Below are 144,179 nucleotides of genomic sequence, written 5' to 3'. Positions count from 1 at the left end.
GAATAATAAAATATCCTGGAATTATAAACTACAAAATAATTCAAGGGCAGTATTTCGTAAAACCTTTTGAGCTTGTGTTACTAAAACAAATAGTTTTAAATGATGAAGTTAATTGAACATCTGTAAGAAGTAACAGGATTTTGAAGACTTTGAAATATGAAAGTTACGTCACTATTCTGTCAAAACTTAAAATTAATATTTTCTTTAATATCTACAAGTTTATAGTGAAGAACGTAATGGTAGAGTAACCTTTGAACACTTAATTTTGTTTCCCTTCTGACAAAAAGATCTGAGACACCGAATGAAACAATTATAAATTAGAACTTCCTGACACTCTGTGACATCAACCGTGCAGGCAAGATTTCATTCTGGTGAACGTTAATTTGATAAACGTATTTCAGGTTTTATATCATAGAAATCTTGTTTGTTATGCAGTATAATTTAGGTTTAGCATGGCCAGGTGGTTAAGGCAGTTGACTTGAAATTCAAGGGTTGCGGGTTCGAATCCCCTTCCTACCAAACATGCTCACCCTTTCAATCGTGGGGTCGTTATAATGTAAAGTTCAATCCTACTATTCGTTGGTAAAAGAGTAATTCAAGAGTTAGCGGTGGGTGGTGATGACTAACTGCCGTCGCTCTAGTCTTACACTGCTAAATTAGAGATGGCCAGCGCAGATAGCCCTGAAGTAGCTTTGCGCAAAATTAAAAAAAAAACAAAATTAGATAAAGTGTGTTTATTTATTACTGTATGTAATTGGAGCAATTATTAAATGGTTACTTTGATTTTTATTATTTCTTTTTTAGCTAAGAAGTGTTTTGGCAATGATGAATTGAAGAAGTACATGCCCAATGTCTCATGCCATAATTTCATGAAGAAGTACATATCCAATGTCTCATGTCATAATTTCATGAAGAAGTACATGCCCAATGTCTCATGTCATAATTTTATGAAGAAGTACATACCCAATGTCTCATGTCATAATTTCATGAAGAAGTACTTGCTCAATGTCTCATGTCATAATTTCATGAAGTACATACCCAATGTCTCATGTCATAATTTCATGAAGTACATACCCAGTGTCTCATGTTATAATTTCATGAAGAAGTAGATACCCAATGTCTCATGTCATAATTTCTTGAAGAAGTACATACCCAATGTCTCATGTCATAATTTCATGAAGAAGTACATACCCAATGTTTCATGTCATAATTTCATGAAGAAGTACATGCCCAATGTCTCATGTCATAATTTCATAAAAATGGAAATTTTTCTCTAAATTTGTATCAATCAATAAAAAACAAACTGCTTGAAGCCTGGAACAAAAAATAGCATTTGAAAGTTTAAAAACAGTACATTTGTTATAGTAGACTTATTAAAATTAGCTTATAAATGACGAAAATTTAAGCCTAAGATAAATATTAAATCCTGTTACAGATTGAAAGTTTTTAGAGTTGTCTTTCTTTCAAAGTCTCTAAAGTTATCTTTCTCACATAGAAGCTTGTATCGTGAAAGAAGAAGTCGGCTTTTTCTTACGTTATTAACAAAAATCAACAAATATTTGCCTTTTCAGGAGTTGCAGGATTTCCATTATTGATGCCATTAATAGACTCATCGATCAAGTTGAAAGCTTGCTTTGTTGTTGGTATTAACGATGGCTTAATTAAGCATTTGGGCAAAAATTTGACTAATAAAATATTTCACAGAATAATCAAAAAGCTTTATTTCAAGCAGAACATTCTAACGTTGATCATGAAATTCACAACATAAGAGTAAATGTACAATATTATTTTTGAAAACAAAGTTTGACAATTTGCTCGTAAAAAAGCTTGAAATTAACATTTAAAGTTAACAGAAATTTCGAAATGCTATTATTTAATGATAATAGCTGAAATAAGTTGGAAAATAGGACAGTTTTTATTAGTATTTTTGGCCCCAAAGTGTTCATGGTTTTATGACATAAAAATATTCTTGTCTATTTGTGGAACCCAAATTAACAGGCGTTTAAGTGTTATTCTCTTAGTATTAGTTTGGTTTGAATTTCGTGCAAAGATACATGAAGGTTATCTGCGATAGCTGTCCCTAACTTAGCAGTGTAGGACTAGAGGAAGGCAGCTAATCATCACCACCCACCGCAAACTCATGGGCTATTCTTTTACCAACGAATAGTGGGATTGAAAGTCACATTATATCGTCTCCACGGCTGAAACGGCGAGCATGATTAGTGTGACGGGGATTCGAACCTGCGAATTACGAGTCGAGTGCCTTAACCACCTGGCCATGCCAGACCACTAGTATTAGTAACATTGATTGCTATTAAGTAGAACTTATTTAATCTCTTAAAATTAAACTGATGAAGCTAAGTAAAATTGCACCGTAAATTGTTTGGCAATTCAAAACCAAATACTGTATTTACTATTTAAACAACTTATTTAAAAATGAAGTGTCTCTAATAAAAACGAAACAGTTGAAACGTGATCAAAAGCCATGCTCTTTTATATTATGAGTAAAGCAACTTTTGTTTATGTAGAGTTTAAATGTTAAATAAACAACAACAAAGCAGACGTGAAGATATGAATTATTTAATTCTTATAGCAATTGAATTTTGGAGTCTAAATAATCTTTTTTTCTTTTATTTTGTTTGTTTCTGTTCTGTACTTAAAGTTCCAATCATATTTAGTTTACTTTAAAAAATAAGTGTTCACTGTATGTTTCCATTCTTACCCCTTGAGGATTATAAATAATTTATTTCAATTCTAAACAAACATTAACATCTTTTGAAAGAACCACCTAAGCTACTGGATTTTCTAGTGTTCCTTCGTGTGATGAAAATAATAAACAACTGTGTGAGAGAAAAGTTTTAGATCAGTTTTTAATTTTATTTTTTTAATCGTGGATAACGTACAAATATTAAATATTTGTAACGAAAATTAATTTAAAGTTTCCACATACGAAAAGTTGACTTTGCAATTTCTAATAAAACATTCATATTTAAACAGGACAGTTCAAAGATTGTCTTATTCAATGGAAATAAGTCTCCCCTTGAAATAGGACAGTTTAAAAATTATCTTATTCGTTGGAACAAGTCTTCCCCTTACGCTATCGAAGGATTGCCTTAGTTGAAAATGAGCATAGTGTCATTGCTTTGTTCAGCCTCTTTTCTATTGTTGAAGCAATTTTAAAAACACAAATTTTGCGCTGTAAAATGTGAGCTGCAAACCGTCAATAACACTGCACAACAATTGTTTTTAAAGTTTTGCTTCCTGAAAAGTTTTTGCTGATTGTGACAGGTACCTGGTGGTTATGCACAAATATAGTTTTGGTTTTGCTTCATCACGTAGGAACTCTGAGAAATAGACAGTTAACTGTTTACTGTCAATAACGTATTTAATTGCGTTTATGTTTCTAATACGCTATTAAGTTCAACATCATTAAAAGTGGTTTTCTCTAGATTTTCGTTTGTATTCAATGTCCGGTGCATCACGTTGCAGAGTCCAACGGTAGTCAGCAAGCATTGACGGATTCCAGTTGCCCTGATATCGTTTTTCCATTGTAGCAATGTCCTGGTGAAACAAAGATTTCGATGAAACGGTACGTGATGGGCAAGTCTGGATGTGATTTTCGTGATCAGCAGCAAAAATCTATAAGTAACACCCAACAGTGTTCAAGAAGCAAAAACTTTGTTGTGCAGTGTTACCTAGTTATTATAAACGATATGGTTCTGGAACATTTTGGAACTAATACTTGTGGTATAAATTACTCCAGACTAAAAATACTCTTATCAGGTTTCTTCTGATCTGCCCAATATAGAGTTCAAATTAAAAATTCGTGCATTACATTTATTTTGTCTGTCACAAGCTAAAGCCTAAGAGGTTCTTCGGTCAATACTATAACTCGCCAGATGAGTTTGCCAGCACTGAAACATTAAAAACGTTTTCCATGTTTCAATATGTGGAAAAATAGTAATAATAGAAATTTCCAGAAGCAAGAAATATCATACAGCAGGTTCGTATTTAATTAGAAATGGCACAAGCTTTCTAAATTGAACTTTTCTTCACTGTTTATCACATTTTATTTGTTTTCACATAAAATCAAAATAAATTGATGATACAATTCCATAGTGAGATAAAATTTTAATGCCTTGAAAATGAAAGAAACAATCTTTGTATCATGTAAACTTTAACACAATAAAACACAAAAGAAGTGCAAACAAGATTTATTCCACATCTAAATAAAAACACACTCAATACTCTATACAGTGTTTATGTTTCTACAGCATATTTTATCTGTCATTTTCAACAATAAATCTTTGAGTTAAATAAACTAATCTTGGGCTACACAGTAAGCTTCACATGAGGTCCGGCATTCCAGAAAAGTTTTAATAAAATAAAGTTGTAATAAAATAATAAAATATCTATAGAATTTGATCTCGTGTGTCCTTTGCTGTTGTTTTTATGGATATGGTTGTCGTATTAGTTTTTTTATCTTTCGAAAGACAACTCTTGGTCATCCCCTTCGCGATTGAACATGCCATATTTGAAGAAATGTGTTCCTCTTAGACAGCTTGGTATATTATTAGCACCAACGGAAATTATTCTCTGATTTCCTTTAAGCTTCATTTACCTTTACCTGCAACCGTTATGTTCACATCCACATCTTCTGCGCTGGTAGTCCTTGAGCCACTTAGATGCTTTGCACTTGCAAGTAGGCTTATCATGTAACAATACTGTCATCTGTCGTCTGAGTTATGTACAATTTTGACATAAAATTTACTGGTTATGTTTTCAGTTCCCGCTGATTATTCGCGAAAATCTCCCTCTATGTGTATTGTAGTACAATAATGTCATGATTTCAGGCAACCATGAGTAAAACTTTATCCATCTACAAAATAAAAAAACAAAGTATCTCCTTCAATGTTTCGATTTTAGGGTTGACGAGAGCAGCTTAGTTCGTTTTACGATAATGCATATACTGAAAACTTGCAAAAGAGTTAAGGAAATACCAGAATAGCGCCTCCAGGAAATGTAATACTTTAAGAGTTCTGATTGGCTAAAAGATTCGTTCTTAATGTCATTTAATTTATAATAAAAAAAAACACTAACATTTTTACGATCTCTATCAATGAACCAAATACTTTGCTTGGAGCTTAAATTAAGTTTTTTTTTCATTTTTTAGTTATATGCCAGTCCTTAAAAAAACGAAAAAAGAAATGATCATTCCCTTTTACAACAAATATAAAATTATATCAAAACGTAAACACTCGATTACGGAGCCTAGCTTGTGCAGAACACGTTGCAAAGTTACATAATGTTCTAGCTGTGCTGTACCCATTACAAGTATCGAAACCAGATTATTAGGGTTATAAGTCCGCAGAGTCACTGCGGGCTATATATATATAAAGAGAATATGTTTGAAGTTAAACGTAAAGCTATGTTATGTATTTACTGTGCTGTGTTTGCTATGGATATCGGAACTAGATTATATGGGTTATAAGTCTGCAGACGTAACTCTGAGCCACTGGAGGACTATACATAAAAAGAGAATTTGTTTGTTTGTAGATAAGCAGAGAGATACACAATTCCTGTCTTGCGTGATGACGAAAAACGTACTTGAAGTAAAAATGTATTCTCAAAACGGCTGGTATGGGTGTTAACACTTTTATTAAAATAACGTACAGTAAAAAAGTAGCCCAAGAGTTGGTGGTGGGTGGTGATTACTAGCTGCCTTCCCTCTAGTCTTAAACTGCTAAATTACGGACGGCTAGCACAGATAGCCCTCGTTCAGCTTTGCGCGAAATTCAAAAATAAGCAAATAAATAAGAAGGAATTTCTACTAGACGCAGTTGATCAGTTGATCAGTTGATTTTCGTATTTTAATATTACTTCTCTTTCAACTTACTTCTCACCGAAGCCTAAAGGAAACGCTCCCCAAACATCCCTGTCAAGGTTTTGTTGTTTAAATCGATATTTTAACAATCAATGAAGTAAAATAGAAATTATTGTAAAAAAATAGTTAAAATGGAACAACTTTTACGCAGACGTGACTCACGTTTTCGATAAAGGCTTCAATTGTGATGCCATTGTGTCTTCTAACTTTAAGATTTTCAGAGATAAATGGCAAAATTTCATTTCACACTTGGATCGGTTTCTGGAACACGTGACAGTTGAGTTTGAAATCCTACATGTGTATCACTGGGGGTTACGCACGTTGCGTGCATTCTAAAAAATCTACATTCATTTGAAAACTCTTGAGTTTTAACTTCTACTGATCTTAAACCAGACCACACCTAATAGTTTGAAGAAACTTTCTATTCTTTGTATTTACAATTGGTGGGAAAGAATTTTGTCATTGATTCAGATTGGTAAAATAATATCTGGAAAGTAAACTTCCTTGACTTGCACACAAAAGAAGCTCTCAGTACGGTTGGCGAATAGTGTTTTGTGTTATTTGCCTCGAGTGTTTGATTGAGGAACAACACTTTAATTATGGAACATTTGATTGAGGAAAAAATTAAATTATTAAAAGTTTGACTGAGGGAAGGCATTTGAATTATAGAAAAGTTGGTTAAGAAACAACGGTGGGTCGTAATGACTAGCTGCATCACATTGCGAGTCGAAAGCCCAAACCATCTGGCCATCACACAAATCTTAGAGCTACTACTAAGTTTTACACACATGGCGCTACTATGACATACTGCACTTTCTAATCTGTTCTGCTTGTTATTAGAAATCCAGATAGCAATAATTATTGGGCTCTCTTTTACTAGTAATGAAAATCACTGTGAGCGCAGATTTTAAGTCTCGACTGGTAGCTCACAACAGAAAAATGGATAATATTAATTATATTGATGTATACCTATATTTTATTAATGATGTTAGGCAGCACATGAACCAATGGTAGCCGTGTATTGATTTGATGCGCCTGAACAACTGGGAAAATTGAGACATTCGCCTATTTTGAAATTACCTCAAGAATGCTATAACACAACCAATTGAACGTGAGTTTGTGAGAAGTCCTGAACATCTTGTTTCATTCAATATATTCTTGAAATAAGTTTCTTATTTATAAGAATCGTACTTAGAACAGGCATTTCTTCTTTCCAATTTAACTTTGATAAGTGATTAAAAAATATGTATACGTACAACATTAACACTGTTGGGTCACAGTCGAGCCAGTTTATTAGAAGCAATTCTTTTGAATAAGTACGTTTATTTATTCTTGTCGTGGTTGGCCGACTTGTGACTGAGATATTGACATACCATTTATCAAACAACTCTCTTTACATGTTCGAAATCTTCTGAGAATCAGAAGTTATTCAGCTAATCGAAATCTCAATGACCGAGGTTTCAAAGATCACTCATTACTTTGCTAAAATGAAACGATATATAAAAGCACGAGCTTTAAGCATAGCAACAACGGATGGCTCGATGGAAAAACTCGTTGAGGTGTTAGACTACGTGCGTACTCTAGCGGATCAATCCTCGATTGATTTTATATATTACGGATACGTGGATGGTACCAGAATGGAAACGTTTCCGCATTTTTATACGGATATATTTTTATCCGGTCTCTCTTTTAATTTGTGTAATATAAAAAAAAATTATCGACGTGTTGATGACACACTTTGCGCGAAATTCAAAGAAAGAAAAAATTTAATTTTGCTAACAATAAAATTTAGAACATCGTGCATATCAAGTTATTTTGAGTTTTGTTGTTGTTTAATAGTTTCAAATTGTACGAAATTACAAAACTTGTTATAAGACTTATTCCAAAGGGGACTTTACATCACATTCATAAGGACAGTTATTTTAATATCTGTTACATTAAGAGTTATAATTTTCTCTAAATGTATTCTAGTCCTGTTCATTTGTTAAATGGTTCACCAGACATTAAGTGTATTGTCAAGCGAGAACTAGTTCAACTGATCTTATGCGTAAAAAATAATAATTAAACTGTATAAAACATTTAAAATTTCTAAGTTCTGTCTGTGGTTTATTACAATAAAAAACCTGAGGCCACATTTTATGATTTCAGAGCAACTGTAGCGTTGAGTTTCAAGAAATACTGGGATGGATGGTTTGTTTAGAAAAAAAAGCTACTAAAAAGAAATGCAGATACAAACTTAATAGAAACAGAAAAAGAAATAAGCAGATTGATTATATGAAGGGTAGAGCTAAGTTCAGAAACACGAAGAGTTAGATTTGGATTTCTTGCAAAGCTACATGAGGGCTATCTGCGCTAGCCGTCCCTAATTTAGCAGTGTAACACTAGAGGGAAGGCAGCTGGTCATCACCATACACCGCCAGCTCTTGAGCTACTCTTTTACCAACGAATAATGGGATTGACCGTCACATTATAACGCCCCAATGTCTGAAAAGGCGAGCATGTTTAGCGTGACGGGGATTCAAACCTGCGACTCTCGGATTACAAGTCGAGTGTCGTAATCACCTGGCCATGCCAGGCTTGTTTTCTTTCGTAACATTTTCCTGTAACACCAAACTTAGGCTTAGTTCACGTGAAATTGGATCATGAACAGAGAAACAACAATAAATCTAACTAATATCATCAAATAGAATTATCATATGTTAATTGTTTTATTCTCGTACTACGTAAACAACACAGAATTTATGTGGAAGTTTTCACGAATAACGAAGTATAAGACATTGAAATGATCGTTTAAACAAATTCAGCCTATCTCAGCTTGGTTTCTTGTTGTGGTTGGTTTGCTTGGAATTCGTAATTGGTAGTTAAATAAACTTTATTATTATTATTGTTTTTGGTTTGGTTTTTAGTGAAAAGCTACACAATACGCTATCTGAGAGGTGGGTCCAACAAAGTGTTAGGACCTAGAATTTAAATGTTATAAGCTCTGGAGATTTGGCTGAAAAACGGGGGGATATAATATTTATTTGTGCAAATTACTATGTGCTATGTGTGTTCTATCTATTGCAGGTATCGAAGTTCGATATTTAGGATTAAAAGATGCCGTTCAGGTTAAAAATTTTAAGTTTCAGTTAAATATCACAAGACGTACTCTGGCGAGCTACCTGTAAGTTTACGGAGCAGCTACGTCAAATTCCGAGACACCTCGATGAATGAACACAGGACTTTGTTAAAATAAAGATACTGCGATGCTCCCTTAGTGGCACAGCGGCATATCTGCGGATTCAGACCGCTAGAAACCGGTTTTCGATACCCCTGATGGGCAGAGCACGTATAGCCCTTTGTGTAGCTTTGTTTTTAATGAAACAATCAAGATATTGCGATAATACAAAAAACAAAACAAAAGCAATCTTATCAGATAAAGGCCTGAAGGTGTTAAAGTATATCCCAATTCATGTCAGTATTGAAACAAACATAATTCACACCCCCTGGTCTTCGGATCTAGAACGTTCAAATCAGGAGTTCGATTCCCCTTGATGGACCCAGAAGACAGTGCAATGTGGCTTTGCTATAAGCAGAGTACACACAAACATGCGTAAACATTTGATATAGATAATATTTTTGTTCTTTGCCATTTAATAAGTAATTGCATTACTCACAGTAGCCTAAACCATTGTTGCTGTGTATCAAACAAACAATATTTGATTTCAATGCTGCTGCACATGTTAGTTAGTTTGTTTTCGAGTGAAGCCACGTTAGGCTATCTATTATGGAAAATTGAATCCCGGATTTTAGCGTTGTAGACCCATAGAATTGCAGCTGTTCTCATCATATATGTTTTCTTTAGCATTGAGTTCCAACAAGAGATCCAGTGAAGCTATTGAGGTACCACATTCCGAAAGTTAAACCCAGTTTACCCATTTATAGGAAAACGTACTGAAGTTATATATTAAGTTAAACCTGACACTTTTGGAATGTAGACTCAGTATATAAAAACAAGCTGTGACGAACAAACAAATGTGTAATCTAGCTTTTCCCTTCCTTCTTTTTCAGGTGTTTTAACAGCCAAATCGCAGCTGCAGAAATCAAGTAAGAACAGTAATAGAAGTGTAGTAAAGCACGAAATCCAATAACCTGAGCACTTCCGGAATGTAGACTCAGTATACAAAAGTCTGACTTCCAAGGTCTTCGTACTTCCGAACGTAGTATAATGTTCACTTTTTGTCTGTTTGACGTGAAAAATATATTTTCCAGGACTTTAGTGACCTTTGTAATAGTCCTCCTTCATTGGCAGGGCTGGATGTCTGCGGACTTACAACGATAGAATCTAGGTTTTGATATCCGTGGTAGACAGAGCGCAGGTGGCTCATTGTGTTGCTTTGTGCTTAATTTCGAACAAACAAACAAAGCTTTCAGTATAGTTTATAAATAGTAAAGTACAATGAAACCATGTCATTAAAAATAATAAAATTAATTTTGCAATTTTGAAAAGAATTTTTTTGGAAACTCAGGTGGAGTATTAAAATGGTCACCCCTTGAAATAATGAAATACTTCAAAAAAGTATAAGATTTGCAGCTTTTGGCTGTTACACTTCTGGTGCGTCGGGGTTAGTAGAATATTTGTTTTATTTATGCAAAACGATATTTGTAAAGACGGACAAAAAAAAACAACCTTATTGTGCGTGTCTCATCTGTTTACCTGCGACACAATCAGACAAGTGCTTATATTATGTTCCCCGTTGGTACAGCGGTAAGCCTACGGATTTATAATGGTAAAATCAGGGGTTCGACTACCCTTGGTGGACGCAGCAGATAGCCCGATTTGGCTTTGTTATAAGAAAAACACACGCCTAGATTGACATTTCATAGATATATTAATTTTGCTCGAGTTTAAGCCTAAAACTTTAAAAGTTATAACGTTATTTCTGTTTCCTACACTAAAAACATTTGAGCACGTGCAAGTGTTTATTGTTTGTTTAGACTATCTGTGCTAGGCCAACCGCAGATATCGAACTCGGGTTTTTAGCTTTGTAAGTTCTCAAACTTACCACTGATCCACAGGGAACTGGGTTTTTGGGACACATGATCATGTTTACATGTTTTTATATACACATATATATATAAATTGTTAATTTGAAATTACTTCGATCTAACTGCGCGGGATGAAATGCTCGAACTCATTAGAACAGAGTTAACACCTACTGTTCACGTTCATGTTGGCAAAGTTTGTTTAAAGTCAACTGTTAATAAATTCTACTGACAGCTGAGTGATAGTTTTAATAAAACTATACTATCTTCACGAGTTTTGTTCTTGTATCTTAATCAAAATTATAAAAATTTTCCAATGTTAGTTAAGTACGATTAAGACGATTGAAATATAAATATAAATCTCTGACGTCTCGAGCACAAGATCAAACCTTAGAAGTGTTTAGGAAAATTGATGTATGTAAATACTATTTAGGTTTTTTTATATGTAAATATAATACTAATATTCTATTATACCTTTCATGGTGAAAATATAATACGATAAAAATTTATTTTTAAGACAAAAATACTTTTAAAACACTTGTGTTTTTTTTTTACAACATTCTGATAAAACAAAGGGCGAGGGTTGGCCCTCTGGTACAGCTATGACTTTCAGAGTTGGTGACTTAGCTTCGAATCTGTGTCAAAGGAACCGAAAGTAAATAACCTCGAGCCAAATTATTATTATTACTCGCGGAAAGTAGCAGTGAGTGTATTGGGAATGATACAATAGAAAACGCGGACCAAATAGTACTCCCATTGGAATGTAGTCAGATAGTATTAAAGTTAGGGCATGAGGCAATGTTGGTTAGACATTTAGATAAAGGAAAATAGAAGATAAGTAACCATTTAGTTACGTCAGAGCTGATATTATCGAGCTAATTCCAGTTACAGAATAATATAATAAACGTATTTAGACAGTGGCTGATTCTTTCACTAGATACTCAGAAGTAGAAGTGCTAAGTATCACTAAAGTAGATAAAGTAATGTGAAAGTTGGTAGTAATACTCTAACGGTTCAGGTTTCCTGAAGAAACCTTATCACATTCTAGATAAAAATTGCAATCGAAAATAATGCAAGAATTTTGGAAGACTGCAGGAGTAAAAGTGAAACACAGTATCGTTACACATCTCACTACTGACACTATAATTACCGTTCTTTACTTGCACTTTGCTCTCCCATTCGACTTTATTCAAGTTGTATTTATTTATATCACAATTTGATTGATAACAAATTTAAACTTAATTATTCTTTATTATTACGTACATGACACATACATGTGAGCTAAGTTTTGTTATATTTAAGCTAAGTTTTGTCATAGTTAAGCTAATTTTTGTTATATTTAAGCTAATTTTTGTTATATTTAAGCTAAGGTTTGTCATAGTTTAGCTACGTTTTGTCATAGTGAAGCTAAGTTTTCTTATATTTAAGCTAAGTTTTGTTTCCCTCTGGAAACATACCTTTCTTCCTCCCATCTCTCAGTTTGTTCGTTCGTTCTTACAACTGCCGGTTCGTTTTATTCTTATGTAAAACGCTTATTTTTGAATTTTATTCTCAAGACCGCGCGACGGGCCCTTTTTTGTCCGACCTGGCACAAATTTTACCATAATTGGAATTATAACGCTTATAATCGTTTGTTTTTGAATTTCGCGCAAAGCTACACGAGAGTTATCTGCGCTAGCCGTCCATAATTTAGAAGTGTAATATAAGAGGGAAAGCGTCTAGTCATCACCACCCACCGCCAACTTTTGGGCTACTCTGTTATCAACGAATAGCGGGATTGACCGTCACGTTATAACGCTCCTACAGCTGAAAAGAAGAACGTGTTTTGTTCAACGGGTATTCGAACCCGCGATCCTCGGATTACGACTCGAGTGCCATAACCACCTGGCCGTGCCGGGCCTTACCGATAGGTGGGGTAGATATAAAAATGATATTGTTTGGCTGGTTTTATGAGACGTTCCTGTGTAGTCATTTATACTTAAGTTGAACGACGTTCAGGTTTGCTGCTTTAGTTAGAAATACATCTTACACATACACGTATATATAGACAGACAATCCATGGACAAAATGAAGTTGGATTACGATATTTTATTTTTTTACAAATTATATCTAATAAAATTGATATAAAGTTATTAATTTTAGTGGTCTTGTCTATTATGTCAGTTAAATAAGAAAAATACTTGGAATTCACTAATTGATCAAATACATATAAAATATAGGATTGCACTCTGAATATACTCGAATGAGTTCGCTCCTCCATCTCATTTCACCCATTAAAATTTATTATGTTGATAACGATGCTTCTTCCTTTTGGGCACATCTATAATCTTTGGTGGCTAAAGTGCTCTACCCACAATATGAGGATCGCGGGTTCGAATCCCTTTTCCACTAAACATGCTTATCTTTTCAGCCATGGTGGCGTTATAATTTGACGGTTAGTCTCACCATTGGATGGTAAAAGAGTAGCCCAATAGTTTCCGGTTGAAGGTGATGATTAGTTTTGTTCCCTCTAGTCTTGTACTGTTAATTTATGTTCGGTTAGTGCAGATAACACTTATAAATCTTTGTACGAAATCCAAAACAATCCTTTGGAACTATTGTAAGAGATAATCAAAAATTAGGACTCAAAATAGTGCCTTTACTGACGATGTTTTTTAGTTCATCAGCATTTTGATTATGAGTTTCCTTTTTTTCACAACAGCAAAGATCTTAAAGATAGAGATATTCCAGTGGTTTCTAGAGGTGCTAAATGTTCCATCGGAAAATAATTTTTGTACTTAAAACTGTTATTCGCAGTAACAACCTCAAATAAGATTTGAGCTTTAAAATAATCTTTGTTCATGTTCACGGAGTCATTTTCATTTTTCAGTCATGGTAATAGGTAGCCAAAATCATATCTAATCATACACGATTTTAGAACAATATGATGATTACATTTGATGTAACATTAAGACTTCGTTTCTCATAACTCAAAATAATTTCTTGTTGAAATCACAAAGCGATAACACCTTAGTATAGAACAGCATAGCGATTACATGGCCTGGCATGGCCTAGCGCGTAAGGCGTGCGACTCGTAACCCTCCCAACCGTGGTGGCGTTATAATGTGACGGTCAATCCAACTTTTCGTTGGTAAAAGAGTACCCCAAGAGTTGGCGGTGGGTGATGATGACTAACTGCCTTCCCACTAGTCTTACACTGCTAAATTAGGGACGGCTAGCACAGATAGCCCTCGAATAGCTTTGTGCGAAATTCCAAAAAAAAAAAGCGATTGCATACTCTATAACACTTAGAAATGCATCACTCTAGGTTTTGTACCACAGGTACCGTTACCTGATTTTGCAAAAAAAAAAAATCTCCCCCTATACTCTATGTTTCTGTTTTATCTAGTTAGTTTTGGCAGTGAGGTTCAGAGTAAAATGTTTTCCGTGTGTTAAAATTTATTCAGTTAAAACTTTTTTGTATCAAGAAATCCAAAATAAGGTACTCCATCCGTTAAAATTACGTAGGTTTGAAAATATAGTCCGAAATAACGTGCAATATTAGTTGTCTCAAATATAAACCAAGAATGTTGGGTTTTTATACTAAATAATATTATTTACATAATAAAAGTAACTGCACAAATTTTGAAGAATAATTCCGTCAAACTAATTTTTCTGGATCAATGTTAAGTTGGAGTAGATTGAATGGCACCTTTCGGGATCCTGACAGAGAACCTGTAGTAGATAGTCTACGTGTAGCTTTGTGCTGAAACAATAAATCAATCTTGTATTATTAAAGTGTAATGAGGAAGTTTTTGGAATACAAAAAAAATGAAATACAAAAAGTCGTCTCTCTGAACAAATTATACCCTGCTGGCTCAGCGGTAAGTTTACAGACTTACGATGACAAAATCCGAGGCTACTTTCATGACTTATCCGTTTAGCCATCACGTTCTGCAAGCGACTGGGTAATGAAACGGGTATTCACTCTTGTTCATACAAAGACATAACTTTCAAGTTGCCATACATACCATGTAATCTATGGATATATGTACAATTCAGCTGTTGAAATAAGCGTTGAGAAACTGTTGTCCTCATACACTAGATGGATTATGGAAAGAAACAGAGACAAGTGTTGTGCTTTGGGCGTGACAACCTTACGACAAAGCATCTCGCAATGAAACCTACACTGCAAAGCTGTTGTAATACCTAACTACTAAGTGGTTTTTAGAAACTGACTTTTGAAAGCCTAAAATATCTGTATTGTTAATATTTTTTGCAGAATTAAATCTGTATTTATTTAGGATTTAAAAACCCTAGTCCAATCGGGTCGGTATTACAATAACATCTTCATTCTCATGAGGCTACTTATTCCTAATGATGGCTTGAAATGCTTCTTCAAGCTTAAACATGGAGAGTAAACTTCCATTTTGTGAAGCTAGGATATCTAGCTTTAAGTATTCGTATTACGTATGCAACGGTGTATCGGATGTATATTACTCCTGAGTGGTTCAGTGATAAAATACTTCAACAACTAACATGAACGTTGTTGCTTCGGACCATAATTCTACAAAGCTTATCTCTTTAAGTAATATTTTACCCTGATATATCATACTAATTTGTTAAAGGCCAGATGATTCGTAGATTTTGCTATAAGCATTTTAAAATGGTATTTGATTTAGTATAACTTGTTCATTGTTTTTATATTTTATCCCCATTTTAAATGAACAGCTTGAGAGAAATGTGGACAAAAACAAAAAGATGACTTGAGATTATTTAGTATCCGACGATGTTTCATACATACAATTTGAACAAGTAATATGAACTCTACGGACATCAAAGGTCAAAGTAAGAATCTTATGGCGGATTCGAATCCCTGTCACACCAAACATGCTCGCCCTTTCTGCCGTAGGGGTGTTATAATGTGACGGTCAATCCCACTATTCGTTGGTAAAAGAGTAGCCCAAGAGTGATGACAAGCTGCCGTCCCTCTAGTCTTATCCTGCTAAATTAGGGACGGCTAGCGCAGTTAGCTCTTGTGTAGCTTTGCGCGAAATTAAAAAAACAAACAAACAAACTAGCTGCCTTACCTCTAGTCTTACCCTGCTAAATTAAAAACGGGTAGTGTAAATAGCCCTCGTGCAACTATGCGCAAAATTCGAAACAAACCAAATCAAGAAACCTGTGAGTTTTACTTGATGTGTTTTTCGACAAAGAGCTACTTTTAATATCCTGTATAATAACGCCTGACCTTCAGCACTGCACCAAAGTAAATTGACTTTTTTCTCTTATGATGCTACCATCTCTGATAGTAGTGAATGTCGTATGTTTATGCACGTGTTCCTATGCAACGCAATTACTCCATTAATATCCATTTTCTAACTGTGAATTTGACAAATATTTAAATAATCCTATTTCAGTACCTATCTGACGACGTGGGAGTTCTTGAATTTTCTTTATACTGTTTTAGATCAATTAACGCAAGTTTTATTAATGTAATTTCTGAGGAAGATAAGTGGAGAGTTATTTTGAAGTTGTTCGTAACAATATTTAAGTTGTGCTTAATTGAAAGGTTCTACGAAATCTTATCCGTCAAACTACCAGTTTGTACAATATGTGAAACGTATTATTAAATGGCAAAAATGTTTCTTAAAAATGTATTCATAATATTTTGTTTGTTAATATATCAGAATATATTTCGGTTGTTTTAATTAAATAAATATACAGAGAACACGCTAAAGCATATATCTTAGTTAATACCATACAATTGTTATTTCTATATACACTGCTGTCCAAAATCTTAAGGCCAATGAACATAACGAAAAAATATGCATTTGTGTTGTTAGACTCAACCAATAATTTGAGTGGAGATTTGAAAGATGATAATAAGAAAAGAGAAAATAAAAATAAAAAACCTTTTTAGCATTTAATAAGGAAAATGTGAACACAATGAAATTAACCTAAATACCTGCTGGTCAAAAGTTTTAGACCATACTGAAACGAAGCGTTAAACGGTAAACACGTAACGAAATTTAGTCATTTGTGTTCAAGCATTAGCGTTGCCAATATCTCCCAAACTGACATCTCCTGTGTTACATTGGTAAACACATAGCAAAGGCTAAAACGTTGACAGAGTTTGAACGTGGCAGAATTGTCGAGCTGTAAATGCAAGGTCTCTCTCAACATGCCATCGCTGGTGAGATTGAGCGCAGTAAAACTGCTATTGCAAATTTCTTAAAAGACCCTGAGGGATACAGAACAAGAATTTCAAGTGGTCGGCCCAAGAAAATGTCGCCGGCATTGAGCAGGAGGATTCGACGGGTTGTCCGGCAAGACACCAGCCGATCGTCGAATCAGATTAAGGCCCTTACAGACGCAGAATGCAGCTCAAGAACAATAAGACGGCATCTACGAGAGAAAGGCTTTAAAAACCGTAAACATCTTCAAAGGCCACGCCTCCTTCCACACCATGAAAAAGCTCGGTTAAACTCTGCTGAGAAGAACCAAACATGGAACGTAAAGATGAGGAAGAAGATTTTGTTCTCTGATGAGAAACAATTTAACCTGGATGGTCCAGATTGCTTCCAATGTTACTGGCACGATAAGGATATCTCACCGAAGACATTTTCTACACGACCCAGTGTAAGAACTTCCATCATGATCTTTAGGTGCTTTCTCCTTCCATTTAACAATGGAGCTTCAAGTTATACAGGGGTGTCAAACAGCGGCTGGCTAAATTGGCATCTTGGAGAGAGCATCCTTATTGACCGAAGGCCCTCGCTTGTGTGGAAATGACTGGATCTTTCAGCAGAACAACGCCGCAATCCACAATGCCCGCAGGACAAAGGACTTTTTATTTAGCGAATAACGTGATTCTTTTGGACCATCCAGCGTGTTCGCCTGAACTGAACTCCATTGAAAATGTTTGGGGGGGTGGATGGCAAGAGAAGTTTATAGAAATGGACGTCAATTTCAAACAGTGCATGATCTTCGTGAAGCCACCTTCGTCACTTGGAATAACATTCCAGCCAGTTTTCTGCAAATACTTATATCGACCATGCCAAAGCGAATGTTTGCAGTTATTTGCAATGACGCCCGTGCAACTCACTACTGAGACCTGTTGTTGGGCATTTCCTACACTGTTTAGGACTTCTTTTTGGTATGGTCTTAAACATTTGACCGGCTAGTATTTAGGCTAATTTCATAGTGTTCATATTTTCCCTATTAAATGCTAAAAGAGTTTTTTTTTTATTTTCCCTTTCTTATTTTCATCTTTCGAAGCTCTACTTAAATAAGTGGTTAAGTCTAACAACGCAAAATGCATATTTTTTCTTTCTGTTCATTGGCCTTAAGATATTTGTCAGCAGTGTGTGTGTACATATATATATATATATATTTGTTTTCTGTATGTTTTGTTAGGTGTTAAGCACAAAGTATCCCAAGTATGGCCAGATGGTTAAGGCATTCGATTCGTATTCCCCGTCACACCATAAATGCTTGCTCTTTCAGCCATGGAGGCGTTATAATGTTACAGTCAATCTCACAATTCGTTGGCTGTGGGTGATGATGACAAGTTGCCTTCCCTCTAGTCTTACACTGCTAAATTAGAGACGGCAAGCGCAGATAACCCTCGTGTAGCTATGCGCGAAATTCGAAACCAAAAAACAGGCACAAAGCTTCACAGCAGACCCTTCGTGCTCTTCACACCATTGGTATCGAAAGCCTTTTTGTCTTTTTTTATTTAATTGTTTTCATTTGTTGCAAATCATATTCACTTAATAATAATGATTAAGGGTATAATTTCTGAATTAAAATATGATTTTTAAAAAATTCTATTAGCATCTATTTGTAAATAGATCTAAAATTATTTCAGCTGAACAAATGGTTCAAGTAAATTACACGTGTTATAAAACATTAATAAGTTCGATTTATACATAACAGTATTATAGTACCAGTTAAACCTAATTAATATGAAAAGAATAATTCAGGTAGGTGAAGAGCTATTTGGTAATGTGTTTTATTCAACTGTGAAAGCTTACGATTGTTGTGTTATGATGTACGTTACTGCATTGAGTATTCTTCGATCGATTTGTGATTTGTCTGCACATGTAAGTGTCTAAGATATCGAATTTTAAACAAGCACATTCGGAAGACCACACGATGTTTTGAAGCGGAAGTTCACTGAGTTGTTCCAGTTGGATAATGCATTTTCTAAAAAAGCACTTACGATCCATGCATTGTTTAAAATAATCAGTTTAAATGACTTGGAATAACTCCACCAATGTTCCATATCATAACTATTTGAGCGATATTTTAGGATCAACTGGTTTTGTTTGTTTTGTATTTCGCACAAAACTACTCGAGGGCTATTTGTCTCTAATTTAGCCGTGTAAGACTAGAGGGAAGGCAGACCGTCATCATCACCCACCGCCGACTCTTGGGCTACTCTTTTACCAACGAATAGTGGGATTGACCGTCACTTTATAATGCCCCCACGATTGAACGACCGAGCATGTTTGGTGTGACGGGGATTTAAACCCGCGACCTTCGGATTACGAATCTAGTGCCTTAACTACATGACCATACTGGACAAGGATCAACTGAAAAAGTGAATTTGAAGGATTAGTGATTCAATTCATTAAGTGATTGACATTAAAAACAACACAAACTGAAGGAGGCAGAGACCTGGTTGAAAGTATGTTTAGCAGATTGATACCATTTCCAAATACATGTCCAGAAATGGTTTGGCAGGGCAGTGTATTTTTCACTTCATTCTCACGTGAGCCTCATTGTTCTTTTAAGGTTTGTTTGTTTGTTTTGGAATTTCGCACAAAGCTACTCGAGGGCTATCTCTGCTAGCCGTCCCTAATTTAGCAGTGTAAGACTAGAGGGAAGGCAGCTAGTCATCACCACCCACCGCCAGCTCTTGGGCTACTCTTTTACCAACGAATAGTGGGATTGACCGTCACATTATAACGCCCCCACGGCTGAAAGGGCGAACATGTTTGGCGCGACCGGGATGCGAACCCGCGACCCTCAGATTACGAGTCGCACGCCTTAACACGCTTGGCCATGCCGGGCCTCTTTTAAGATAATTTGTGTATTATAAAGCTATGTATTCCAGATCGAAATCAGTGAAAACAGTTAAAACGGGACTTAAAACAACATAGAAATGTTGACTAGGGTTCAGTAACATATTATGTATTTAGTAACATGTTATGTATCTCGTAACATGTCATGTATTTAAAAATACGTATTTATTGTTTATCCCACATTAGATCTTTATGTTCTTTTAATGCATATTAGAAATTAGAAATAACAGACTGGTGACTTATTGATTCTTCTCAAAATGTTTTTGAAAATTAACATACGTTTAATAAAAATAAAGAAAAACGTTATTTGGTATATTTCTGTTTAAATAATGACAATATTAGTGCAAACACTGGCTCACTGGTTAGACTGAGGAATAACAATCAGTTCATATACAGTCATGTGAAAAAATTGGGACACTATGAAAGCCTGTGCATATTTGTAACATTTTGGATATCTAAAAATTTAATCTCAATTTTAACAATACTGAGAGATTATAGGAAAATAACTAAACAATTAAAACTGAAGTAAAAGACTTTTCAAGATCTTCTGTAAATGTCATGCAACAAAAATGCATATTACAACTGAGAAAAAAGTTAGGACACCCCCACATTTATATCCACATAAAATGGCTCAACTCACATACAGGTGTATCACACCAGGTGCACATGATTAGAAGATCGTTACTCAGCATTGTGAATGAGGCTTGCCCTATTTAAACCTCAGACATTGAGTTTGGTGTGATCCAGACTGTTAAAGTGTGAGTGAGTACCACTGCCGGGGCTCGAGTGTGGTGTATTCTGTACTTCGCATTGGGTTTGTTCCAGTTGTTATTCGGCGTGTTGCTTGTACCGTGTCCTGTACCGTGTGCCGTACCGCTTTCAGTTTCGTTCGTGTCCTTTGATCGTGTGTAGCCTCCGTGCGGTATCGGTGTGTTTCTGTGTAGGTCTTTGTGTGTATGTGTACGTGTTCGTACTGTGTAGGTCGGAATGGCTACGGCCATCCGACCGTACTCTGCTTGCCCGCGGCCAATCCGCCTCGTGGTGTCTGCAGCCTCGCTGCCCTCCATGTCGACTGCTTACAACATTTTGGCATTGGGCGTTATGTGGCTATGCTGGGGTTGGCTGCTCACGCTCGTCTCCTGCTCGACCAAGGGGACTTTCCCTTGGGGGACCAGCGCGTCCCCGTGGAGCCAGCCGGACAGAACCTGGCAACAGAATGCCATCGTCAAGGACGTGTTGACGGCGTATGGAACAGTGCGCAAAATAGAGCATGAAGTGCAGTACGGGATATGTCTGATTTACGGACATGTGCACAGTGCCTGCGCCATCTAGTGTACAGTGTGTAGTGGTGGCCACATGCCCTCGTGTTGCCCGAGGCGTATGGCTATGTATGTCTCGGTGGCTGCGGGGCTGCCAACGGTTTCGGGGCCCAAGAGAAAGAGAGGGCGAAGCATACAGGGAGCGGCGGCTCGTCCTCCTGCGTCGTGCGCCATAGCTATGGGTGGGGTTCCCGAGGAGGCACCTGTACAGGTGGCTGCAGTGTCCAGGGAGGGGGGTGTTACGGTTTCCTGAGGGGGCACGTCTCGCCCACTAATAATATTAATCTACATCCTCTGGGGAGGTGGGTGATGCTTTGGGTGCTGTGCGGGTGGGGCCTCGGAGGAGGCTTTGGCCAATCCTTCGGGCTCTGGTGCGTTCGGGGCCCCTGTGGGGGTTCTGGCCAGCCCAGGTAGCTCTGAGGCATCCTCTGCCTCTGTAGAAGTTCAGGCCTTCCTGTCAGGTGGTGTGGGTATTTGGGGTAGTGTGGGCACTCAAGATCCTGCCACCCCTAACATTGTTGGGGAGGGTCCCTCTCAGGAGAGTCCTGTCCTCCCTGTTCGGGTTGGGTCAGTGGGGATTGTTTGGGGACTCTGAGAAGCCCCTGGCTTCCCCTGCTAGTGCTGCTGAGGCTGGGGGTATTGTGTTGAAACATAGATTTGGACTGTTCCGTACTGCGAGCGTCTCTGGTCTGATCGAGTCGCTCGATCCCAGAACTGCTATCAGGGTTTCACTTTGCAAGGCACGTGAGATGGCTAAGACCAGACACATGTTCAGTCTGGTGTTGCAGAATGGTCAATCGTCATCTGACATCTCCAACATTCTGGACGCGTGCCTTGGCTATTACCGCCGTTTATTTTCGGCTTAACACGTGAACGAGGGGTTGTGGGATAACATTACTCGATTTTAACCTCCTCGACCCTTCCTTTCACAAACAGCTGGTGAAGCCCATTAGCTTAGGTGAATGTTGGTCAGCCGTTTGGTCCATGCCACTTGCTAAGTGTTTTGGGCTGGATGGGCTGCCGGTGGAATCTTACAGCCACGTTTGGCACGTCATTGGATCCTCTTTTGTCAGACTTTTTAACGCCTGTCTGTGGTTTGCCTGTCTTTGCCACTGGGAACGCTGGATGGACTAATTACACTTATCTGTAAGGATCCCAGCCAGTCAGAAGATCTTTCCTTGTTGCATCCCATTTCTCTTCTGAACGTGGATGCAAAGATTGTTTCTAAGGTCCTGTTGCCCGTTTGGGTGCAGTTATGCCTTCTTTGGTTCACTGCACTCAGACGTGTGGCATGCGGGGCAGGAGTATTCAACAAAATCTGGTGCTTCTCAGGGACCTGTTCCTCTACATCACGGATTGGGATATCCCTGCTGTCTTTGTGTCCCTCGATCAGAGCAATGCTATTGATCGAGCCCACCATGGATTTCTGTGGTTCGTTCTGGGAGGTGTGGTCTTCCTCCAGTTTTTGTACACTTCGTGCAAGCCTTGTACACGACTGCTTCGAGCAGGCTCTTGGTTAACGGGTATCTGACGTCCTACTTTTCCATCTTACAGGGGGTTCGCCAGGGCTGCCCGTTGTCCACAACACTTTATGTGTTGGGTATCGAGTGCCTGCTCTCTCATTTGTACCACATAGTCTCAGTGCGTGGCCTCCAGATGTCGGGGAGTTCGTGCGTGACGTATGTCGCGCATGCAGACGATGTGAGCCTGTTTCTTGAGAACTTCACATCGTTAGGTTCAGCACTGGCCATCGTCCATTGCTACTCTCAGTCCAGTGCCGCCCAGCTGAATATTCCCAAGTCTTGTGCATTGGGATTTGGCAAATAGGCCTTGTATGCCGACTTCCCGTTTAGTCTGGATTGGACCCCCTCTCTGATCACTTGCTTTGGGGTGGGCTTTTTCGCGGGCCCTGGGGCTGCTTGAGAGGGGGGTGGTTGAGCGTGTTGGTTCGGCAGTGCACGATTACCGCTACTGCCCTGTCAACCTGTTTGACAGGGTGGAGGTGGTGAGGAGGATCCTCCCTTTGGTCTGGTACCTGATTGGCCGTTCTTCCTCTGAATGACTGCACTGTGTGAGCCATCGAACACCATGTTGTTACCTTCCTGTGGGGTGGCAAGCCTGAGGCGGTGTCTCGGCACTCCTTGACGCTGTCGCCTCGCAGGGGTGGTGTGGGCATCCCATGTGTCCGGACCCAGTGATCTTTCCCTTTTTCTTTCCGTTACCTTTTGCTGTCTGTCTTTGGAGGGTCATCCCTGTTGCCACCTCGCGAGATTCTTGGTTGGCACCAGGCGCAGGCTTTTTGGTGTGCCTCTGAGCCTGCGAACACCTATGTGTTTTGACCCTCCTTCTTGGTACGTTGACGCTGCTGCGGCAATCCGGCGATGTCGTACCGCGTCTGCCGAAGTACCGACGGACTCCTGTTCCCTCTACCGCCTGCTGGTCCCCGAATGTACCCACAGGATTGAGTGCCACCACCCTGCTCTGCCATAGAACGTTGGTTGGGGCCGCGTTTCACTGCACCATGTTGATAGTTACCTCCAGGCTTTCAAGTGGCGTATGAGGCATAACATCCTGCCAGTGAGAGAACGTGTATACTTATGGAACTCTTTTGCGACTGAGTTGTGTCCAGTGTGACACTCAGATGGAGTCTGTCTTGCACAGGTTGGTCCTCTGTCCAGCGTCGTCGGAAATCTGGGAAAGGGTTGAGGGCCTTTTCCGGGTCCCGTCACTCTCGGTGAAGACCATCCTGTACCTGTCCATGTTCCTAGCCACCTAGCCTTTCAGTACACAATTACCATCTTTTAGTACGTCCTCTGGAAACAACTTGGTCTTCGAGCAGCCTCAGATGTCGTACTTTTCGATACTGGGTAGCCTAGGGATACTGGCCACATATCGGCTGTTACTCCACCTAGATCAGCCTCAGATGTCGTACTTTTCGATACTGGCCACATATCGGCTGTTACTCCACCTAGATCAGCCTCAGATGTCGTACTTTTCGATACTGGCCACATATCGGCTGTTACTCCACCTAGAGGCGGACTATCAGCGCCTGGGTTTCGGACGTTTTACCATCTCTGGCGGCTGGACGTCTCGCCCCTTTGTACGTTGGTGGGGGGTTGGGTGGAGATCGGTTTCTGAGCTGCCCTGCCTCCACTCTCGCTTCCTGTGTTTTTGTATGTTGTACATATTTACTGTTTTTTAATTTTGTAAATATTCATGTTTGTATCTATTTAATGTTTTTTCTTGCTTGTATTTCATTTTTTCTTCATTTGTAAATATGAATGTTTGTATATATTGCTTTTTTTCCATTTGTACATATTCATATTTTTCGCTTGTTTATATTTCATGTCTTGCCTTTTTGTCCCTTTTTTGTTGTAAATAAATTCAAAAAGAGAGCAAAAGAGCTGTCTGAGGCCTTCAGAAAGAAAATTGTAGAAGCTTATGAGTCTGGTAAGGGATTTAAAAAAAATCTCAAAAGAGTTTAAAATCAGCCATTCCACTGGCTGGAAAATAATCAACAAGTGGGGAGCTTTCAAAAGAACTGCCCACATGCTCAGGTCTGGTCGTCCAAGCAAGTTCACCCCGAGAGTAGACCGCAAAATGCTAAAAGAGGTCTCCAAAATCCCTAACATGTCATCATGGGACCTACAGCAGGCTCTGGCTACTGTTGATGTGAAAGTGCATGCCTCTACAATCAGAAAGAGACTGCACAAGTTTAACTTGCATGGGAGGTGTACAAGGAGGAAACCTTTGCTCTCTTAGAGAAACATTAAGTTCAGACTGAAGTTTGCCAGAGAGAGTGTAGATAAAGACCAGGACTTCTGAAATAATGTTCTTTGAACAGATGACATGTTCTGGCATAAACTAAATACAGCATTCCAGGAAAAGAACCTCATACCAACTATGAAGCATGGAGGTTGAAGTGTCATGGTTTGGGGCTGCTTTACTGCAGCAGGACCTGGACAGCTCACAATCATAGAATCTACCATGAATTCTACTGTGTATCAGAGGGTGTTTGAGGATCATGTTAGACTATCTCTACGAAAATTAAAGCTGAAGCAGAACTGGACCCTGCAACACGACAATAACCCAAAACATACCAGTAAATTCCCTAAGGACTGGCTGAAAACTGAGAAATGGAGAGTCCTGGAATGGCCGAGTCAAAGCCCAGATCTTAATCCCATTGAGATGCTGTGGGGTGACTTGAAATGGGCTGTACATAAAAGAAACCCCTCAAACATCTCACAGCTGACAGAATTCTGGATTGAGGAGTGAGGCAAACTTTCTTCAGACTGATGTCAGAGACTGGTAGATGGCTACAAGAAGCGTCTTACTGCTGTTATTTCAGCTAAAGGAGGTAACACTAGCTATTAGGGGGTAGGGTGCCCTAACTTCTTCCTCATTTAGAATATGTATTTTTGTAGCATGACATTTACAGAAGATCTTAAAGTCTTTTCTTCAGTTTAATTGTTTAGTTATATTCCCATAATCTCCCAGTATTGTTAAAATTGAGATTAAATATCTATATATCCAATAATGTTACAAATATATACAGGCTTTCATAGGGTGTCCTGACTTTTTCACATGACTGTACAACGATTCATAAGAATAGTAAAATGATTTATTTTAAGGGGAAATGGTATATGTTCCTTTAAAACGTGTAGTATGTATCCCAAAAATTCAACCATTTTATAATGCTTATAAATCAACTTACTTTCATAATCATAATCTGAGTATTACTATACTTAAAAGCTGAGGTTCGATATTCTTAACCCATTGTGTAGTTTTGTGCTTAAAAACCGAAATGAAACAATAAGAGCAGAAATAAGTTTGTTGGTTGAACTCACGTTTTTCGGTTGTTTAAATGAAAGATGGAGATAATTATTTACAAGTTTGAATAAACAGGTGCTTAAAGTAATCAGACTTATTCTGAAGGAACCTTTATTAAATATTCTCGCTGAATTTATTTGGAGTAATTATTTAATTTGTAAAGAATTATCGTGTTTTACACTTGGACACGTGCGCTACAGCGTAATAAGGTTTTAACATCTGCTGTTGAACGTCATCAAAGTTTTCGTGGTATCACATAGGATTCGAAACATTAAACTGCTAATTACGTTTTATAAAATGTGGTTTAAATATGTATATATAACCTTAGTAGTGGTTCTAACTTAGGTTTGCTTGACATTGAAAAGAACTAATTAACCATAAATGTTCTTTACTGTTCTTTATGGTGACTCTCTTCAATGGTTGGAGTTTTGAGATAAAGAGATTAAATATCACACAAGGAAACAAAAACAAAGAAAATGGTGGTTCTATACAATCATAAAACAACACAAAATTTACACAAGCTTTCGTCTAGTTCGTTAGCCATTCTCAAGCGTGTGATTTTATTTTATCCACCTAAGAATGGCCAGTGAACATATAGAAAGCTAATGTGAATTGTGTATCATTTAAAACAAAAATAAATTAGCTTTCTTTTAAAGCCTTATGAACATTTCCTTGTACTACGATTGGTTAATGTTTCAGCTTAAAGTTAGAAACTGAACTATCCTGATATTTTTTATGGGAAATGATATTAATTTTAACGTTGTAATTTTAATTTTTGTACTTTCCGTAAATAAGTCTTTTAAGTGGAATATCTTTTGCTAAATATAGAAACATTGCCTGCGAGTACAAAGTTTTGGAAGTTAAGTTACACGTATTATTTCCATATTTAAGATTCAGATTTAGGCCATAATTATATCTTAATGTTTTCTGAAAATTAAAGTTGACGGATCTATTTCATAAAGTCATTAATCTGAGAGAAGGTAGACATTATAGATTTAGTTTCTCAGTAAGTCCAGAAAAAATATACTCATGGTATCATTTAAACACTTCCTTTGGATCTTATCAATTTTCATTCCATTGTAAAAAAGAAAATCCATTTCTGAAAGAGTTATTGTCATGGTCTACAAAGCTGTAAGTCGTTCCACGTTAATTTAAAATATTCTTGGTCTTCCATTAGAAATTTCAGTCACTATTCAGATTGATAACCTATACTTACCACATGCTTATTAAGTACTTCAAGTAAAGAAATTCTGCTGTTGAACGTTCGACGTACATATACGCACAAGTATGTATGTACAACAAAGGTTGTTTGTAAAACAACTTGCTAGAAACACATGCAACAACTAATAGAATATACACTGTTGATGACAATGTTTTACAATAGGAGAGGGGAAGTACTGATTAAAAATGTGTCACGAGCAAATTAAGACAATTGTAAGTGTGTGTTTGGGTTTTCTTATAGCAAAGCCACATCGGGCTATCTGCTGAGCCCACCGAGGAGAATCGAACCGCTAATTGTAGCGTTGTGAATCCGTACTAGCGGGGGGTCGTGAGATAATTGTAAGAAATAAACTAAACACATCTGCTTATAGCGTGTTTATTTTTTTTTATTGTCAATATAAGGTTCATTACTTTATCCATTTTTAAAACTATAATTTGATTCCTCTTCAACCAAAATGGCTGTTAGGTCAAATTGAATGACAACAGGCATTTCGTATAATCTATAGAAATTTCAAAATTATACATCTCTAATATGAAATCACCTGAGAGACAAGAATTTGCACACGTATTTCAATAATAGTAATATTAACAATTCTGGTCCAGAACTTTAATTTCTTTAAACATTGAATTTTCACTTACATTTCTATTGTGTCACTGTTATAAATATTAGATGGTAAACGCAAACAAAATATATAGATTTAAACATAGTGCTAAAAATATATATGTAAAAACGACTCGTTTGGGTTGAGAAAATTTTTTACATAGAGGAGTGAACAACGTTTCGACCTCCTTCGGTCATCGTCAGATTCACAAAGAAAGAGAGATGTAACTGACCGGAAGCTGACCACATGTTTGAAAGGGGTTGTGTAACTGAGTGTACGATGTAGAGGGCGTGCTTAGATGTTTGAATATATAATTTTATATTTATTTTATTATTATTATTTATTATATTATTTTTAATATAGGTATAAAGGTGTTTCTTTGTATTGGTTTATTTTGGGCTTAAGTTGTTATATAAGTAAGACTTCTTTAATTTTGCGTTTGTTTATGTTTGTTTCTTTATTTAGTATTTAAGTGTTTTCTATGGTTATGTTGTGTTTATTTGACTCTCAGTGTTCGAAAACGTGTGAAGGTGACATTCTGTGTTCTGTGAATCTGGTTTCCATTTTTCTACTTGCTTCTCCAATATAGAAGTTGTGGCCCTAGGATTACAAGTCGAATGTCTTAACCACCTCGCCAACACAGGCCGACTAACAATACCTGATCAAAACAAGTTAAATGTACGAAACAGACAAGTGAGATTAAACGGTTCAGCCACAGAAAGATATGGTGTGAGAAAAGCAATCAAGTTATATAGAAGGTAATTTAAACATGAACAGAATTAGAAAACACTTGTTTCTTTGTTTTACAACAGAGTAAAGCAGTAACATTAAACATTAAAAAATCCCTAAATTCATCCCATTATCAGGTTAATTAAAATAGCATGTTAGTGATGCTTTAAGTGTTTTTCAATATTATAAGGTAATTTCATATATTACTTTGAGTACTAGTAATTTTATTGTATAATTTCAAAGGTTTATGCCACATTACAACAAAATATTTTTATTTTTGTCACATTTCAGTTGTTTGCTTACTGTCTTGAAATAAAATACCTCTTACGTTACTCATGATACTGGGGTTTATGTAACTTGGACCCTGCTAAATTACCCGTGTTTTTTGATGTGTGTTTTTTTTTAATTTCGCGCAAAGCTACACGAAGGCTATCTTTGCTAGCCGTCCCTAATTTGCAAGTGTAAGACTAGAGGGAAGGCAGTTAGTCATCACCACCTATCGCTAACTTTTATCCTACTCTTTTTGCCAACGCGTAGTGGAAATGACCATAACATTATATCGTCCCCAGGGCAAGTGTGTTTGGTGCGAAGAAGATTCGAACCCGCGATCGTTGGATTACGAGTCGAGTGCCTTAAACACCTGGCCTTGGCGGGCCCATTACCCGTCCTACCGTGCCTGAGATAACTTGTACCCTTCTACATTACATTATTTTAGTTACATGTGAGTTATTTACGAAGTGTCTTAAGATAAAAAAAAAATACAATACCAGTGAACAGCTTGATGATAATAGAATATGGAAATACGTTTTAACAAATACTTCTCAATAATTTACATATACATAAATATACTCTTTACGTAAGTACTTTTTGAAAGTATATGTATACATATATATTTTTGTAAGTTTTGTTGTTGCTCATTTTGGCGATTCTTTATGCTTTATATAATACATGTAAATTACTCTGTGTGAGAGTGTTTAATGTTTATTAAACAAGTACCTCTTACACTTACTTTACATGTTACAGTCACATAGTTGATAGTAAACAGGCCCGGAATGGCCAAGTGGATTAATACGGTCGACTCCTAATCTGAGGGTCGCGGGTTCGAATTCCCGTCGCACCAAACATACTCCCTCTTTCAGCCGTCAGGGCGTTATAATATGGCGGTCAATCCGACTACTCGTTGGTAAAAGAGTAGCCCAAGAGTTGGCGGGGGTGGTCATGACTAGCTGGCTTCCCTCTAATCTTACGCTGCTAAATTAGGGACTGCTAGTGCAGATATCTTTCGAGTAGTTTTGCACGAAATTCAAAACAAACAAAAATCAAATATCTTTCGCTGCGACGAAAGACAGAGCTTGGTATGGTATAACATTATTCGGGTGTTAATAGATGTCTTATTATATTATGTTGAGCAGTGAACTTAAATTAAAAGGTGTTCATAGAGAAGTAATGCGACGCTTGTAATGTTCAATCTCTTCTCAAAGATGCTCAATTCAGATTCGAAGGTTTTACCAGACAAGAGAGGTGCAAGAACCCCAAACTTATCATGAGATGTTGCCCCCACACCATTACTTCACATGCATTATTTCACACTGTTGCACAACACAAGCAAAGTCTGGTACAACATGTGGTACCACACAGGTTTGCCCTACGTCATCAGTAAAACAAAGACTGAATTGCGAAACAATATTATTCATGTACTATCCACTCACTGCTCGTATTTCTTTACAAGGCGAACACCATTTGAGCGGCACTGTGTCGTTTGCGTTTAATAGTGGTGACTTTTGAACTTTTAACTACCGTACATCAACTTCTGCAATATTATTTTCGTGTTTTACAGTTGGAGAAGAAATCGGTAAAAAGGGAAAACAATGTGATGTGATAAAATACAGTGTGTGGCAGTTAATGAAAATTCACAGTAAATGGAGCACACTGTCAGAAGTCAGTAACCACCCACCGACAACTCTTGGGCTACTCTTATATCGAAGAATAGTGGGATTGACTGTCACATTATAACGTCCCCACGGCTGAAAGAGCGAGCATGTTTGATGTAACGGAGATAAAACCCTAGGTGAAACTTGCCATACAGAACCTGAAAGAGGGTTGTTTTTCACAGAGAAAATTCAGTATTTTAGTTGACTAGATACATATGTTTTGAATTTTCATCTCCTGGTGAACGTACCTAGTGGTACTGTGTTATAGATTGGTGAACGTACCTAGTGGTATTGTGTTATAGATTGGTGAACGTACCTAGTGGTACTGTGTTATAGATTGGTGAACGTACCTAGTGGTACTGTGTTATAGATTGGTGAACGTACCTAGTGGTACTGTGTTAAAGATTGGCGAACGTACCTGTTAACGCAGCACAGAATCATACTAACTACAGATGTTTTCAGCTAAAATACTCCGAAGTATTTGAATACTAATTAGAAATTACATTAGAAATATAACAGTTTTTTCTTAGTATTAAGCCGATAATTCATATTTAAATCTTTAAAAAACCTTAACGTACAATGAAATTGTGATTTCGAAACTTTACCTTGAAAAGGAAGCAAATGAAACTTATTTGAAGCATATCCGGAGATCCGCAGATCATGAGGTTAACATTAATGTTCGAAAAATTTAGTACTAATATTACTTTATCCTGAACGGATATTGCAATGGTCAGTGCTTTCGGTCAAGCGTATATAGGGTAGTACTTAATAAAATTGCTTTCTGAAGAAAAAACGTTTCTTAAAGCAAAACCACAGTAAGTTATTTGTCGTGTTCCGCGGGGAATCGAATCTCGGATTTCAGCTTTGAAAGCCCCATAGCCTTACTACGGTTGATAGTCAGTTCCAAATAGAGTTGTGAAGTGATCCTCTCTTCTCAAACAACTTTATTACAAAACTAATGGAGATGACCCAACAAATAAATTAATTCACTTTATAACCACTGTGTATTGTTTTGTTTTGTTTTAATTAAGGACAAAGCTACACAACGGGCTATATGTGCTCTGCTCACCACAGGTATCGAAACCCGGTTTTCAGCGTTGTAAGTCCTCAGACATACCGCTGAACCACTGGGGGGGCACGACTGTGTAATATTGTACTAAATAAATAAAAACAACGTGAGGCTTAAACCACATTTATACAACTTTTGCCCTTAAAACAGTTATACATCGAAATATATCGTTTCCCACATATTTTATGAGCTATATTTCCAAAATTGCAACAAAACATAACAGAATATTATTTCGTTACCTAAATAGTGAGGAAAAGTCGTCAAAAATAAAAACATTGTGATTGAGAGCTTGAAATTAGCTCCAGATTAAAAGTTAAAACAAAAAAAAATTGAAGTTCTTTAATTTTTCTGTTATTTTGTGAAGTAAGAAGTAGAAATTTTATTGTATTTTATAATATGTGTATATATATATATATATATATCACTTTTAAAAAAATATTCTTTGTTTATATACTTATTTTATAAAATAAGTGACAATATTTTAAATCAGTAATATTCAGAGTACAACAACAAACGCATTACCAAAGTTACCAAGAATTCACGAAAATCATTTCAGCCTCCAACAAAACAACTTTAATTATTTCCATATATGGGAAAGATATTTGATGCAGCTATACAAAAAAAATTACGTTTTCACACAGTACAGTACATGACTTACACTTCACACTGAGAGCCGGTTTCCCAGTCTGGCTTTAAAATATATTTCGACTAAACATGTAATATATATACATATATAAATATAGCAAGTAATTACCTAAAGCTTAAATACACACGGGGAAGTTACAGCTACACAATATGTATGTAAAGCTTGATATTTTAGTGTGAAACAGGTTACAAAGGGGACCAATCAAAGATGCGAATGTTTAATTAATAACAGTCGCATGCATTACGTTGCTTAGTTTTCGAGTATGAACAACTGTGTGAAAGTTCACAGGTGGCCATGGCATTAATCGATGCTCATGTGCTTATGTGAAAAGAAAAAAGGAAAACCATTGTTGGATCCATTATATACTGATATCAACTAAGTCAGTCCTTAACGTAATTTCAGGGTATCGCCAGGTATTTAAGTGGCTATTCGATAGTATCGTGAGTGGAAATTAATCTGATGAGATTATATAGAAATTCATAAATTATTACGATAGGGCCTACGTACAATGATATCTATTTCGTACTGTAAAACAACACAGCTGTATCCTCGATGTTTCTCGATTTCAGTGGATCAATATACAGCAAGTTATGTTTGCTTGTTTGTTTAGAATTAAGCACAAACAACACTATTGGCCATTTGTGCTCTGCCCACCACGGATATCGAAACGCTGTTTTTAGCGATGTGAGACTGCAGACATACCGTTGAGCCACTGGTGGGCAGCAAGCTATGTTTTTAAGAAGATTATAGTTAAAGCTCGCCCTAATGGGATTTTTATTGAAATTATAGATTTCCTAGCTTACATAATTACTAGATGCAATGGTTATCAACTTGGCGTCAAGAGGAATGTTTAGGTGGCTAAAAGTTGAAATACCGTAAAGAATAGAAGAACAATACTGAATATACATGATTAGAATAAACTATTAAGTGGTATATACTAAAAGTTAATGTTAATTTTCTGTAACAGTACATTTTTAAGAGGTGTTTTATGAGAATTTCTTGCTAAAATACATTGTTTGTTTGCGTTTTGGATATTCACACGCAAAGCTGTTCATGAGCTGTCAGTACTAACAATCACTAGAGGAAAAACAGATGGCCGAAAGTATTCATCATCTATCTACTTCTGGAGTAGGATTATATGGACAATCTTACAAGACATCCATGACCACAAAGTGCGGAATGCGTTTTTTTTTTAATCTGTAACGTAACGCAAAAAACTGACACGAAATCTTATTAAATTTTTTTTGGTCTAAGGGTTCTTAATGGCGTAAAAAACGTTCGTGATTTTGTTAACAGATATAACAGCTCAAACATGCTGCGTTTCTACTAACGAGTATAATTGCGTTTTATAGGTATAAACGATTTAATAGTGTTTTATGTATTTGTTAAAATTCGCTTATGGCGTTTTTGAATACCCACTTTTACTATATTTTGTTATTATTGTTGTTGCCAGAGTTTCAAATATATCCTCTTTCATCAAATAGGAATACGGATGTTGCTGATTTAACGTAAAGTTCTGTCCACTACGGGTAATCGGACTCCAGATTTTAGCAGTTTAAGTCCGTAAACTTACCGACAGATAGAAATCAACTTTTTTCTTTCTACTTGCTACACTGATTAGACAATTTTGTACGCGATCCTAGAACATCGCTAAAACTGTGGTTTCATATACTAGTATGGAAATCAAATAACACAAATTTACCGTCAAAAAAATATATTTTTAAAGCCTTCTTCGTTGAGTTTTAAAACAGCTAAACTTGTTCTTCTAATTTAATGTTCGCAGAACTCTTCAGACGTTCATCCTGAAAGGTGTTGCCTTCTCCGCTTGGACGTTTCCTTGACGACAAGCTGCGGAAATTCGATAAGTTGTGGTTTTCTCCGTCTCCCTGTTCATTGTCAACCGCGGTCTTCAACCTACCTACATTCTCCCTTGTATTCTCTCTGTTTGTAAACCATTTCCTTCGAGCTAAAGTACAGGAGAATGTTGAGGTGGAAGTTGGTCTGGATGTTTTGGAAATTCCTAAGGGAAATTACAAAATGTCAATGCAGATCCTCCTATACCAAATACGTAAAACAAGTATAATGCTACTAGTTACCCATATAAACCATCATGAAACTTTAAAAAATGTCTACAAAATACATATTTATAAAATAACCTTAAAATAATCTAACTTTAAATATATGAAAGTAGGATTATTGATTATTATATCTGAGCCAAAAGTTATTTCAAAACGAACGAAATGGTACACGTATCAGTAGCTGCTTATATTGGGCATATGCATATATATATCTATTAATTTCAACGTGAAAAACATCAAAATAAGCTAAAAGCAACTAATGCAATAAAAAATCGACTTGTTTGCTTGTTCAAAGTTAAGCACAAGGGTACATAATGGTTTATTTGTCCTTTCGGTTTCAAAACCCACTTTCTAGGGTTGTAATTGAGTCTGATAATAAACAGATGTGCTACTGAGGGGCTAAAATCTATGAATTGGAAAACATGTTTTATTTAATCCGGAATTACAGGATTTAGAGTATAACAGACACGATAGAAATAAGATTATTTGCTTTGAATTTTGCGCAAAGCTACACGAGGGCTATCTGCGCTAGCCGTCCCTAATTTAGCAGTATAAGACTAGAGGGAAGGTAGCTAGTCATCACCACCCACCGACAACTTTTGGGATATTCTTTTACTAAAGATAGTGGGATTGACTATAACATTATAACGCCCCCACGGCTGAAAGGGCGAGCGTGTTTGGTGTGACGAGGATTCGAATGCGCAACTCTCGGATTACGAGTCGAGTGCCTTAACCACCTGGCCATGCTGAGCCTAGACATGAGAAATGTACATATTGTGAGTTATAAGGTTAGGTTTTACATTAACTGTGTGCTATAATGAGGCATTCAGTCGGTATCAGGACTAGAAACAAGAAGTCCAAAATCCTGAACGAATCAATTTTCATGACAAAATTAGAAGTTTCTGGGTTAATTTGTTTAGTTTTGTCGAATAAAATGAATTCACAAGTAAATATGTTGCTCTAAATAGGAAGAAAATACACGCTTGAATAAGTATGTCGTTAGAGGATATGTTGTCAGAGATTTACATCTTATCAGTCAGTTATAGTATATGTGGAATGCTGATTAATTTGTGCTTAATACGAAGCACGTGAAAATCTTTACAATATCATATTAAGACTAAATGCGTCCTGGCCCGGCATGGCCAAGCGTGTTAAGGCGTGCGACTAGTAATTTGAGGGGCGCGGGTTCGCATCCGCGTCGCGCCAAACATGATCGCCCTCCCAGCCATGGGGGGCGTTATAATGTTACGGTCAATCCCACTATTTGTTGGTAAAAGAGTAGCCCAAGAGTTGGCGGTGGGTGGTGACGACTAGCTGCCTTCCCTCTAGTCTTACACCGTTAAATTAGGGACGGCTAGCACAGATAGCCCTGGAGTAGCTTTGTGCGAAATTCCAAAACAAACAAACAAAAAAACAAACTAAATACGTCACTCTCGTATGATAAGACACACATAAGTTTTAACAGCGTCATGTTTAAAATAAATACATAATTTGTGCATGATATAATAAAGTCATAAAAAGTCTTAACAACATAATGTTTAGACTAAATACAGAGTTTGTGTATTATCAGGAGAACAAAAATTAAACATAAAGAGAGTGTTTGCGTGATTAAAAGCTCAAAGATCGATATGCATCTCAGGGTTCGTAACTTGTGAATGATCAGATGGCCGAAACCAGATAAAATATGATCTATTTATTAGTAAAAAGATGTTTATAATTTTGCATTATCCGATAAGTCAAAGGTTATTTGTAAGAGGTATGTTTTGTTTTTCTTAATATTGAGGGTTGATGTTTTTTGTTGTTTTTTTCGCACTGAAATTCGCATTTTGATGAGTAAATATATGTACGTTTGATGTGTCATTCCAGAGAAGTTTTATTAGAAAATTTATTTAATTTTTCAATAAGAATTAGCGCTTATTAACGAAATATAATTCGATTATTGAATCTCAGATTTTTCAGTGCACAATGGAGCCTAAAATCCATCATATAAACCAGGACCACAAAATTTAGAAGGAAGACTACTAAAACTCGGAGATATATTTCTGAAGTTTGCACTCGATATTTTATAAAGGTTTGATTATTTATAAAGGTTTACGTGTTAGTTTCGATATTCCTTCTCATTTTTGTCCCTGATAGTAATAACAGCATGTTTGGTGCGACGGATATTAGAACCCGCGACCCTCGATTTACGAGTCGAACGCCTTAACCCTACTGGCCATGCCGGGGCCTTTTCTAGTAAGAATCGGTGTAATATAAAAACATGTAATATCGATCGTTTATTATTTTGAATCTCCAAAGTGTAATATTGTTTTTGTGAGAACCGATGCAATAAAATCGTGGCTGCTACAGCCAGGTAGTTAAGGTGAGCAACTCGTCACACCAAACATGTTCGCGTTACAGCTGTAGGGTCGTCATAATGTTACTGTCAATCCCACTATTCTTTGGTTTGAATGATTAAGCTTACACTCGACCACAGGAAAGTTATCTGAGTCGGTTTTCTTATACATATATTTTAATCTTTACCATAGATATTACAGCACGATATGTCTTTCTAGTGATATTCGTTAATCTCAAAAGCAATGTCACTGTAGGAGAATATCAGTGCTAATGTTCAAAGTATATATACATTTTTAAATGTTAGCATTAATAGCTTATCATAAAATAATATTTATAGAAGAAAGCAAATTTACGATACGACCTCGTGATCAATTGGACTAGAGTATCTTATTGGAAACCTTATATTAACTTTCCTGTAGCTGACACAAGGCCTTAAAGCCTGCTCGGGGAGAGAAACGCGATTCTCCAGCATTAACTACTGTCAGTTAGAACAATAAATATTGTCTTTGCTGATTAAAAATAACGGGAAAATAAACCCAAATTAAAGGCTTAGAAATCTAATAAATAAAATTACTATGCTGACGTCGAAATTGCTTTGTTTATTCTCTAACTCGAGAAACTAACCTAATGGTTCAGTGTTGTGAATAATGTGCTCTTTGAATTGCAGGATTAACGTCAGACCCGAGTAAAAAAAAAAACAGTTAGAAGACGTAAAATAGCCAATGTTATTTGTTGTGGAAAGACAATCTTATTTTAACATTGTGGTGTGAAGTGATTAATCAAGTGTTTCCCGCTAGTATAATGGTAAGTCTACGGATTTACAAAGCTAAAATCAGGGATTCGATTCCCCTCGGTGCGAAGGGCAGATAGCCCAATGTGGCTGTGCTATAAGAAAACCCACATGTTAATTAAATTAGACTAATTCTTTCCTGTCCCTTTGAGGATACAAACTTCTCCTACATAATGATATAAAATACAATATTAATATATTTAGCGTTTGTTTTGTCTATAATTTAGAACAAATTCACAGCAGTAACCTGAAGCCAAATAACGACGCCTCTGGACTTGCGAGTTTGTGCATCCACACTTCATAACGACATAAAGGCTTTTCCGAAAGTTACTGTTAAAACCTCCATAGATGATTGGATTCAGTGCACTGTTAAAGTAAGCGAAGAAATTGGCAAAGTAAGAAACATCCGAAAACCACTCCGGCAACTGAAAAAAAAAATGAATGGTTTAAATAATTTGTCTGAAACACAACGACAAAAATTTATTGATTTAAGTTACACTTTAAGATTCAACAACTTTAATTTTATCGATTAGTAATACATTTTATTATAAATAATCTAAGAGCAAACCTACAAAGTAAGGAGATTTGTATTTCATTAAACTAGGAAGAATTTGGTTAAACATTGGCACTGTGAATAAATGCATATACAGTTTACGTGATTCTTTAATGAAATCTAGGACTATTGAAACTAAATAAAATTGTTTGTATGAATCTGCGACTGATATTTTATTTTCAACCCACCATCAAGTAAATAACAAACAGCGTTAACTTCCTGAATGAAATATGTGTTAAATATACAGGCATTACTCAAATATCAGCGTATGATGCGCAGTTAATTTTTAGGCCTAACGTACAATAGAAAACTCTCTATAGTGCGCAGTTAATTTTTAGGCTTGATATACAATAGAAAACTCAGTATAGTGCGCAGTTAATTTTTAGGCCTGACATACAATGGAAAACTCTGTGTAGTGCGCAGAGCATTTCTAACAAATGATCGTCCTTTGTGTACCTGGTGGTATATTGTTGTATCTATTACTAATACCATTGTTAACGATGTAGCCGTATTACTTAATTAATAAATTAAGGGTGATTTTATGACCCGTTTCTGTATACACGTTTTTAAATAATGCGTCGTATATAAAGCATAGGACAATGATAGATTGTTAGTGCGAATGTATTGAACCGCCGAATTGTTAAAATCGTGACAGAATTGACGACCTACAATATTTAGACACAAGAATCCAGGACGAATAAAACGAGTGGAAGTGATGATAATGACATGGGATTTCTTAGGTTTTAAACTTACGATCCAAGTTTAATATTGCGTCCAATTCTCTTCGTTGTGTGTGTTCTTTTTACTTCCGGTGATACGACAGCGACAAACGATTATTACGACGAGTTTAGGCAACATTTGGACTGAAAATTTCACCTGAAAAATACTGATAGAATACCTCATTCTCTTCTCAAACTTCATGTTTGAGCCCAACATTTTTGAAAATGAATTGCGCGCTATATCCGAGCACTTATGGTATATAACAGAATAATAATACTCCTTTGATGCACACAATTAATTAATTTCATGTTAAGTGATAGAAAGAAAACTCTCCTCGTTTGTCAGTATGACCTGACAAGATAACTCTGAATATATTACAGTTGGCTTTAGAGCGCTTTGCTCTGAGAATGGTTGATGACAAAGGATCAATTTCGTAGTGCACGGTTTCTGCAGAGTTACACTGCAAAACAGTATTTTTGAAAAGATTTTGCTGATTGTGACAGGTACCTGGTGGGTATGCAGAAATATAATTTTGGTTTTGCTTCATTACGTTGGAACTTTGAGAAATTTATCGGCAATAACATATTTAACTGCGTTTATGTTTCTAGTACGCTATTAAGTTCAACATAATTAAAAGTGTTTAGCTACTGATTTTCGTTTGTACTCAATGTCCAACAGCAGTCAGCAAGCATTGATGGATTCCAGTTGCCCTGATATCGTTTTTCCATTGTAGCAATGTCCTGGTGAATCTGAAGATGAAACGGTACGTGATGGGCAAATTTGGATGTGATTTCCGTGATCAGCAGCCAAAAATCTGTAATGAACACCCAACAGTGTTCAAAAAGCAAAAACTTTGTTGTGCAGTGTTATTGAACGTGTGGTTTTTGAGAAGAAATGAAATTCACAGAGAAAACATTTCAAATTTTAAATAACTATTTCATTTAAAATAAAGGTAAATTTTGGACGGCAAACTTTTTGTAGCATTTATTGTTCATGTTACAAAAAAAATTTACTCTTTTAGTCCTATTGGATTATATTTTTAGTATTGGAGTGGCAGGATCCATGAATTCCATAAATATATTTATAAAAGATGACAGCAGAAGGTACCATTTCAATGTATTTTCATCTCGTTTCAACGTGCTGTGTCGAAAGGTTTTTTAAAATAAAATTTTGATTTTAATACGTTCTTGAATTACTTACACCTCAGAATGTGTGTGTGTGTGTGTGTAACATATTTCTTTTTGTTACGAAATAACGGCCCGGCATGACCAGGTGGTTAAGGCGCTCAACTCGTAATTTGAGGGTCGCGGGTTCGAATCCCCATTACACCAAACATACTTCCCCTTTCAGCTTTTGGGGCATTATAATGTGACGATCAATCCCAGTATTCGTTGGTAAAAGAGAAGCTCAAGAGTTGGCGGTGGGTGGTGATGACTAATTGCCTTTCTTCTAGTCTTACACTGCTAAATTAGGGCCGTCTAACACAGATAGCCCTCGTGTAGTTTTGCTTGAAATTCAAAAACAAACAATTACGAAATAAGAGAGTACAAAATATATTAATATTTTTTTAACGAAGAACTAAGATCTTTGACTGGTTTAAGTTTGTTTATCAAAATTGTATTTTCTCAGTCAGAGCGGTGTCTTTTGATTGGATGAAATACCAGTGAGATCTAAATTTAAGAAACTGCTTCTCAACCAATCTGCTTCTCTGTTTGAGTATAGGGAAAAATCTTCAACTGCATCGAGCTAACCTTAGTTAGAGCTTTTGTATTATAAAAATACTGACTCACAATTCATCATGTTCAAAGCTTACATGAACTGATGTATGTACGTCATAATATTCAGAGTATACGTTGGTTCTTAATGTAAACAGATAAGCACGTGACGCATAAAGATCCTCATTTTATAGAATTTCAGTAAACGTTGCTCGCAAATATACATTAAAGAACTCAATCAAAAGTATGATATTTGATTATATTCTGCCAAGTGACTAAATAGAAGCAAAAGAAAGCGGACTTCAACTACAAGACACTTTTTTAATCCAAATAAAAGCCAGTGTGTCTGTATGTATGAGTGTCACGTCAAGCCTAACTTCTTCACTTGATTTTTCGAAATAAGAGAAATCATAAAAGCCAAAATGCATTTATCCAGATGAAAAAGTTCGATTACTGTTTGCCCATTGCAACTTTAGTGACGGGGGAGCAAACGACTATAGTGAATGCTGATATAAGAAGCCTACAGTAAATATGTAATGTGGTATCACCTAGTCCAGAGTCATGTATACATATTTTATTATGAAACTAAAAATATGGATTAAATTTTAAACTATAATCGCCTCTGAATTAATTCCTGATGACGAGAAACCTATTTGAAGTAAAAATATAACTCGGAACGCCCTGTATGGGTATTAATAATTTTACAAATAAAACAGAGAACAACGTTTCGACCTTCTCAGGTCATCTTCAGATTAACATAGGTTATCTTCTTTGTTAACCTGATGATGACCGGGGAAGGTCGAAACGTTGTTCTGTACTTTATTAGTAACAGTGTTAATACCCATAGCACTTCTGATATACACGTTTCTGAGTTATTTTCTGTCATATCAGTGCTAATAAAAACAAATCTCTTTAATCAACGGAGATTCTAAGTTTAGAAACCAACAAACGTTTTACTAGTTTTGTTGTCTGTACATGTCATTTTTATACCACAATTAACGTAGACTAACAATAATATTAGATTACACTTTTATTGCTAAGCAACATTTCACAAAAGTCACTGCTGGAACATAGTATCACAGAAACACACTGGTTCTTATGTACATTAGAAGTTGTTAATGTAACTGATTTTTACCAATAATTATTTTATGAATACGCCACGAGTCCCGGCAGGGCCAGGTGATTAAGGCGCTGGACTCATAATCTGAAGGTGGCGAGTTCGAATCCCAATCACATCAATCATGCTCACCCTTTCAGCTGTGGGGGCATTATAAGGTAACAGTCAACCCCAAGTCATGTTTGTTGCTAAAAGAGTATCCTATGAGTTGGCGGTGGGTGGTTATGACTAGCTGCCTTTGCTCTAGTCTTACATTGCTAAATTAGGGACAAACAGCGCAGATAGCCCTCATTTAGCTTTGCGCAAAAATTAAAAGAAAACAAATGAATACGTCACGAGTTCATTTCATAAATCATCTTAATTTTGTTTGGCTTAGAAAGGAATTTACCTGACGTTTAACTGTCTCAACTGCACTTTTCTGTCTCTTTTTATTTTTTGGTCAAGTAAACTTTTTGGAAAAGTAATTTTCAGTGAGCTATGAAGTGTGAGTTTGAGGTAGTACTACTTTCTCCGTAATTTTTGACGGGCTATACGCTAGTTTTAATATAATTTTTATAACAAGATAGTTGACTTCATTTTTCTGCGTAATAATGTTAGACTCGTGATTGTTAATGATAAAGACTGCATGTTTATACCACAAACATGTTTGGTGTTCATAATGACTGCATGTTTAAGATAGATACATGGTTGGTGTTCATAATGACTACATTGGTTGGTGTTTAGTCTACAATGCTACATAGTTTTAATAAATAATTGTTGTCTCATTAAATACTTGCGTATTTAAACTAAAACTTTTTACTGATTAGATATTTAAAACAATGAAATACAAACAAAATTATCTGCTGTGTGTTGTCTACTAGTCGCAAGAAATTAAGTTTAAATAACTAATTTTACTAGATGCACAACCAAAAAGAATGGTTCATTACAATGTAACGTTTTGCCATTAGATGAATTTATAAACTCTTATTCAAACCTTTCTTTCGAATCTCCATTCTACCAAACATACCCGCCTTTTCTCCCGTTGAAGTGTTATAATGTAACGGTAATCTCATTAATCGTTGGTAAAGAGAATAACCCAAGAGTTGGTGGTGGATGAGATGACTATTTGCCTTCCTCCTAATCTTTCACTGTGCAACGGATTTACTAGTGTATATCTATTTTAATACTGATGTTTGTTTGAGCTAAATATATATTTGAACATGCATGTAACTTATACAGTTAGATGTGTATTGCAAAATTCCCGCCTCTTCACTAAATTTGTAGGAGATTCTCGAATGTAAAAGCCAACAATATATGTTTTACAAAAGCACTAGCATATCAATAGTATAGTTGGGCATTAGCTGAAATTCTTCTCTTAAACTTATAAAAAATAACCAACTCAAAGCGAAGAGACAGTATATATTGTTGGTTTGCTACAGTCGATATACTACAAACCTCCAAATCTATAATTGCGATTAGCGCTTATTAATCGAGAAAAAACACATATATGTGACCAGGAATATATATAGACTTCGAACATCACAATTCATTTTACTTCAATGGATTAACAACGGACGTTAGTATTTTTATGAAGGCATTATACAACTTTAGCTTTGAAGAGTCACGCGCAATCAGTGAATAGACAGCTACCTCATTAAGTGAATTGTACCGATATAAACTCGAAATTAATTTGCACATCGTAAACTGTTGATGAAGTTGGATGGAAGACTCAATGTTGTTTGTAAGTTTGTAAAACTCATATATATAAATCATTATTTGTAATAACCGTTATTATGAGTTGTATTAATATTTGTATATTAACATATATTTGTTTTACGAAAGAAAACTGTGTCTACCGCCTTGTTCGGTTGAATCAGTTCAGAGGCTTCTGAACGTTCTTAAAATAGACAACATAAAATGAAAGGTCATTCAGAACGGTATATTTATCATAAAATTGCAGAAAGTAAACTCAATTTTAGGGTTATTTTATAAGTTTTCAATTTGGAAGCATTTTTTCACATTACACGTATAGTACCCAAAGTATCTTTTTACGCTATATGTATTCCTGGATTATCTTTTCACATTACACGTATAGTACCCAAAGTATCTTTTTACGCTATACGTATACTACCTGGATTATCTTTTCACATTACAGGTATACTACCCAAAGTATCTTTTTACGCTACGTGTATACGACCTGAGTAATCTTTTTACATCTTTTTAAATAAATGAATAGGAACGAGAGAACCTAGACGTTTGATTTAATTAGAGAAACTTTGGTAAAACTTTTCTTTTGCATCGTTACAAGCTCACACCTACCTCTCCAATTTCTGCGCTAGAATGTATAAACTGGGAATACAGGATGATAACTTGTAAAGGTAGCCAGCAGACGACGAAAGCTATAAGTACGACACACACCATCTTGATAACCTAAAAGGGAACAGAAAAGTCGTGATTCGTCCACGACGAAACTGTAAACATTTATGCAAATATGGCCTGGCATGGCCAAGCGTGTAAGGCGTGCGACTCGTAATCCGAGGGTCGCGGGTTCGCGCTCTAGTCGCGCTAAACATGCTCGCCCTCCCAGCCGTGGGGGCGTATAATGTTACGGTCAATCCCACTATTCGTTGGTAAAAGAGTAGCTCAAGAGTTGGCGGTGGGTGGTGATGACTAGCTGCCTTCTCTCTAGTCTTACACTGATAAATTAGGGACCGCTAGCACAGATAGCCCTCGAGTAGCTTTGTGCAAAATTCCAAAACAAACAAACAAATTTATGCAAATATTGAAGGCGAAAACTCTGACAATTAGAGACAAAAATGCGAAACTGTTGTAACAATAATTATTACAAAATCCTGACAAAAGTACAGAAGATTGTATACTGATCGCACTTTATCTGTTACATCCAGTGGTGACAAGGTCCTTTGGCTGAGACACTCTATTACGAAACTACTTAACATCGGTTGTTATATACCGATAAAGTGTAACTTTTTAATGAATTTTATTTAACAAAACATTAACAATTGTGTAGAGACTGTTTAAAACCACGTTATTTATGTTAACATAAATCATTAATATTCATTATATTTTTAAACTAACTCGCCAAACGAATTGGCGAATGGATTATTTGTTTTGTTTTGTTTTATTTCGCGCAACGCTACACGAGGTATATCTGCTCTAGCCGTCCCTAATTTAGCAGCGTAAAACTAGAAGGAAGACAGCTGGTCATCACCACCCACCACCAACTCTTGGGCTACTCTTTTACCAACGAATAGTGAGATAGGCCTTGACATTATAACGCCCCCACGGCTGAAAGGGCGAGCATGTTTTGTGTGACGGGGATTTGAATCCACGACGCTCAGATTACGAGTCGAACGCCTTAACTTACCTGGCCATGCCTGGCTGACGAATGGAAACGAATTGTTTAGAGAACGTTAAGCAAAGTAAAATAATAGATTGTTTAAATCTAGAAGCTATAACAGTGTATTTATAGTAATAAAAGTGTCTTTTCTTAAATAAATGCAATTGTTTTAATTAATGTTTCTAAAGTGCTTTTAATAAAACTTCGGAATATTTTTATATGTTCACAATATCGTACAACCAGACAGATATTACGACGCTCTAAAGATATGTGAAATGAATCCTTTTGTTAATGTTATTAGTTTATACATCTAACATCTGTTGCCATGATGTATATATGTATATAGATATATATTTTCATGACACTTATATATATTTTTAATATAGATCCTACCTTTTTCTTAGATCGATTTTGAACACTAATATTAGCTTGGTTTCTTTCGCCGGGAACCTCAGATACCCAGAGTTTCCAAATTATCAAAAAGTAAGCAGTCGCCATAATTACTACAGGAAGGAAGAACAGTGTCACTGCTACAAAGGTGTAGTAGAGTTGCTTGGATGGGTGTGTTGTCACACACTTCTGCAGTCTTTCGTCATATACGATAACTGGTGGCCAAGTTTCCCAGCAATGTGCCTCAACAAAATCTTTCCACTGTAAAATAGAAGAAAAGTAAGCAAAATATTTCCACTGTAAAATAGAAGGAAAGTAACCAAAATATTTCCACTGTAAAATAGAAGGAAAGTAACAAAAATATTTCCACTGTAAAATAGAAGGAAAGTAACCAAAATATTTCCACTGTAAAGTAAAAGGAAAATAACCAAAATATTTCCACTGTAAAATAGAAGGAAAGTAACCAATGTATTTTTACTGCAAAATAAAATGAATATAACCAAAGTGCATCCACTGTAAAATAGAATGAAAGTAACCAAAAATGTAAATTTCTAAGTTTTTCATTTGAGATAAAGTTTTACCATTGTGACTTTATCAAGACTAGTGGTACAATAATTGTTTATTGCACAACTAGCCGTGATGAAGCAGAAATGGCGAAATGTTGTCTGAAAAAACAACAACACGTTATTATCTAGATAGTGAAGGTCAATTTTTTTCTAACTTTACTATCAAAATGTCTAAACCTTTACAGTATGTGTTTGTTTGTTTTTATAGCAAAGCTACATCCGGCTATCTGGTATGTCCGCCGAGTGGAATCGAATCACTGATTTTAGCATTGTAAATCCGAAAACTTAGTGGTGTTCCAGCGGGGAACCTTCCAGTATGCACTAAACAATCTAAAAACAAGAAAATAGATCACTCACTATAATTATGATAATATTAACATGATACACGATATTTTCCAAAACAATGTTTATGTCAACAACAAATCCAACATGCAGAAGTTAGGTAATGTGTGTCTTTCAGTATTTATTTTAACTCAAAGACAACTATTATTATACGCCCTCCTTTCGAATGTAGTGATATTCAACTCGGTTGAACCTACTAAAAGCGCCTTTTTCGAAACCTTCTGCAGTAATATTTTCTCAAGCAATATTAACGCTTTGGTCTGTTTACGACGCGTAACGCCTAAACTAGCAAAACATAAGTAATATAACATTGTATTACGAAAGGATTTTAATAGCATTACGACGCATCAATAAATGCAACAATAGTACGTAATATCATTTCAATAACTTGTGTTTTTGTAAACGGATGTCCACGTTCTTTCGTTCAATACAAAGGCTTATTATTATAACAAAGTACACGAAACGTATTGAAAGTTTTTCTATCGCTATATTCTCCGTGCTTCATCATTAGAGAAACCTCTAGTGATTGAAGTAACACATGAGGTGATTTTCTAATCTGAAAACATCTCTTACGAAATGCAGCTTGGAAAAGTGTCGAAACTTGGAAAATGGGATCCCCATGAGTTGACAGAAGCCAGCCTTAGAGCAAAAGTGGACATTTACATTTCTATACACTCTCGTGAACGTAGCTCACCTTTTATGGGCAGGTTAATGACTGGAGATGAAAAATGGATATTTTGTAAAAATTTTAAGCGCTCGCAGATCAGAGCTCAGTGCAGGTATACTGGCTAAAGCACAGCCCAAAATGGATTTCTATCCTAAGAAAGTTTTGTTAAGCGTTTGGTGGGATATTGTTGATGTGATTCACTTTGAGTCGTTGCCACTCAATGCAACGATTACATCAGACGTAAAAACGATTAGACGATCGGCCTAAAACTCAAATGTGAGCATTTCAAAGTGCCTTAAAGATCTCATAATGTATATGCTCTAAAAATACCCCCTTCCACTGGACGAAAACAAACAAACTGGTAGCTCACATCCACAAATTGCCTTGATACTAATGATCATGAAAAAAATTCATTCCGCACCTGAACTAGAAAAAAAAATGGATGAAACATTAGAGGCAACCACAGTCTCAAAGGTGAAGATTACAATTTTGAGGCAACGAAATGTGAACAGTGGACCCTCGGAACTGCAGTAAGATACTTATTACGTATTATAATCTATTTCGGACGACTCATCGATTTATTGTGCTACTTATTACGATTTCAATAAGCCGAACATTTTAATTTGATGCTAAAGTTAATTGAATACCGATATGTATCAATTTTATAATATTTGTCAACAAATCTGATACACACATTTTTTTAGCACAAATATATTTTAATATACAAGCAAAAATACAATTTCTAATAACGGTTATTATAAATAATACTTCAAGAACGAAGGTTTTATACTTACAAGCAATATTAAAATTTCTATCTGGTCTGGAACTAAATATTGTATTAACGGTTCACGATGAGTGAATTAATTCTGTGTTAGTGTTGTTACACTTCGCTTAATGGCTAGATTCACGTCGTTTAACACCTGACATTTCTCCCACGATGATATTTAATGTCATCGTAGAAATACTATTGCATAAAGTTAATTGACTGAAGTTAAACGGTTTGTAACATTCTAAATCTATAAACGTTCCTGATCAAATATTTATAGTTTTCCGATTAATAAGCGTTTATCACAGTTATAATATGTGTGTGTGTTTTTCTAATAGCAAAGCTACATCGGTTTATATGCTGAGCCCACCGAGGGAAATCCAATTTCTGATTTAAGAGTTGTAAATCCGTAGACTTACCTCTGTACCAGCGGAGTATCAGTTATAGCTTTACAGTATACTAACCGTAGCAAGCCAACAATATAAAACTATCCCTTCGCTAGACAATTTATAAACTTTAAAACGAGGTTCTCGAAAGTTCAGTTGGCAATAATACTGACAATCACTAATATTTTACATAAATATTGTTGAATTTTACTCTCGGAAATCTTCTACAAATTTAGAGAATAGATCTAACACATCTAACATTATAAGTTACATGCATTTCTAAATGTATACTTGACTGAAATAAGGCCTGACATGGCCAAGTGGTCAAGGTACTCGACTCGTAATCCAATGATCACAGATTCGAATCCCCGTCGCACTAAAGATGCTCGCTCTTTCAGCCGTGGAGGCGTTATAACGTGACGGTCAATCCCACTATTCGTTGGTAAAAGAATAGTCCAAGAGTTAGCGGTAGGTGGTTAATGGTGATGACTAACTGCCGTCCCTTTAGTCTTACACAGCTAAATTAAGGACAGTTAGCTCAAATAGCCCTCGTGTAGCTTTACCCGAAACTTAAAACAAACAAATCGGTGTACACGGGAGTCTAAAAACCATTATATAAATCAGGATCACAAAATTCAAAAGAAAGACTATTAAAACTCAGAGCTCCGTTAGATAACAATTTGTTCTGAATTTTGCGCTCGAGATTTTGTAACAGTTTGATCATTTAGTAAAGTTTACGCGTTATTTTCGATATTTGGTAAAGACAAAGTACAAATAATCATATTATGTTTTTAACTATATCACTTACTGTAACTAAAACGAAGAAATCGCTTTGGAAAAATAAAGTAAAAGAAATTCGATTTTAGTAATAAATTTTTCTTAAATGTTCTGATTTTTTTTATGCTGTTTCATAGTAGTTCCTTCCAGATTATTACCTGAGTCTGGTATATTCTTACCTGAATCTGGTAGTATTCTCTGTAAATTATGAAAGGAATGGCTACGATTAATGAGACCGACCAGATCACTGTTATGACGACTCCTGTACGTTGCTTAGTGATTCGGGCTCGAAACGGGAAGAGTATGGCAATGAAACGATCGCAGGCTATTGCAGTAAGTGTAAGCACACTACTTGTTAAGCACGTCACTGTAAGTAAAAGAAGAACGAAAAGAAAGTATTGAAAAACTGCCTTAAAACGAGTAAACCAAAACTATTAGCCATTTTTAATCACTAGAGAAAACAAAACAAAACATAGTCCGATGGCGTTTTCGGCATGAATAAAGGTAATTAACAAACCGTGACAGATTTAACTTTCTTACTGGGTGCAAAATGAGCAAGAAAGCCAGTGAGTGACAAATATAAAGAAATTTTCAGAGATTAAACTACGTTTAATGAAAATAATAAAGGAGACGTAAACTTGAAATTACCGCACGTAATTAAAGGCAAGTAGTTTATTTTATAAAAGATAAGTAATAAAAATAATAGAATCTTTTAACAATTAAAACACAGAAGAGGAGACTTGTCACTTAACATGTACTGAGGAAGAAAGACAGAGAGAAATGACAAATAAAACGGTTAAAAAAGAGGAAACAAAGAGAGAGAGAATGTACCACATGACATATATAACAGATAGAGGGAGAAGAGAGAGAGAGAATGTACCACATGACATATATAATAGATAGAGGAGAAGAGAGAGAGAATGTACCACATGACATATATAACAGATAGAGGGAGAAGAGAGAGAGAGAATGTACCACATGACATATATAACAGATAGAGGGAGAAGAGAGAGAGAGAATGTACCACATGACATATATAATGGATAGAGGAAAAAGAGAGAGAGAATGTACCACATGACATATATAATGGATAGAGGAAAAAGAGAGAGAGAGAATGTACCACATGACATATATAATAGATAGAGGAAGAAGAGAGACAAAGAACATACCATATATCAAATAAAATATTTAGAGAAAGACTTAGAAATAGAATCTGCAAAACAAATAACAACAATTCTGAATCACTACATATATAGAAAATAATAATCTTGCAGGAATAATTATTAAAATGTGGTGAAATTATATGTATATATATATATATTATATTATAAATTATATGTATATATATATATTATATTATATTATAAATTATATATATATATTATATTATAAATTATATATATATATTATATTATAAATTATATGTATATATATATATTATATTATAAATTATATATATATATTATATTATAAATTATATGTATATATATATATTATATTATATTATAAATTATATATATATATTATATTATAAATTATATGTATATATATATATATTTGTGTGAACTGAATTTGTGTCTGATATTTTAGAAATTTCTGTCACAATTGTCATATTATGTATTCAAATGATAAGACTTAATATTTTACTCGCATCGTTTTACACTATTGAAGTGAAAATATAAATATTAAAAACCGCTTTCGACAAAATTGTGATGGCGACTTATTGACTTTCTTTACTGTTTTCGTAGAATACAAATTTTAGGCTTTGATTGCTTAAAAGCCTCTTGTATATAGTAATAAAATATTCCGATGACAAAACCAAAACACCACCAAAAACAAAAGCAATGGTTACTGATGTTTCTCTCGGCGTCGTACGTGACTACTTAACCTACGCTCACTTTACTTCGCCTGACATGGCCACGTGGTTAAGGTGCTTGACTCGTAATCTGAAGGTTGCGTGTTCGAATTCCCGTCATACTAAACATGTTCTCTCTTTCAGCCGTGGCGCCATTATAAGTGACGGTCAATCCCACTATTCGTTGGTAAAAGAGTAACCCAAGAGTTGGCGGTGGTTGGTGATGAGTAGCTGCCTCCACCTTAATTTTACGCTGCTAAATTAGGGACGACTAGGCGTAGGTAGCTCTCGTGTTGCTTTGCGCGAAATTCAAAACAAACCACACCGCTTTAAAACATATATAAAAATATTTTGTCACATTGTGTTTCACTGTTAACCCAGAAAACAACATCATTAAGGGCACCAAAACTAATTTTACGAAACTTAATTCAAATATTTATCAGAAATGTAATACTTGAGATAGCTGTTGTATCAATAATTGAACTTGAACTTTCTCGTTCATGCTACGGACGTATATTGGTTTGGTTTGAATTTCACGCAAGGGCTATTTACGTTAGCTCTCCCTAATTTAGGAGTGTAAGACTATAGGGAAGGCAGCTAGTCATCGCCACTCACCGCTAACTTTTGGACTACTCTTTTACCAACGAGTAGTGGGATTGACCGTCACTTATAACGCCCCCACGGTTAAACGGGACGAACGTAGAAATGGAAGAAAAAGATGGCTTCGATACAGACCTGTATGAAATGAAAAAAATAGTTTGTTTTTGAATATCATATCGATGTTTGTTTCGTTTTTCTAATTTCAGTGATATTAAATTAGTGATATTAATGTTTCTTCGAAATATTATTAACACAATTATACTCAATTAATTGCATAGATGTAGTCTGAAAATTTCGAACTGCCTGCTACTTTACGTGAACATAGCCTCAATGCAATTTATATGGTTTTTTTGGGGTCATATCTCTGATAAATAAATGTGCTACTTAATAAAATTTATCACTTTAAAAGTAAATCGTAAATGTAATTGAAGTGGATAACTTTTTTAAATTTGAGTTTATTTACGACTAGGTTTGTTGTTTTTTTTGTATACGTTCTGCTCGCGTGAAAAGTTAAACCTTATCCTTGAGACAGTAAAATGGAGACGTGATACGAACACCTTTACGTTGCTTGACGAGGAATAGTTTAATTAAATAAAATAATAATAAGAATTCTTCAGAGAAATATCACGTAAAGTATAATAATTTTCTTAATACCACGTTACACTAATGGATTATTGAATTAATTATATCACAAGGACAATTTAAGAGTTATAGATTCGCGTCTTAGTCATTGTCAAACAATAGAGCAATATTAAGTTAAGTCAGACGTTATGTTTATTTTTTAGGCCTGATTTCTGGAAGCCGTCGGGCAAAGTTATGTTAGTGCTATTCGTACAATCTCGAAAACTGATCTAGTTTCGAAACTTGAAACTTGTTTTAATACACATATTTAGGAATCATTCCCGAATCAAAGAAAGTGTTTGATAAAACTGTGAGAAAGCTCCAATAATAACATCACTTTATGTCAAAATACGTACATTTCAAAGGTCTTGTCCCAATCATATAAATATTTTTTGTCTGTCGCTTTTGTTTATCCAATCTATATTCTGAAATGGTTCTGGCATATGTGTAAAACAAGAAACAATGTTATTTTTTTATTCCATTAAGTTTGTTTTGAATTTCGCGCAAAGATACACAAGGGCATCTGCGCTAGCCGTCCTTAATTTAGCAATGTAAGACTAGAGGGAAGTCAGCTAGTCATCACCACTCACCGCCAACTCTTGGGCTACTCTTTTATCAACGAATAGTGGGATTGACCGTCACATTATAACGTCCCCAAGGCTAGAATAACGAGGATGTTTCCTGTGACGGGGATTAGAACTCACGACCCTTGGATTACGAGTCGAGTGCCGTAACCGCTCGGCCCTTTTAATGGCCGTTCCATTAAAATACTCTGAGATTGTTTTGTTCATAATTTTGTTCGAAAATATCACAACCAAGACCTCCGCTTCTAGAATTTCTCCCCCAACATGATTTGCATTAAAAAAAACTTCTTTGAAATTAGCTTAACGGTTTTGAAAATATACAAAACCTTAAGTGAATAGAACTGATTTTTTAAAAGGTTCGTCTTCTTCCGTCTCCGAAAAGAAAAATGAACAAATTATTAAACTACAAAGAAGTTTTTCAGTGGATTTTGATGTTTGTAATTATAATGGATCGAATAAATGGCTTTGTAAATCATAGAAAGTTTTCTCTAGTACAGTTCTTAGAGGCGCTAACAATTTTGACAATGTACAAGAAATTGTTTAATGTATATAGTTTCATCAGTTTGTTTGTTTGTTTTTGAAATTTCTCACAAAGCTACTCGAGGGCTATCTGTGCTAGCCGTCCCTAATTTAGCGGTGTAAGACTAGAGGGAAGGCAGCTAGTCATCACCACCCACCGCCAACTCTTGGGCTACTCTTTTACCAACGAATAGTGGGATTGACCATCACATTATAACGCCCCCACGGCTGGGAGGGCGAGCATGTTTGGCGCGACGCGGATGCGAACCCGCGACTCTCAGATTACGAGTCGCACGCCTTAACGCGCTTGGCCATGCCGTGCCATACTTTCATCAGTCTCGTTGCTACATTGCTGGCAAACAAATAAATGGTGTAGACTTAGATAAGGTTTGCTGTTTAGCATTAACAATTAGACTATATACGTACTGTTTACTACAGGGAGTCGATCCCACAATCCACATATGGTATGATCAGGTAGTGAGGTAGCTCGACGTGTAATCTAAGGATCGCGAGTTCGAGGCTCCGTCACATCAAACATGTTCGCTCTTTCAGCCGTTGGGGCATTATAATGTTACGCACAATTGCACTATTCGTTGATAAACAAGTAGTCCAAGAGTTGGCGGTTGATTGTGGTGACTAGAAGTATTCCCTCTAGTCTTACACTGCCATATTAGGCACGGCTAGTGCATGTAGCTTTCATGTAGCTTTTAGCGAAATTCTAAAGCAAATAAACACCTCGTTTTAGCGTTCTAAGTTTGTACGTATACTGCTGACCCACTAGAAGTCACGCGTATAATGTTTCTAAACTTGTTTGATAAAGGTGTGGAATTAAATAAGGAAAATAAAATTTATTATATTTATGAGAAGAATGAGAGTGAGGGTAATAGTTTGTGTTTTAAAACAATTAACATTTGTATTCCATATACATTACATGTTAAAACATTAAACTAAGTTAGTGCCTGTATTAAAAGATTATGAACAGTATTCTAGGAACAACACCTTTTAGTTGAATCATGCAACTAAGTTAGTTGCTATTTTAGAAGATTATGAACTGTATTCTAGGTAGAACACCTATTTGTTAAATCATGAAACTAAGTTAGTTCTCATTTTAGAAGATTATGAACTGTATTCTAGGTCGAACATCTATTAGTTAAATCTTCAAACTAAGCTAGTTCCTGTTTTAGAATATTACTTCCAAGTAGAACAACTGTTAGTTAAATCATGAAACTTGGCCATTCCTATCTAGAAGTGCAGGGACTATATTTGACGTGTTAGTGGTCTGCCTGTTCATTGTCAACTTGTTTGAATCGCCCAGGCTTTAGAATATTCAATAATAAATTAATTAAATAGTTTGAAAATTACGTTTCCTTTCTCCACATTGAGAAGATTAACCGAAAATTGGTAACGAAGCTGTTAAACTGACTTCTTCATTGCATTGTGCAACTTGTGTGCATCAGCTACGAAGATTAGTCTTTGATTCACAGCAGTGTTAGGGTTTCTAATGGACTTCTCATGTTATTCAAAGGACACTTTTACTCTCTGAAGAATAATTGTGATGTCCGTGTACAATAACCTGCCAGTTAGTCGAACATCTCTATAAAACGTGGTGTGTTCTAAACATAATAGATAAACTAGTAATGCAAGGTGTGTAAACTTCTGTCAAAACGGAACGAGCTGTGTGAATTTAAGGGAGGTTTATGTTACAACCCTCTGGCAATGTAAGCCAAAACCAGAAGCGAAATTAATTACTTTTACTCTAGTAGTACATGCACCACCTACAGTGCATGAAACTTTTCAGAAGCATTAGGCTTAGAACTGTACAAAATATGCTGAAAATATATTTATACTACAAATTCTCAAGTAGCCATACAGTGTAGCCATTACTTGAATGGTTTCGAGATTAAAAGGCCTGGCATGGCCAGGTGTGCTAAGGCGTTCGAATCGTAATCCGAGGGTCGCGGGCTCAAATCTCGGTCACACCAAACACGCTTGCCCTTTCAGCCGTGGGGGCGTTATAATGTGACGGTCAATCCCACTATTCGCTGGTAAAAGAGTAGCCCAAGAGTTAGAAGTGGGTGGTGACGACTAGCTGCCTTCCCTCTAGTCTTACACTATTAAATTATGGACGGCTTGGCGCAGATAGCCCTCGTGCAGCTTTGCGCGATATTCAAAAAACAAATAATCAAGATGAAAATGCAGAGTTGATTTTTTTAATACTTTTGTGCTTCGTTGGTTGAATGTGATGTGAGTGAACTGGTTGTAGAAGGCTTATTTCATCTTTCTTTCTCTCATGTATGATTCATATTCTAATGTGTTAACGTTATTCCAAGTCTTCACATGGTTTTTATGCGACACGACGGCAAACATTGCAAACGGATCAGTGGTACTGAATGTTAGTCATCCATTGTGTTCCCAAATTCTACTTTTTGTTGGTTGTCTTTGTTTCTCCAATGTATTGGCCTTAAAATACTGATTTTTTAAAACTTTTGTTTGTTTTTGCGGGTAACATGAAGTACGACCTGCAGATCCACATCGCGGGACGCTGTTCATTGGGCCACTGTTGCAACGGAGCCCAATCTGATACACATTTCCCAAAGAAGTTACTCGATGCAGTTTACATTCGTAAACGTCTTGTAAATAAACCTGTTTTTTAAACAGTTCTACTACGTTTTTTATTGCCCTGTTCTCTGATAAAAAATGTAATTTGTAACAATGGTATATGTTTAAGGTAAAATCTACTATGTTTGATAATATACATCATTTTGTACTTCGCACATTATAAACTGAGAGATCTGTTCTAATATATTTATGTTTTTTCTTAGTTTAAAACTACTATTTATATTTAAACACAAAAAAAATCATAATTGTAATCAAGTTTTGTCCTAGTTTAAGACAAAATTTTATATTTAAACACAAAATAACCATTGCAACAGCAAGGCTTGTGTTTTGGTATTTTACGGCCAACAGGATGTTAGACGCTAAGTGCTTGATCGATGCTATGTTTCATGCCTTGGTTTATCTTTGAAATAGTCAGTCACTAATCGAAACTTTTCACTAGGGGCAGCATAGTGATAAATTTAGTAAACTGTTAGCTAGAGATTGTGTCAGTTTATTCTAAGAAATATAAATAGGCTAACATGTGAAATTTTTATAATGTGATATAAAACTGTCACACATTTCTTTAACAAATACAGTTAACATAGAATACAACTATCATTTTGACAGCAAGGTTTTTACACATATTGATATAATTTACTATCTTCTCCCTATTTAACATAATTATTTTCTGAATGCATAGAATCCAAATATGTTGCTTTAGATTGTATAGTGTCGAGATTATGTGGTACAACAGTTTAAACCATGAATCATTTAAATTTCCCCTAAACTGAGAAATTTTGTAAGCGACACTATCGCGGATTCGAATCCCCGTCACACCAAACATGTTCGCCCTTTCAGCCGTGGGAGCGTTATAACGTGACGGTCAATCCAACTAATCATTGGTAAAAGAATAGCCCAAGAGTTGGCGGTGGGTGACGATGACTAGCTGCCTTCCCTCTAGTCTTACACTGCTAAATCAAGGACAGCTAGTGCAGATGGCCCTCATGTAACTTTGCGCGAAATTCAAACCAAACCAAAACCTTTGCTACGTTAGCTCTAATGATGTTTTCAACGACTTGAAATCAACTACAATATTCATATCTTTTGCAAGTATTACTTGTTTCATGCGTGTTACGTGTTTCCTTAAATAAATGATTTAATCATACGCCAAATTTAATAAAATTCGCGAAGTTCGAAACAAACATGCATTTATTTGCATAACTATATCTTAAACACCATTAATATGCCCACAGCCTAATTAATAAAGCTCGAGACATGTCACAATAGTTATTATACCTTGTTTACAGTTGATTTGTCTATAAAACCTTAAAACGTTCTCTGCAAATAAGAAGCACGAGAAATGTCTTTAAACATGAACTTTATGAGGTTTGCTGAGATAACCAGTCAAACAAATAATGAAGGAGATTTCTGTGGCTTTATTTGTGTTCTCAGTTTTGGTGTCAATATTTCCTTTTAAAGCGCGATATCTCAAAGTAAACTGTAGCTACGTCACTTCCACCCTCATTTCGTTTTTTAAAATAACCTATACCAGCCGCATTAACTTTGGAAAGAACATTTTTCAGTTATCAATTTTTGTGTTTTAGATCAGTGATTTAACGGGTTAATCACTTTGTCCATAAATCATACGTAATAAACAAGCACAACTAAGGACGATACAGGAAAAAATCATCAACTGATTCACACTAACTGTACAGTACTTTTTGTCTTTTTTTGGGTGCCAGATTGGTTGATAAATGGCCAAAGAGTTATCCTTAAAACTGAAGTAATTTATCATGGATGATGCCGTGAAATTAATAGCTTAAACGAAACTTGTCCACATGCACTATAATATTGAAGTCTCTCTCATTAAGTGTGTTTATTCATTATCCTATGGTTTGCTAGACTATCTGTTTGTCTCTGGTGTATTTAAGCCAGCTGTCTTTAAACTTTAGTTTGAAAGTGTTTTTTGTTGGATTTCTTTTGCATGTACTCTATATAAAATACACGTGTTACATTAAATGTGTTTATTCATTATCGTAGGACTTCTAAAATCATCTGTTTGTCTGTAGTGTATTTAAGTCAGTTGTCTTTAAAACTAAGTTTGGAATTTTTTTGCGCTTACTGTACATAAAATACACGTGCTACATTAAGTGTGTTTGTTCGTTATCGTTTGGTCTGTTTTGAATTTCGCGCAAAGCTACACGAGGGCTATCTGACCTAGCCGTCCCTAGTTTAGGAGTGTAAGATTAAAAGGAAGGTAGCTAGTCATCACCACCCACCACCAACTCTTTGGCTACTCTTTTAACAAGAAAAATTGGGATTGAGCGACATATTGTAATGTCCCAACGACTGACAGGACAAACATCTTTGGTGTAACGGGTTTGAACCCGGGACCTACACATTACGCGTCGAGCACTTTAACCAGCGGGCCATGCTGAACCCTTCGTTACAGGAGAGCTTGTTAAACTATCTGTTTGTCTGTTATGTATTTAAGTCAGTTGTTTCCAAAACGTAGTTTGAATTTTTTGCGTGTACTGTACATAAAATACATTTAATAAAACGAAAGAGCTATGTAAGATAAATTAGAAGTCCTGAATCTACACACTTTGTTAAATACATAAACGCCCTCTAGCATCTTGGAATAATTATATTTGAAAATAAGATTACAAGGAAAATTATAAACAAGCGTGCATACGAGCTTCTTTTTTGGTTTTGGTTTCAGGCTCTTGTCTCAAAAATTGTAATGAAACTAGGTAATATTTCATATTTTCATGTTAACTTCTTTCTGTTAAGCCTAAAAACAATGACATTTACTTCTCAGCTGGGATCCAGTAGTTTTAAAGTATTGCTGAATTCTAAAAACAGTGAAGTTCCCAATTATTTATAAGCCTCCTATAATCAAGCTACTTTACAGCTTGTACGCACCCAATAAGTAAAAGCTCTGTTGTTGGATTTTATACAAATTATTGGGTACAATGCTTAAATGTCAAGGATAGTAATCGAGTTATTTAACGTAACACGTTAATTCAAGGATCCTAGAAGTTTCACTTATATTGTTAAATGTTGGAATCTTGAAAAAAAATACAGAAATTACTTGCGTGATAAACACGAGTTTAATATTTTATCATTGTCTGTTGTACTAGTGCCCCCCTCTTCCAGTGGCATGAATACAGACTTGCATTGTTAGAAACCGTGTTTCGGTCCCCTTGATGGGCAGAGCAAAGCTAGCCCATTGTGTAGATTTTTGTTAAACGACAAAGCGTCTTTGTTCTTTCAACATGATGTAACGTTGGGTCATCGTCTCAACAGAACACACAAAACTCTTTCAACGTCTCGAGAGAACACAAAGAGCTATTTCAATGTCTCGTCATCACACAAAGAGCTATTAAACGTCTCAACAGAACACAAAAAGTTATTTCACCGTCTCTACAGAACACAAATAGTTATTTCAACGTCGTAACGTAACAGAACGAGACGTTTCACAGTGTGTTTGTTTGTGGGTTTTTTTGTTGTGTTTTTTATAATGCACTTTTGCTTACCAAGCCATGTAAAGTTACAGCGCTGAGATTCCAGATCTAATTGGAAAATATTTTATTGGAAAAGCTGTAAAATCTAAAGTGACACTCTCAGGATAAGAAGTGACAGGACTGAAATAGTTCGGAATGTTACAGTCACGTATATTTCCTTTCCTGTTCTTTCTTCTGATGTTTGTACATTGCTTCAGATCTATAGCTTTGTTATTGCTTACTTATTTAACTTTGTAAAAGGAATATGAATTAGAACTCCAAATGTTGTACAGTATGTAATCACCACAATCAGTTTTTAATGAAATATTTCACTGCGAATCTACAGATCGTATATCATACCAAACATGCTCGCCCTTTTAGCCGTGGAGGCGTTATAATGTGACGATCGAACTCACTATTCGTTGGTAAAAGAGTAGCCCAAGAGTTGGCGGTGGATGTGATGATGACCAGCTGTCTTCCCTCTAGTCTTACACTACTAAATTAGGGGCGGCTAGTACAAATATCCGTCGTGTAGCTCTGCGCGAGATTCAAAAACAAATGAACAGATCGTATAACAAAGTTGATCACTTGTCTTACTTAACAGAATCATCTGCTAAAAGTGACAATTAGATGGAATATTTAGCACGTGATTCTGACTCTTCTGCATTTAACTTCTGTGCTTTTATTGCTGATTTTCTATGTGATGATATGGCAGTTAACTTATGTCAGTTCTGTTCTTCTATTGACTATTGACTCTTACTTCACAAATTAAACACGTAGCGCATCAAAACTCGAGACAGAAAGTTTAAAATTTTTTTTATTACCGCTACATATTTTCTTTGTTTAAAAAAAAACTGGAGAAGAATTACTTCACAAATTAAACACGTAGCGCATCAAAACTCGAGACAGAAACAGTTTAAATTTTTTTTTATTACCGCTACATATTTTCTTTGTTTAAAAAAAACTGGAGAAGACTTTCGAGGACGTAAATTAAATTTTAATATCAGCTTTTACAGCACTTATGATCGTTATTAAAAATAATGAGGAAAAATAAGCGATTTACGCGTTTTTTGTGTTTTTTGAAGGAATAATTTCCTACTTCAAAGCTGAATCAAAAGCGAACTTGGAGCTTTATAAAGCGCATGAAATGTCAAGCGTTTTTAGTTGTTTTTTTTTTACGTTATGATATATCTACATTATTGTTTAGCGTCTAGCCCGTAGATCACTTGTCTTCAATATACTACTACGATTAGGCAAAACTGGAAGTTGTTATTCAACTACGACTGTTCAGATTCTTTCCAAACGATTCCATGCCCAAGGATCGTTATTACTGCACAACTGTGTTTTCTTATACTTGTGGCGCCGTAAAGCGTTGTCCGTCTTTATATATGCTATTATGTAATAACGGACTCACCATGATTTGTCAAAGTGGTAAAAATTTGGACTTGCAGTGAGAAAACGGATAAAAAAATGAATTGAAGAAGCCAGTTTTAGTTATACAGTTTAGTCAGCCATGTCGAATCACCTCACGGATCCTGCTTATACGATTTGTTTTATCTAGAGTAAGGCAGTTCTATATTTGTAAACGTTTCAGTGCTTATTAAACTGATCGATCAACCAAATCTCTGATTAATTCCAGTGAAGAAACAGTTCAGATAACTTAAATTACATTTCCTGCTGCACTTTATTTTGTTAAACCTGTCTGCTGTGCTTAATTAACTCTTTGTTTATTTCAGATGAGACTGAAAAGAATTCTAAATGGGTCCGAAAGTCAATTTTGTGCCCATTTAGCGTGCAAGAGACAATTCATCTATCAACTAGAAGACAGCAGCAGAAAATACGGTTAAGGTACGTAAAGTTTGTGAGGTATGAATTTGTACAGAAAATACGGTTAAGGTACGTAAAGTTTATGAGGTATGAATTTGTACAGAAAATACGGTTAAGGTACGTAAAGTTTGTGAGGTATGAATTTGTATTAGCGTATTTTTTAAATAATTAAATGTCTTGCTTGTTTCAACTTATGCACAAAACTACACAATGGGCTATCTGTGCTCTGCCCACCATGGGTATCAAAACTCGATTTCTAGCGGTGTGAGTCCGTAGACAAACCACTGTGCCTCACTGAGGGGCTAAAATAATTAAAAAAAAAGTGTGTGTTTTTTTTCTTATAGCATAGCCACTTCAAGCTATTTCCTGATTCCACCGAATAGAATCGAACCCCTGATTTTAGCGTTGTAAATTTATAGACTTACCCCTGTACCAGCAGGAGACAATAGAAAAAAAAAAAAGAAATGTTAACAATGACTGGAAAAGTAAAACCCAGATAAACTAATTCTGCCTTCGCTTGCGTCCCGACATGGCCAGGTGGTTAAGGCACTCGACTAATAATCCAAGGGTCACACGGTCGAATCCCCATCACACCAAACATGCTCGCTCTTTCAGCCGTATGGGCGATATAATGTGACGGTCAATCCCACTATTCGTTGGTAAAAGAGTAGCCCAAAAGTTGGCCGTGGGCGCTGATGACTAGCAGCTGCCTTCCCTCTAGCCTTACACTGCTAAAATAGAGACGGCTAGCGCAGATAGCCCTCGTGTAGCTTTGCTCGAAATTCAAAACAAACCAAAAAAGCCTTCGCTTGTTCGTATGTCTCCGCCATTAATTCAATTATAAATCTGCAGATTTACGACGCTATAACTCGGGTTTCGATACTTTTAATGAGTAAATCTCATAGGTGTCGCTGCGTAGCTTTTAGCTTAACAGCGACCAAAGTAAACCAAGACCTGTTCAACTGTTTCTTTCTCTACTTATAACGTAAAAAACAAATTGTTCTCATAGTTAATGAATATATTCCTCATTTATCAGACATACTCGGAAGAAAGAAGCTTCGCGACCCATCTTTGTGATACTTTTGTTACGTTAAACGCTCGAATCACGTATATTAGGCTGATCATTGCTTTATAGTAAAATCTTTCTCATTAGAACATTCCAGCAAAATAGCAATTAGAATTCCACTGTCGTTAAATTAGCTCTCATTATTTTTCTGCTAATTGAAATTCGTTCCTTTTTAACCAGCAAGTAAATAACTGCTCAAGCTTTCGGCTGTCTCTTTAATTAAAGACTGGTTATAACAAGTAAAGACGAGAGTTCCATTACCAAGCAAAACCAATTGGAAAACTAGATCTCTTAGGACCTTTGTTACACTCATTATATTCTAATTCCCGACAAAGACTACTTTGGGTCTAGATTTTACAGAATTCTCAACTCACTTATCGATTATATACTTCTTTCGCATTCTGCTTATAGATATTTCGAATGTGTTTTGTTTGAAATATGTTTTACCTTTTCTTTGTGAAAGAACCAACTTCGTTGTTAATTAAAAATGTGTTCGAATGTGATCGTTTGTTTTAAGCTAAGCACAAAGAGCTATAAAAAATTTGCGCCGTTTTATAATAAATATGAAATTATTTTAAAACATTCGATATGGAAAAGTATTTTTCTTGTCACTAGAGGTACTCACTACATTTAAGTAGCTAGAATGAAATTTATTCAGTGTAAAGGCCCTGTAAGTTCAAGTACCTTTGTTTTGTCTCGGCTTTCCCATGTTATACTTAAATAAATTTTCAAGAGTTTAATTGTTTTTTTTTTTTTTATTTCATGCGAAGCTAAACTAGAGCTATCTGCGCTAGCCTTCCCTAATTTAGCAGTGTAAGACTTGGAGAAGGCAGCTAGTCATCACCGCCCACCGCCAACTCTTGGGCTACTCTTTTACTAACGAATAGTGGGATTGACCGTCACATTATAACGCCCCTACGGCTGAAAGGGTGAGCATGTTTGGTGCGACTGGGATTCGTACTCGCGACCCTCGGATTACGAATCGAACGCCTTAACTCACCTGGTCATGCCGAGCCTTTTTTGAAGAGAAAGGGAAGAGGTTAGAGAATGAAAAACATAAATATATTAAGGTAGGGCTTGTAGTTGTGTTTTAGATCATTTCATATATATATGGTCTTTTATTACGTCATTTCTTTTGTGAAAGCGGAGGCTGGGAGTAATATATAACCTGTAATAGAAATATTAGGGTGGTTTCATTTTATTCATACTTTAGGAATTATTAGAATTTATAATGGCTACTGCTTTCACACAATTGGTCGCAGACAGTAAAAAGCAGTGGGAGTTGAGACATTGTGGGTGTAGTCACTCAGCTCCATATCTTTAATTCAATTTCCATGCTTGCTGGCTAGTTTAACATCAGAGTTTGGGCTTTGTCTGGTAGATGGGATATACCCAACCCATTACCAGTTATTACCACAGGTATTATTTTTTATAAGTTTAAAGTGACAACTAGGACTGACAATAGATTTTTCAAAGACCTTCTTAATGTTTATTGTATACACATCATGGTATAATGGAACTCTTGCTTATATGATACAGGAAAACCTTTTTTATTACGCGATATGCAACTCCCAGCTTTGCAAAATGTTTATCTTGTGTGCATGTAGATTTGCAATAGGGGTCACGGTTTCTCATTTCTGTCTTCATTTCTCGTCGTGGAGAACTTTATTTTTCTCCATTCTCAGGATGCAGATATGACGTCATAAATACGTCACATGCAGACTTAATGCAGTGCAGCCACGGTTAAGCGGCTAAAATATATAATAGAGTAACTTTATAGTAAGAGAATAAGTGTCGATTCATTTAAGTATATGCAGAAGCTACTTAGTGCTTGAAATCCCATTTAATAGAAAACAGAGGCGAAGTAAAATAATCTAAACCTCTGCTGAAAAGTCCTTTATAAAACTTATAGAATCCTGTAGAATTATAGCAAAACTGTACACAGATCTATTGCTTCTATAGAGTTATTTAGAAAAAAAAAGTCTGCAGAATGTGAGAGAAGCATATAGAACTCAAAATAATTCTCACAATTTTATTGAAGTATTTCTACAACAATTATGTTTTTTTAAACAATCTAACCATTTACATTACTTAACAATTCCATGATGTAAATTAAACTCGCAATATTTTTCATGATCTTATTCTTAATTGGAAGACTTGGTTTTCGTTTGCTTTTAGATTTCGCGTAAAGCTACTTGAGGGCTATCGCGCTAGCCGTCCCTCATTTAGCAGTATAGGACTAGAAGGAAGGCAGCTAGTCATCACCACCCACCGCCGACTCTTGGGTTACTATTTGACCAACGAATAGTAGGATTGATCTTCACTTACAACGCCCCTACAGCTGAAAGGGCGAGCATGTTTGGTGGAACGGGGGATTCGAACCTATAACCCTCGGATTAAGAGTCGAGTGCCTTAACCATCTGACCATGCCGGGCTTGTTCGTCGGAGAAATACATTTAATTATGATTCAGAGAGGTACATTTAATTATGATTCACTCTTAATCATGTACACTAATGACGAAGTGTGCTAATAAAATTATCCATTCTTCTTTAATTATCATCCACTTTACTCATTTCATGATGTAGAGAATAAAGTTACGAAACGCTATTGAATTAGTTTCAAGTTAATAGTCTGCGAAGGATTGTCTCACATGAAATTTGGTGTTGGTTAATAGTTTTATTTTATTAATCGCAAAATTACATGCAGTGGGCTCTCTGTTCGGACTCCACCGTGGAAAATTGAGCCCCCAGTTTGAGTATGGTAAGTTTGTTTGTTTGTAGTTAAGCAAAAAGTTATTCAATGCTCTATCTATCATGGATATCGAGAACCGGTTTTTAGCGTTGTAAGTCCGCAGACATACAGCTGTGCCATTAGAGGCGTTGTAAGTCCTAAAGCTTTCCGCGGAGCTTTTCAAACCTGCAATGTAATATTAATAAGGATGTGTTTTAAGCAAAATATTGCATTTAACTTGGTTGGGTATTTAGAAAATACTTATTTATTCTTGTAAATAGTGTGTATGTTTTCTTATTGCAAAGCTACATCGGGCTATGTGTCGAGCCCATGGAGAGGAATCTAACCCCTGATTTTAGCGTTGTAAGTCCGTAGACGTACCAATGTACTAGCGGTGAACATCTTGTAACTACGAAACGAGGTTTAAGTGTGTGCATTTTAATGGATAGTTAGCGATATAAATGTTCACGCTTTTCGTATATACATGTATCTGATCCAGGCACATTTTGGAAAATGCGATATCTGAAGAAGCTTATAACCTTAACTAAATGTTAAAGTTGCTTCATTTTTCAGGATTTATAAACCATAAAAACGTGTTACAATTTAAACTCTGTGAAATGCATTTAAACGAGGTGGCTGATATCAAATATGAACCTTGTGTGAAGTTAATATACATAAAAGATCAAATAGAATCACAACCCAAGGATATTGGATCTCAAACGCTGTTAAATTAAAGTTGAATTTAACTTTTAAAATGTTATGATGGTAATAGACAGATACACAAATTATCTTACTTGCTACTATATATTGAATTTTTGTTTTTAAATAAACCTTTAATTTCTATTCGTTGGTAGCCATTAGATAGTAATATTCAACCCAACAAGGTCGATATTTTGAAAATACCAAAGGGTTATTACTCATAAGATAAAGGAAAGATAATCTAACTATCAAGGAGAAACATTTTTGTTATGAGTTACAATATCTTTCACTTCCCTTGTTGAAGGCTCATGAAAAATGGGATAGCCCGGACTTCTATTCTAGTAACAAATGTAAACAACATAAGCGCAAACAGTCGACATTTGTTTTAAAAGGAAAACGAGATAAATGTAAAACGTCTCCAGGTTTTATGGTAAATAAACTAAAGTACATCGGTGAATATATGATGTGTAGTTACAACGTGTAGGCTTTGGTACTGGAAAGCTATAGACAGTACTTGAAATACTGTGTATAATAAACTTGTAAAACTGTCTCGAAGTTCAAAATCCGTGTATACATATAACAACGTTTAAATGTATTTCATTCACAAACCCATACAATTGCACGTGGACTCGCTTGCACATAAAAACAGTAAATAATTATCTATATCACGTCTGAACATTGCAATTTAAATGTTTACAGAGACGGGTGTGTTGTATCCATTACTCTACTGTTTCTGTGGTGTTAATAAGGTCCAGACGTTATGTAATAGAATTTAATCTAGATTTTTAGCTTAAACACTCACTAGATGGCACACAGCTATGGGTAATAATGACAATCGCTTCAGTAATCTTTTGTTCTAACCGACGTACCTCTTGTTCTGTAGCTTCCGCGTTTCTCGATTTGGAGTTTCAGGACATGTGGATATTGAGATAAAGATTCTACTGGGAAACCAGACACATCGGTGTTATAATTTTTTTGATATTTTATCTCTCAGTGTTTATTTTGACTCTCAAAAAGGCAAGCGACAGTACTGAGCTTAAAAGCAATGCAAGAAATGAGGGTATGGGTCGTCCTTTCACTTTTTGAGCCATAGTGCACAATTTTGTTGTTCAGTTTAAAGGTGTCAACTTATACATCTCTTTGATGCACGCATTTTCTAAGATGTTGGAGTGTTTAGAAACGACATTGATGTCCAATCCAGTAAACAGTGGCGAAGAATGGACGACTGATTATGTACAGCTTTCCGCGCTTATTGCAGACAGATATTATAAATAGTTGAGTGGAAATTATACGACATGTTTATCATAATAAACTTTGCTTCGCATAGTAAACTCTAGTAATGTAACGCTACCAACTTCATGGTTGTTTTCAGGACAAAACTACACAATAGACTATTTGCATTCCGTCTACCGCGGAGAACGGATCTCTGGATTTTAGCATTGTAAGTCCTTAAATTTAGTAACTAAAAATAATAAATTAACCATGTAATTTTGTAATTGTGGGGTGGAGGAATATTACATATTGTTTGAAACGACTGTTTACAAATTCGTGTGAACTTCTGAGAGTGTCTTCCTTGTAAATCTTAAGAGGTTCCAGAGCACCCTTGATTCTCATACGGCAAGAAATAGAAAACCATCCAAAAGCGTTAAGCTAGGTTTGAATGTTTGATACCTGCACTAACTTTCGCATGTATCCGCAAAGCCCAATCTGAGAATCTCCAAATCCGTTTCATCGTCATATGGAGGTTTCGTTTCCAGAAATTCCAAATTTCAAATTAGATCATTGTTTTGAAAAGCTTCTTACATATTCGTACCAATGTTAAGAAAAAAAGTTTGAGTCGAATCAGAGAGAGTCCAGAGCCTTCTCGTACTTTCATTACCAACACTATTTTTTGACTCTTTCAGGAAAACGAACAAACTTTGTTTATATTTTATGAGGATCATTCCTTATGGTCCCTTGGTGGATCAGCTGTAACTTTACAGACTTAAATACTGGGTTCGATTACCCTAGGTGGACAGAGAGCAGACAGACCATTGAGCATCTCAAATAAATAACAACAACAAAATATCGTACAAAAGTGGCATTTTTTTCCACAAATAGGCCCGGCATGACCAAGTGTGTTAAGGCGTTCGACTCGTAATCCGAGGATCGCGGGTCGAATCCCGATCGCACCAAACATACTCGCCCTTTCAGCCGTGGAGGCGTTATAATGTGACGGTCAATCCCACTATTCGTTGGTAAAAGAGTAGCCCAAGAGTTGGTGGTGGGTGGTGATGACTATCTACCTTCCCTCTAGTCTTACACTGCTAAATTAGGGACGGTTAGCGCAGATAGCCCTCAAGTAGATTTTTACACTGCTAAATTACGGACGGTTAGCGCAGATAGCCCTCAAGTAGACTTGCGCAAAAATCTACAACAAGGAAACAAACTCCACAGATAAACTTTAAGCGGGAAGTAACAACCGAGGCGCGTTTAATATCTGGCGATTTTCTAAAGTTTTCCTTCAAATCATTATATAAAATTATGGACAAAATTTTTATGTCTGTCGCAAATCACAAAGTTACACAAAGGAGCTATCTGTATCGCTAGTCTCAAAATGCAATTTTTAGCATCGTTAGCTCACTGTCTTACCTCTGAGCCAGCAGGGGGAGTGTGATGGGGTAACGAAAACAAAAGAAATTCAGATGTGCTTAACTTGTGTCTCAAGAAGATTTTGTCTTATTTGTTTTTAAGCTATAAAGAAAACCTCATTCGTAATAACAGAGAAGAGTTGTTGTTTTTTTTCCTAACGCGCAACGTTTTCGGACACGTTAGCACAATATGGATTTCACCGCTGAATGACAAATACCTAGCTATTAAACGAACATTTTACGACTTCTAACGAAAACGTTATCTTGTGTGGGATTCTATTGCATTATCGTATGAGATTGATACGTGTATAGGAGATGCTTCCTCTGTTAGTCCTAAGAGCCCATTACGTGAAAAAGGTATACAGATTTGTTTTGAATTTTGCGCAAAGCTACTCAATGGCTATCTGCGCTAGTCGTCCTAAATTTAGTAGTGTAAGATTATAGGGAGGGTAGCTAGTCATCACCACACACCGCCAACTCTTAGGCTACTCCTTTAGCAACGCATAGTGGAATTGCCCGTTCACTGTAACGCCCCCACGGCTGAAAGGGCGAGCATGTTTGGTGCTATGGGGATTCGAACACGCGATCCTCAGATTACGAGTCAAATGCCTTGACCCACCTGGCCATGCCGGGCCTAAGGTAGACAGTAAACTTACCATGCAAGATTTTTTTTTTACTTGTGACCTGTGTCTTTATAACGACACAGAGATCGAGATCGTTACATGTTCAGGAAAATTTTTCCTTTCGTGATCACCTTCTAGTGGCTCTCAGAAAAATATTAAGGCATATAAGGATAAAAATGTAGCTTTGATACCCGCAACGGACGGAACACAGATACCCCATTATATAGCTCTGTACATAACAATACATAATAATGACATTTTTATGACATGTTATAACATGTGTAGATATCTCCAGAAATGACCATAGCATATCAATCACTATAATCTGGGTCCGGCACGACTAGGTGGTTAAGGAGCTTGAATCCTAATCCGAGTGTCGCGGGTTCGAATCCCCGTCACCTCAAACATGCTCGCCCTTTCAGCCTTGGGGGAGTTATAATGTGACGGTCAATCCCACTATTCGTTGGTAAAAGAATAGCCCAAGAGTTGGCAGTGGGTGGTGATGACTCGCTGCCTTACCTCTAGTCTTACACTGCTAAAGTACGGACGGCTAGCGCAGATAGCTCTCGTGTAGCGTTGCACGAAATTGAAAACAAAACAAACCAAACTAACAGGATGTTTGGCCTTTGCAATGGATTGCCTTTGGATTTTGTGAATGTTTTACATTTTAGTGAGTTTAACAGAAAATTTGACAACTATATGAATGATAAGGACCAGTTTAAAAGTTTTCTTTTAAATAGTTTATTAGTAGTTTTAGTTTAGTTTAGAGAATGGAACAACCGAGATAAGCCAATAAATCTCTTGGTATCCCCATACATTATGTGATGCTGTGTTATTATTTATAAAATTAATATTTTAAAATCTATTAAAGCTAATAGGATTTTGTAATACAGATAATGTTAAATATCACTCCATTCATTCCATCGAAGACGTTTTATTATGATGTGATGTAAATATAAATGTATTTCCTGTCATTAGGTTTACAACAACACCCTAAAGTCTAACCACTGTTCATTTTAACTGTCTCCCTTGCGTATAATATCTTTCCTAAATAATCCTGTTGGTTTTATTTGTTGACCTAAACAAAAACAAACAAACAAAACAAAGATAAACAGAGCATGTTCCGTGAAATAGATATCGTTGCTTAACATGATTTATTTGATAACAGTGCTGCTTATGAAGCTAACCAAAAAAGATATATATACATATATATTTGTAGCCACTAAGAGAAGAAAGTTTCGCTCAAAACTACACGAGGCCTATCTGTGATAACGGTCCCTAATTTAGAAGTAATAGGAAGGCAACTATCTAACACCATCCAGCACCAGCTCTCGAGCTATTTTTTTTACCAAATAATAATAGGATTGATCACAACATTATAGCGCCCCTATGGCTGAAACGGCGAACATGTTTGGTGTGACGAGGATTCGAACCTGCCACGGTAGATTGTGAGTCGACTGCAACCACCAACCGAGGTCAGGCTTAAGAGAAAATCCATTAAACACACACACACACACACACACACACACACAAAGAAAAACAAACAAAGAAGACTTACGCTAAGCATTATTCCTATTTTACTGGTTAAACGAAGCATAGGTCTTAGCTCCCCGCTAATACAGCGGTAAGTCAACGGACTTACAACGCTCAAATCAGGGGTTCGATTCCCTTCGGTGGGCTCAGCAGATAGCCCGGTGTGGCTTTGCTATAAGAAAAACACACACACACATACGTCATAATAACAAACAAAGAAGGCCTGCGCTAAGCATCATTACTGGTTAACCAAAGCATAGTCATAATAACCACTTCTATAGTCCAGAAATAATCCTTCAGAGCTTGCACAATGGTCAATAGCAAAGACTAATCCCGTCGAGAAAAACAAGGTGTATCAGCTGATATGGACAGAGAATATAAATCAGGAGTAACTATTATGATCATGTAATCAACCAAGGTTGTTTAATTTATTTGCAATTTATCTCTTGGACGAAAGAAATCGAGGACGAACAACCGAGATTAAATGATAGGTTGGAAATACGTTTCTCTTGATAAAGAGATTACGACAGCCTCAAGGTTCACACGTCTGATATTTCTTTCTCTTTGTCATTGAGTTTACTTTATGAGTTACTTGTTCTAACCCAATAAAGAGGACATGGGGTCGATTTATTTTATTACTAATGATCAGAAGTTTTTGTTGCTGACTAAACAAGAAAGGAGCTCGATTTACCAACATTTGAACGCGTCAGGTAATCTAGCAAAATATTCGATTTGATGGTTTAAAACGGGTTTACTAAGATGAACTTATGTGAATTTCCCGTAAAGCTACACGAGGGTTATCTCTGATAGCCTTCCCTAACCTAGCAGTGAGAAACTAGAGGGAAGACAGCTAGTCACCACCACCCACCGCCAATTCTTGGGCTACTCTTTTACCAACGAATAGTGGGATTAACCGTCAGTTAATAACGAGCATATGTGCTAGGATGGAGATTCGAACTTGCCACCCTTAAATTGCAAGTCCTAACCACCTGGTAACGTTTCACCGTCAGAGCTGTGTATAACCAATTCCGCTTAGATTACAAAAAAAAAAAAAGAGAGTTAAACATTTATAACTGGTTTTAGTGTTTTAAGATACTGAGATGTTGTAATAAGTACAGAGGCAAAATTCCATTAAGATAAAAGTTAAATTGTACGCAGTAGCTTGGCATGACCTGATTCATGCAACTTAAATTTGAGTAGAAAAAAAATGCCTTTTAAACATCGATTGACAAAGACTACTTGTTGCATTCAACCAATGTTCATTACGCATTGGTTGGTTGGAAAAGTACTAATATATATATAATCACATATCAAAGAATTACTTTAATATTTTGAATAATAATAATTTTTAATATCTTTCACGTTCGTTTCATTTTTGCTTTTTAACACATAGCTACAATAGAATACGCTATTGGTGCTCCGTTGTCCATGGTAGCAAAACTGATCATATAGCGATTCAAGTCCTTAGACTTTCCGCTGCGCCACCTTCGGGCTAACGATATAGAAAATTATATATATGTATATATATATTTTTTAATGGAACAATAAATATCAGTCATTACTTTTATGTTTAATACATATGTTCTTCGAATTTTTGCCCAGCCACCAGCGTTTGTTTGTTTGTCTAATTTCGCGCAAAGTTACACGAGAGCTATCTGCGCTAGCCGTCCCTAATTTATCAGCATAAAACTACAGGGAAGGCAGCTAGTCATCACCGCTTACCACCAATTCTTTGGCTACTCTTTTACCAAAGAATAATGGAATTGACAGTCACATTATAACGTCCCCACAAATGAAAAGGCGAGCATGTTAGGTGTAACAGGGATTCAAACCTGTGACCTTTAGATTACGACTAGAATGTCTTAACTACCTGGCCATGCCGGGCCCCCACCGGGGTTTGAGACCACAACGATAGGAAAAAGCAGGATTAATTTTCTGCTAATAAGCAGGAAATAGAGGTTAATCATTACAAACATTAAATGTGTAATGTAATTATTCAACTAAGTAAGAACTTTTTTCATAACTTTTATGTACTGTTTTGATTAAACATTTTAAACCTATTTTCGTGATCGTTTCTCCGAGCAACTAAACTTTCTCCTCTGAGATCTAAATAAATGGTTTTCTGCTCGTAAAAACTTCAAAAAAAATCACAAAAATTTTTATCGTAATGCTTGAAACCTCAACTACCCCTTCCCCCCATGAACCTCGTAAATATCAGAGACACGATTACAGACGCACGTTTCAGAATTTTAGATTTGACGCATTTATAAAATTTTTTCTTTTATAAAAAGAAAGATATTTTTAGGTGAAGGTTGATGCTTCCGTTTATGAAGAAGGAGCAAAAGTTGTCTGAGTTCGCGAACAGAAAATATCCATCGTTTATGAAGAAAGAGCAAAAGTTGTCTGAGTTCGCGAACAGAAAATATCCATCGTTTATGAAGAAAGAGCAAAAGTTGTCTGAGTTCGCGAACAGAAAATATCCATCGTTTATGAAGAAAGAGCAAAAGTTGTCTGAGTTCGCGAACAGAAAATATCCATCGTTTATGAAGAAAGAGCAAAAGTTGTCTGAGTTCGCGAACAGAAAATATCCATCGTTTATGAAGAAAGAGCCAAACTTGTCTGAGTTCGCGAACAGAAAATATCCATCGTTTATGAAGAAAGAGCAAAAGTTGTCTGAGTTCGCGAACAGAAAATATCCATCGTTTATGAAGAAAGAGCAAAAGTTGTCTGAGTTCGCGAACAGAAAATATCCATCGTTTATGAAGAAAGAGCAAAAGTTGTCTGAGTTCGCGAACAGAAAATATCCATCGTTTATGAAGAAAGAGCAAAAGTTGTCTGAGTTCGCGAACAGAAAATATCCACCTTAACAGAATTATTTATTTTACCATGCAGCTTCTATAATAATAGAATAAAACTGAGAGTAGGTTTTGATATATTCTATTAGTTGATTAAGTTGTTAAAGAAACGCGGGCTTACATAAGTTAACATATAACATAGCTTTCCATTTATATATATATATATATATTTCATCAATATTCTAACTGCTATTCTTTATATACAAAACTTAATATATGAAGTAAGTAATAGATTTTGTCTCTATGTAAAACGTGGAAAATAGTTGAAATAATCAAAAAACAACAATAATAATGAGTTTTTCTTCTAAATTTTATTACAATTAGATATTATGCTCTGAGTAATTATTACAACTTTTACGTCATTTATGATACTTTAAATGACTGATAAATCCCACATTTTAAAGATTTTCCACCTAAAGATATTTTCAGCGTTTTAAATACTTTAAATAGTATGCTTTAAATGAGCTATAACACCATAATATTGGAAGATAAAGTAAGTTAACATACTACGAGGGAGGTAAGAATACGTCTCATGTAAAACAGATATTCAAGACTTTATATTAAAACAATTTAGATCCTTTCCATGTTGTTATAGTCCATGTCATCGCGTCCAGTCATATTGTAGCTTTGTGGTGTTATTTGCATTGCAAAAGTATCCCTCGTAAGACTGTCATGTCCAGAACACACTGTTCATCCTTTCAGAATTTCCATAGGCCATCTAGTATTCAAAGACCACGGATTTTCAGTGTCCGTTTCAAAACTCCGAACGCACAAAAGAATAAATTAACGATGCATCTGATGACTTTACCAATATGCTTAAATATGAAATAAAATGTATGTGAGTTTCTCTTTCCAGCTACCTGAGGTATTTGCCAGTTGAACGGATAAGTTGGAATAACAACTTTTGTACATGTGACTTTCATTGCATTGTAAGAGGATAGTCCTTTTAGATTATGTTGCGCATTGTTGCCTTGAAAACACGCTTTTTTCACTTGACTTTTTTACAAGATGCCGCACTTTGTTTAACACGACTAGAGTACGACTTGTTACAGGTGTCTTTCTGTACAGTTCTCGTTCCCTAAGTTGATTTATATGTCATTGTTTTTATATATCTGAGTTGGAAATTATATGTTCCCGATCTGAAGAAGAAATTTATATGATCTGAATGTAGGAATATTTTTACTCGAAAAACAACAACAACCGTCACATGCTCTTTTCAAAAGTGATACATTTTCAGCCGTATTGCTCCATCTACGTAGTAGCATGCAACGTCAAAATGTAGTTCTGATGGATGCCTTGCAACCGCGATTATTTTTGTATAACTTTTGTTTATTTGAATACTGACTAAATTCTCTGTATATTTTTTAGATAGTAAAAAAAGAATAAATAGTCAATTAACGATTTCTTATCTCTTAGTTAAAACTATTTTTTTTTGGCCCGGCATGGCCAGGTGGGTTAAGGCATTCGACTCGTAATCTAAGGGTCGCGGGTTCGAATCTCGGTCGCACCAAAACATGCTCGCCCTTTCAGCCGTGGAGGCGTTAAATATGACAGTCAATCCTATTATTCGTTGGTAAAAGAGTAACCCTAGAGTTGGCGGTGGGCGGTGATGACTAGCTGTCTTCCCTCTAGTCTTACACTACTAAATTGGGGACGGCTAGCGCAGATAGCCCTCGAGTAGCTTTGTGCGAACTTCAAAAAACAAACAAACAAACAAACTAATTTTTAATTAACAAATTATCATGTATCATTTGAGCGTTTTATTAAATTGATGGTGTATTGTGTAATACGAATGTATATGCTTCTCATTTGGAATATCGATCAAGCATGAGAGTTATTCTAAAACCACTTGCTCATACTGAAGATGCTTAGATAGTAGAAGTACAATTGCTTCGATTGATTTTCAATCATGGTTCGTAATTTGTATAATACTCTAAGCCTAATTATTAGTTATTCATTAAGTGTTAATTACCAGGTACTAATTACTTTATATCTTACATCTATGCTCCTAATCTTTCATTTCAAATAATTCATTAACCAAATGAATTAACAGCATTCCCAGATATAATTCGCAACGGAAGAAATAGAAGACAACAAACTTTTATTATCAGACCTGATGGTTATCAGGACACAATTGAAACGCCACAGGAGATTAGTGGTAAACCACACATACAAGAAAAATACCACAATTATAAACTAAACCACCCCAACAGTGCAAGGACGGCAGTCATAACTTGACTGGTTTCAATAACTGAAAATATTTTGTTTGTTTTTTGTTTTATTTTTGTTTTAATTATTTTGTAATGCTTGAAGTTCGCGAAAAAGCGTGGAAGAAGATGAGGCAAAACTACACGCTATCTACGCTAGCCGTCCCTAATTTAGCAGTGTAAGACTAGAGAGAAGGCAGTTAGTTATCACCACCCACCACCAACTCTTGGACTACTCTTTTACCAACGAATAGTGAGATTGACCGTCACAATATAACGCCCCCACGGCTGGAACTACAAGCATGTTTGGTGCCACGGGGATTCGAACCCGCGACCCTCAGATTACGAGTCAAACATCTTAACACACCTGGCCATGCCGGGCCCAGAAAATATTTAAAATGAAATACAGGAGATGCTAAGCCTACTTATTAATTGTATACTAATTATTTATTATACCGGTAAAAAAAAAGCTACAATTCAATACCATAATAGATTCACAAGAATGTATAATACTTATGTAGTAACTTATCATGCCTGAAAATACTGTAATATAAATTTAAACAACACTGAAGTGATAGGATTTAAAACACGTACGAGGAAAAAACAAAGGGGGGGAGATAAAATAAGTTTCCATATGCATTATTCAGGTAAGTTCGTCGAATTAAAGTTCTAACGGGTAAACCACAAACGAATGGTTTGTATGTTTTTTGAATTTCATGCAAAGCTACACGAGAAATATCTGCGTTTGCTGTCCCCAATTTAGCAGTGTAAGACAAGAGGGAAGGGAACTAGTCATCACCACCCATTGCCAACTCTTGGGCTACTCTTTTATCAACGAATAGTGGGATTGGCCGTACATTATAACGCCCTCACGGCTGAAAGGACGATCATGTTTGTTGTTATGGGGATTCGAACCCACGACCCTCAGATTACGAATAGATCGCCTTAACCATCCGGTCGTGCTGAGCTCAGACGAATGGATAATACACACTTTCTCTATCAAAAAGACCCGAGCTCGAATCCTAGCTACAAACACAACAGAAATAGTCTTCAGGGTTTCCACGAAAACAGCAGCAAATTTGAGGTGGTTAGTAACTATTTGTTTGTTTGTTTGGAAATTTCGCACAAAGCTACTCGAGGGCTATCTGTGCTAGCCGTCCCTAATTTAGCAGTGTAAGACTAGAGGGAAGGCAGCTAGTCATCACCACCCACCGCCAACTCTTGGGCTACTCTTTTACCAACGAATAGTGGGATTGACCGTCACATTATACACCCCCACGGCTGGGAGGGCGAGCATGTTTAGCGCGACGCGGGCGCGAACCCGCGACCCTCGGATTACGAGTCGCACGCCTTACGCGCTAGGCCATGCCGGGCCTTGTTAGTAACTAGTAACTTGCAATTACGAAATATGTCTCCCTTTCAGTGGCACAGACTTATACTGTTACAAATCTGGTTTCCATACTCGTGGTGGGCAGAGCATAGATAGTTCCTTGTGTAGCTTTGCGTATAATTGTTCTCGAACAATTAAGAATATGTGATTAATGTCAGATGACCGAAATACTAGCTTGAAACCCCAACTAAGTTTCGTTTCTCGCACTTATACTAAAAATAGTTAATTTTCTTTATGTGAAACAAATGTTGCTCATTAAATCCCGCTGGTGTTACATTCGTGTGTCGTTATCATTAGTTTCCAAATCTTTTTCTTTAACAGAGTATTAAGTTTGAGTTTGAGATTTGAGTACCTCACTGTTAATAACATTTTCCGTCGAAATCCCAATAATATCTCACGAGATTCAATCAGCTTAGGAGATTTATGCTAGGCCTAAATACATATGTTAAACTAGCGATGCAAAACATTATTGCAACAGAAGTATAATATAAATATTAGGTTGAGGAATAATTCGTGAGCGTTTTTAAATAATTTCATTCAAGCATTACATGCAAGACTATACAATACTTCAATGCATGAACACATTACACCCAAAACATTTATTATGATACTTTATTTCATGTAATACCTAGGTATATAGTATGCATTGTTTTAAACGAAATTGCAAGAAATTAAATGCGAAAAGCAGATGGTGTCGAAAATGCTCGACTTTGTCCACTTGACATTCCATTTTATGAGCTGAAAATGAAAGCAAAAATTAAAGACATATGAAAATCAAACACACCATCTATTAGAGCAAAAAATTATCTACCAAATGACATGAAATATTTTGTGAAAGCGTTTCATTTATGAATATATTTGTTTAATTTGAAAAAACGCTCACGAATTATTCCTCAACCCAATATTTTACCGTATTTTTAACTATCACGAGAACTGGTGATTAGTTAATCTTTTAAGCCATAGATTAGTAATACGGTGTTAGAAAAATAGAAGACCCCTCTTTTTGGGACCATAACTCTTTGTTTTATATAAGAAACAAAACGAAATGTGAAACATTAGCAATATAAGAGTAGAAAGCAAACAACGGTACAAAATATGTGAAAATAACAACAGTGAGTTTTAAAAAATAACACTTACAGTGTTTTCAATACGACAAACCATAATCAACTTGGTTTAAATGCTGAGTTTTAGTAAAGAATTCACTGATCAAAAAAGGAAATTTGTAAGATAAATGAAGTTTCGAAATGTGTTTTCAATCTGTTGTTCCTGGGTTCGTGACTCAACCCTAAGCCTGAAGTCTCACAACGTTTAAAACCAAGTTTTGATATCTTTTAGGACACAATACAGCTTTGTGTCTGACAACAAGCAAACAGTTACATTTGTTATTTTACATCTCTCGGCCCGGCATGGCCAGGTGGGTTAAGGCGTGCGACTCGTAAACATGTTCGTCTTTTCAGCCGTAGGGGCGTTATAATGTGGCGGTAAATCCCACTATTCGTTGGTAAAAGAGTAGCCCATGAGTTGGCGATGGGTGATGATAACAAGCTACCTTCCCTCTAGTTTTATACTGCTAAATTAGGGACGGCTAGCGCAGATAGCCATCGAGTAGCTTTGCGCGAAATTAAAAAAAAAATTACATCTCAAAAACAAAATGATTAATCGGTTTTTGTGAATCGTAGGAGACAATTAGAATAACGGACTTGAAAGGAAAAATAATTTGTTTAAATAAATTTGTCGCGGAACTAACTGATTATATTAACAGAAAATTGGAATGTCCATAAATATCAAAACGTTCACTTACTTTAAGATGCTAATAGAACTATGAATCTATAACCATGTAAAACTGAAATACCTTTCTCTTGAGAAATGACTTTAGAAATAAATATTGAAATTCGGAGTGTTAAGTACTTAAGTGTATCTACCAAAATAAATAAAATTGTATACCTTTATTATGCTAGAAATAAAAATATCATAAAAAATTCAAAAAGTGAATTAAATAAATCTGTTTTTGCAATGTATATTATCAGAGAAATAGGCCTTTTTTTTTTCGAATTTCTAGCAAAGAAAAGGAAAAAATTTGGAACTTCCCCTTATAAATACTATCAGTATTGTTATTATTAGTTATGTGAACTTTCGCTATATTTAGCAGTTCCACCTATTTCTTCCCTCTAAGCCAATAAGCGCACTTAGATTCTGTTGAGGCTAGGTTCATCCTAAATATTACTTAGAGCAGCCAACAAGAATTATTAAGGCCTAAAAAAAACACTCAAAGAAACAAAAAATCCATTCCTATTTTTTAATGGACGACTAACCAACTCTCCATGGTTTTTGCTCGGTTTTGATTTTAAGAGACAAACTTTCATCAAGATAAACTTTTATCTACTTATTTATTTATATATAAGATAATTCCAAATTTTCGTTCGTTTATAATTAAGCACAAAGCTACACACTGAGCAATCTGTCCTCTGCACACCAAGGGTATTAAAATTCGATTTCTAGTACAGCGATATGTCTACCGATTTACAACTCTAAAATAAGGGCTCAATTCCCATTGGAAAACACAGCAGACAGCCCGATGTGACTTTGCTAAAAGAAAAACACATGTAAGAAAACACTAGCGTTGTAATTTCTCAGATGTACCACTAGAGGACTTCAAGTTTTTGTTGTCGCATTTCCTAGATAAAGAATTTGTTTTCAGTAATTGTGAAATATTTGTTTTAGGTTTTATCGAATATAGGGTCACATGTAAAGTTCAAACGAAATAAAATACAATACCCTTTATATTCTAAAACCTGTTTTTAAGAAACATTAGCCCGGCATGGGCAGGTGGTTAAGGAGCTTGACTCGTAATCTGAGAGTCGCGGGTTTGAATTCCAATCACACAAACATGTTCGCCCCTTTTATCTGTAGAGGCATTATAATGTTACGGTCAATCCCACTATGGATAGCTGACTTTCCTCTAGCCTTACACTTCTAAATTTGGGATAGTTAGCGCAGATAGTCCTCCTGTAGCTTTGCGTAAAATTTAAGAAAACAAATCAAACACACTAAGAGAATGATGATTTGTTTTATTTTCAAAAGACGGGTTTGAGTTATTTTACATTTTTTTTTTTTTAATTTGTCTCTGCCAATAATGAGTAAGCATATACTTTCGTTGTTATAAATTATTTATTTAAAAACGTTATCCTGTAAAAATATATATGCTTATAGCCTGTGGTTCTTTTTTCTGTGGCCAGTGTACATCCTGTAGTTTTATGTGTGAATTCATCGTTGAATTGCACGCCCCTGTCTACGACATCATCACTCATCCTAATAAATTACGCACACAGTTCTTCCTTTGTTATTCTGAAATCAGTGGCTTATAAGTGTGACGTGCAATCGATAACAGTGTAAACTAGATACGCAACAAATATTTTTATAACAAATCGCTTTCATTGGAATCTAACTTCCTGATTAATGTAACTTTTACTAACCCTTTTCTTTTCCACCTTGCTTTTCTCTGAATTGATAAATGGCCCTGCATAGCCAGATGGGCTAAGGCGTTCGACTCGTAATCCGAGTATCGCGGGTTCGAATCCCGGTCGCACCAAACATGCTCGCCCTTTCAGTCGTGGGGGCATTATAATATGACGGTCAATCCCGCTATTCGTTGGTAAAAGAGTAGCCAAAGAGTTGGCGATGGGTGGTGATGGCTAGCTGCCTTCCCTCTAGTCTTACGCTGCTAAATTAGGGACGGCTAGCACAGATAGCCCTCGAGTAGCTTTGTACGAAATTCAAAACAAACAACCCATGGAGGGTCAGGTTCTCTTTGACCTCTTTCTCTTTCTTGTACTTGTGCAGTCATCTAGTGTTTGATGATGATAATTACTTATTTTGGGGTCAGAGTGATCTGAATTACTTCGATTCTTCTCAGGGCAATGTCCATGTATTGGTATGCATATATAGATATTGTTTTGCCCTATCTGTAAGAAGTCTACTTTGTTGGTGGCATTTTTTTAAATTTTATTTTTATATGTGTATATATTTGTTTCATATATTTTATGATTATTATTATTTTATTTATTTATTTTTATGTTTAAAATATATATTGACTGGGGAAAGGTGTTTAGAACTAACTTCATTATGTATGAGGTACCTATCTAGTTCGCATAGTAATTCGTTTTTCATCCAATTCTATGGAAGTACATCATTGTACTATGTAGGAGTCTATCTGGTATGGTTGATATGTTCGAATATTTGTGTATGAATTGAGATGATGTAGTTCTTGGAACTCTGTATGCTGTTGTGAGGCGTGTGTTTTGGATTGTTTGTAGTCTAGTGTTAATTATTTTATCACTTACAGTAATCCATGTTTGAGCTGCATAATCTATTACTGGTCTAATATATGTTTTGTAAATTTTTAATGTGTTGTCTGTAGATGTTTCACTGTTTTTGCCAGTTAGACTCCTAGCATAGTTGGTTCTTCGCCAGACTTTGTTTTTGATTTCGTTAATTTTGAATCATAGGTTAGACTTAAAAATTTTGCCGATTGTGCAGTCTGAAGTAGTGTACCATTCATATATACTTCAGACTGTAGTGTTTTTTTGTATTTTGTATTTTGTCTATTTTGTAAAGACCACGAGTTGTATTTTAGCTGTGCTTATTTTTATTCTATATTTTTAACAGTACTCGCTTATTCTACGTAGTTGCGGTTGTATGTTTGTGGCTGCTATTGTTGGTGTTCTGACACTTTTAAAGACTGCCACACGAACTGTGAAGAGAACCCATGATTAGGATCCTTCAGTGGCAACTTGAAGTACATGGATAACCACCCCTCCCTGAGGGACACCAGCTTCTGGAAAGGTACCCTCTACATTTTCTATTTTCCAAAAAGTTAGATAACCAGCTAATAATTCCATACGGTGGTCCCATTTCATTCATAGGGAACCTTAGGCCATCGTACCATACAGTGTCGAATACTTTCTCGATATCGAGGAAGCAAAGGACAGTGCATTCTTTTTTATTGAAGCTATTTATTATCATTTCAGTTTTAAAAAAATATTGCTTGTTCATTTTGAATTTCGCGCAAAGCTACAGGAGGGCTATAGCCGTTTCTAATTTTGCAGTGTAAGACTAGAGGGAAGGCAGCTACTAATCCACCCACCGCCAACTCTTGAGCTACTCTTTTACCAACGAATAGTGGGATTGACCTAACATTATAACGCCCTCACGGCTGAAAGAAGGAGCATGCCTGGTATAACGGGGATTCGAGCCCGTGACTAAGTACTACTTCCAAAATTAACGATTTAGGGTAAAGATACAAATATCCACAAACATACTGCAGCTCAATATCATTTTGTCAAGGCGTGTCCTCGTAGTCTTAGAGAGCCAGACCATGAATACGAATTCCCATGGTAAAGTTCCTTTGTGCCAAAAGAACAGTAAAATGGGCTCGTCAGTGTGGGTTAAAGTAGTCACGGTCAAAACACACTACAAAAATAGGATAGCCCAACAGTTGGCGGTAAGTGTCGTTGAGTAATTGCCTTTCCTCTATTCCATCAGTACAAAACCACAGACGCAGGTAACCTATGAATAAAAGAATAGTTGTTTCTGAGATTCTGTATCCTGTGATTTTTCTAAAGGTATTTAGTTATAGGAGCACAACTGTGTTTGCCATAGTGTATATTAGCATACAGTCCAATGTTTTTACATAGTTATTTACGACCCATGTCTATTTTTGATGGAAGGGGTCTTGGAATAAGATCAAAGTTGTTTGGGGATAATACTTCCTTTCAAACAAACCACATGACTTTAAGAGGACTGAATAATAATTGACTTTCTTTCGAACTGGGCCCGGCAGGGCCAAGCGTGTCAAGGCGTGCGACTCGTAATTTGAGGGTCGCGGGTTGAAATCCCCATCACATCAAACAAGCTTGGCTTTTAAGCCGTGGGGGCATTATAACGTGACGGTCAATCCCACTATTCTTTGGTAAAAGAGTAATCTAAGAGTTGGCGGTGGATGGTGATGACTAGCTACCTTCCCTCTAGTCTTACATTGCAAAATTAGGGACGACTAGCAAAGATAGCCCTCGAGTAGCTTTGTGCGAAATACCAAAAATAAACAAACTTTTCGAACTGCAAATGAAGTCTTTTTTTTTTCCGCATGGAGATTGGAATTTTACGGTTATTTTACTGAAAAATATATTAGTCTCAAACTCTATGAAGTGTAATCATGCCTTCAATATAAATGGAAAATTTAGCAGAGAAATTCTAAATATTGCTATGAAATCAATATCTCACACACTAATATCCGCCCAGGGCTGAATGTATAAGTTTGGAAGATTCCGTTAAAGAAACAGAGACAATGTATAAATAATACAAACCTAATTAAGGGTTTTACAAATATTATACACACCACCCCTTCTCTATACATGGAAATTAAAGGAAAAAAGTCTTGACTTGCCAAGACAATACAATTAATATCAAAATAAATTTCAGGACACTCTTATATCAACTTTGCAGTGTTATTAAGCGACTCAAAGTGCACCAATAAATGGACAGATATATGGATAAGTGTAATAAATTTTAATTTTATGTATAATAAACAGCTCAAATATTAATGATATACTGACAAATTTCCCGATCATTGTAAGGTGGAAAAATTACCAAACAATGAGAACAAAACTACAACACATTGGGAATAAAACTATGAAATACTGGAAATAAAAGTACCAAAAACTGGGAATAAAACTATGAAACACTGGGAATAAAACAACCAAACATTGGGAATAAAAGTAATATACACTAGGACTAAAACTATCAAAGACTGAGAATAAAACTATCCAAGACTGGGAATAAAACTATCCAAAACTGGGAATAAAACTATCAAAGACTAGGAATAAAACTACCAAACATTGGGAATAAAACTACTAAACACTATGATTAAAACTACCAAACACTGAGAATAAAACTATCCAAGACTGGGAATAAAACTATCAAAGACTAGGAATAAAACTACCAAACATTGGGAATAAAACTACTAAACACTAGGATTAAAACTACCAAACACTGAGAATAAAACTATCAAAGACTGGGAATAAAACTATCAAACACTGAGAAAAAAGTATCAAACACTGAGAATAAAACTATCAAAGACTGGGAATAAAACTATCAAACACTGAGAATAAAACTATCAAACACTGAGAATAAAACTATCAAAGACTGGGAATAAAACTATCAAACACTGAGAATAAAACTATCAAACATTGCATTCACGTTAACGACTCCCTGGTTGTTTTCCTCTGTAAACTTTAATTCCTTTATAAAATTATATATATAAACAATGACTGTGGTTAAAAAGATACTATGATTCATTATAATGGGAGGTGAGAGGCTTTGTTTGTTATTAAACTCAGAGATAGACAGTGGACTATTTTTATAATGCCAACTGACCGTATTATACCTCGACTTTTAATGCTATAATTATCGCCCCTTAAACTTACCGTTGCGATAGCCGTGGGCGAGTTGACGGGCAGATATTTTTCAGATATAAATGACCATTTAAAAAGCATTTCCGGTATCCTCTTGTGACATATTTAACTCATTACTATATTTTTCTCTCTAATGAAGATAACTTGTTCCGTAATCAGCATATTATTATAAAAATACGTGGTTTCACAGTTCTTGTATCCTTAATAATATAGAGCAATAAATTTTTTTTTTTTGGAAGCCAAATGTTTTTGAAGAAAACCAATTATTTCGTTAAATTTGCCCTTGTAGCAAAGACAGCTTACGAAACTTTGGAAATGTCACGCATATTCACAAGTAAAGCTAACGTATTAGGAATTTTCAACTCAATTAAAACACATATAAAGTTTCAGAGAAATGATTCGTTCTTAAATGAAAAAAAAATATACACAGTAATGTCGATTACTCTCTGGTCACTACTGAGAAAAATATGTTTTTTGAAAATTAGACAAATGGATTAAAGATATATAAAATAATTTACAATCCGTTTCATTTCTAATTAAGTAACACATTTTGGTTTGGTGCTTTCTACTCTCAGATATCTACAAGTACAATATCCTTGAACGTGTAGTTAAACACTCGTTTTTTTATCAATATTTTAACAGCTTGGTTTTCTGGTGTTTGAGAAAATATAAACTGGACTGTCATACATGTTATCTTGTGTGTATTCTCAGTTTAGGCCTGTTTCACAGTATTTACAACTGGAGATCCGCTAGTAATGAATAATATATTTCTTTGCTCCATAAAAATATTAAACTAAACAAAAAGGTGAAAAAAATTTAGCCTTCCCATCTTACGGCAAACACTCACGTAAATTCTTTCTAGAATCCTCTTAAGTGGATATAGCACTTGAGTAGTTTTGTGCGAACATTATAAATACAATAAACAGCGGATACTCCAAACTAGTTGTTTCATATCTTTGGTCAGAAACTGTAAATTAGGGGCAGCTACTGGTTGGTACCTTGAAGTGTGACTTACTTCAGGTACAAGATAACGAACAGTAGACAGTCTCGTTCTTGAAATGTGACCTAACTTAGGTTGAAAATAACAAACAGTTTGACTGTCGTCCTTAGAGTGTGAACTACCTGGTTCAGGTTCAAGATAACGAATAGCAGACAGTCTCGTTCTTTAGAATGTGACCTAACTCAGGTTGAAATTAACAAATACCAGACTGTTGTTCTTTAGGTATGACCTGATTCAGGTTCAAGATAACATATAGTACATAATCTTGTTCTTGGAATGTGACCTAACTCGGGTTGAAACTAACAAACAGTAGACTGTCGTCCTTCGATTATGACTTGGTTCAAGTTCAAGATAACAAATAGTAGACAATGTTGTTATTTAAACGATATTTACTAAATGCTGGTAGTTTGTACTTGTGAATGTTTGTAATTACCTGAAAAAAGTTCTTTAGAAACTTACATGATCATATCATAAATTCATCCCTCTGAGAGTAAATAAAGTAAACGGTCGCGTTCTATAAATTTATTAGTAAAATTCTGCCACAATGAATTTTCGGTACTGATAATGTGAAATGAGATAAACATTTTGTTGCCCTCTAGCGGCACAGCGGCACAGAGATCTGCGGACTGACAACCGAGCTTCGATATTCGTGGTGTGCAGAGCAAAGAATATCTTTTATTAATTTCAACAATGAACATTGAGCTATAGGCTGCGTCCCCTGCGGGTACATTGTGAAAAATAATTGGTCACACATTAATAATGAATTAATACTTTCTCATTGGTTACATAAACTTAAGAATTGACATAGAATGAATTAATAGCATACGTAATTGTAATAATCATAAACTTAACAATGAATTTTATTCAAAATTATAAAGTTCAAACAGACAGTGTCTTTACATTATAAGGAAGATATTTTCTAAGCAAACCTGTTTAATGACATGTTAATAGAAAGAATACTCGTAAGCAAACACTACGTAGACGTCGCTATTGCAGGAGTGGAGAAGGAAAGTCCAAGACTCGAGACGTATATTGGCTGAACACTTTTAGCTGTGAAAGACAATGCCGTAACTTGGTTTAAAATAATAGAAGGTGTGTTACTGACTGATCACTTTCTCTCTTGTGGTCAGTAATAAAAAATTACTGATTGCTATTCTTGAATTTTGAGGTTAATTATCTGACCATTTAACCTTAGTGACCTATAAGGTCTGTTTATGGTGTCAATACCGTACATTAAGTCACAGGCATAAAGTTAAGAGTTTGTGTTTCATTGAGGACACCATGTGATTAGTTTCAGCGAGTAGGTATCAATATATAAAAATCCAATAAATCATTGAGAACAAATACATTAATTTTTGTGCTAAACCACCCATCAACATTTAGGGATGCTGTTTAGGTTGATATTTCTGTTGTTCTAAGGTTATATAAGCGTGATGTTATTTTGTCCAAACGATTTCACATGGCTCATTTTTATTAAAATAAAAGTGTGCGTAAGAAATTAATTATGTCTTTCTTACAGACATAAAAAACGTAATAATATTTTAATACGGACGTAAATGTATCTCAGTTTTATAAATTTATCTTTAATCTTAGTTTGTTTACTGTTTTTGTTTTATTTTACTCATTTGTCAGTGCATCTGTTTTGTTTTAACGTTCCGACTATGTTTGCAAGAACGTTTCCAGGAGACACACGATATTCCTTTAAGATTCGTCAGCAGAAAGCAGGAGATTTTGTTTTTGTTTTTTTGTTTTTTTTGAATTTCGCACAAAGCTACTCGAAGGCTATCTGTGCTAGCCGTCCCTAATTTAGCAGTGTAAGACTAGAGGGAAGGCAGCTAGTCATCACCACCCACCGCCAACTCTTGGGCTACTCTTTTACCAACGAATAGTGGGATTGACCGTCACATTATACACCCCCACGGCTGGGAGGGCGAGCATGTTTAGCGCGACGCGGGCGCGAACCCGCAACCCTCGGATTACGAGTCGCACGCCTTACGCGCTTGGCCATGCAAAGCAGAAGATAAATGACAAAACTAATAGTTTCGTCTCATAATTCAATTATTTCGTGGGCTAGTGCTACTCTATCAGAAATGTCGTTGTAGAAATGCAACTAAGTTCTTTTTGTGGCATCAAAAAAGGAAGAAGAAATGATAAAGATTTATTTATAAGTCTCTCGACCAAACAACCAAATATAAATTATTCAATAACTTTTGCCCGGCATGGCCAGGTGATTAAGGCGCTTGACTCGTGATCTGAGGGTCGCTGTTATAATGTTCGATCAATCCCACTATTCGTTAATAAAAGAGTAGTTCAAGAGTTTGTGATGGGCGGTGATGGCTAGTTGCTTTCCCTCTAATCTTACACTGTTAAATTAGGGACGGCTAGCACAGATAGCTCTGGTGTAGCTTTGCGCGAAATTAAAAAACAAACAATAACATCTATGGTGGTATTACTTTACCAAGTCAGTGATAAAGTCTACTCTTGTTAAGGTTACTTTCTCTGATGTGTTTTCGTTAATTTTCTCTTAAACCATTCATTAACATTCATGGTAATATTGTTTTACCAAGTCTTTGTTCAATATTACCCTTGTCGATCGAGGTTGCTCACTCTGATGATCAAACAAGTAAAGCTAAAAATATACTGCTTGAGAACTGTCCGACCATTCATGTTACACTGTTCCAAATAATGCACTTTTTTCATCTAGTTGAAATAGAGCGGTTACCTAATTGTAATATACGAGACGTTTTAGCTTTTGTTAAACATGTTTAGTGTCAGCAGATAACAGTAGTTAAATTTGTTATGGGCACAATGGTTGCGTTTCATCTTAGTTACAACAGAAAATTGAAGCAAAATAAAAATTGTTGGAGAAAAAAGGAAAACCGTGTGTAACGATCATCAAATAATTACCAGTGGTTACACGGAAACCCATTTCAAGTGGTGACCAAACATGCTCGATCCTTCAGTAATGGGCTCGTTATAATGTGACGGTAAGAGAGTAGCCCAAGAGTTGGCGATGGGTGGTATTGACTAGCTGCTTTCCTTCTAGTCTTACACTGTTAAATTAAGGACGGTTGACGCAGATAGCTCTCGTGTAGCTTTGCGCGAAATTCAAAACAAAAGAAACAACTGTTGAAGTCAGATGGAACAAAAACATGTGGAATTTATGTACCACCATGAACGTTATAATACGTATTTATACCACACTAACTAGACATTTTATTAAGACTAACTTATACACTGTTGAAATATATAATCTGTGGGTATCAACGAATGTTATCTAATAACTAAACACCTCATTCTGTACACTTATACTAACTACCGTTTCATTACGAATTTTAAATAATATAGTACCACGGTAGGACAGCGTAAGTTTGTTACTAGACTTAGAACTTTAATATGAGCTTCGATTTGACGTGATGGACATAGCAGGCACCTCATTATGTATTAGCTTTAAACAAACAGTTTTCGCTACGATATAAGTTTCTTGAACTTGCCATGGTGTAGACTATACTAAGACGCCTTCAGTTTGAGTATGCAGAATTCGCAAACAGTTTGAGGATATCAGTTGCTGATGTCACGTTCACATATTACTTTCTCTAATAGAAACTAACTCGCAAGAAATCCGGAGATCGATACTGCCGAGTAAGACGAATAAAGCCACACTACGAAATGGCTTCCAACCGTACGAGTGCGAACAAATATCTTAACGTCACAGGTGAGCTCTGGTTCAGCAGGGTGTGTATTTGTAGCTCATAATAAGCTATATCGCCGACAACATTCAAATGTACACTGTTTATTAAATGAAGTCGGTGACAACGTTTAAATATACCACGCGTATTATTAAATGAACAAAGTCGACGACAACGTTTAAATATACCATGGTCATTGCTAAATGAACAATGTCAGCGACAACGTTTAAATATACCATGCGTATTATTAAATGAACAAAGTCAGCGACAACGTTTAAATATACCATGGATATTGCTAACTGAACAATGTCAGCGATAACGTTTAAATATACCATGGGTATTATTAAATGAACAAAGTCAGCGACAACGTTTAAAATACCATGGGTATTATTAAATGAACAAAGTCGGCGACAACGTTTAAATATACCATGGGTATTATTAAATGAACAAAGTCGGCGACAACGTTTAAATATACCATGGGTATTATTAAATGAACAAAGTCAGCGACAACGTTTAGATATACCATGGGTATTGGTAAATGAACAATGTCAGCGACAACGTTTAAATATACCATGCGTATTATTAAATGAACAAAGTCAGCGACAACGTTTAGATATACCATGGGTATTGGTAAATGAACAATGCCAGCGACAACGTTTAAATATACCATGGGTATTATTAAATGAACAAAGTCAGCGACAACGTTTAAATATACCATGCGTATTATTAAATGAACAAAGTCAGCGACAACGTTTAAATATACCATGCGTATTATTAAATGAACAAAGTCAGCGACAACGTTTAAATATACCATGGGTATTGCTAAATGAACAATGTCAGCGACAACGTTTAAATATACCATGGGTATTATTAAATGAACAAAGTCGGCGACAACGTTTAAATATACCATGGGTATTATTAAATGAACAAAGTCGGCGACAACGTTTAAATATACCATGGGTATTATTAAATGAACAAAGTCGGCGACAACGTTTAAATATACCATGGGTATTATTAAATGAACAAAGTCAGCGACAACGTTTAAATATACCATGGGTATTGCTAAATGAACAATGTCAGCGACAACGTTTAAATATACCATGGATATTGCTAACTGAACAATGTCAGCGACAACGTTTAAATATACCATGGATATTGCTAAATGAACAATGTCAGCGACAACGTTTAAATATACCATGGGTATTGCTAAATGAACAATGTCAGCGACAACGTTTAAACATACCATGCGTATTATTAAATGAACAATGTCAGCGACAACGTTTAAATATACCATGGGTATTGCTAAATGAACAATGTCAGCGACAACGTTTAAACATACCATGCGTATTATTAAATGAACAAAGTCAGCGACAACGTTTAAATATACCATGCGTATTATTAAATGAACAAAGTCAGCGACAACGTTTAAATATACCATGGGTATTATTAAATGAACAAAGTCGGCGACAACGTTTAAATATACCATGGGTATCATTAAATGAACAAAGTCAGCGACAACGTTTAAATATACCATGGGTATTATTAAATGAACAATGTCAGCGACAACGTTTAAATATACCATGGGTATTATTAAATGAACAAAGTCAGCGACAACGTTTAAATATACCATGGGTATTATTAAATGAACAATGTCAGCGACAACGTTTAAATATACCATGGATATTGCTAACTGAACAATGTCAGCGACAACGTTTAAATATACCATGGGTATTGCTAAATGAACAATGTCAGCGACAACGTTTAAATATACCATGCGTATTATTAAATGAACAATGTCAGCGACAACGTTTAAATATACCATGCGTATTATTAAATGAACAAAGTCAGCGACAACGTTTAAATATACCATGCGTATTATTAAATGAACAAAGTCAGCGACAACGTTTAAATATACCATGCGTATTATTAAATGAACAAAGTCAGCGACAACGTTTAAATATACCATGGGTATTATTAAATGAACAAAGTCAGCGACAACGTTTAAATATACCATGGGTATTATTAAATGAACAAAGTCGGCGACAACGTTTAAATATACCATGGGTATTATTAAATGAACAAAGTCGGCGACAACGTTTAAATATACCATGGGTATTATTAAATGAACAAAGTCAGCGACAACGTTTAGATATACCATGGGTATTGCTAAATGAACAATGTCAGCGACAACGTTTAAATATACCATGCGTATTATTAAATGAACAAAGTCAGCGACAACGTTTAAATATACCATGAGTATTGCTAAATGAACAATGTCAGCGACAACGTTTAAATATACCATGGATATTGCTAACTGAACAATGTCAGCGACAACGTTTAAATATACCATGCGTATTATCAAATGAACAATGTCAGCGACAACGTTTAAATATACCATGCGTATTATTAAATGAACAAAGTCAGCGACAACGTTTAAATATACCATGGGTATTGCTAAATGAACAATGTCAGCGACAACGTTTAAATATACCATGCGTATTATTAAATGAACAAAGTCAGCGACAACGTTTAAATATACCATGCGTATTATTAAATGAACAAAGTCGACGACAACGTTTAAATATACCATGCGTATTATTAAATGAACAAAGTCGACGACAACGTTTAAATATACCATGAGTATTATTAAATGAACAAAGTCAGCGACAACGTTTAAATATACCGTGGGTATTATTAAATGAACAATGTCAGCGACAACGTTTAAATATACCATGCGTATTATCAAATGAACAATGTCAGCGACAACGTTTAAATATACCATGGGTATTATTAAATGAACAAAGTCAGCGACAACGTTTAAATATACCATGGGTATTGCTAAATGAACAATGTCAGCGACAACGTTTAAATATACCATGCGTATTATTAAATGAACAAAGTCAGCGACAACGTTTAAATATACCATGCGTATTATTAAATGAACAAAGTCAGCGACAACGTTTAAATATACCATGCGTATTATTAAATGAACAAAGTCAGCGACAACGTTTAAATATACCATGGGTATTGCTAAATGAACAATGTCAGCGACAACGTTTAAATATACCATGGGTATTATTAAATGAACAATGTCAGCGACAACGTTTAAATATACCATGTGTATTATTAAATGAACAAAGTCAGCGACAACGTTTAAATATATGTGATGCGTATTATTAAATGAACAAAGTCAGCGACAACGTTTAAATATACCATGCGTATTATTAAATGAACAAAGTCGGCGACAACGTTTAAATATACCATGGGTATTGCTAAATGAACAATGTCAGCGACAACGTTTAAATATACCATGCGTATTATTAAATGAACAAAGTCAGCGACAACGTTTAAATATACCATGCCTATTATTAAATGAACAAAGTCAGCGACAACGTTTAAATATACCATGCCTATTATTAAATGAACAAAGTCGGCGACAACGTTTAAATATACCCTTGATATCATTCACCCTTTTAAAGAGGTTAATGTCGCTCAGCATCAGCAATAGGAATATTTCCCACACTCTTACACTGTCTATAGTAGTCTAAAATGGTAAAATAACAGAAGTAAAGTCGAATCTCTTGTGTGGTTTTCTTGGTGTTTTACGCTGTTGTCATCTATGTGGTTTTATCAGTATTGCAACCTGCTGTCAGTAGAGTTAAAGTGAAACGCGATTCGTGATATTGTTTGTTTCAGAGCAAAGCTGCCCAGGGATTTACACACAAAGGGTTCTCTGTGCTGTGGCCACTATGGTATGAAACCATTTCCTCAGCCTTACCGCTGAGCCACTAGATTAAGAGAACAATACGGTATTTTAGCAACAACGGATCTTTTACTATATTTGATAGTCAAGAGCGCTTATGTAGAAGATATAGAAGAGAGTACATTAATTCAGAAATTAAAAAAGAAATATTTTGTGTGCTCTGCCCACCACGGGTATCGAAACCCGATTTTTAATGTGTAAGTCCGCCGACATACAGCTGTGCTACTGGGGGGACAAATCTTTTGGAAACAAAGCATATAAACCACAGTTATATAATTAAAATAAACTCTACCGATTTGTAAGAAACTTGAATTATTATCGCTATTTATAGATCTACTAGTAGGCGTCAATAATTGGAGTTATTTTTTTCATATCAATGTTACACCAGATAAAATCGTACAAACATGTTATTTTTGTACATTGCCAGAAAAGATATTCAAGGGATTTAGTCTATGTTGAGTAAAAGAGCTGATAGCTGTTGTTAGTTTGACGCACTGTCTGGTTCTTTTTGAGGAAGTAACAGCCTGCTATACAAGAGACCAGCTTCATTGATACGGTCCAGTAATTTCGTTTCGAGAATCGGGAGAAAAAAAAACTCCACACAATCCAGAATGTTGCATCTAAAGTTAGGCACTGGACAGAGTTAAAGTGACTAACCCAGTCTTTCCAAAATATTTGTGAATTTGATGTTATTGGAATAATGTTGTCATATACTTAGACACTATCTATAACATTTTTTTCCTTAGAGTTTCAAATTATCGCCAGTGAACTCTGTTTAGCACAAGGCTCGGCAAGGCCAGGTGGGTTAAGGCGTTTGACCCGTAATCTGAGGGTCGCGATTTCGAATCCCCGTCGCACCAAACATGCTCGCTCTTTCAGCCGTAGGGGCGTTTTAATGTTATTGTCAATCCCATTTACGAGTCAATCCAGACTCGTAAGTAAAAAAGTAGCCTCAGTGCTAAATTAGGGACGACAAGCGCAGATAGCCCTCGAGTAGCTTTGCGCGAAATTCAAAAACAAACAAACAAAGTTCTTTATTTTGTTATTTAAAGCTTAAATGTTATTTAGTTTTAAAGTAAAACTTGTCATAAACTTGTTTCTTTATGAGCTTAATGTTTGCCTTTGTAATGTATATCAGAATTTTTGTTTAAAAGAGCATGAATAAGACACGAATAATGTGCATACATCATTATGTTAAAATATATAATAATATGATTATAACAGATGTCATCATGTAATTATCTATTTTATATTTTTTTGTCACGTGGAATTTCCTGTTTTATTTTAAAAGCTTTAAAGTATTGAAGCATAGAAACAATAATTCTACATAAAAGCCATAGAAGCATCTTTTATTAATTAACGTGAAATATCTGATACTATAATGTTTTAACTATTGTTAAACACAATGACATACAATATACTGTCTTTGCAATTTCCAACATGGGTATCGAAACCTGAATTTTAACGTCATGATGGTTGAATAAGCTGTACTATAGTTCATGTAAGTTACTCTCCAAGACAATGCTTATAGTTTTGATGCCATGAACATGAACCAAAAACACTTCAAGTAAATTATTTTATTTTTTGAAGTTTCATTCTTGATGACGAGGAACCCATTTCAGAATAAAATGTATCTCAGAACGTCTGGTATGGATATTAACACTTTCATTCATAAGCAGACATGCCTGGCATGGCCAAGCGTGTTAAGGCGTGCGACTCGTAACCCGAGGGTCGTGGGTTCGCATCCGCGTCGCGCCAAACATGCTCGCCCTCCCAGCCGTGGGGGCGTTATAATGTTGCGGTCAATCCCACTATTCGTTGGTAAAAGAGTAGCCCAAGAGTTGGCGGTGGGTGGTGATGACTAGCTGCCTTCCTTCTAGTCTTACACTGCTAAATTAGGGACGGCTAGCACAGATAGCCATCGAGTAGCTTTGTGCGAAATTCAAATACAAACAAACAAACAAACATAAGCAGAGAACAACGTTTCGACCTTCCTAGGTCATCTTCAGGTTAAGAAAGAAGTTCTGAGAAGTTTCATTCACTTCAGGCCTTAAGTACAAGCAAGACAAGCGACTATTCAGGGCGTCACATATATGTGTTAAATATAACATGAAAATGTAGTTCTTTATATTTAAGGCCCGGCATAGCCAGATGGTTAGTGCACCCGACTCGTAAACCGAGGGTCGCAGGTTCGAATCCTCGTCTCACTAAACATGTTCGCCCTTTCATCTGTGGGGGCGTTATAATGTTACGATCAATCCGACTATATTTGGTAAAAGAGTAGTCCAAGAATTGGCGGTGGATGGTGAAAAGTAGCTGCCTTCCCTCTTGTACTACACTGCTAAATTAAGGACGGGTAGCGCAGATAGTCATCATGTAACTTTGCGCGAAAGAAAAACAAACCAATCGTTATACTTATATCACGCATAAGTCCAAAAGAGAAAGAGTTTTGATTTCATAAAGTAATACTTAATAATTAACTACTTAACAATTAATACTGCATGATTTAATTACCCTAAGCGCTTGCAAAAACCAGAACTGTACGTAATAGTTACCATTTCAAAATATTGAAATTTACAAGTCTTTTCAACAAACTCTGAGAAATATGGCTCTCAAGCCTGAAGTAGTTTCTTCTGCTTAATTCCTATAGACGTCTTGCAAGGCTTAGGTAAAACATGAGTTGATAACATGAGAAATTTAAATGTAATTATTTTCACTGTCCCAGTTATAGCTTTAAAATTAAAAAAAAAGTTTTCCAGAGTTGACACCAGGGGACTCGGATGTATGTAGATACAAACGTTGTTTGTTGTTAGAATTAGTTTACTGTCACATTACAGATATCATTGTGTTTTAATGTGAAATAACCGGTCGTCAAATGTGCTCTGTTCTTGGTGAGAATATATAATTATAAAAATGTGATCTTGGTTGATTAAGCATACTTTATATACTAAAACGAATAGAAAGATGAATAACCTTTTACAAGCCAATATGTATGCAAATTTCTATTGATTACGGTTTACACAGCTTTGTATAACTTCAGAAAACATTGTGTTCCTCAGCTCTAACTCCCTCATGTTTTTGTGTGCATAGATCGTAGCAGTTAACTTGCAAAAGGCGAAATAAAAATGTTCTAATGGAAGAACAAATTAAAACGCACCATTCATTTACGTATCGATTACACAAGGAATGACTAGAAAACGAAAATGTTGAGCGTTTCGATTGCAAGTTACTCGACGTTTTGACGAAACGCTTTTTAATGATAGAACCATATCCAGGTTCCACTTTCATTCAACGATATATAACAAGACTGCAATTTGTGTGCCAGCGTGTACATGAGATATTTTATTCATGAGACACTGATTAATCAAATATTGGTTTAAAGAAGCGAATAACTCAGCTCGTTTTCAGGTCCGAACCTAATGGTATACATGATGTCACAAGAAACCGAAATATAGATTCGATAACGTTGGTATCTCAGTTGTACATTTGATATTATTAAAAATCGATATTTAGCCTTGTTACCATTAATTTTGTTTTCGAATTTCTCGGAAAGTTACACGAGGAATATTTGCGCTCGCTGTCGTTAATTTAGCAGTGAAAAACTAGAGGGAAGGCATCTAGTCGTCAACACTCGCTTCCAACTCTTGAGCTACTCTTTTACCAACGAATAGTAAGATTAACCATCACATTATAACGTCCCCCAGACGTAAAGAGCGAGCATGTTTGGGAGAAGGAGAACAGGGTTTCGAACACGTAACATTCAGACTACCAGTCAATTGTTCAAACAGTAATCCGAGGGTCGCGGGTTCCAATCCCCGTCACACCAAACATGCTTGCCCTTTCAGCCATAGGAGCGTTATGACGTGACGATAAATCGCACTATTCGTTGGTAAAAGAGTAGTCCAAGAGTTGGCGGTGGGTGGTGAAGACTATCTGCGCTAGCCGTTTCTAATTTAGCAGTATAAGACTTGAGGGAAGGCAGCTACTTATCACAACTCACCGCCAACTCTTGGGCTACTTTTTTACCAACGAATAGTGGGATTGACCGTGACATGATAACGCCCCCACGGCTGAAATGGCGAGCATAATTGGTGCGACGGGGATTCGAACCTGCGATCCCCAGATTGCAAGTCGAGTGCCGTAACCACCTGGTTATGCCGGATCCACAGACGAAGGAAGACAATAGACCTGAAAATGAGCTCTTTCATGTAGCCCCTCCCAGTGGCACAGCGGGACTCGCCCACTAAACACCGGGTTTCGATACCCGTGGTGAGCAGAGCATAGATAGCCCATTGTATAACTTTATGCTTAATTACAAACGAACAAACTTTCATGCATGACTGAACGAAAAAAAAACGAGAAATAAATCGGACAAACTGGAATAAGTCTGTAACAACCAGAACTAGCCAAATGGTTAACTTTACGTTCCAAGGGAATTGACAAAATTATGTGATAAATAAATGTCTTAGTAACCTAAGACAGTTTAAATATATCCACAAAGAACATGACGTAGATAGACTAAAACATTTAAATGACGAAAGGAAATTTTATGACAAAAGTTTTAGAAACTCTCAACATAATAATCAATATTTTCAAGAAAAAACAAAAATATATTTTATCACCAAAAGGAAGTCTGAAAGTGCTGAACATAAGTAGCAGATCGTTATAAGAAAATGAAAAACGTTGGGAACAAAGTGCTTATTTTCTACACTAAATAGTACATTTACAGATGTGTAAACCATACGATTTCTTTATGGATTGTGTAGAAGTTTAAGACAAACAATATTTTTCTACAGATGAGTCTCGTGCTAAACAAAAGTCTCATTTCGATTTCCTCTAAATGCAAAAATAAAGAGGTAACTTATGACAGAACAGTAAATTACTTCACATTTGTAAAGTGTTCTAAATAGGATATTAGTAAGCAAGAAAATTCAGCTTAAACAAACTTAAGACAAGATACTAATATTAATATACAGAAAAATGAATAAAGTGTATATTTGTATAGCTATGGATAACTAATATCATTAGAAATAGCTTTTAAGCACTTAGATCAAAAAGGAGGTCAATGAACACAGAACAACATACTTGATGAAACACAACTAAAAAGTTTGAAGTTAATCTAATAAAGAAATTAAATACATCTCAGGTTAAAATTACATTGGACATTTTGATGCTCACCAAAACCACATAAACTGAACACCTTACATGAATCTTATCTTTGTATGAATACCCTACCACCGAAAATACGAGCCCAATTAACCGTTAGAGCAGGAAGAACAATAATATTCCTGAAACTCTTGAAACATTCCAGATACGTTACTTAACCTTCTCATCTTTATAATTCCCTTCAATATTAGATACGGTAGAAACCATCTTGATAAATTGTCTAAAAGAACCTTAGAAGGCCATATATCGGTATTGTTTGACGTTATCTATCCGTGAATCAGTATTAAACTTCTCTTTGGATTAAAAACAGTAACTAACACACTTTCCAGAGAAATACATAAACCTTGTGCATCTGAACTTAATACACTTTGATTCTAAGTGGTTTGGAGCTTCTTTTGAATAATTATTTATTGGACGATAAAATTTACCATCAACTTGCAGGAGCAACAGTAGACGCGAAAATATCGTATACGTCGGCAACAGTAGTAATGGGTCGTTTTAGAGAAAGAATGTTTAATTAAATAAGTATATTAAATTAAACTTGTAACTATTTAAAATATCATAGAAAAGGGACCTAAATAAGTGCTTTGTAGCCCCTGGAATCTTTCATGCAATCTGTAAAGTTATTTCACATAATAAAGTGGTTAACTTTTAAGAATAATAATTGTCTTTATACAATTTATCTATGAAATAACAACAACAAAATACAAAGATGTAAACATTACCCTCATTTGTTTATGTTTAATCTGCTTATGTCTGAAATAATTTTCATGTCCAACTGAGACATTAAACCTGCTATCATGTTGGTTTATAAAGTACAGTTTATGTTTATCCTCCACATATAGTTGTATGGTAACTAACAATATGCCACATTAACAAATTATACTTGGAGGTATACTCCATTATAGCCGTATATTCTCAGAACAAAATTCAATTAAAAATACCAGTAAACACATTTCCAGGAGAAAGCTGATAATTTGTCGTATTTTTTTCGTCAGTAATTCCACTTATGTATTGGGAATTTCGTTGTCGTTACAACGAAAATAACTCTCACCTAATTCAAAAATACATAAAAAATACAGAAAGGCTTGTTTTTCTTGTTGGATTTCCTATTGGATATTAAGTAGCAGAGGGATATTTTTATACAGGAAACAATGAATGGTGGGTTATTGAGACACATATATATTAATGATTGTTTTCTTTGTTTGTTTTTGAATTTCTCACAAAGCTACTCGAGGGCTATCTGTGCTAGCCGTCCCTAATTTAGCAGTGTAAGACTAGAGGGAAGGCAGCTAGTCATCACCACCCACCGCCAACTCTGAGGCTACTCTTTTACCAACGAATAGTGGGATTGACCGTCACATTATAACGCCCCCACGGCTGGGAGGGCGAGCATGTTTGGCGCGACGCGGGCGCGAACCCGCAACCCTCGGATTACGAGTCGCACACCTTAACACGCTTGGTCATGCTAGGCCTATATTAATGATATAAGTTATATTTCACGCTTGGTCATGCTAGGCCTATATTAATGATATAAGTTATATTTCACGCATGGTCATGCTAGGCCTATATTAATGATATAAGTTATATTTCACGCATGGTCATGCTAGGCCTATATTAATGATATAAGTTATATTTCACGCATGGTCATGCTAGGCCTATATTAATGATATAAGTTATATTTCACGCATGGTCATGCTAGGCCTATATTAATGATATAAGTTATATTTCACGCATGGTCATGCTAGGCCTATATTAATGATATAAGTTATATTTCACGCATGGTCATGCTAGGCCTATATTAATGATATAAGTTATATTTCACGCACTTCAGGCTCGCTTTTAATGCCGCTTTTTTGGTTATGTTTTTTAACCTTTTTGCGAATAGCTTTGAAGAGCATGTAAAAAGTTTCGTTAATATTATATATAAACAGCCTATTTGTGCGTTCTTGTTCTGTTTTCACCTTGTCTTGATTAACGAAATAAAATAATAATAATATACCCATACATAAAACGTTTTATTCTCAGTATGGCAGGCGTTGAACAGTTGTGTTAGTTGTAATTATTTAAGCTATTTTTATTTCGAGATATTTTAACGCTGGCTATTTAAAAAAGAAGACTGTCCATTGTTAAATTACGAAGCCTGTCTTTAACACCTTAGTTTCCAAGCCTATTTTGCCGAAGCTTTCCAGGGTCCCACAAGTCAATTTACAATTTCGTTTCTTTGGAACGAGTGTATATGCAGCCATACGAGTGGTGTTCCAACCAGTACGTGGCACTTTTAAAAGAAAATACAACACGACTCATCGGTGGGTCTTACTGGAAGACTATTACGACCCCTTCAGTGGGAGCCAAAATATTAAAATATTGTTTTTTGTTTGTATCTCAGAACAGTTGTTATGGGTATTTACGCTTTTATTGATAAGCGTTAACCTAAAGGTGGCCTAGAAAGGTCGAAACGTTGTTCTCTCCTTATTAATAAAAATGTTAATACCCATAACAGTCGTTTTGAGATACATTTTTATTTCTAGTGAGTTTCTCGTCATCAAGAATTGTTTTGTTTGCTTTTTTATATTTCGCACAAAGCTACACGAGAGCTATCTGCTCTAACCTTCCCTAATATATTAGTGTAAGACTAGAGGGAAGGCAGCTAGTCATCACCACCCACCGCCAACTCTTGGGCTCTTTTGCCAACGAATAGTGGGATTGACCGACACTTATAACACCCCACGACTGAAAGGGCGAGCATGTTTCGTACGACGGGGATTCGAAACCTCGACACTCAGATTACGAGTCGAATGCTTTAACTAGCCACCTGGCCATGCCGGGCACAGTAGCAAAGGCCTAATCTTGAGAAGGATATTTTAACCTTTGTTATAAAACAAACTACTAAAATTTACAAAGCATTTTCGCAACAAATTACTCAAAGTAATCTAACTCTATTTTAGGTTTTTGAAGTTTTATAATCTTCATACCTTGACATAACCTTCATGAAAGACTTAAATACAGTCTTATCAAGTGATCGTGTTTCTCAATGTAAATCATTCTCGTGAGAAGTTAAGGATAAAAAAAAGAAAAACGCTTAACACCTTTTTCTTTGTATGTCATGGAAAACATTTGTTAAGAGAAAATTTGGTAAATATCTTTATAAAATGATTGTTTAAAAAGTACAAAAATATGGCATAAATTATTAAAACGACAGTTATAAAACAGTTATACAGTTAAAACAACTTAACTGTGGAAGCACGGTTACGAGTTTCCTGTTTAGTAAAAGAAATAAGAGAAGTATTCATTATAGGTTAAATTTATTATGACTTCTTTAAAATATGTCAGTTATTTACTCAAAATAATTATGTTGCTATGGTATTTAATTCTAAAGTACAACCTTACATTACGGAAAAAATACACGTTAACTGTTGTTGTTTTGAATTAAACACAAAACTACACAATAGGCTATTTATGCGCTGCCCACCACGGGTATCGAAACCCGGTTTTTAGCATTGTAAGTCCACAGACCTACCGCTGAGCCACTGGAGGGCTACACGTTAACACTGACACTAAACACCATGTGACCAGATATATTTTTTCAGGATACTTTTTATGCACCTTATAACACTGAAAATACATTTTTAATCAGTACTGGCAAACGTAAATTAAAACCAAAGAATGTAACACAAATAAACCCGTTTTTGGAAGTAAAATAAATTAACATTTTGAAAGTTTTTGTTCGCTTTCTGAATTTCGTTCTAAGCTACACGAGGGCTATCTGCGCTCGCCGTCCCTAAATTAGCAGTGTAAAATTACTGAATTAGGGACGGCCTGCAGAGACAGCCCTCGTGTATCTGTGCGCAAGATTCAGGAAACGAACCAGTTCGTTGTTTATCGTTGAACGTTCCATTTAGTCTTTGACATTCTCCTTTCCTCCGATGGTTCTTCACTAGAACCATCTTTTCCACCTTGTCGTCTTTTTGGATACTGATATATACGTGCTATCTAGTTGGTTTCTCTTGGATTAGAAAGTAACCAACTGCTGAGTTGTTACGTCTGTATTTCCAGTAGTAAAATTTTGCAGTAACGTTCATTTCACGATATTACCACTTATACAATTCTTCTTCAGTAGCTTGGTGTCCATATTCTGTAACGAGTGAAGTCTGGACATTTAGAAGCATTAACGGTACATTATTGATCTTACCTCTTTTCCAGAAGGTAGATATTACAAAATTCATTTCCAGACATAAAAAGGTTTCCATTTAAAATTCTAACGAGGGCCCACAGTAACAAAAGGTATTATCTTTCCTAACCCTAACAATGATCTTCTTGCTCGATTTTGCTCGAACCTCCGTACTCCAAAAGTATAATTTTCTTATGTGTATAAAATGTTGTAATTTAATTTGCTTTTGTAACTCAGAAAGGAAAGTGTGTTCACTAGGGATCAATACGTACCAAATTTTCCTTATTTAGGTTCGTGAATATAAAAACCAAGCCTGGTCACAAGAATATATTAATAAACGTATAGTCAGAGATCACGTTTTCACACTTTCTAAGAACTTGTTGAATATGGTTAACCTAACACTAACTGTTAATTGGTTTAGTTAGGTTTGATTTTCGCGCAAAGCTACACGAAGGCTATCTGCGCCAGCCTTCCCTAATTTAGCATGTAAGGCGAGAGAGAAGGCAGCTAATCATCACCGCCAACGTTTGGGCTACTCTTTTACCAACAAACTGTTGAATTGACTGTCACATATATCGTTCACACAGCTGAAAGGGCGAGCGTGTTTGGTGTGACAGAAATTCGAACCTGCAACCTTCAGATGAGAAGTAAATTTGTTTGTTCGTGTTTGTTTTTTGAATTTCGCGCAAAGCTACACCAGGCCTATCTGCTCTAACCGTCTCTAGTTTAGCAGTATAAGACTAGAGGGAAGGCAGCTTATCATCACCACTCACCGCCAACTCTTGGGCTACTCTTTTACCAACAAATAGTGGGACTGACCGTCAATTTATAACTCCCCCACAGCTGAAAGGGCGAGCATGTTTCGTGTGACGGGATTCGAACCCCCGACACTCGGATTACGAGTTGAATGTCTTAACCACCTGGCCATGCCAGGCCTCTCAATGTTAATAAAAATATGCACTCTTCTTTCCTTCAAAAACGTTCCCAAAAACTTTAATAAGTTCCTAAGATGTATTGAGATAAAGACTGCCCCACATTTTAACCAAACGCAAAACACATCTATTTTAACTACTATAAAAAATTAACATTCACCATTTTAAATATTTTATTTAATCTTGTTTGCTCACTGAGCTATACGCTAAAGACATCTTTATTATCTTATTGAAATCTCCACGTTTAACTTAAGCTAATTTTAAAAGATACAGTGATGAAAAAAAAAAGTGTGTGTTTGTGTGTTTTTCGTATAGCAAAGCCACAAAGGGCTATCTGCTCAGCCCACCGAGGGGAATCGAACCCCTGATTTTTGCGTTGTAAATCCGGAGACATACCGCTGTGAAAAAAAAAAAAAGAAGAAGTGGCTTCCTTGGAAAATGTTCTTAATTTGTTATATCCTTTATTAGATAACAGAAAGATGTGTCAAACTAAATATTTTTAAAACGCACTTGACGAATTCTGCTCAAACGTGATCTCAAATCATAAATTTAACACTGGTTTTCATAAATATCTGAACTTTTCACGATTTTAGTTACATTTTCTCGTAAAACGTCTTGTGCACGTGGTGTTGTGTTTTTAGTTCTTATTACAATTAGCCTACAAAATGATCAAATACGTTTGTTTGCACAATTATGCAACGAACGTTTAGTATGAACATGTGGAACTGTTATAGGAAACGAAATGTCAGTGTATTGACTAAAATAACAGTGTTACAGACAGGTTATGTATGTTAATATTGTTTCATCAGCTGTACTAAATGTACCTCCACAGGGTTCTGTTTCAAAAGTAAATAAAACCAAAATTAATAGTAACAAATCTTCTTGTTTCTTACTTTTGAATTTTATACATCGTGCTGTGATGTAGCCTACAGAATGCACAATTCTTCTCATGATTCATAATATGCGCACGTTTTACTGACGTTACGACAGTACAGATTACAAGTTAAGTATCTCTTCGTTAACATCATTTTACTGTCTATTGACTGACTGACAGATAGCACACTGTTGTACAGTGGTTCGAGTGATTACAACTCGAAAACCAGATAATAAAAAATTGTAAGTTTTACAGCCTTCTTACAGCGAACTATATGTGTCTTTGCCAATAACGCTAAAAGTTGAAATAAAACTTAAAAATCACAATAAATTATATAGGAAAACATACTATGGGTGAAGAAAATTTAAATAGTTTTGTAATTTGAAAATTTCAGCTTTGTATTTATGTTTAATAACCCTTAAAATGAAAATCATTTATGGCTCTTTTGAAAGACCAAGAACAGAACTTCTTTCTACTAACGAATATCTCTTTAATAATGCTATGTCACTCTGTATTGTATAATCAAACTAAACCAAATCTAAAGCCCGGGATGAGAAAAATTTGCAAACGAAGAAAGCGGGAAGATTTTTTTTTATTTTATTTGATGCAGATATTAGAGAAATAAGATAAATTAAGCATGATTTGAATTATGGGAAATTTACGAAGCTTGATACACGTAGTTTTAAACTAAAAACACGAACAAAATAAATTATTTTGCAATATCCAATTCCTTGGGTTGAGTACTCTAGTTTTCCGTAGTTTTCTATTTCTAGCTCCGTTCATTGATTTTCTTAAGAAAAGCTACTCATATCTGTTCTATTTTGCAATAAATGAAGTTAAATACGCCTCTTGGGCCCAGCATGGCCAGGTGGTTAAGACGCTTGACTCGCAATCGTAGGGGTAGTGGTTCGAATCCCCGTCGCACCAAACATGCTTGCCCTTTCAACCGTGGGGGCGTTATAACGTTATGGTCAATCCCACTATTCATTTGTAAAAAATTAGTCCATGAGTTGGCGGTGGGTGGTGATGACTAGCTGCCTTCCCTCTAATTTTACACTGCTAAATTAGGGACGGATACCTCAAATAACCCTCATGTAGCAAAGTTTAAAAAAAAATGCGCCTCTTATTGCCTCTCGAACTTCCTAACACAAACAACTCACATCCGATCTGTCATATGACGTTTTGCAATCATGAAGCTAAGTTGTCTCTTATTGCCTCTCAATCTGCTCGTTTGGATTTTTACCCTTTAGGATCTCTGCCAAATTTCCCACACATGCAATTTCATATTCAAAGCAGCAGTTGTTTTGTGTTATTTTTCCCATATTTGTACGTTGCAATATTTCATTTTTCTTTCAACAAACAGGCTCAATGTTCCCATCACGTAGAATAATAATGTAGTTTTATTTCAGCAGACAGGATTATGGTTTCCATCTTGTGAAGTAAAAACTGCCGTTTGGTTTTAACAGACAGTTGAATGTAAACAGTGGGTTGGATGAAAGTAGAATATTTCTTATATAGTTTGTGACCCGAAGTACAGAGAAAAGGAAGATAACTGGGTGTTTTTAGAAGACTCTTAACGAGTTTGTTTTCGATCTATAAACTAATACCGAAAAAGACATGATGTTAATTTTAAATTGTTTTAAGATGAATCTGCTGTCAAATCGGAAGTCGAATCCATAATAGAAGGCACAGCGGTATGTTTGCAGACTAACAAAGCTAGAAACCGGGTTTCGATACCCGTGGTGAGCAGAGCACAGATTAACCCATTGAGTTTAATTACAAACAAACACATCATAGCAGGAAAAAAGATTGCTTAACTGTATAATGAGTATACCGTATACATAAACAATTAGACCAAGCTATTTTGATCCCTTAGTCATATATTATCTTCTATTATTCGCTATGTTCTAATTAAGTTTAAGCAAAAATGCCTAATGCTTAGATGTGATAGAAGTCCTCAGATGCTCTCAGACGTTTCCTATTCTAACAGTCACACACAATTAAAATTCATTTTTATGTGACATCTGCGAATACAACCTCGAAGCGCCAACTAGTGGGTGATATCAGAAACAACTCTCAAGGAATCAAATATTGGATCATTAAAGTTCCCCTTTTGGTAATTCAAGTTTTAAAACTTTAGGAAAAATCCAGTAATTCAGGTTTAATTTAGTGTTCTTCTCTACAGCTAACTGTTGAAATTTCCTTGCGGACTTAGAGACTTAATTGTAATGAAACCAGTTATGGACTAATTAAAGGAAGTGCTCAAGAATCCACTCAAGAGTAATTTTTTATCACGGAGAGTAGGCTTGATGCTGTCAGTTTTTATGTTTGTTTTTGTAGTTCAACACTCAAACAAGTAATTTTAATTCAAACACTAGAATATGAATTAATAGAAATAATAATAATAATAAAGTGATGTCTCAATATGTATGCAGTTCATTTATTTACACGAGGAAAGAAAATAATTAGTTCATAATATATCATTTTCTGCGGCTACAAAAATAAAGGTAAATTATATTAATGAATTGTTTCAACAACAACGTATATCCATAGTCCTGCATGACCAGGTGCTTATAACGCTCGACTCGTAACCTGATAGTCTCGGGTTCGAACCCCCCGTCACACCAAACATGCTTGCCTTTTCAGCAGTGTTGGCGTTTTAATGTCCCAGTCAGTTCCACTATTCTTTGGTAAAAGAGCAACCTAAGAGTTGGCGGTGGGTAGCGACGACTAGCTGCCTTCTCTCTAGTCTTACAATGCTAGATTAGTGACGGCTAGCGCAGATAGCTCTTGTGTAGTTTTAAGCGACATTAAAGAAACAACAACATATTTCGAAGTGCCTAATTATGGAAATGCTTTATCAGTAAGATGTCTCATCCTTTTTACTGTAAACATTTCCGTATTTCCGCAGAGAAACTCTGGGAATAATTCTAGCTTGGGTGTATATTAGTTGAATATAATATTATGTGATCCTGAAAGGTGTAGAATTTCAGTCCTCGAAGTAACATAAAGAAGAAAAGAAAAAGGTTTTTAACTATGAGTTAATTTTTATTTTCGTATTTTTCATGTTCACACGTTTAATTTGTTATATTTACTATCGAAGATGGCTTATATAAAGTGTGAGCAATGTCATTCTTAACGTTTTATACTGGTTTAGACTTAGTTTTATTACTGAAGACGACTATGAAACGATGTTCTTTTATATTTAGTTATATATTTATATTAAATTAAAATATATTCGAAGATACTTAGCTCAAATTATCACTTCATCTTTTGCACTGATGATATTCTTATTAATTAGCAAGATTGCTAAGTGAGGCTAACCGAATTTTCTTTCTCCAAACTCCTTTGGTTAAATTTGAAATATTTTTGTTCATATTCGAATTTCCTGCAAAGCTACACGAGAGTTATCTGCACAAGCCGTTTCTAATTTGACAGTTAAAGACTAGAGGGAAATCAGATATTCATCACCACCCACCCACAACTCTCGGACTACTATTCTATCAACGAATAGTAGGATTGACTACAGCCTTATATTTGGTGGCACGGGGGATTCGAGCCTGCGACCCTCAGATTACGAGGCAAAACACGTAACCACCTGTCCATGCCGAGCACTAAATTTAAAAGAATAGTTTTATGAAGTTAATAGATCATACATTTAAGTAATAAAATAGGAATGTTAGCCTAACCTAAATTAAACTTCTTCTATCCGCATGTTTTCAATATTCTGAATGACAATAGAAGTCTTTAAACAGTTAAAGACTGAGTTAAAGAATGGAAATACATTCGTGTCTACGCCATAAAGAAATGAAAGGAAAAACAGTGGATGCATGTTTATAACTATCAAATTAAAGAATAATCGACTTTGCTAAAATAACTTTGCCAGTCAAATTTAATAATGACTTGCGGTATCAGTTAATAATTTGGTTAATTATAAATTATTTAAAATACGAAAAAGTAATTTAACGAAAATTCGTACATTTTATTCATTTTGTAATTAGAAAACGAACGTATTAAAGTTCTTAAGTGTTTTTTGGTTTTCTTTTACTAACTATAAATACTTTTTACAGTATGTTTTTGTTAACGTATAGCGAACTATTGATCTAGTAAACGTCCATTCATCTCGACTGGAAGAAATGCGTTTTATATCTTAGATCCTCCAGCCACAACTGGTTCTATTCTATACAAAACGGAAGGAAATGGATATACAGGATAATTACGTGTTACCATAGTGGCGAGTTCTCTATACTTTAGAAAAGTGGTGTGAAAATCAATGTGAATAATGTATTATTTTAGGTCAGTACAAATTGCGTGAACTGTAACATAGTTTATTATTATAGCTGTACAATTACACAACTTGTACTAACGGTACAAATGACAAGCGGTTTTTCGATTCAAACTTGTTTTTGCTTGATAGATTTAAGAAGCCTCAGTGTCAGGTGAGAGAACAAGTGCTCATAAGAAAACAAGTGAAAATTATCAAGTTATTTTCAATGGAATAACAGAGAAAAGTGGGTGTACATCTGAACATGTTTTAATATAAACGAGATAGGGCGCTGTTGGAAACAGACACCAAAGAAAACATACGTCTCCACAGAAGAAAATCAGCACTTTATGTGTATGCTTGTGTGTATATATATATAAAACTTATATGAAATGTAAGTACGAAGACCCTGCATCAACTAACATATATGTGATTTATTTTTTTAATTAATAACAATAGTACTGTTTTTATTTTGAATTTGTTTAAGACACGTGACTCGTTTTCCACAGAAAACGCGTCACTGTTTGAAACAGATGTGTTGTAGCTTTACTTTTTAGCACGTATTAACGAATTAAAATTATAATTTAGTCAACACTAAAAACTAAATGGGGAGGCCTTTTTCTTTTAAACATTTCTTATAAAAAGTTTTCTTACGTTCTTTTGGTTTGGTTTTGTTTTGAATTTCGCGCAAAGCTACGCGAGGACTATCTGCGCTAGCCGTCCCTAATTTAGCAGTGTAAGACTAGAGGGAAGACAGCTAGTCATCACCATTCCCCGCCAACTCCTGGCTACTCTTTTACCAACGAATAGTGGGATTAACCGTCACATTTTAACGTCCCCATCGCTGAAAAGGCGAGCATGTTTGATGTGACGGGGATTCGAATCCGCGATCCTCGGGACTACGAGCCGAGTGCCCTAACCACCTGGCCATGCTGGGTCTCTTTTATGTTAGTACACAAAAACATGTAGTACACAAAAGAAAAATATCGTCGCTTTTTGCCAACAGTAAGCAGGGTAATTAAAAAACAAACTTCCAGAGACTTCATTATGAATAGATTAAATACAACTATAAATATGTAAGAATCTTCGAGTATTCAGTTAGAAAACGTTTTATTTTATGAGTGAAGTCTTTATTAAATATACTTATCCTGTCCCCCTCTAGTACATAGTACAGCGGTAAATGTACGGATTTATAACTCTAAAATCAGGGGTTCCATTCCCCTCGGTAGGCTCTGCAGATAACCTGATGTGGTTTTGCTATTAAAAAACAAAACAAACAAATACTTAACCTAAAACCCCATTAAATATAAAAAATACATAATCACCGTATCTGTTATGCACCACTAGTGGATTACTAACACTAAGAAAAAAATTAAAATTATAAATAGTCTGAAACTCGAATATAGCTTCAAATAGAAAATAATGTTAAGTTCTCCTTACAAGCTGAAAAACGTTTAACAAACATCCGTGAAATGAGTTGGTGGCGTGCATTAAAATCACTCTTCATATCAACGTGTTTTAGATCGTAAAATACGAAGTTAACAAGTAATCTTACTTCATACCTCACGTTTTCAATCTGGAACTTCGATAAGTGAATAAAAACTAAAAAGAAGCGATACAAGTGAAATCTTTAAAAGTTAAATCAAGGAAGTTGTTCTGATACCATCATTTCGATCTTTTTACATTAACTTGCTTTACCAAGAGACGGTTTCTCTTTCAGCTGTTCCTCTGTAAAAACAAACAAACACACACACACACACATTATCTACATTCTGTGTATTGCGAGGAATCGAGCTCAGGATTTTAGGGTTTTAAGACCATAAACGTGCTGATGACCAACCTGGGTGCAGAAGGAGAATACTTAAAAAGAAATAACAATTTGAGGGAACGCTTATCAAAATCAAATAAATAAATAGAATAAAGGATTAAAAGAATGAATAAATAGATGTTCATTGGTCATATTGTTGTTTTTTTATGTCTGTACTAAAGCAAAATCTACCCTGAAGACAGTCGTGTCTGTATTAATTTTAGTAATTGGCTTATGTTTGATCAGTTCTTAATAAATAAAGTGATTAGATTAATATTAAACTATATCATATTCAGTTGTTTTTTATACCAAGTTTTGCTGCCTCACAGTAAAAAAGCAACAACACAGAAACAGTGGCCTCTTGCTCGGTAGATTTGTAAGAAAAGGAATATTAAAACAATATTATTTGACATACTATACAAGTCTTGTTTTATCGAACGAATTACGTTTGTCAGTTTAATAGTTGTCTTTATTATTTATAAATTCGATGGTGCTTGAAAAATGAAAGAGAATTTGTGTAATTTCAGATACGTTTACTGGATTATATTGAAACTGATTATGCACTCCAGTCATTATAGACCCTAAAGCTTAACTTAAACGTACCTTTATTTTCCAAATTTCAAACATCCTGGTAGAAAAATTGTTGGTTTCTTTGTTGAGTTTCGCGCAAAGCTTCACGAGAGATACATAAACTAACGGTTCCTAATTTAGGCTACTTTTTAACCGACGAATAGCAGAATTGAATCTTATATTGTAACGCCCATCCTCATGGCTAAAACAGCACATATTTTTGGTGAGACGGGAATGTGACCCTAGGACTGAGAATCATATTACCTTAACCACTTGACCAAGTGGACCAACACGAAAATGTGAAAGTAATAACTGAAACTCGGAATTTTCGAGTCTCCAATACTAAAAATACAGGAAATTCAAGACATTTGAAAGAGGTAACATTATCTCAGTGTACGATCTTTGTGCTTTAATACAAGACAAATATTTTGCTTTATATATCAACGATAACTGCTATAATATTGGTAGAATGTTATTCTGGTTTTTAATACTTTTCACATAGCTTTGTTTTTAATACTTTTCACATAGCTCCTCTCAACCCCCTCCCCCCCCATGACATACACTGGCACAGCGGAACGTCTGCGGACTTATAACGCTAAAATATACAGAATGTATATCGAATAACTTTGTAGATTTCTAATAAGAATACACAAAAAAACAAAGTAACTAAGCTAAACGTGCTCTGTAAAACTACACCCTTAAGTTCTAAATTTCACAGCAGTTCACACAGTTGTAGAAACGTTGCATGGACAAGAGAATTCAATCTTTCAGCTCAGCCATCAATACAATGTTTTGCGTATTAAGTTGCACAAGTACTTCAGGCAATACTTTGGGGTATACAAATATAGATAGGTTTGTCTATCCAAAACCGATTGGTGATAATCTAGGAATCACACAAGAATATCCTTTTCGTAATCTGTATTAAATAAAACGATAGGAAGATAATATAGGGTTATTCGATGGAACAACTCTAAAATCTGGGGTTCGATTCCCCACAGTGGACACAACTTTGTAACCCAATGTGGCTTTGCCCTAAAACAAAGTGGATATGGAAGATTTAGTGAGATTGACGCGTTTTTTTATGAATTCTTCTTTACTTTCATTCAAATAATTCCTCTCTGTGGACTTTACTATGAGAAAAAGACACTCTATATTCAGAAAGTGCTTGGAATTCTAAATTGAACCATTCTAAATACCAAAAATATTGATTAAGAATATAATACTTTAAACATGATATACCATAAACAATTATATTTAATATCTTGATATATCTTACTCTTAATACCCGGGCCCGGCATGGCCAGGTGGGTTAAGGCGTTCGACTCGTAATCTGAGGGTCGCGGGTTCGAACCAGTGTCGCACCAAACATACTGGTTCTTTCAGCCGTGGGGCGTTGTAATGTGACGGCCAATTTTACTATTTTGTTGGTTAAAGAGGAGCCCAAGAGTTGGCAGTAGATGGTGATGACTAGCTGCCTTCCCTCTAGTTTTACACTGCTAAATTATAGACGGCTTGCGCAGATAGCCCTCGTGTAGCTTTGCGCGAAACTTCAAAAAACAAACAAACCTAATACCCGAAAGTTCAGGTCTCGCAAGAACGTAATTCACATTTAAATCTTATCATCTACGTGTTTACGTACACCTGTAGTCAGTAAAGCTTAGGACGTGCTGTAAGATAAACACACTTTCATTCTGGTAGAAAATAAATAAGAGCAGTCCAGATGTCGCTTTAATAAGAAATTTAACATACATCTTTTTAGGATTCTATCTTACATTTTAAAACTAAATAAACATTTTGAAGATTGTTAGCAGTGACTCAGTGTTTCATTTGCTGTTAGTGTCGATTCGTACTAGAAAGAGCACACTCACAAATCTACCATTTCTCAAGTAACTTTAACCTAAGAATAGCAGAATAAAGTTTATTTATGTTTTAGCGCAGAGCTACAGAATGGGCTATTTGCGCTTTGAAGACCGTAAATCGCTCTAGGAAAGGAAGAATGTAGGACTTAGAAAGAAGAGAGTCACATTTATTTGGTCGGGGAAAAATAATGTTTTTTTTTTTTTCCGGAAACAGGGAGAACTTAGACTGTGGAGCTAGTGGAATAATATAACTTACGGAGTACTGAAGTTAATAAAGAAAAATCTAGAAAAGGAAAACGTAAAATACACCTTTTAATAATTAACTAATCCTAAGGCTTAAGAAACAACCCCTCAGAGGCGATTAAGAAGTAAGGAACTCAATATATATATAGAGGAACGACTTGTTGGAAAAAAAATAGAAGGTTGGTTTGAATTTCGCGCAAAGTTACTCGAGGACTATCTGCGCTAGCCGTCCCTAATTTAGCAGTGTAAGACTAGAGGGAGGTCAGCTAGTCATCACCACCCACCGCCAACTCTTGAGCTGCTCTTTTACCAACGAAAAATGGGATTGACCGTAACATTGTAACGCCCCCAGGGCTGAAAGGGCAAGCATGTTTTGGTATGACTAAGATTCGAACCCGCGACCCTCGGATTACGAGTCGAGTACCTTAACTACCTGGCCATGCCAGACCGAGATAGAAGGAATTACGCCACATACAAGGTAAAAAAGTTGATAAGGAAAGTAGAAGTTATATATATATAGATGTATAATAAAAGTTTGCAGAACAAAATAAGAGAGACAAGAACAAAGTTCTTTGAAATAACAATACAGCAAAGCGAGAAAATGGAAATATTGTAAAGATGAATTTTTTTTAAGTGATTACTGGAAAACATGGAATTTAATAGGAAAAACGTTGTTATTAGAAATAAACTGCAATAACATTAAAAAGGGAAAATATAGGACAGAGAAGATTGGTTTTTGAAACTTGTGAAGAAGACGAAAAAGAAAAATAGCTAAAGTGAGGTAAAAAAGAATAGAAAAACTAAAATGCAATCGTTGAATGCTGGCGCAATATTTACTAAACGTATTGACTTACAGAAAATGCCCAAATACACATCGTCGTATAAATCTGAATGGAACAAAAAAAGCTTTGTTTGTTTTGAATTTTACGCTAAGTTAGCTACACGAGAACTACCTGCTCTAGCCGTCCCTAATTTAGCAGTGTAAGACTAGAGGGAAGGCAGTTAGTCATCATCACCCTTAACCAACTATAGGGTTACTCTTTTACCAACAAATAGTGGGATTTACCGTTACAATATGATACGCCCACGGCTTAAAGGGCGAGCATATTTGGTGTGACGGGAATTCGTACCCGTAACCCTCAGGTTATAAAACCAGTGCCCTAACCACCTGGCTGAGCCTGAGCGAAAAAAATAAATGATTGGTTTATTTTGAATTTCGCGCAAAGCTACTCGAGAGCTATCTGCGCTAGATGTTCCTAATTTAGCAGTGTAAGACTAGAGGGAAGGCAACTAGTCATCACCACCCAGCGCAAACTCTTGGGCTACTCTTTTACCAACGAGTAGTGCGATTGACCATAACATTATAACGCCCCCACGGCTGAAAAGGCAAGCATGTTTGGTGCGACGGAGATTCGAACCCGCAAACCTCAGATTAAAAGTAGAACGCCTTAACCCATCTGGCCGTGCCGGGCCTGAAAGAAATGAAGTACTGGGAAGGTGCAAAATTTATAAAAAACGAGAAGAGAGAAAGACAAAAGAAAAATGTTGAACGAAAGACAGAAAAAAGAAAAGAGTAAGTATATGTTATTAATGGATTAATACAAGTAATACAGAAGGGAATAGTGGGGACATTATATAATGGAACTGGAATGGAAAAAAGTGCTGAAATAGCTGAAGGATAGGAACAACTTTTAGAACAGGAGAAAAATTTACATTAGTGGAAGATTGATGAAACTATTGGAAGGGAAATGGAAATAGGAGATAGAGACGAAGAGGGAAGGAAACATTGATCTGAATGTAACATTATAAAAATCTATATAATACAACAAGGGAAGAGAAATCTTGAAGTAGAAAATTATGATTGGAAAAAGAATTATACGAGGGCTATCTGCGCTAGCCGTCCCTAATTTAGCAGTGTAAAACTATAGGACGGACAGCTAGTCATCACCACCCACCGCCAACTCTTGCGCTACTCTTTTACCACTGAATAATGGGATTGACCGTCACATTATAACACACCACGGCTGAAAGGGCGAGCATGATTGGTGTGACGGAGATTCGAACCCGCGACCGTCTGATTACGAGTGCCATGCATTATGAAAGTGATAAAATGGGCAGATTACAAATAGAAGATATAAAATAAATGGATTGAATTATGGGAAATTGGATAGAAAATATAAATTGAGAAATTACAGCAGAAATAAATAAACTGAAGATTGAAGAAAAACAAGAATGTCGGAGCAGGTCAATAGGAGAATTGGTTTTAATTTCGCGCGAAGCCGCCAGAGGGCTATCTGCATCAGCTGTCCCCAACTTAGCAGTGAGACAATAAAAGTAAAGTGTCTGTTCAGCCTTATCCACAGCAAAATTCTGAGTTATGTTTTACTAACGAACAATGCTTCCACGACTGAAAGATCGAACACGTTCGGTGAGGGGGATTCGAATTCGCGAGTTACGTATTAAGTGTAGCACGTTATCGCCACGAAGCCTATAAAACTTAAATCGACCTTTGTGAACAAAGTGAAAGAAAACATTCTAGAAATAATAAACAGATTATAAGAAAATGCAAAGTGTCCAAAAATGGAGCATAAAGATCAAATTTACCCAATTTATTGATTAAAGAAGTAAGCGGATTTAGCAGCAAAGGAAACATGACATTAGCGAACACGTTGTGTGAAATCGTAACAGACATAACAGCGTACAGATTCAATATACTACTAGAAAAAGGTAAGAAGATTCCGTAAAGTCAAATAGGGTTTAGCAAATGGTATTGAAAAACGGCAATATATATATTGAGTTCCTCGATTAAACATTGGCTACAGATAAAATAGGAAAAGTTATTTATTTCTGTGGACATTTGGAAATGAAGACAGAGAAAGGCTGATATTGAGGATACAGAGACTGGAGTTAAAAGAGGGATGTTGAGGATATTTTAAAAGATTTATAGTGTAACAGGAAATGTATTGAAGACAGGTATAAAAATAGATGGAAGTTTTTCGACACAAGAATGAGTCATTTACGAATGCTAATTTAGTCTAATAATATTTCGTATGTGTGTGTAAACGACTTAGAAGATTGGAAGACTTTTGTTGTCTCTTTTTGGAATTTCGCGCAAAGCTACACGAGGGCTATCTGCGCTAGCCGTCCCTAATTTAGCAGTATAAGACTAGAGGGAAGGCAGCTAGTCATCACCACCCACCGCTGACTCTTGGGCTACTCTTTTACCAAAGAATAGTTCGATTGACAATCACATTATAACGCTCCCCACGGCTGAAAGGGTGAGTATGTTTGGTGTGACCGAGATTCGAACTCGCGACCCTCGGATTGGGAGTCGAGTGCCTTATCCATCTGACCATGCCGAGCCGATATTGGAAGAATTGTTGACTGTGGGATTGAAACCTAATCTATTGATTACAATATGCTGACTATATAGTTATAGTGGAGAACTGAAGGATTAGAAATACGTATGGGTGGAAATACGTCGATAATCGATCTAAATAGATCAAAGATTACAATATTTTGAAACCGATGGAAGAGGGAAAGAAGCAAAAATATAAAAACATGAGAACAGAATAAAGTAATTGTGATGATAAAGTTGTGACGTATTTGGTGTACAAGTTTGTCAATAACACAAAGGGATCAGATATGCACAGCTAGGAGAAGAGGCACAGAGAACTCAGAGTGTAGTGTAGAGTACAAGTGGATTGACTGAGTACAAACTGTAGCTTTCTGATGTGCTGGTTGGATAAGAGAGTGTTAATTGTTGTTGATCGAATAAGATAGAGAATTACATAAAATGCACCCTAGAAACATATAAACTAGGCATGACGGTCAAAGAGAGAGAGACGTTGAATATTGAAGTAAAAGTAATGGTTGATGGTGTGTGTTTGATGTAATAAGAATGGATTAATAAAATATTAATAGAGATAATACGAGGAATTGAAAATAATAGGATGAGAAAATAATAAATGCTAAATTAGAAACCAATTTAGAACGCGGAAATATTCATAAGATAAGCACAAGGCAGAGCCAAACTATGTTTGTCTATTGGTTACAAATGCTAGTCTGATGGAAAGCTTGCTTTGTTTGTTCCGTCGGATCATATTTACTTGCATGATAGGTATTTTGTTTGTGTGTAGCTAATCATAAAGCTACATATTAGGCTATATGTTCTGTGCCCATTACGGGAATCAAAACCCAGTTTTTAGCATTGTAAGTCTGCAGACATGCCGCTCTGCCAGTGGGGGAGTGACGTGTATCTAACCACATTAGTTACAAAAACTTTGAACTGGTACTTCTAGTGTTAATCTATTTTTATGTTTTACGCTTTGCATTAAAATTAAAGGCTTTTCTGCATAAACGTTATTATACCTGTATGTATGTTGACAATATTCTGTTTTTAGGTGAATCACATAAATGCTAATAAAATGTGCACTCCATCTCTCTCTCTCCTTTGGTTTTCTTCCCACTTATCTTAATCTTTTTCTTTTCTCTTCTTTATCTCTTTCTAACCAAATACACACAAGTATTTATAACAAGTTTTCTTTGGAATATCACAATTTTAGAATAAAAGTTTTAGCGGATAGTCAAAAGGCCTTATATTCGATTTCCATAATAAGTTTGTTGGTAGAACCGTGATGTAATATTGATTGTTCTCCAGCTAGCTGTGACAAAATAACACAAACTCAGCGTTAAAAGCCAAGATCACCAGAATCAGAGAGACAGAACGCGATCTGAGATATTTGACAAATTGAATCATGTTGCTCACTAACCGATAGATATACGTCTGGTTTCTCTTCTAGATTGATGTTTGTTAGATAAAGAATCATCAAACATACAATCAGACGTGATTACCTTTAATGTGTGCTTCTTATAAAGATATAACTCGGAGGTAACAGTACTCTGAGATATAATGCATCATAACACAAACACTGCAACAACTACTCTTGAACTTTGTTGTATATTTTGTAACCACACTTGAGAGAGAAATTAGAGTGCTAGCCTGATGAATTTCTGCAAACTTTTGATAACATTCGGAAGAAAAGGAAAACCTTAACCAACGGGCCAGCCTCGGTATCATCTAATAACGTATACAAACTTCGTCTTAATGAAGTTGTAATGGTCAAAATATCCTATACGTATTGCAAGAGTTTTTCAGTTTATATGCAACCTGTGTTTGTCGTGTTTTATTAGAATATATTTAATTCCTCATGTTTACAACTGACGAAGCATGACATATAAGAACCGTTAATACTTTAATTGCTGCGGTTTTACTTGTATTATTTGTTTATTTATTTGAAGTCAAGCACAAGGCTACACATGCTCTGACTACTACGGGTATCAAAACCCGGCTTCTAGCGATGTAAGCCCGCAGTTATGTCGCTGTGCTACTGGAAGCTACTTTTATAAACATTTTAATTTCATGAACGTACACCTGATTCTTTACAAACAAGTTGGATTAAACGCTAGAAACTGAAAGCAATCTGTTAAAGTTATTTGAATCCTTACCCCAAAGTTATGTAAAAGAGAGATTTGTTGGTTTTGGCACAAGCCAAGTAGGCTATGCGTGTTTTAACTACTAAGGTAAATCAAAGAGTGAATATTTGCACAGTAAGTCTGTTCACTTACCTTTGACTTACTTGGGGATAGAAAAGTGAAATAAAATAGATGACGTTAAAACTGTTAAAATATTTTGTGATATTAAACAAGCCAAGAAATGTTTCACTATTACCGAATGTAACATTTTCAGATACGATCTGTTTAAAATGTCTAATGATTAGCTTGAGTTATTAAAACCGTTAAGATATTTTGTGATATTAAACAGGCCAAGAAATGTTTCACTCTTTCCGAATGTAATATTTTCAGATACGATCTGTTTAAAATGTCTAACGATTAGAACTCATAGATTATACAAACGTGCTCCGCACTTTGAAGCTACGGGTGACATGTAAAAGTGATGGTCAAATACTACTATTCGGTCATTGAAAAATAGTCCAAAAGCTAGTAGTGGGCTCTGTTTGCCTTCCCTCTGATCCATTACTTCAGATAAATTTAGTGCCAAAGGCCTAAAGAACAATCAAACAAAATGACTTATTGATATTTTATAAATTCTAAAGTGCTTGTAAACATTTCTAGTGTAGTTTCCTACAAACGATTTTAACTGTTTTTTTTTTTTTTTGCTGTTAACTTTGTGTTCCATCTACCATTGATTGTAGATTCAAAATAACCAAAACGAAATTGAAATGCTTTTTAAGGCATTTTTAACAAACCTACCTGGTTCTATAGGGTTAGGTGAAGAGTTAGTTGTATGCAATATAAAAAAAAACATAAAATATATCACAGGAAAATAATAATAATAACATCTTACTCTGGGGTATTACACTCGAAGATAGAACCACCACCATTTGACTGATACGTTTGGAAATCTTTCGAGTAACTAAACGTTATAACTTGGATAAAATAAATGAGTACGCAGAAAAATAAAGAAACTGTAAGTCTTAGCTAAATATTCCTATTACTGCTGCCTAGAGTGAGCAAAACTATCAACCATGTTCAACCCGTGGAAATAGATCTTTACCTTCTAACACATCACTATTTTCTATGTGGAGTAACATGTTTAACCAGTATGTTGAAGTGGCAAAGTCCTGTTCACTAAATTATATATATATACACTTTTGTGTGGGTGTTAGGAACTGCTTTTCTGTAATCATAATTGGAATGTCACTTTCACCATTTACTATTAAAAGAAAAATCCTGTTTAATTTTACCGAATTCCCAGATTTGATCGAAGTCTACGTCGAGGAAAAAATACAATAAATTGTTTTGTTGATTTGATTTTGACGAAAACCACGTCAGACTACATGCTGTGTCTACCGCGTTGTAATTCTAGTGTCGTAAATTCTTGAATTCTTCCGCTATCCCACCGGAATTACGAAACTTCAAGCAAAAATTTCTATACGAACCTTCTTTTTAAAAGTTTGGGGAAGCAGTTTTTTAGTACGAACACAGACGATCTTGGTGTTCAAGTATTTCCATACTCGAGTGATGCAAGGAAATAGAAAGGCTTAACAGGATAACAGATAAGTTATAGTCTTGTTATTCACTTGCAACGAACATTAAGAATTAATGACTTTTCATGATTAGTGCACACGTTTGGTAACAAGGCTTAGATGACAACACTAGCCGTATGGAACCCAGATAATAACTTTTAAAACCCATAATGTGTCAAGTTTGTTTTGTTTTTTCAGCGTTCTAATGACTAGCAGGGAAGTTCGTCTCTCCAAGCCATTCGACAAGTTCGTTATTTTTACAGCACTGGTGTGACAGTGACAGTACCAACCAAACAAGCACTCACTTCAGGAACAAAATAACAAAGGGAGCCTTCAGGGATTGAGTTGGATTTTTATGTGAAGAAACAATTATCAAAATTTTTAAGTACCTTTGTAAGTCCCATGGCAAGAATAACCGAATATCTTTAAACAAAATTAATGTTTATTATTGCGCTGTACTTTGGGACTTAACGATGAAATCATGATATAAAGTTGTTTTTGGTAACTCATAGAAACGACATCTATTTCTTCTGCTTAGGTGGAGTTACAAATTCATTCAGTGTGATCGTCGGTAATGTGAATAATTACTTTTAATTAATGGACTTTAGGAGACATTTTCGGGTAGTTACCTGATATCATACATTTTGATAGGAACTCTTTAGATGACATCGAGAGTAATAATAACTAATTAAGCTATGGAATGTGTGTGTGTGTTTTCTTATAGCAAAGCCACATCGGACTATCTGCTGAGTCCAGCGAGGAGAATCGAATTTATGATTTTAAAGTTGTACCAATGGATGATTTGGAGACGTTTATAAAAGCGAAACTTAAAAGTACATAAATAGATGTTAAAACATAAAATATTTTCTCAAAAATATTTTTACCCATCAAGTAAGAATTTTATTAAATCACGATTTGTTCTCACTCTTTTACCTTTCCACGTAAAACATTTCTATCCAACTATTCGTTGGTAAAAGAGTAGCCAAAGAGTTGGCGGTTGGCGGTGATGACTAGCTGCCTTCCCTCTAGTCTTACACTTCTAAATTATAGACGGCTAGCGCAGATAGCCCTCGTGTAGTTTTGCCCGAAATTCGGAAACAAACAAACAAGTGTTTGAAGAGCATACTCGTGTTGTGTTGTAAATAATAATAATTTAAATGCTAATAAGTGACTCAAAACTAAGTTTTATTTGTGTAGATGGTTGTTAACAGGGCCAAAATAAATATACCTGTGACTTTATGCATTTAGAAACCCTTCAAAACCTACATTTCAGTGAAACTACAAGATACGTAACATATTGAAATGCAAAATACATTCATGTTGATTTACTCATAACATGTTTGAAGACAAACCCACAAGTTTTTAGTTTATTATTTTCCTCAGTGAACAAATTATTTTTTTTATCTACACATCTATATTTTGCATTCGCAGAAAAACTAGCCCCGCTAACTGCTGTTGTCCGTAATTTTGAACTATACACCACACCCACAATCCATGCTAAGAGAGTGATTTTCACTCTTATAACACATACACAACTTAAATTTTGTTTGGTGTCGCACGTATTCTAGCCTAACTCGCCAGCTCCAAAATCCATCTTTCATCCTATTGTAAACAAAAATATGCTGTTTTCACTTGGGCCCTGATTTAAATAATATCAAAACATTTGTGGTAAAAGGCAGTCTTGTGTATAAACTTTTATTGTCCGAAATAACTTCTTTGTTTTTAACTCTTCTTTCTTGTCTCTTCTTTTCAAACAATTGTTTTGTTTGTTTGTTTGTTTTTTGAATTTCGCACAAAGCTACTCGAGGGCTATTTGTGCTAGCCGTCCCTAATTTAGCAGTGTAAGACTAGAGGGAAGGCAGCTAGTCATCACCACCCACCGCCAACTCTTGGGCTACTCTTTTACCCACGAATAGTGGGATTGACCGTCACATTATAATGCCCCCACGGCTAAAAGAGCGAGCATGTTTGGCGCAATGGGGATGCGAACCCGCGACCCTCATATTACGAGTCGCACGCCTTAACACGCTTGGCCATGCCGGACCCTTTTCAAACAACCTTTTTATTTTCCATAACTAGCATTGAGTGCTGACAGACATATTGTGCGAAATTCTAGAGCATGTTATCTTTATGGGTCGACTCCGTACGTAACACCCCATTCATAGAAAAGATAACCAAATATTATCATTAGAAACACACGTGTAACCCTTTATCAAAACGTGGATACCACCAGCCACTTATGGTAAATCTGTCCAACCAATCTGAAGCTGGAAGAGAAATTAACAAATATTTACAATAATTTTGAGAACGAATTGTTGGAATCAAATTACCAAAAGTTTTTGATAACTATACGACAATATAATTACTGAGAAAAGAAATTTTCGAAAATATTATAAAATTATCCCATTATTTTACAAGTGATATTTAGTTATAAGATTGTTTATTAATTTTGCAAACATTAAAACTAAATAATAAGTAAATTCATGGTACGTAATGTTCGGATTACTAGTATTCTGTATTCTAGTGTATACTATTTCAAAAGGTTTGTTGTTTGTTTTTGAATTTCGCACAACGCTACACGAGGGCTATCTACGCTAGCCGTCCCTAATTTAGCAGTGTAAGACTGGAGGGAAGACAGCTAGTCATCACTACTCAGCGCCAACATTTAGGCTACTCTTTTACCAATGAATTATGGTATTGACCATCATATTATAACGCCCCCAAGGCTGAAAAAGAAAGCATTTTCTTGCGACCGGGATTCGAAACCGCGACCGTCAAATTTCGAGTCGAATGTCCTAACCACCTGGCCATGCCGTGCCTGTTTCATAAGGGCAGGTTTAAGTAAAGGTATTGTAGCTTTGGGCGTATTGCAAGATTTGTTGTTTATCAGAATTGTCTCTTTGTAATTAAGCACAAAGCTACACAATGAGCTGTCTGCGTTTTGCGTACCTAGGGTATCGAAACCCGAATTCTAACGTAGCAAGTCCGCAGACATACCGCTGTGCTTCTGGTGGACCCAGAAATGTCAAGAAAGTCTAGATTATTTTATATAGAAAGCAATGTAGCGAACATTATTTTGTTTATTTTAAACTTTTAACAGGATAATACGCAAAAATCAATAATGACTTTAAACAGAGAATAGAGGTTTGATTAGTGTGTTTATTTGTATTTAACCACAAAGCCATAAATGGGATTGTTGTGCTCTGCTCGCCAGGGGTATCGAACGCCATTTTTAAGTGTTGTAAGTCCGCAGATTCTCTGCCGTGCCACTGAAAGCCAGAGTTTTGAATAAACCAGGAATGATGATACAAAAATATTCTTTAAACGAGTAATTTGTGCACCTCTCTTTTCCATCAAGACTTAATCTTTGAATGAAAAACAAGATAACATTAAATACGAAATAAAATAATTATTGTTAATTACAATACAAAAATAGACGTAATAACAATTTCGAATTTTCTTCAAAAATAATGAATAATACTCGTAAGAGGTTCTTGTAATTGGATCATTTTTCTGAAAAATGTTGTATTGGTAAAATACTCGAACTAATTTTCGTTTCTTTAAGATAAGATCACGTACAAATAAAAATATTATATTGTTTTTAGAAAAAAAACGGTTGCTTCACATATTTGGCAGATATAATATGCTATCTAGAAAAGAACTTTCGTGTCTTACTTGTGCTATTATATATCTATAAAAATAAAAGAACCTGTCTGTGGCTCTGTACATGTGTGACTGTTGTATTTCCAAGGGAAAACAACCTAGAAACCTGAAAGTTTGCGCTCATACTAAGTGAATCCTGAGGGTACGCACCTGGGTATTATTTCTTACCTAACGTTCATACGCATCTTTTATACTGAAGCCAGCTAGCAAAAAATCACATAGAAAAGAAGTGTAACCATCATAACACCAACGGGATGAACCTAGACGACTGAAATTTTGCATCGGTACTCAAAGTATGCACGTGGGTATTACTCAATTTATCCACATGCGTGCGCAAATATTTTAAATGAAACAATCTAGTTATAAATTACACAGAAAAGAAGTGTATAATATATGGAAAAGTCAGTGCATTTTATTTACAGTGCATTCCCAAGAAATGAATTTTATGTCATACTGCCACCAATAAAAGTTTAACCTGATATTATTGTTAGTCTTAGTGCTGAATGTATTAACTGAAATATATAAACTACAAAATTGAAAAATTATGTATATTTCCTGAATTCTCATTTAGAGTCTCGTCAATCTAAGAGGTTTATTTTTATTAAAAGTGTTGATAGCATAACAAGAAACGTTTTACGTTTGAAATTGGGTGAATATTCTTACTTTCATGATAAATTGTATGCATTTGCTAAAATATGTCAACCTAATAATCCGCGTGAAGGCGGATACTGTCACTAGTATATACGCATATATGGCATTCTTCACTAAAAGAGTGTATATAGTTAATTTATTTTCCAATAAAATATATTATTAAACCGTCAAAAGTTTTTAAAAAATTAATACTTCTAGTATATTTAACAATTAAGGAAGCTTGTAATTGTCGAAAGTTAATTGGATAAACTTTGAGCTTTTATTATAACTTACAGCTTTTAAAGTAAGATTAGTTTTTGCTTATTGTAAAAGTTGTAATTGTAACAAAATATATTTTATCGGTAAGTAAACTCAAAACAAAATTTTGACTTTTTCTTTCAGTTTCACTTAAGAGAAATAGGATACTAATAATATTTTTTATTAAAAGATTTTATCATACTTGTAAATACTGTGTTGAAACAGTGGAATTTACTTACTCTGAGAGAAGCCGTTGAGTTTGCACATCAGGGGTCCAAGAACAAAGATGGGCTGGGTCAAGTTGTTCACCAAGTGGACCCACATACAAAAACCAGAAATTAACATGTCAGCAGCAGCCAGGTTGACCAGGTAGAAGTTGATGGTGTTCCTCATGGTTCGGTTACAAGAGACGGTCAAAATGACCCCCGCGTTTCCCATCAAAGACATACTAATAATGATAACGTAAAATGCTATTTTTAAATTTTCTTTCCATGTTAGTGTTTCCGGGAAGGCTTTTATGGGACCTGAATAATCAAACTGTGAAAAATTAAAATCCAGAATATCGATAGGAACACAGTCCGGAATTTCTGTTTCGTTCCCCATTGAAAATAATAAGTTAGAAAAAAAAACGTTCGATTTTACTTGAGAATGGTATTAAAATCGACGTTTATTGTCTTTCAAAAGTTGTTTAGGGCCTACCGACAAAAAAGAAATGGTACAAAAGCTGAAATAAAATACGCAGAAGAAATGCCTGCTTACAGCTAGTGTAAAAAACCGAAAACCCGATTCTGAAAATTATATCACCAAAAATATACCTAAAATGTTATCTAATTTATTACGTACCTATGAAATAATGTAACAAACATTGTTTAACGTACAACAATATGTCATAGAACTCAAAACTATTTATACTAGTACATCGTACTGACAAGCGGTAACTGTAGCCAATAATGCTTATCTTAGCTAAACACTCTCTAAATACTAGAAGTGAAAACTCCAGTGGCTAGGCGATAGTGTGGCCATCCAGTTGTACACAGCGGAAGAAACTGACGTTGTGTTGAGCACTAGCGCCACCCGCGACCCGTAACGGTATTTCACACGCACACAGCGGGATATACAATCTTGAAATTGCTTACATACAAAATTAGCATAATTTTTTTTAGAGGAATGATAATGCTCTTTAGAACTACAAACATTTTTCATGAGCGGTTTTCAGTTCTTGCAACTATATAAATATATACGAATTATCCTTTTATCATTGGTTCATTGGTGTTTAATAGAAAGTTAACGCACGAATATAAAGTTACTGAATCGACAGATGTACAGCTGACAGTAGGCATGAAGTTCTTTCTACATTATTATATAAAATAATCTACTGGCCAAGATCATGGGCAACTAATTCTAGTTTTAAGTCCTGTTTAGATATAATACTTTAAAAATATTACGTACGAACCACACGAGAGTGATCGTCAGTAATAATATCTCGGTGTTTGCGGTTGGCCACAATCAACCAATGATTTTCGTTATTTATAGACCGACACGTAAATCAAATCTATACTAAAGTTACATGAAAGTGACAGTAGAATTACGTCTTATGAATACCTGGTAAAGGTTACACTTGGGTTCCGATGAAAATGTTATTTTTAGGGAAGTAATTATTACCTAGATCTAATCATATATTGTATAGTAATGCTATGTGTAATGTGATGAACGAGGATATACAAATCATGAAGATAAGATGATCTTACGATGCAGTAAGGAACAACTGTTATCCACATATCTAAGATAAAACTTTTATCTTACAAATTTCCATTTATAATTTTTCGTCGGGTAAATGGTATTCATATATCAATTTGATCGATTTTTTCTATGACTAAATTCACTTAAAATGTAAGTTTTTTCTAATTGCTATTTCATTGCAAAACTATAAAATGAGTTATTTACAGGGGCGTAAATCCTGGAGGGACGGAGGGTATACATCCCCCTTCATTTTAGGTGGGGGGTATGGTGGATACAATCATTCCCCCCCCTATAGTTTGGTCTGTTGAATTGTTTTATTGCATCATAGGCCTACAAATTGTGTGTTTGTTCTTGTGATTCTCGTGTTCTTACCAATCGAATTACATAATTAGGCCTAGATGTAGGCTTTTTTTCAGTAGCCGAAATGTACATCTTTAATATAGGCGTGCTTCTAAGCTTTTAGATCTAAGCGACAGTTCATAAGTATCAGTCAGTAGGCCTAAGTATACATGCAAGTGTCGTGGCAACAAGATTACTCTGTGACTGCATATTTACAGTTTTCAGGTTCACGTAATCAGAGATTACCAATTTGCATTTGAACAGTCCACATAAGTGGTTGCAAAAATAATCCCTCCCATCGAGTGTAAAAAATCTACGCCCCTGGTTATCTATATTCTGTAGGGAATCGAACGCATGATTCTAGTGGAATAAGGCCGTTTGAAAAGCCCGTTGAAAGACGATCATCCGTACACTGTTCAGCTCATTGTTACTACAAGGTACTGTTACGAAAGGATTGTTTTGTTTTGTTCTTTTTCTTACAGCAAAGCCACATCGGGCTATCTGCTGAGCCCACCGAGTGGAATCGAACCCCTGATTTTAGCGTTGTAAATCTGTAGACTTACCGCTGTACTAGCGGGGGGCATAGGGAAAGGATTATATATCATCAAATGTGAAAGTAAAATTATAAGAGACTCTCTTATTTTCCCGATATCAGCGACTAACATATCAGGCTTTTATCTTATTTTAATAAACACCATTAAACCTATATCGAAACAGGAGTTCCAGTAATTTCAGTAATAAACATTGCAATTATAATTATAATCAAATTCGTTACATCAGTTAGGCTTATTTTAAAATTCTTATACATCGTTACAAATTATAATTAAATTTACTTAACAAAGTTGCGAAAGAAAGAAACATTATTCAACATGTCATTTTTATTGAACTATGCCAACTAAATAACTTGAGACTTAAGCAGTGACGAAAATAAAGCATTAAGACACAATGCGTGCAGTAAATTAGATATTGAGGTGTGCACTTTAATCTGTACCGTAGGCTCTATTCCAGAGAACTTAAATACTGAAGTGTTTCTTTCCAATAGAAGAAATCCTTGATTCCATTGGAAGGGCACGCAGCAAATCGACTTTACTACTAAGAAAGCTTTGAAGAGAGACTAAAATGTTTTCATTTTAAATCAAACTCAAGTAAAATGTATTATGGTCATGAATATATTAAGCGAAATCCCCCTCTTTAAATAAAGGCACAATAAAAACTGTACACCAACTTGTTTTTTAGTCCTTCAGACGTTCTGTCTGCTTACTGAAATGTTGCTTCTCAAAGGTATAATATTAATATTCGATCTGAATTTAAAATGTAAATATATATATGTTTGAGGGTCCCTTTGACAATAAATATGTACAATATTGTAAGTAATTGTGGAAATAGTAAATACAATGGCTATAAAACGTAAATATTACGAGACTTTTCCCTATTCTACTATACGAAATTCATCTGTGTCAGTGTAAAGCCACGTGTTGATAGCTAACGATCTAATCAGCTGTCGAAAACGTCTATAAAAGTGGAATCAGTCGTACTATGCCCATCAGTAGTGTGATAAGCGTACTCATAACTCTTATGACGGAAACTTTATATGGAAAAGGTTTATGTTTTAATGCTTTGGTTCGTAACACTACCCTAGACAACAGAGTGGGGCGAACATTTATTTTTCAGTGGAAAACTGTATGGAAACTACCACTGTCAATAATAAAAGCATTAGGATAGAAAGCCCAATTTTTTAAACAGTACGTTAAGTATTTCAACGCAAAATATTTACGTGACACTAAAAATTTCAGTAGAGGTATTGCCAAATCACGAAAGTGTATTTGTGAATATCTAGTTTCTTAAAAACAGTTGTTGAGGGTAAATAATATAAAAAAAGGCTGAAATGTACATTGGATCACAACTAGTGAAAACGCTGAATAGAATATCTTTACAAATAAACCAAGTTCAGACATATTCTTATCTTTCACGTAATTCTCTCAGATACAAAAAGGGAAGAAACAGAGACACACCTTCCAGAAAACTAGTGATTCTAAGCGCGCAAAAAAAGTGAAATGACACTAGGAAGAAAATCTAAATAAAAATAAAAAGAGAGAGACAGGTAGAACACTTAAAGCCATGAATTTCCTGCACAAAGTACAAGTATTAATATTAACATGATTGTATAGTGTTATTTGAAATCTAACAAAAATCAAACAGTAACCAAACATATTGGCCGAATTGTGAAGAGAAATGCAGGACATTTGGAACAATATTTTGTATTCATACATTAACAAAATTCATCGTAGCAAAAAAAGAAAACAATTAAATCGGGTACACTGCTGCGTTCAAAACAATTAAATCGGGTACACTACTGCGTTCAAAGCAAACGCCAGTATGTAGAATAATGCACTCGCTTTTTTTTTCTGTTTTCTGCAATAATGAGTTAAGCTGATAATATATTTACCAACACTCTGTTCTTGTGAGTGTGTGTGTGCAACACTCGCGGATTTACTTGATTGATTACAATACTGTATTTGTAATGCGTGTTTTTTAATTCACAACTGGATATCAGGAACTACTTTATGCATGCAGGAACTACTTTATGCATGCCAATGAACATAAAATATATATCGCTTTATTTGGTAGTTTTACTAAGTGTTTCACACAACAAAAATGCCTAAGGGTACCAATAATAAAAATAAAATCACACTGCTTTCAGTAATGCTATCAGTATGAAACTAGATGGGGATCTAATCCCCTTCTTTATCTTCTTCATGTCATCCTGTATCACTGCGTCAAAGTTTGTGCTGATTGATCAAGAAATGTATCAAGGTGTAAGAAAGAGATGGCTGAGAAAAGGTGCAAACAAAAAACCAGAAAATTAACTTTATTTAATAGATTGTTATACATACGAACATTACCCTGGATTTTTGTTGTTTGCAGATAAGTGTTGAATTTACTTGTTTAAAGAAATCACATTTAAAATGTTTGTAATATAAACGTTGCATCACTTGCTCAATAAAATATTTTATCATATATTCCAATGCAAATTTTATTTGAAAGTATCGAGAGTAGATTTGTATTAACACCTTAATAACAAACAGTAAAGAAAAGTGTTGAAAATTTGATTTCTAGACAAAAATAAATGTTTTGTTTTAAGTAGCGTAAAAACAGCATACAAAAGTATTCCCTCCCATTTTACGCGGATGATACAAATAAAACCTGACATAACACAACTCTGAGTAGGCGTAGTGTTATGTATTATGAACTGGTAACAGACTTGAACATTTGGTATTTGGTTAGCGTGCCGAGTTACAGACCAAAGGGTTCTAGGTTTGGGTCCGCAATGCCCTTTAAGCTATAAACGCATTATAAAAGTGACAGTAAACTCCACTATATGGTTAAAAGAAAACATACAGGCAATAATAGGTTATTCTGAATGAGAACTCTGCTCGCTGTCAGCAGCTCAGAATTAATGGTAGTCATACCTAAAAGTTCAGGTCTCTGAAATAGTCACTAAACCAGAGTATCGCATATAATTCCGTTCAAATACCGTACAGTAAGCCAACTGAAATTTCAATACTCTACAATTTCAGTTCTTTCTCTTCACAAGGAAGTTAAACGCATTTTCACGTGTTTATAAATGCATACTCAAACACAATTACACATTATCTACAAGATAAGAACCTCCGCTAGTACATCGGTAAGTCTGCGGATTTATAACGCTAAAATCAGGGAGTTCGATTCCCCTCGAAGGGCTCAAGCAGATGGCCCGATGTGGCTTTGTTTTAAACAGAAAACAACAGTACAAACTACGAAACAACACGTTTTTACATTTTTTTTCCTTTGTTTAACATGTTTACAAAATTCATACACGAGATATTTTTGTAAAATTCATGCTGGGAAATTATAAGTCAGGTTTCATTTAGTATAAAACCTAGTAAAAAAAAAAAAAGAAACTCTTTTAACTAATTATTTTTATGCTTTCGTCTAAGGTAATCATCATTAAACGTAAATAACGACTTCATTACATTGATAGAATCCTTTTTTTCCTCTGAAAAAATCTTGGAAATTTATATAAATCAAATTAATGCTCTTAATTAACAAGCACAATTAGTACAGAAATTCTACTCATATTCAAAACGCGATATCAAATTAGTGTTTTACGTACTGTTAAAAGTATGGTGCTTAATTTGTAATTAATTTTTAATTATGTAGGCTCAATACGTGACAAGTTTTTTTGTGTTTTTTTTGTAGGTGGCGCATGAAAAACGAATGATTGAATTGTTGTAGAAAATTGTTCCCTTCATTTGTTTTGTACTTTTTTTGAGTGCCAAATAAAATAACACTCGCTAGCCACACGCATCAAATACTTATTTCTTTGTATTTTCATCTGTTTCACTCGCATTCCCAATTTTAAAAGTGAAATTTCATTCGATAACGATGTTTACCTTATTAGCCAATCACGAAGAGTGGTTCAAAAACCTTGTTGTTGTTGCAACGATCGCATTTGAAATATTTGTTTAAAAACTTAATAATGTGGTAAATGAGCTTTAAAGTGCACAGGTGGAGATGCCAAAAGCATGTTTGACTCTTAACAATATGCTGGGTCCCATAAGGATGCTGGACGCTTACTGTATACTGTATCCTGAGAGTTTGTTGGATACTGACTGTTTGCTGACTTTCAAAGTTACTCTAGGTCTTCACTCTAATATATTCAATTCATATTTTTCAAAGTCCGAATCTTACATTATTCTATATTAAGTTTCGAGGGTTAGTTTTTATTTGTTTGTTGGATTTCGCGCAAAGCTAAATGAGAACTATCTGCGCGAGCCATCCCCATGAGACTAGAGTATAACACCAGAGATAAGACTGCTAGTCATCGCCACCTACCGTCAACTATTGGGCTACTCTTTTACCAACGAATAATTGGATTGATCGTAACATTATAATACCCCCGTGGCTGAAGAAGCGAGCATGTTTGGTGTGATAGGGATTCAAACCCCCCAACCCTCAGATTAAGAGTTAAGCGTCCTAACCTTATCATCCTACACAAGATAACTCGACCTAATTTAGTTATCAAAAATGTTGTGTTCGGTGCTTGAGTGTGAAATGGAGAGGAGGAAATTACTTTCAGTTTTTACAGAATGTTCTTCAGTACTATCATACTCACATAATACGGGTTCTCCACAAATAGAACTTGAGGTACGTGTAGATTCTTAAAGACAAAAGACAAGATATTGCTTTCTTTGATCGGAAGGAAATGGACGATCGGCGTTCATACAAAAGAAAGAAAAACCATTTTAACGTGAGGCCTTCTTACTAGGTATGGAATGTGTACCTTCTGTTCTACTACAGCGAGGATATTTGCCAAGATTTAGAACAAAACCTTACTCAATGATATATATATCGATCTATTATACGTACTGTTTCATTGTAGTTTCAGTTTCAGAATGTGATAACACTATGTGTCGATCAAACTGGTTTGGAACGGTTGATAGTGCTATATTTCGACACAACATGGTTATTTGTCTTTGCTAATAAATTATTTGTGTTCACATAGACCCTGAATCTCGGGAACCTTCACTTTTTATCGGCATTTGTTTAAGAATTTTAAACACGATATGATACCTATTTTGTATTTTAAACACGACGTAACTTTTGTTTTTTTTATCTGTTAGAATGTAGAGGATAGTGGTATATGATAGTTTAACAAAGTATTCGAAGTTCCCATTGGCACAACGTTATGCCCACGTATTTACAACACTAGGAATCAGGCTTCAGTATCCGTGGTATGTAAAGCACAGATAGCTCATTGCGTAGTTTTGTGATTAACTTCAAACAAACTAAAAAAATATTCGACATAATATAACACATACAAAGTATTATCCTTAGATGTCTCTGATAATAGACCTGCAGTATCTTAGATGATCGTATATAATGAACTTACCAACTTAACCACTCCCGCTTCAACCAATGGCTTCTCTTCAGTGCACAACATGTAATACTAATATAAACAACTTAAATTAATTGTAGATTCGAATTAAGAACGCCATGATTGGTTTCAAAATGTCTTCCATCTCGAATCCTTATACGATTTCTGGGTCTTAGAACACGTTGCAGAATCAATGCATTTTCTCAACGTTTTCGATACTATAAATTACAATAGTGACTTCTTAGCTTTCTATAAAATCGAATACTAGCAGTTTTGATATCAAAAAGTTGTTCCAAGAGGATAAGTGCGCTGCACTGTTATAATATGGCATAATGTTTATGGACAACAAGGGATCGTCTCGGTTGTTCCATTCTCTAAGTTAAAGTAATATTATGAAATAAACAAATTACAAAAAAATAAATCCCATCCCTTATCATTTATATATATATCTATTAGGCTTTCTATTAGACTCACTCATAGTTGCTGCCTCTACAACACTCGAAAGCAATCCATTCTATAGGTCAAAGATTCTATTTGAAAAATAAAATTGTCTTAGCTGAAAACGGCGCCTATCTTGTCGAAATCTGCACCTGTCTCTCCTATTTTTACAATTTTCACTGTCAAGTATGACAAGTGTTTGTGTATATATGTTTAATTTGTAAATATGGGCAGGAGTTTTTGTATTTAATTAACTGGATCGTGATCAGGGATCTAAACGTAGTGTATTTGGCATTGTTTGGTCTACACTAATTACGTATAAATTAAGGTTGTCATTTCATGCATTATAATTGAGAAGATCTGTTGTTATTAATGCTTGAAGTGCATTGTTTTCCTATAAGGTAAACCTATCGTTGATACAGTGTGGGAGTTTTCTTTTCCCTTGTCTGCAGGGCTGATCTCTCTGGCTGTGTAGCTTTACCTTATCCCATTTTCGTTAACCTTTAGCTGTTCACTTATCAATAGAATTGGTGGCTTTTTGTACCTTAGTCTAACTGTTACTCTAGTCTATGGTGGCCTAACTTTTGACTTTTTCATGTCACTTCATCAGGAACATAAATCGGTGGGTGGGGATTTGTCTTTCAGCAAGACAGTGATCTCAAAAACTGTTGTAAAATGATATATTGATGGTAAAGGGGCTGGTGGAACATCCTGGTGTATTCCTTTAGATTTATTGGCTTATATTAAAAAAACGAGAAGGTAACCAAACAACTTAGCCAAATTATAGATAATAGTACAGATAATTCTGTACAATATTCTGTAATCTGCATGGCAACCCTGTGGGTTAATATAAATAACTTAGCAGAATCTGAGGTGTTGTACAGATGGTTACGTGCAATACTCTGTAATCTACATGGTAACCCTGCGTGTTAATATAAATAACTTAGCTGAATCTGAGGTGTTGTACAGATGGTTACGTGCAATACTCTGTAATCTACATGGTAACCCTGTGTGTTAATATAAATAACTTAGCTGAATCTGAGGTGTTGTACAGATGGTTACGTGCAATACTCTGTAATCTACATGGTAACCCTGCGTGTTAATATAAATAATTTAGCTGAATCTGAGGTGTTGTACAGATGGTTACGTGCAATACTCTGTAATCTACATGGTAACCCTGTGTGTTAATATAAATAATTTAGCAGAATCTGAGGAGTAGTACAGATGGTTACGTGCAATATTCTGTAATCTACATGGTAACCCTGTGTGTTAATATAAATAACTTAGCTGAATCTGAGGTGTTGTACAGATGGTTACGTGCAATACTCTGTAATCTACATGGTAACCCTGTGTGTTAATATGAAGAATCCTGTGTTTAATGCAAAGTTAGTTTTCACATGCAAAATACTGGTGCAGTGAATAGTTTCTTCTCTTCTCATTTGCACTTTTGTGATAGAGTGATATATATACATATATAAAGTATTAATATTAATAGAGTTAAGTAAATTAAAACAACTTATCAAAAATAATTCCTTGTTTATTATGTTTTCAACGATACCAGAAAATATGCATAATGTTCACCTTCATTTCAATTATTTTTGTTTGGGTCAAAGTGTCCACTTTCGTAACCGTGGCCTTCATTATATATCAGATAATTCCTTAAGAAATGCACAATTTTAGGTTCAGAAAAAGAGAAAGGCTTTCAAACGCTGTTAATGTTATTTAATCAATAATGTATATTCCGTTATTATTAATTACTTTCTGCCAATGATTCACAAGCTTCTGAATGCCACTTCTATAAAATTCTTGGAATTTCAAGAAAAAGAATGTAGAGAGGGTAGTTTTGACATCTTCATGTGTTCCAAGCTCTTTACCGTCAAGATAGTTCTGCAAACTTCCGAATAGATGATAACCAGATGGGGCAAGGTCTGGAGAATAAGGAGGATGTAGAAGTTTTTCTAGTCTAGCTCTTCAATCTTTACAGATGTGATCCTTGCTGTATGGGGCTGTGCATTATTCTGGTGTAACACACCTTTATGACTGGTTAAAGCATGCTTCTTTTCCTTCAGTGCAACATTCAAGCGCTCTAACTATTGACAATAGAAGTCTGACGTAATCGTTTCATTGAGTGGCAGCAACTCAAAGAGGATCACACAAACAATATTATACCAAATGCTTAACAAGACTTTCCTAGGGTGGAGGTCCATTTTGGGCTGTGCCTTAGCCAGTGTACCTGCACTGAGCCCTTGTCTGCGGCGTTAAACATTTTTATAAAATATCCATTTTTCATCTCCAGTCACTAACCTGTCCAAAAAAGGAGAGTTACGTTCACGAGAGTGCAAAGAAGTGCAAATGTCCACTCTTGCTCTAAGGTTGACTTTTGTTGTTGAATTAAGCTTCTGTGATCGTTCTTCAACTGTTACAGCATAATCTTCATCAAGTGCAGCCAGCAGCAAGTCATCATTAAACTCAACAGGATAACCTGAATGTGGTGCATAACTTAAGCTGTAATCACCTGATCTGAACTTCTGAAACCACCTTCGACATTTTCCTTCATTGAGAGACTCCGCACCATAAATACCTTGAATGTTTCATGTAGTTTCTGCTGCACTATTGCCTTTTTTAACTCAAAAAGCATTATATACCTAATGTCCTTTTCAAATACAACTGTATTCATAAGAGTTTATTTGATTAATGATCTGAAAAAGTAGGGTTGGTTCAGTTTAGTTTATTTGTCTGAACATTTTAATATACATCCTAACATATTGTTTTGTTATTAAAGCCTTCTACAAAGACAGAAATGATGATGCACTTTCTGTATTAAATATTCGGACATTACTTATGGGACGACCTGATGGATAAGAACTTGCGCCCAGCATGGCCAGGTGGGTTAAGGCGTTCAACTCGTAATCTGAGGGTCGCGAGTTCGAATCCCCGTCGCACCAATCATGCTCTCTCTTTCAGCCGTAGGAGCGTTATAATGTGATGGTCAATCCCACTATTCTTTGGTAAAAAAGTAGCCCAAGAGTTGGCGGTGGGTAGTGATGACTAGCTGCCTTCCCTGTAATCTTACATTGTTAAATTAGGGACGGCTAGCACAGATAGCCCTCGAGTAGCTTTGTACGAAATTAAACAAACACACAAGCTACTTTAAATAAATTTTTGTACATTTTCTCTGACATAAAAGTTGCTTTAAAGAATGTAAGTCAGCATAATATATTAGCTACTTTAAGTGAATTTTATGTATCTTTATGTTTTGTATTTTACAGCGTAATTTATTTTAGTATAAGCGTTTTAAGTATTTGATTTTCCTTGACACAGAGAACAGAATCTGCCAACTTTTTAAATTTACGTTTATATCGATACTTATTTCTTACGTCAAAAAATACAATTACAAGTCAACATCACCCACCGCCAACTCTTGGACTACTTTTTTACCACCGAATAGTGGGATTGACCGTAACGTTATAACGCCCCCACGGCTGAAAGGGTGAGCATGTTTGGCACGACGGGGGATGCGAACCCGCGACCCTCACATTAGGAGTCGCACGCCTTAACACGCTTGACCATGCCGGGCCTTAAAGTAACTCTTACACTGTGTTAATTTATTTTGTTTAACGTAACTTTCATGTGATACAAGAGACACACATACAAAATTCATTTAAAGTAGCTGTTGTATTGTGTTGACTTATTTTCTTTAATGTAACTTTACGTAACAGAAAACATACACACACAAAATTCACTTACAGTAGTTATTACATTATGTTTTTCCTTAATTAACTTAAATGTAATAGTATATTTAGGCCTTTTCACGTCACTGTTTTTGATAAAAGTAGATGGTAAGTATCTTATCTTTCCTTGACTCGTGAAACTCACTTTTACTTGAGGCTGAAAACGCTGATGTGTTTGTCTTTTTAGTGCCCCAAGTGGCTCAGCTGAAACTCTGAGAGCTAATAAAGTTTAATTTTAGAGATTTTTTTTTACTTTTTAATGGCAAGACTATTTTAAAATTTTCAATTATAACTTTATTTTTAACACAGACTCTTTATTCTGTTCTTGAGCAATGTTAACTCTATATATCTGAATACCCACTGTTATTAATAGCCAGTTTTTATTACGTCATATAATTTCATTTTTTCCTTACAGCATTTTTTACGGTTAATTCAAGACAGAACTTATCTTGCACAACTATCGTGCATGTCAAGTAAATCCATGTATATATTTAATTAGTGTTTTAATATTCATGTCATTTGTATTTAGAGTACATTTTCACTTCATGTGTATGGAGTTCTTTCATAGTTTAACTGGTATGCTTACGTGTGATGTGAATTAGTAAGTATTAAAGATCTGTCTTGTTTGCCAGAACAACAAGTTACGGTTGTCTTAAGTTTAGCTTTGTTTGGTTTAGAGCAAACCCACTTTGGGCTATTTGCTGTGCCCACCGCAAAGAAGCGAACCATAGATTTTAGCGTTGCAAATCCGTCTACTTACCACTGTACAAAAGATGGACTGTTTTCTAGCTAACTTCACGTGTCATCACTACATTTTCCCTACTTTGGAGCCATCATATTAGCTATTATTAGCTCTTAATCCATAATCCACACTTTTCTGTATTTTTTAGGTTAGAGCTTTTCTGAGTTTTATAATGTAAATCAAATTCAATCTCAGCAACTTCTCTTATTACTTTAAGTGTAAGATACGATTCGACCGTTTAAAAATTATGTTTCTCGATTTATGCAATGTTATTTGTTACTGAGCACCAAGTTGCAGAATAGTTATTTCTGCTCTCTCCACCAGGAGTATAGAAACCGAGGTTTTAGTCTTAAGGATAAGTAGGCTCAGATACTTACCGCTGAGTTGATTTATGGATTGAATTATTTCTCAAGTTTTAATCATAATTCGTTTTGTTACTCAAACCACGAGTTAAGCCTATTTATATTTATTTCAGTAGCTTTTTGAAAGCATTTTGTCCGTGCTAGTTTTCACGATCGTAACATGATTTCAATCACTTTACATTTTGTGCACGTTGTTTTGTAAAGAGTGAAGCATCTCATGCTATTCAAGCATATTTTAGCCATGTTGTTTGTTCTTTTTTGTTTCCTTGCGGAATTTCTTCTGGAACTCTGTTAAATGAGTCTTGCAACATGTTTTCACTCCAGTCTGTTGTTCACAAAAAAATTCCAAGAATGAAAAACGTCCTACAGATATTTTCTAATTATCTTCGTAGAATTGAAAAGAAATGATCAAAAAATGTTTGGACGAAACAAAATTCCAAGTTTCTATAATACTCGAAGTATACGTTTGATATAAAACAAATTAAATGTTGATGACATTTGGAGTGTATATAAATCATGTTCTCAGCGGTAAGTCTAAGAAAAGTTATAACGTTAAAAAACAATTTCTGTGTACATAATTGGCACAGTACAGGTGAAGCTTTGTGTAACTTTGCCCTTGACAACAGACAGTTTCGCCTGAAGTGAATCACTACACATTTATAGCAACTATTTAGAAAAAAACAACAACACGTAAACTAGGCCTAAAACTAGTTACAACTTGATGTAAGTAATACATATAGTAAGACTGAGTTCTTCCTGTAGACAGCACCACTATCACAATTTTAACATCGTCATCCTATTAACAGATATAGCGTACGTGACTGTCAAATTTATAACGCACTTACAGCTAAAAGTACTAAACGTGTACTTTGACATATCGCAGATTGGAACTTTGGACTTCCATGATACATCAACCATAAATACTGTGCAACGTTTCAAATACAAGCTTATAAGTGCAATAGAGTCTACTAGAGAGTCATATATATATATTATCATAGAAGTTCGAGTTTACCTGCTAAGATTTCCAAGTGTTTTCACACCTACAGTAGTCACAATATCTGGACGAAAGTCACAAAAGCAGTAGACAACATATTACAATTCGCACTCCCAATGTATTAATTGAGATTACTTCAAAGAACTGCTTTAGTATTTTATACGTTAGTGTACGGAGATTAACTTAGCATCTTCGCGCCTGAAATTATACATTTAGCAATCTTATGATTATAAAAACAAGGATATCCTAATAAGGTATAAATACAATTGCATTAATATTTATTAATTCACCATTCGTGTTTTTATAGCAGAAAATTAAAAAAACAACGATTTCATTCGATATGTCGTTTAAAAGGTGGTTATGTGTAACATGAATGAAAGGTAACATAAATGAAAGGTGGTTATGTGTAACATGAATGAAAGGTAACATAAATGAAAGGTGGTTATGTGTAACATGAAAATACGTTTAACATTTCTAATTTCACCATCTTTATTGTCTGAATTAGTAATGCTTTTTTATCTACAAATAACCTAACACCTTTATAAATACAAACAATGTACGCACCTGAAATTATATTATTTCTGAGACGGGCCCGGCATGGCCATGTTAGGTCGTTCGACTTGTAATCCGAGGGTCGCGTGTTCGAGCCCCGGTCGCACCAAACATGCTCGCCCTTTCAGCCGTGGGAGCGTTATAATGTGACGGTCAATCCCACTACTCGTTGGTAAAAGAGTAGCCCAAGAGTTGGTGGTGGGTGGTGATGACTAGCTGCCTTCCCTCTAGTCTTACACTGCTAAATTAGGGACGGCTAGCGCAGATAGCCCTCGAGTAGCTTTGCGCGAAATTCTAAAACAAAGAAATCCATAATGAAAGCAACTCACAAAAAACATTTAAATCAAAAGCCTTCTCATCGATCGTTGTTAATAACGAATCCATTCAATATATATTATCTCAACCTCCAAAAGATATATTTTCGTACTCACTAAAAATTATGAAATTTCATTAGTTTTTAGGTTACTATTAACTATCACTCATTTACAAACAACTGAATTAATTCTAATTTATAATTAACAACTAAATATAAATTAACTCGTAGTGAGGTTTCTGGTATTGAACTTTATACATTTTAAAACAATTCACTGACAAGCGTAAAAATAAACGTAAGATTTCTGTGTTCCTTTTTTTGAGTCAGTGTCAAAATTAAGCAAACATTCGTAAGTTCAGACTGCATTTTCAGTAAACATGATTGTCACTGTGTATTTTATCGTTTTCTTTATTATAAATTACAGTATAATATGATTATACATTTGGAAACAGTACGCTTTGTGTTAAGCATCTTCCAAAATACGGCGGATGTTTTGTTTTTCTGATTTCCCTAATTATGTAATGAGTTTGCAGTTTGCATCAAAAAAATGTTAGAGCCAGTTTATATTTGTAAGCAGACATTTGTTATTATATTGGGTTCTAGCGATGAAATTATTTTAAGGAAAAGTTTAAACTTATTAATAGCCACGGTCACGGTCTGTATCTCCTGTTACTAGAATATGTAATCTCATAACTAACAGTCTAAATATATGCAACAGAGCGCTCATTCGTGATAGCTTTCACTACGCCTGTTATGTATCTATCATTTTAATATCTGAACTACAGCGTTATCAGACATTACAAGCATTGAGAGAAAGGCGCGCGCTTTAGTCAAACACTCAATCAGATAAACCAGACAAAGTCAGCTGACCAAACATGTGTGATGTGAAGCAATATATGCGAGGCATAATCCCCCAACTTTAACAGAGATTTGTTAGAAAGGACGTGTTTAATCAGTGAAGTTATAGTGATGGACTGATGATTTAGATAAGTACTGTCTTTACGTTAATATATATACGCATATGAATAGAAATAATATTCGTTACAACACAAATCTGTGAACAATAATCGCTACAACTGTTCTGCTATGCTACTTAATCTATACTCTTCAAAAAAGTAACGCAAAAGGCAAAATATGAGACAAATTGTTAACAAGTTTATTCCGGGTAGTTCTGTATGACATGTGTGAAACTTTGCACATTCACTACTGAACATCCAAAGTCTGCAAAGGCGAAGTCCACGCTCACTATTTGACGTTTAACGTCACTCAACGCCAATAACGAGTATGCTCCCCGTGAGCATCAATAACTGCTTGGCATCTCCTGCCCATGGAAGCGGTGAGATGACGAATCACATCCTGTGGAATGGCTGTCCACTCAGCCTGCAAAGCTGCTGCAAGCTGAGGTAGAGCCTGCGGTTGAGGTTGTCGCCGTCGCAAACGTCGGTCCAACTCGTCCCAAAGATGTTCGATGAGGTTTAAATCTCGTGATCTGGAGGGCCAGGGAAGAACGTTGATGTTGTGGTGTCTCAAGAAGACAGTGGTGAGTCGGGCTGTGTGAGGACGGGCGTTGTCATGTTGAAAAACGTCGTTGACGTTCATCATGATGGGTTGCACATGGAGCCTAAGAATCTCCTCAACGTATCGTTGAGCCGTAAGATTCCCTCGAATGTGTAAAAGGTCTGTTCTGGCATTGTAGGCGATAGCCCACATCATGACGCTGCCAACACCAAATCTGTCAACATCCTGCACACAGTTTGCTGCAAAACGTTCACCTCGGCGACGGTAAACACGGGTCCTTCCATCCTGCCTACGAAGCATAAAACGTGATTCATCGCTGAACCAAACATGCCTCCATCGTCGATGAGGCCATATCCGATGTGCCCGAGTCCACTGCAGCCGTGCTTGAAGATGTTGATGGATGAGGATGACGCCTCTGACTGGACGTCGAGGTCGGATTCCTGCATATCGTAGACGGTTGCGTACGGTCTGATCGGAAATCCTACGCAGCCCTGGTATGGTTGAGGCAGTAGATGTCGCAGTGGTTGTCCTATCCCGAAGGTGACGTAACCGGATGTAGCGATCTTGTGCGGGCGTGGTCACACGAGGTCTGCCAGATCGTGGACGGTCACGAGTTGATCCATGTTGTTGGTGACGATTCCATAGCCTTGTGATGGTGCTTGGGTGAACATTCACAGCTCTGGCAACATCTGATCGAGATTCGCCTGCTTCCAATCGACCAATGGCATTGTTGCGTTGTACTTCAGTTAGTCTTGGCGTAACTGTATTGCGTGTTGGTGGCTTAACACTGAGCTATGGAAACCAGGAACCCGTCACTTTTATAGGGATTTTGCACATGTTGCACTTGCAGAACATGCAAATCTCTCAAACAAATTTATTGGACACGAATGCGTTTTGGCGAAAAATCCGTTGTTTTCCTCTGTTTTCAAAGTGCACAACTTTTATTGTCATTTTGGTCTGACAATCAGTGCCTTAACACGTGTAACATCACATACTCTGAACTTGTAACGTTATTACATATATTTCTCTTTAAAATAACAAAAATATCCCTTTTGCGTTTCTTGTTTTAAAGAGTATATTAATGGTTGTTTGTTTGTCTTTAGATTTCGTGTAAAGCTACTTGAGAGCTATCTGCGTTAGCCATCCTTAATTTAGCAGTATAAGACAAGAGGGAAGGCAGCTAGTCATCACCACCCACCGCCAACTCTTGGGCTACTTTTTTATCAACGAATAGTGGAATTGATCGTAACATTATAACGTCCCCACGGTTGAAAGGTCGAGCATGTTTGTTGTGACGGGGAGTTGAACTCGCCACCCTCGGATTACGAGTCGAGTACCTTTACCACCTGCCATCCCGGGCCTGTCTATTTATGAAAATTAGGCCCGGCATGGCCAGGTTGGTTAAGGCATTCAACTCGTAATCTGAGGGTCGCGGGTTCGAATCCCGGTTGCACCACACATGCTCGCCCTTTCAGACGTGGGGGCGTTATAATGTGACGGTAAATCCCACTATTCGTCGGTAAAAGAGTAGCCCAAGAGTTGGCGGTGGGTCGTGATGATTAGCTGCCTTACCTCTGGTCTTACATCGTGTAGCTTTGAGCGAAATTAAAACAAACAAACAAACAAACAAACAGGCAGTAAGTCTTTGGATTTACAAAGCTAAAATCAGACACTCGGTGGACAGAGCAAATAGCCTGATGGGGCTTTGCCGTAAGAAAACACACAGACAAAACATATATCCTTACAGAAAATTAAAAAAAAAGGAACGTAACTTCCCGGCGTCAATCGATATAACTGATAAACTCCTCCACAAAAAACTATTTTCAGAACAGTTTGTTCTCTTGCTTATAGTGATTTTAAAGCTTATTTTTCGCTGATAGAGCTAGCAGAGTACCAATCATAGTTACTGGTGAATACAACAAACCAATCATAGTTACTGCTGAATACAACAAGCCAATCATTAGTTACTTGTGAATACAACAAACCAATCATAGTTACTGGTGAATACAACAAGCCATTCATTAGTTACTTGTGAATACAACAAACCAATCATAGTTACTGGTGAATACAACAAGCCATTCATTAGTTACTTGTGAATACAACAAACCAATCATAGTTACTAGTGAATACAACAAGCCATTCATTAGTTACTTGTGAATACAACAAACCAATCATAGTTACTGGTGAATACAACAAACCAATCATAGTTACTGGTGAATACAACAAGCCATTCATTAGTTACTTGTGAATACAACAAACCAATCATAATTACTGGTGAATACAACAAGCCATTCATTAGTTACTTGTGAATACAACAAACCAATCATAGTTACTGGTGAATACAACAAGCCATTCATTAGTTACTGGTGAATACAACAAACCAATCATAGTTACTGGTGAATACAACAAGCCATTCATTAGTTACTTGTGAATACAACAAACCAATCATAGTTACTAGTGAATACAACAAGCCATTCATTAGTTACTTGTGAATACAACAAACCAATCATAGTTACTGGTGAATACAACAAACCAATCATAGTTACTGGTGAATACAACAAGCCATTCATTAGTTACTTGTGAATACAACAAACCAATCATAATTACTGGTGAATACAACAAGCCATTCATTAGTTACTTGTGAATACAACAAACCAATCATAGTTACTGGTGAATACAACAAGCCATTCATTAGTTACTGGTGAATACAACAAACCAATCATAGTTACTGGTGAATACAACAAACCATTCATTAGTTACTGGTGAATACAACAAACCAATCATAGTTACTCGTAAATACAACAAGCCAGAATTCCATTTACTCCGAACAATTTGTCTTCCATCAAATCTATTCGGAGAAGGAGAAACATTACAATATTTTTTGCGCATGAATATCATTACAAAAGGATAGAACGTGCTATAAGAACAGTGCTCTTTATCATGTGTACACGTGCAAAAAATATTTAATATTTGCCATAGTGAGTCCTGTTAGATATGATTTTTGTATGAGATGGATGAGCAAATGAAAACAAACAAACAAACATAACCACTCATTTTCGGGGCATTAAATGAAAACACCAGATTATCAGTTCGGAGAGTAAAATAATCAGAAAATCAGCCACTTATATGAGCTCTACAGTTGTGTAATATCTTTTGAATTAGCAATGTTACGAGAAGGGGGAACTGTTTCAAAGTGGTTAACGTTTTGCCGTTAGTGGGCACGGCATGACCAGGTGGGTAAGGCACTCGACCTGTAATCTGAAGGTGGAGAGTTCGAATCCCTGTCAAACCAAACATGTTCGCTCTTTCAGCTGTGAGGGCGTTATAATGTTACGGTCAATTCCACTATTCGTTGGTAAAAGAGAAGACCAAGAGTTGGCGATATTAGGGACGGCTAGCGCAGATAGCCCTCGT

At 35.6% G+C, this 144,179-nt stretch overlaps 1 protein-coding gene across 1 annotated transcript; it reads right to left on the bottom strand.

Annotated features, from left to right (window-relative positions):
- Window positions 1-31,806: 31,806 nt before the first annotated feature.
- LOC143234289 (QRFP-like peptide receptor) lies at window positions 31,807-125,111 on the bottom strand. The gene is made up of 6 exons (XM_076471536.1): window positions 124,359-125,111; window positions 49,048-49,235; window positions 45,368-45,625; window positions 43,936-44,046; window positions 37,780-37,957; window positions 31,807-34,347 (listed from the first exon to the last, which is right to left on the bottom strand). The coding sequence occupies exons 1-6, from the start codon at window positions 124,720-124,722 to the stop codon at window positions 34,079-34,081; spliced, it is 1,368 nt and encodes a 455-aa protein (XP_076327651.1). The 5' UTR covers window positions 124,723-125,111; the 3' UTR covers window positions 31,807-34,078.
- Between the last annotated feature and the right edge of the window lie 19,068 nt (window positions 125,112-144,179).

This window comes from Tachypleus tridentatus, chromosome 12 (assembly GCF_004210375.1).
Source record: "Tachypleus tridentatus isolate NWPU-2018 chromosome 12, ASM421037v1, whole genome shotgun sequence".
In the NCBI taxonomy this organism is placed as follows: domain Eukaryota; kingdom Metazoa; phylum Arthropoda; class Merostomata; order Xiphosura; family Limulidae; genus Tachypleus; species Tachypleus tridentatus.
Note: the sequence above shows the minus strand (reverse complement) of the source record. Positions and strands in the feature narration are given on the sequence as shown.

Excerpts from the sequence above, each read along its gene's own strand:
- LOC143234289 (XM_076471536.1), bottom strand. The coding sequence starts at position 124,722 with ATGGGGAACGAAACAGAAATTCCGGACTGTGTTCCTATCGATATTCTG. Across the intron at positions 44,047-45,367 it reads AAAATCGATCTAAGAAAAAG|GTTATCAAGATGGTGTGTGT; the intron begins GTAGGATCTATA and ends GTTCCCTTTTAG. Across the intron at positions 37,958-43,935 it reads CTAGCGCAGAAATTGGAGAG|TTGCCGGAGTGGTTTTCGGA; the intron begins GTAGGTGTGAGC and ends TTTTTTTTTCAG.